The sequence below is a fragment of the Acartia tonsa genome, chromosome 7 (assembly GCF_053477335.1).
Source record: "Acartia tonsa isolate MP-2025a chromosome 7, ASM5347733v1, whole genome shotgun sequence".
In the NCBI taxonomy this organism is placed as follows: Eukaryota; Metazoa; Arthropoda; class Copepoda; order Calanoida; family Acartiidae; genus Acartia; species Acartia tonsa.
The window spans coordinates 16185501-16314238 of record NC_137266.1 but is presented as its reverse complement, the minus strand read 5'-3'; the positions used below and the strand labels follow the sequence as shown (position 1 = coordinate 16314238).

General features: G+C 32.0%; 1 protein-coding gene across 1 annotated transcript; it reads left to right on the top strand.

Annotated features, from left to right (window-relative positions):
• The first annotated feature begins 42904 nt into the window (after nucleotides 1-42904).
• Nucleotides 42905-92179, top strand: LOC145324955 (bone morphogenetic protein receptor type-1A-like). The gene is made up of 11 exons (XM_080167720.1): nucleotides 42905-43151; nucleotides 72975-73564; nucleotides 75604-75687; nucleotides 79031-79084; nucleotides 81094-81147; nucleotides 81497-81574; nucleotides 87208-87335; nucleotides 87662-87766; nucleotides 88476-88623; nucleotides 90522-90649; nucleotides 90962-92179. Exons 2-11 carry the CDS (start codon nucleotides 72977-72979, stop codon nucleotides 91107-91109), a joined length of 1515 nt encoding a protein of 504 aa, XP_080023846.1. The 5' UTR covers nucleotides 42905-43151; nucleotides 72975-72976; the 3' UTR covers nucleotides 91110-92179.
• Nucleotides 92180-128738: the final 36559 nt, after the last annotated feature.

The window sequence follows — 128738 nt, the reverse complement described above, 5'->3', positions numbered from 1 at the left end:
TCATCCTTGTTCAGTATCATATTCGTGAACAAATGACTATAAAACCATATAAAAAGAATAAAAAAATTATTTGATTTTATCAATTTATTTACCTCTGGTTTAGATGGTTTATTTTCCAAACCAGTGTAGGTAAACAAAACAATATGTGAGCAAAAATTACATTTCCAAGAAAAATCAATAAATCGGATGACTATACTGTATACAGTGGGTAAATGTTATGTTAAGTAAGTGTGCTATTTGTTTGTGTTTTTTAAAAAGCGAATCTTTTTTATCATTAGGGTCTGTGTATGACGGTTAACTCTTTTCGTTAATTTAAGCTTCTTGGAATTGTCCAATCGATATAAAACAAGTTTTCTTTTACTTATTTATAAACAAATTTTGATATAATTATCCTATAGATCTGATTTTTGATCCAATGAAAATAGGGTACAATTTAAGCGAAACATCTCTATATTCAAGTCCTAAAAATGTAAGTTTGTCCTTGACAAGTTTCTATGCTTTTAAATTAACTTTCTGCGTATATAGTGTTACTCTTTTTCTACCGTTTCATTTTGCTTTTTATACATATGTTATCTTTTCTGTCACATAAAATATAAAAGTATAAGAAACTTCTGAACCAAAAGATTTCTCATTTCAAGGAAAGCTTTTTTGGAGTCCTAAGGACAAAGTCAATTTTTGTGGGGGAGTTAAGTTCCTTTTTACACGATTTGGGTTTCCCATCCTTTACACCCTAAAGAAACCTACCATGAAAAGATATATTCTAATCCACAACCTCTCTAAGTGGATTTTTTAAAATTGACATCTTGCACATATCTTGAATCTTTTTGTTTCCGAATCATATTTCTAAGAAAATCTTTGTTTGCACTTTTTGTTTTGTGTCAATAAAACATCCAATCATTTCAAATACGTGGCCATTAATTGTTTGATTTTTATTTACTTAACTTATTTACATACATTTTTTTAATGAATATTAAGTCTGAAAGTCAAAGAAAGGTTTTGGTTGAATTTCTAATTTGTGACTTAGGTATGATTGTGGTGAGTGATGATGCCAAAGGGTGTTTTATGATTAGATTGGTTACAGCTGACGAAGCCCAAAATACATAACTTTTACACTTTCAGTGGCGTCAAAAAATGAGGGAGATGAGAGGAGAAGTGGGAAAGAAAATCCCTAAAAAAGAGATGGAGAATATGACTTAAAAGGTGCAAAAGTATTTTGGGCTTCGTCGTTACAGCTGATTCTGTCCCAAAGCTACGGCTGCAGATAAAAGCCGCCAAGCTGATGAAATTGAATAAGAATTTAGCAGCAGCTGGAGAAAATTGCTATGGTTGGCTAAGGATGGTTACAGCTGAAACTGAGGCTTATTGGACCGTTTAGGTAACTTGCGTGGCTGAATACTGCTAAGGATGCTGTACCTCGATAAGAACCAAATAGCTATGTACTGTTTATTTCACTAAATCTATATGTCCATTTACTTTATAGAGTGTGTCTTTTATTATTTTTAAGTTTCTTTTAATTTTGTTTTTATATTCACCTTCAACTATAATAACACACCTACACTCAAATAAACAGAGGGTCTGGGAGGGAGGGGACAATGAATTACAAATTATTCTGCCACCCAATGTTTATCAACTGGTTTATATTCTTGATATTAAGGTATATTGAATCTTTATTATATTAAACAAACTCTTCCATCTTTAATTTTAATCTACATGAGGGGTATATTTGTTTTGGGGGGCTAAACCCATTTTTCTCCCAGTGTCTTATCCTTCAAGAACCCTGGATAACACAGTAAAACACAACAAAGATAAAATTACTCTACAATTAAAAGTTTTGAGTAGAAAGAATGAAGCAAAGCAACATTCCACTTGAAGAAAACACTTTTCAAACTTTTCTCTTCCTAAAGAAAATAAAAGTAAAAGTAGAAAAGAATTTTTATGAAAATACTTAGTTTTGAGTTAGTTTTACTTACAACAATAATGTAACTCTTTAAGTTGTGCAAGCTTTAATCTTTGGACAATAGCGGCTATGCGAAATGAATGACACAGGTGGTAAAACAAGGCAGCTGCCAACATCAAAGAAACTCCTTTGAGTCTGCATTTTTGGCAGCTCAAACTGCGAAGTCATATCATAAACTGCAGCTTCTGACAGTAAATGAACAGATACAGATACAGCTGACCTGAAAAAATTAAAACAATTACAAAGAAATTGTAATCTTTAAGATGTTATTGCTATAACCATTTTTAAGATTGATTTCGGAATATTTTTTGTTACCAGAAAAAAAAATTGCACCAGTAAGACTTTTCAATTTTTTTTTCTTGAAATAATCAAAGAATTTTGGAATACCCCAACCCCCTCTTCCCTATCAAAATATTTATATTTAATCAATTTCTATTTTTTTCTTTTCATTTTTTGATGTTGTCGATATGAACCATTGAAATTTATATAATGTCAACAAAACAATAAATCTAGTAAAAATTGTTTGATCTGTTTTTATTTTTTGTTTGTTATAAAATTTAAAAAAAATTGCCTCTAAAATTTTTATGGATTTTTCATGTTTTTGACCCATGTTATAACAAAATGTCTCAAGTTGATATTTTTCATAGAAATTGTGATGTAACATATTCTAGGGTTTGTCAGCCGTTTTTAGAGCCTTTGCCGCAATTTCGAATCAGTATCTCGGCTTGCAGAAATAACAAGGATGACAACATCCATAAGTAGCAAAGCTTAAAAATTATGAATAGACATCTGGGGAAAAATGATCTATAGAGTATGTTATAAAAAACTTCAATAATAAAAATCACAAAACCTTTTTAAATTCCACCCGTTTATCTTGAACAGGAGTTAAGAAACTCACAAAAACTTTAAAAACTAGGAATCGATCTAGCACCCCAACTAATAAGGGTACCGTAACAAAACTTGATGGAAATATGTAGAGTTTAAACTTATTTAATCCCTAAAATTTTCAGCTGTCTATATTGTATAAGGATCGAAAAAATCAAGAAAACTTAAAAATCTAGAAATCGATCTAGCACCCCAACCAATAAAGGCATTTTAATAAAACTTGATGGAAATATGTAGAATTTAAACTTATTTAATCCCTGAAAATTCCAGCCATTCATCTTGAACAGGAATTGAGAAAATTGCAAAAAAGTAAAAATCTAGGAATCGATCTAGCACCCCAATTATTAGACAGATGGACAAAACAATGTATAGATTAGATGCGCACATGTCATAGAAATCTTCACTAAAAATTTCATCTGTCTATCTCTAATGGGAGCCGAGAAAATCACGTTTCCCCCATAGCGTTACTGACTGACTGACGGACAGACAAAGTAAAATATATAGAAGCTTCGCTACTAAAAATAAGCTTTGGTTTAATTTTTTTATATTCAGCAACCATTGCTTTTGTTGGTGATTTTGATGTTGTTTTTTCCAGTCCCTCTTTCAATCCGTAAGGTTGTTAAGAAAATTTTCTCGGCTGCTATTAAAAATAGACAGCTTAAACTTTCAGGGAATTTTTCCATGACATATGCGTATCTAGTCTCTATATTATTTTGTCCGTTATAGACGGACAGACAAAATTAATCATAAAAAAGCTTCGCTAATTAAAAGATACGAAAGATGCTTTTTAACGGAGATATAATTAAGAATTTGTTTGATTTTCCTATAAATAAGATATGTTATAAGAAGTAGCGTACTATGTATAGTACATAATTTGTGTGAGAAATATATGAGAACAAGGATGACAACATCCATAAGTAGCAAAGCACAAAATTTCGTGGATGGGACTGACGGTCATTGTTGTTTTCTTCAAACGACGGGAAATTTAATTTTGATATCTTTAAAGGACGCCTGCAAGAAATACCACGCTTTAACTGCTGAAAGACTGCCACAAGTAGACCCAATACCCCAAATTTAAAGCCTTCAGCTTCAATAACAAAAAAGTTCTAGGCATTTCAAATTAGCATTTTATGTACAATGAAATTTTTGAAAGATTTCCAATGCTTATAAAAGAAAAAACAATATTAAATTACATCGCCTAGACACAAAATTATAACCTTATCTTTGTCAGAAACTTGGATTGCTGGTAACTGATCTATGAAAAAAAATCTATTTAAATTGCATTTTTAAACGAAAATCATAGCGGAAACAAAGAGGGAAACTAATACAATCTCAGCTGTGATTGGTTGTTAAGCTGATTCAGCCTTCTGATTGGCTACAGTACACTCGGTACAACACAAGTTAAACTTAATTTTTTTTAATGATTTTGACTATAAAAATGGGTATTTTTATTGTAAAAATATAATTAGTTACTGGAAACCTAAATTTATGACAAAAATAAGCTTATAATTTTGTTTCTAGGCCACGTAGTTTAATTTCAAAGTTTTCAACATAAGCATTGTAATTCTTTCAAAATTTTCATTGTACATAAAATGTCATTTTAAAATGCCTGGAACTTTTTTGTTATAGAAGCTGAAGGCTTCAAATTTGGGGTATTTGGTCTACTTATGGCAGTCTTTCAGCAGTTAAAGCGTGGTATTTCTTGCAGGATTCCTTTAACTGAAAAATTTTTGAAAATCGATTAATAAACACCAAAGATATGGGGGAAAATGTAAAAAATATAAAAATAGCCAAAAACCTGCAAAAAGGCAGTCTGACCGTCATTGTTGATTTCTTCAAATGAGCGGAAATTTAATTTTGATATCTTTAACTAAAAAAAATTTTGAAAATCGGTCCATAAACACCAAAGATATGGGGGAAAATGTAAAAAAAATATAAAAATAGCCAAAAACCTGCAAAAAGGCAGTCTGACCATCATTGTTGATTTCTTCAAATGAGCGGAAATTTAATTTTTATATCTTTAACTGAAAAAATTTTGAAAATCGGTCCATAAACACCAAAGATATGGGGGAAAATGTAAAAAAATATAAAAATAGCCAAAAACCTGCAAAAAGGCAGTCTGACCGTCATTGTTGTTTTCTTCAAACGAAGGGAAATTTAATTTTGATATCTTTAACTGAAAAAAGTTTGAAAATCGGACCATAAACACCAAAGATATGGGGGAAAATGTAAAAAATATAAAAATAGCCAAAAACCTGCAAAAAGGCAGTCTGACCGTCATTGTTGTTTTCTTCAAACGACGGAAAATTTAATTTTGATATATCTAACTGAAAAAATTTTTAAAATCGGAACATAAACACCAAAGATATGAGGAAAAATGTGGAAAATAAAAAATAGCCTAAAACCTGCTAAAAAGCCGTCCGACCGCCATAGATGTTTTTATAGTTAATTGTGCTCCTTAATGATGGGATTGTTGTCAAAAAATTTCAGCTTTCTATCTTTTATAGGAGCTGAGTAAATCCCATTTCCCCCATAGCGTTACGGACTGACGGACGGACTGACGGACTGACGGACGGACGGACAAAGTGAATTATAGAGTAGCTTCGCTACTAAAAAGGATAAATACTGTATAATACTGTGCTACGCCAAACCCTACATACGTCACACAGTAGATGCGACAAACGCTAGACAGACAAACAATAGACAGACAAACCCTAGACAGACAAACCCTAGAATACGCTAGAATGCGACAAACACTAGAATATGACAAACGCTAGATTTTTTCTAAAGGCGACAAACAAAAGTTACGACAAACACTAGAAAAAAGTCCTATTATCCTTATCCTTATAATAAATTAACAGGAATAAATTCTACTGTTTGTCGTAGTCTAGGGTTTGACGCATCTATTTTTTGTCTGTCTCTCGTTTGACGCATCTACTGTTTGTCTGTCTAGCGTTTGTCGCATCTACTGTTTGACGTATTTAGTGTATGACGTAGTACCATATTAGCTAGTATGGTTGATTTTAAAACATAAAATAATACTAAAATACTATTTCATAAAGGAATATTTTAACTAGAGAAAAAATATTTTGCTTACAACTTTTTAATACTTAAAAATATTGTTGCTTATACAATATACATATACTCCACATTTCATATTAGTCTAATAAAATTAGGTCCATATGCCTAACCCCTGTGAGGCCTAAACATGCGGTGCCTTTACCCTACAGGGCTTTTCAGTGCACAATATAACAAGACCTAAAGTAATTAAAACAATTGAAAAAATAAGGATTTTTGTGCTCAACAGACACTTTGAGGTTAACTCCGACATTCTTCCATGTTCCTGATGAAACCTGGAAATAAAATATAATAACAATTACTTCCCAGGAACATTTCGTGGGATGACCAATTATACCTTCCTACCAACCTTATATGCCAACTATAGAGTTAGTATGGCACCACAGCATTGGTTCAAGTTTGATTTACAAACCTGACCACATAATATTAAAGTTGCAAAAAGGATAAGTCTCACAAAAATAGTCTGTTCCTTAACTTGAAGTAACTTATTTTCAAAATAAATGTTCTTTGCAAAGAGCATAATCATTTTATTATAATGTATTTTTTATTGTCAGGTTTCTGTATTCGAACAAGTTACAATTCTGTGGTTCTCAAATAGTAGACTTACCTTACATTTATAGACAGCAAATCTTCTATATAAGTAATTTTCATGCACAAAAACCCATAATGTACAGATCTTAAATTCTTAACCAGAGGCGTGCGACAGGTGGGTGTGTCCGCCACCTTGCATAATTAAGGGTGTTTAGTACACCCCACTACATCCCTCTACAATCCCCTAAAACATTCAATGGGGAGTCCTTAAAAAGTCACATAATTTCATATAGCTGACATAAATATTAACATTATTTTCATTGTCATAAGTTTCAATTCTTGTGTACATTATATTTTCATATATTATCCTTTTAACTAACAAAAAAATGAAAAAAAATGTGGAAGTTTTGTCTATACTTAAAAAAAATATTTTGTTTGAATCTTTTTCGTCAATCAAAATATTTTGATACTTCAAAGAGTTTTTGAAAGAAGCCCCCTGTAAAAAAAATTAATAATACTTTTGTTTGCACAAAAAAACTATTAAGAATTACATAATTTAATATTTTTGATGAAATTTTGATAGGAAAAGTTTTATTAGCTGTCATAAACAAAAAGAATTGTGGAATTCAACAGGGATACAGGGATAGTACAATTCTTTTATAAAAGTAAAAAGATGTCTTACTGTCTGTGTGTCTTTCTGTAGAGAAGGATCTTGCTTACCGCTTGTATGATATGGTTCTCTTTTATAGTAAAATTATTTATTGGTCCAAGTAAGGTTTTAACCGTTTTGGTGTAGGTTGCCTTCACCTTCCCAGTAGATATCGCTACCCCTCCCCCCCCCCCCCTCCCCCAACCCTCCAAAAACTAATACATTTTAAATTTTCTTTTTAAAACTAAATTTGTAAATTGAGAGTGGTTTTAACCACACCCATCGCTCATTGGACATAGAGGCCTCTGGGTAAATTAAATAAAACTTTCTACCTACGGGAAACCATTAATCCCCTCACCCTATTTGATGTCCTCGATGATGAGGCAACTGATTTCTGTCACGGCTTATTCATTTTTATTATTGTTTTCTGTTTCCAAGAAAAAGCTAAAGAGCCAACAACTGCATTTAATATGTAGGGTCAAAAGCAAGGTTATCAAAATTATTTAGTTACAAAAATAAGATGGTATAAAAATATGGCATTCATATAAACAGATATAGATAGATCTTGTGCTTATTAAAATTATCTTTTCTATAATTTTACATGTGCATTCATGAGTATAAAATAAATGAGAATGAGTCCAGTATTAAGACCTCTATAAGCTGAATTAGGTAAACCTATTGATTGTATCATTAAGGTATTATTTTCAAGCATTGCATCATTGAAAGAATGTTCGTACATACGATTCAAACATTTATTGAGAACTGTTTATATTACCCTTAACCATGGCCTTTGAAATGGTGATTAGATAGACGATATGGCTATATTTAGAAGCAAAGCAAATGATTATACCAAAATGTTGACATGCTTATAAATGAATTCTGATTTTCAAATAGAAAACGTGACATTACTGTATGTTTGTTAATATTTGTCTCAACTGCTGGATAATTTGTTTAAAAATTCTAGAATTTATCAACCTTTTATTTTTCTACCTTGAAGGAAAAACTCCGAATAACTGACAAAGATGACAACATCCATAAAAGAGAATCTTTAAGATGAGACGGTAGGATAAACGACCATCAACTCTTTTAAACTGTCATAACATAATAAGAATATTGATTTATAAGTCCTAACAACTTTTTATGTAAATGTATTTAAATTTTTCTTAGATAACGGATGCTGTTTCAGGACTTGGCTCATAACATTGAAGCTTGTTGTCGTAGGAATCAATATTCCAAAAATAAGATGAAAACGATAATTATATATATAATTTTTTTTGTCAAAGTAGTTTTAAAAGTTTTTAAAAGGCCATTCGGACTTCCTGGTAACGATTATATAGAGTTGCTATGCCTTAAACCCATACCTAAATGTTAAAGGAAACATCAAGTCAAGTTTAAAATCGATAGGACAATATTCTAACATGTCGATATTAATGTAAATTTATCCGTTACGGACCTACGGATCGGCCTTAATACGGGAAAAGTTTTGCTTTAAAAAATAGAGTGAGCAGGTATTATTGGCAGAGCATTTAATTCTGGCATATACCCAATGACCATGCTGCCCAGTGCATTCCTATAGTTCAGTACAAATTCAATTGTACTCAATGATCACAAAAAATATGAAAACATTTCAAAACCTTCCTTTGTACTTGTAATTATTAAAAATAGATTTCAAAAAAACAATCAGAAAACAGTTTCAAATTAGATTACACTGTTAAAAAATAAAATATAACCTTCGACCAATGATTTTTTGTTTAAGATCTTTGTAAGTAGTGACAAAGTGACTCAAAAATCAGCCATGTGACGTCATAAAAATAAGGGATTATCCATATCTTTTTTAGCGGTTTTCTTTCCCACTTCTCTTCTCATCTCCCTCATTTTTATGACTTCATATGGCTGATTTTTTAGACACTTAGTCTCACTACCTTGATAATCGCTGGACCGATTGGGCTCTACTATTAAGGGAATATAGCTAATGGTTCAGAGGTTGTTTTAAGCTATTTTGAGTTTCGGGGATGGAAAAGTTGTGTAATTATTCAGCCTTTTCTTATAACCTTTAATTAGACATTGAGCTTATAATATGGAATAGTTATTTCAGAAAAAAATTATGCAAAACTTTATGTTTATAAATTTGAAAATCTCATTTTTAACACTATTTTTGAGATTCTCTAAGGTTTATGTAGCCCAAGATCCCCTAAAAAGGTTTGAGTCTTAATATTTGGATCAATCCTCTCTTCCCTTCCATATTTTAAGGTTGAGTTAAATTAAGAATTCATTTATTTTGAACAGAAATCACGAAACCTTTTCGCATAGAACTTGCAAAAGAAACATGTTGAATTAAAGGTTAACACAAATGCTAGTTTTCGTAGGAAAAGGCAGGGTTTTTATTTTAATTCAAAGAGTTTGCTTTCAGTATATATTTGCATTTTTCCATTTTTAAATGTACTTCTTAAAATATGGTATACATGTTCTGTATATTGTAAAATTTCAGCAATGATAATTTTCCTCAATTTTTATGAAACATCCAAGTATAATATTAATTACTTAAGATTCGTATGTAACATCAATGTTGCAATTTATAAGAAGTTTTCTGCTGAGATAATGTTTCTTGTGAAAATTTTAATTTAAAAGGATTAGAGAAAATAGCAAAGAAAGGAAAAATTATAATTTGAAAGTACTATTTAATGACTTATGAAATAGATACTTTTTATTTAGAAGCTTCTTTATAACTTACTGATATAGTATAGCTAGTAAAATTATAAAAAGTAGCCCTAAATTTAACGACCCCAACCCCCAGGAGAACAAAGGTACAATAGGTGGGCTCGACTAATAAAAAGAGCTAATAAAGTACATATTCATTCTTTATTGGCAATAAATGAAAATAATAAAAGAATCAGAGAAGGGAAAATTAAAATGAAACCACCGCATCCTTAAAATTTTGTCCTTGGTAGGAAGTAAAATTTGAAGAAAATAAGGATGACAACATCCATAAAAGCGAAGCTCTGAAACGGTAGGACAAACGGACATTAACACTTGTATAGTGTCAGAACAAAATAATCAGAATATAAATGTATAAGAATTGGAGCAAAATTGTAAGTAAATTTGTTGAAAAACTGCTTGATACAGGATAATGTTTATGGACATATTTACATGTTAGGACTTGATTATAGAGTTGCTTTGCTTATAACATTATACTTTGTTGTTCCACGAATCAAAATACCAAAAACCAGATCAATCGGATGATTAAATCACATAAAAATTTGTTGTGAAAAAATTTTAAAAAATCAACATGTTTAAAATGAACGTACGGACATTCTTGTTATGATTATATAGTTGCTACGCTTTCTAAATCGTACCTAACTACTAAAGGAATCACCATGCAAAGTTTGAAATCGATACGACAATTCTAACATGCCTAAATTAATGAAAAAAAGCTATCCGTTTGTGACGGACAGACCGACCCTAATTCTAGAAAAGCTTCGCTTTTAAAAAATGGTTGAAATCTGCACAGTCCCATGTTATCAGAGCTCGATTTTTAAATCATTTTAATGGTGATTAAGATCGGGGTGCGCCAAATTTCAGCCAATCACAGCGCAGCATTTTAAAAATGCCGCCCACCCCGATTTAAATCACCATTAAAATTATTCAAAGATCGAGCTCAGGGAATTATTGCTGTGCTTATCATGGACAAGATTAGTTTTTCTCGTATTCATTCGAATCCGGTGGATAGGAACCGGTTCTCATTAATACGAAAAAACTATGTCTAGCATCGTATTATATCCAGTTTTCTACGAATATAGAAATGTACAATCACAAGATTAAAACTAGTTTTTTTAGCCGGTGCCTTCAGCACCACGGGGCAAAAAAAACTAGTTTTAATCTTATAATTGTACATTCTATATCCGCGGAAAACCGTTTATAATACGATACGAGAAATAACTATTCTCGTATTCATTCGAATCCGGTGGATAGGAACCGGTTCTCATCCATACGAAAAACTATGTCCAGCATCGTATTATATCCAGCTTTCTACGAATATAAAAATGTATCATCATAAGATTAAAACCAGTTTTTTTCAGCCGGTGCCTTCGTTACCTCGGGGCTAAAAAAAACTGGTTTTAATCTTATAATTGCATATTCTATATCCGCGGAAAGCGGTTTATAATACGATGAAAGAAATAACTATTCTTTTATTATATTTTCAGAATGTACAAACATTAAAGTTTTAAAAAGTTGACGAAAAGGTGATTTCTACTTTTAAAAAAACAATTTCACTTGATAATATAAATTCTTGTTAGTTACAGAAATCTTCATAAAGTTTGAAGTTAATAGGACTGCTCTTTTATACCTACAGGCAGAAGTAATAAATATACAAAAAACCATTAAAAAGGCTTAAATTTTAATTTCCTATAATTTTCAAAGTCATGAGGCGAAACCATTTGGCATGTCGGATGTTTTTGACATTCGTACGTCAATACGTCCCTTAACAATTGGACGGAAATTAGTATATTAGGTGCAATTAATAGGCACAATGTTCCAATCCTTTTCAGGGAAGGAATAGGAATATGGGTGACAGTAAAAAAATTCCACGACCCTTTTTACGCTTTATATGTTCCTTTGATCCAATATACAAATGAAAATTTGGTAGTATATAATATATTATCATTCATTATCTCATCCCTGTAATCCTAAATCCAATTGGTTTATAGCTTGCTTTTACAACCATTATGACACCCTTTATTTCCTCCACCCCGTTTCCATTTGATTCTCAACTGACCCTTAAAAACCTTAGGTGTTTCTACAAATCAGATAAATTTTTAATCACTTTTTGCAGCAAATGTTTTCTATAACTATGGGATGCATATTACTGCTTTATGAAAATGCTGAAAAAAAAATGAATATTGTATTTTATTTTGTAGATTTTTATAAAGAACTTTTTGCAATTTAAATCGAATTTGACTTTGTATAATTAGTCTGTACATACAAAATTTCACCCTAGAACGATAGATCCCGCCATTTACAAGATCTAAGCGGACATACATACAGACAAACCTCATGTTACTTTAGTTTAGATAGGTGCTTATGGACTTTTTTTGTTCCTAACATATTTTCAACTTACTTTGCATGTATAAATCTTCTATTTTCTCCTTTTCTGTATGAACTGAACGAACACCCCCCAATATTATTCACCTTACCTGTATGGTACAGAGGTACATAGAGACCCCCTGAGAAGAATAATTACCAATACACAAAGGGATGCATGGATAGACCTATGGAGGAAAAATCTTATCTAATTTTTTTTAATGCAAAGCTTATCTATTGTTACCTGAAAGTATATTAGTTTATTTAAAACATGATGATTTCTAACTAACGTATCACTATAATCAAGTCCCAAAATCTAATATGTCCCTAAACAGATTTCTGTATTTAAGCAATTTTTAATAAAAATATTCAATTTTTGTATGTTTTAATTAATATTCTGCTTATTGAGTTTTTGACACTCTATACAAAAGTTCAAATTTGTTTGTGCTACTGTTTAGTGTCAAAGTTTCGCTTTTATGGAGGTTGTTATCCTTGATTAAAATTTTGTTCTTTATAGCTGACAGAATCATGCCGATGGAACTATTCAAACACCTATTGTTTCCCCAATATTTACCATCTACCAAAGGCAGGGTTTTTCGTGGAACTTATTTTCCATTGTCCTATCTCTTAGTTCCTGACACTTCAGTACAGCACATATACTAGCAAATGACCATTGCAACTGACAAAGTATTTTAAACTCAGTTTGATATTTTGTATTAAACATTTTAGAGGACTTAAAACTAATATATATCATATTTATCGTTCTGACTGAATTTTTATAATAGTGATTCCTGAAACATTAAGGTAGAATGTTGTAGTCGGTTAAATTTTTTGACTAAAGGCAAAATAATGTTAAAAATTATTTACAGTAGTTACATTTTTCACTGGCCAAAAATGCTCTTTTTGTTTTAAACTACTTAATTTTGAAAGAACTTTGGGCAATTAGTTTAAAAGTTTATGTTAATTGCAAAGGAAATTGCATTTTATGTTCACACCTTTCCTTTAAACAATTATATCCATCCTTTGTCAGGGAAATAGGACTAAGGAAAAGGAAAGTTTGATTATACCTACATTCCCATTCTTTAGTGTGTATTTTTAGTAGCGAAGCTACTCTATAATTTGTAATGTCCGTCTGTCCGTATGTCCGTATGTCTGTATGTCCGTATGTCCGTCTTAGTTAGGGGGAAACGTGATTTTCTCGGCTCCTATAAAAGATAAAAGGCTGAAATTTTTTGACAACATTCCCATTATCAAGGAGCACAATTAACTATATAACATCAATGGCGATAGGACCGCTTTTTAGCAGGTTTTAGGCTATTTTTGTATTTTTCACATTTTTCTCCATATCTTTGGTGTTTATGGTCCGATTTCCAAAATTTTTTCAGTTATAGAATCAGAATTAAATTTCCTGTCGTTTCAAGAAAACAACTATGACGTTCAGACTGCCTTTAAGCAGGTTTTATGCTATTTTTGTATTTTTCACATTCTTCTCCATACCTTTGGTGTTTATGGCCCAATTTCCAAAGTTTTTCAGTTTTATTTTATCAAAATTAAATTTCAAGAACACATCAATGGCGGTCAGACTGCCTTTTTGCAGGTTTTTGGCTATTTTTATATTTTTCACATTTTTCTTCATATCTTTGGTGTTTATGGTCCGGTTTTTTTTTAATTTTTGTAGTTAAAAATATAAAATTTAAATTTCCCGTTGTTCTGAGCATCCAGTATGTAATTTACTTTGACCGTCAGTCTGTTAGTCATAGTACTGAAATATAAATAAATATTAAGAAATTAAAAACAAATGTTGAAAAGGTTTCGTGATTTTTTCCTAATATACATGCTTTTGTCAACTAATATCTAAATTCTTATTTAATTGTTTATGCTTCGCTACTTATGGATGTTGTCATCCTTGTTTTTAGTTTGAATAGTAATTGTTATTTCGTATTATAAACGGCTTTCCGCGGATATAGATTGTACAATTTTAAGATTAAAACTAGTTTTTTAGCCCCGAGGTGCCGAAGGCACCGGCTAAAAAAACTGGTTTTATTCTTATGATTGTACATTTTTATATTCGTAGAAAGATGGATATATTACGATGCTAGACATAGTTTTTTTTCGTATGGATGAGAACCGGTTACGTTCCTATCCACCGGATTCGAATGAATACGAGAAAAAGTATTAGATCTTTAAGGTGCCTAGTGAACACAAAACCCCCATATTCTGAAGAAAAAAAATTTATTTATGGGGAAGGGCAAATTTATTCTCTTTTATTAAACTAGTGGCTACGCCCCTAGAAGCCTCTAGGTGCACTTAAGGTAGAAAAGTCGACCTAATCCCATTTTTTTGAGTTTCAAAAGAGTAAAAAAAAATATTTTTTGGGTGGGAGGGGGGTGAAGACACCCTCCCCAAAAATAGTTTAAAACCTTCCCAGGACCTATAAGAAGCTTCACTGTAAAGGAGAACAATATCGGTTCAGTGGTTAGCAAGATCCTTCGGGACAGACAAAAAACTCTTACTACTTTATATAATAGGATAATCTCTGCTGGGGGCCTAACATTGTGGGGATGCCCTTACCTTGCGGGGATACCCTGTACCCAATATAACTTCTTATAAATGGTGGATTCTTTAAAAAAAATTGCCCCACTAATAGCTTAGTGGGGCAAAATTGTTTTCGTGATAAATCCACCAAAATCACATTAAAAATCTACAAAAACTTAATAAAATCTTATGTTCATAACCCTTCTAGATTTTTAATGTGATTTTGGTGGATTTATCACGAAAACAATTTTGCCCCACTAAGCGATTAGTGGGGCAAACTTTTTTAAAGAATCCACCTCTGATGGAAAAACGTTTACTCATGCCCACCCCTTATTTTCAATTTACTTGCAAGCAAGATGGTTGGTTCCTATGCTCGCTGGAAACTTGGGGAGAAAACCCATTTTTTACATTTGTAAAATAGCAAATTATATATCTACTTTAAGAGACATTTCAGCCAATTCCTTTATCTCATATGCCTTGTCCATAGATGGGCGTTTTAAATTGAATTGCGCTATCGATTTGTTTTAATGAAAATTAACTAATTATCTTAATGAGGGCGGCAACGTCTGGTGAAAAAGGAATTCACACATACATGGGTTAATTTAACATTGTAACATGAAGCTTTAAGGAGCATAGCTACTCTACATTTTACAGTTAGATTTAGTGGAGTAATATGAAGAAAAGGAACGTTAAACCTAGCAAAGTTTTGAAAGCCAAAAATTGATAATAAAAATAGGTAAAGTGTTATACAGTGGAAACATGAGTTTTAAGGAAAATTTATTATATATTTTTAATACTAGTTGTTTATTACGGATTTTATCACTATTCATCCAATTATATAAGTTAAGCCGTATTTTGTGTTTGTCTGTTAACATTTAGCCAACCACCAATTAAATGCTCCATTATAGGAATGATTTACATCAGAAATGTCTTTAAGATACTTTATTTTTAGGCTGTAAATATCCCTTCGAAAACAAAGGCCTAGAATCTTAGTTTTTTTTTTATTTAAGAATGATATCATCTTTTGGAGTATAAAAAAACTAAAAAAGCTAATTTCAATTGATTGTTGTTAGTAACTAAAGTTATAATATTGAAGGAAAAAACAAATGCATTATTTCTTTACATTGCTAAGAGTTAGAGTGTCCTTTGATATTACATAAAATTGTATCAGATCAATGTATTGCAAATCATTAAATAAAACATGAAAGAGAATAAAAATGAGGGTTGCATAAAGTGAATTTAAGAGAGATAGATATCATCGGATAGCCTAGTGGATATATTATACGTGGATACTTGGACAGGGAAATTTTTTTTATTCACTTGGGCTAATATATTGTACTCGGTTATTGGTTAATATGTTCCTCCATGGTCAGGGGAGAGAATGGGGTAAAGTTGTAAGGGAGTTAGTATCATTACATAGCTGGGTGAATCATTTTATCAGGGTATGCGAGAATCCACGTATTATATATTCATTGATAGCTAGAACGAAATATTCCACAAAATCGTACTTTTGTGTATCTCTGAATCAAATCTTGCTTAATGGTGTGCATGATTATATGGCCATTCTCTCTTCAAGCAAGCAAAACTTTGATTGCATGACACTTGTCTGGAAGTTCTGGAACTGTGCAAGGCAATGGGTTGTGCCTGTTTTTGGCCGAGAAATGTACCCCACTAACTATTTAGATCGCCCACCTGACATAACAAATATAATAATTTTAATCAATAATCTAAATTATGCTATAGTACTCAAGTTTTAAAAACATTTTTAATGATGGACCAATTGTTATAAAGTAAAATTTATTTTCTTATTTTTTCGTTTTGCTTTTAAAATATGCTAAAATTTTCTTTTTACATGAATATTTAATTTAACACAGTGTGTCAGTATTTTCATTTTGGCTCTAGCAAACATAGATAACTATAGATGTATGCTCTTGTAGCTTTTTCTGTCTTGGTAAGCCTTAAGGACACAATAATTTATTTCAAAATAGGGCAGGGGTTTCTGTGATCGAAAAGTACTTTTAGGGAAAATCACCCAAATTATAGGGCAATGGTTTTAGTCATATTTGTTAAAATAATTTGTTAAGATTATTGGTTTAAAATATAGTTTCAAATACCGTTTTATGCCTTGGGATTATATGATAAAATTAAATTATTGGATCAACTGCAGTTGACAGTAAAATATTCCTGGTAACGAATAAAATAAAATTTCCATAAATCTATGAGTTTTAAAGGCTGCTAGCTGCCAAACGGCTGAAGGTACAGATCATGCCCGCACACCATTTTAAGCAACATAAGAAACCCTACAAATAATCTGAAATAGCCAAGATCCAATGATGCACAGGGAAAGCTTCAATGAAGAAAAAACGCATAAAATATGTCTTTTTAGCGCATTTCTCTGCACTGCGAAATAATTGTGCATTATTGATTTATGGCTATTCCAGATTAGTTGTAGGGTTTCTTATGCCGCTTAAAACGGTGTGCGGGTTTGATCTGTACGTTTAGCCGTTTGGCAGCTAGCAGCCTTTATAATTAATAGATTTTTGGAAATATTTATTACCAGGAATATTTTACCATCAACTGCGGTTGATCCAATAATTTAATTTTATCATATATTCCCAAGGAATAAAACGGTATTTAAAACTATAGTTTAAACCAATAATCTTAACAAATTATTTTACCAAATATGACTAAAACCATTGCCCTGTAATTTTTGTAATTTCCCTAAAAGTATTTTTCAATATATTTTACCGTCAACTGCAGTTGATCTAAATTATTATGTTTCTCCTTCTAAATCCAATTGTCAAACATCTGATATAGTAGAAGCATAAATAGCTTTTTTCTTAATTCTCTATCTATGAGTATGACATCTAATGCTCTATACCTATAGGAAATTCTTTCATTGTCAATGATAAACAAACATATATTATTCTTTTTGCTTTGTTTGAATTTAATCAATCAAAATTTGTAAATTCTATTTGAAGTAATTCTCTTTCAATTCTGTCTTTATATAAGCAGGCAAAACTACATATTATACAAATATCAGAGAGAAAGAGAATAGGAGAATAACAAAAGAATATAAATATTTCTTCATTTCAAGCTGAAACACGTTCTGGAATTGTCTAGCTTAAAAATCACTAGATCAAAGGTTGGATCAGGATAGAATTATACAAAGTAATAATATATCATTTTAACCTGCCGAGTATATATCTTGTTTTTTATAATATTCTATTGTCCTATCTCTTTATTCCTGACAAATAGGGTTTACAAGAAACATTCAGGAGCTAGATAGATATCCTGAGCTGGATCTTTAAATCATTTTAGCGGTGAGCCAGATCTGGGTGAGCCGAATTTCAGCCAATCACAGCGCGGCATTTCATAAAATACTGTGCTCTCATTGGTGGAAAGTTGGCTCACCCCGATCTGGCTCACCACTAAAATGATTTAAAGATCCAGCTCTGTATGCAAAAATATGGCTGGTTTCCCTCAAAGTGCTTAGTCGAGAACAGAAACCCCCTCCATTTTTTTAAAAAAACTAAATAAAAATATGTGGAGTCCCTAGAGGGTTAGGTTTCAGTGTTTTTTTTCTTCTTCAGGGTAGTTTAGGTTATATTACACGGTAACCCGGCAGGGTTAGGGCACTGCAGTTATAGGCCTTCAGAGTAAGGCCCTTGCAATGGTTAGACGCCAAAAACTACCAACAAGTTTTTTTTATTAAAGATAAGTAGGGGAGGGGGCGGGGTGGTTCTGTGCTCGCAATGCAATTTAAGGTAATCACTGAAATTTGCACTAAAGAAAAAAATTACAATATTCATGTAGGTAAAGTTTATGAGTAAAATGATGACATTAATAAAAAATTGGTAAAAGATATGTCTATTATATAATCTAGTTTGCAAGCTTTATACGAGGTAGATCTTTTGTCAATCCTTTATCTGTGGTTCAATATTTGAAATTCCTTTATTCTGTCCAAGATTATCAGTTATACAAGGATGAATGAATGAAAACAGAGAAACTTTCATTCATCAGGGAATCTACACAAAGAATTAGCCATCCATCTGAAATAGCAACCAAGAAAATCACTTATCCAACAAAAAAAGACATTTCAGACGGACATTTGGAATCATAGAGCAGCTTTACTTTTTTTCTTCTATAACATTTTTATTGTGACAAGAATTAATTGAAATTTAGGCGGACACTGTATTCAAATTGATTTTAGATTTAATCAATTCAGACTTTCTTACAAAAAAAAAAGTCAAAAGAATTTTCCGTCATTTGATATTTTATTTCCCAATTTTTCTTTATGAAATATTTACCAATTTACTGAATTGTTTTGAACTTCATAACTTTGTATATAATTGCACGTTTAAGAGCATAAAGGGGTATAGTCCCTTTCGTGGCAACGACTCTTAAGAGGCGATTCATCGTTTTTTTGCAGTAGCGTTTAAGAGGTTATTTTAGGTTAAGTTAGGTGATTGCCCCGCAGGGGCTAAAATTAGGATAAAAGCAACTGTTAAAATACGACGAAACGCCACTTAAGAGGCGTTGCCTTGAATGGAAATATACCCGCAAGAAGTACTTTTGTTGTTTAAAATTCCTACTGTTAAAGTGAACATCTTTGACCGTAAGTTTGGCTCATCATTTTAAAAAATTTCTGTTACTTGAAAAGTTTACTAGCAAATTTTATTCTAAATTTCAAATTGATATTTGTAACAGCGATTGCTAGGGCTATTAGAAACTATGTTACAAGTGGAACATATTTTGAACTATGAGTATCATATAACTTTATTACTAAACTAAATTACAAGTTTTATTAATATTTTTTTATCAAATTGTTAAGTATCGCTTTTCAAAATGTTGTTATCCTTGTTTATTTACATACAATAAAAAAAAAGAATCATAAACTGATTTATAATCTACAATACATGTTTCATAATTCTTAGCTTCTCTTATTTTGAATGTGAAACTGAATAAAATCAGAATACTTTTTTATTCAGTAGTTTGATTAAAAACATTGCAGGACCTATTTGAAGCTTCTTAATATGGAGAACTTAATCGGTTTAGGGAAGAACAAACAAAAACCATTAAACCTTATTATAATCAAGAAACCAATATGAGCTGTAAAAAATACTTTTGGGACAATTTTAAATGTTTTAGTATTTGATTTATAATTGTGTATTATGTAAAATTAAATACCTACTCTTTGTCTTATTAAATATTTTTTTGTGTATATTCAACTTTTGTGTGGATATTATTTCAAAAATTACAAATTTTATGAACTTATTTTTTCTTGTTTGTATGCAAATGCAAAAAAAAGCCTAGATTTATGAATGGATCATTTTATGTGCAATTATAGAATACTGACGATAGTGTACTATTTTGTTTATTATAAGAATGACAACATCCATAAAGGCGAAGCTCTGAAACGTTAGGACAAAAAAACATTAATACATTTATGGTGTCAGATCTAATAAGCAGAATATAAATGTATAAGTCAAAACAAAATTATCTGTAAATTTGTTGCAAAACTTCTCAAATACAGGTTATCGTTGAAGGGGAAGCTTACAGTTTAGGACTTGATTGCAGAGCAAAGATGATAACATTAATGAAATTTTAAAAGAAATTAGATCGTTCTAGTTTTGTCCGAATTATAGAAAAGCTTTGCTTTTATAATCGCAATTTGAAAGCCTTTTAGCTAATTTTATCTTACTGTAGTGTTGTTATGTAAGTAGCTGTACATATTTCTGCTTCTTGTCTGTTAAGTATTTTTTGTTTGAAAGTTTGAAAACTACCTATCTTTTCCTCTCTAGTAATCTATGAATGCAATATATTTCATGGATCATGGAAAGAAAACAAAGTCATTCCTAATTAGGACAGAAGTCACTGGAAATTGATCTATGGAAGGCTACTTATGTCCTTCATCTAACAAAATCTAACTTAAGGGAGGTGACTTATGTCCTTTGTCTGACAAATTCTTACATTAGGAAGGCTGCTTATGTCCTTCATCTTGCAAAACTTAGCTTTTCTGTCCTTCACATAGCAAAACCTCACAAAACATAGCCTTTCTGTCCTTCACATAGCAAATTCTTGCAAAACATAGCAAATTCTTGCAAAACATAGCAAATTCTAGCAACACATAGCAAATTCTTGCAAAACATAGCAAATTCTTGCAAAACCTAGCAAATTCTTGCAAAACATTGCAAATTATTGGAAAACTTAGCTTTTCTGTCCTTCACATAGCAAATTCTTGCAAAATATAGCAAATTCTTACAAAACATAGCAAATTCTTGCAAAACATAGCAAATTCTTACAAAACATAGCAAATTCTTGCAAAATATAGCAAATTCTTGCAAAACATAGCAAATTCTTGGAAAACTTAGCTTTTCAGTCCTTCACATAGCAAATCCTTGCAAAACATAGCAAATTCTTGCAAAACATAACAAATTCTGGCAAAACATAGCAAATTCTTGCAAAACATAGCAAATTCTTGCAAAACATAGCAAATTCTTGCAAAACATAGCAAATTCTTGGAAAACTTAGCCTTTCTGTCCTTCAAATAGCTAATTCTTGCAAAATATAGCAAATTCTTGCAAAACATAGCAAATTCTTGCAAAACATAGCAAATTCTAGCAACACATAGCAAATTCTTACAAAACTTAGCTTTTCTGTCCTTCACATAGCAAATTCTTGCAAAACATAGCAAATTCTTGCAAAACATAGCAAATTCTAGCAACACATAGCAAATTCTTGCAAAATATAGCAAATTCTTGCAAAACATAGCAAATTCTTGGAAAACTTAGCTTTTCAGTCCTTCACATAGCAAATCCTTGCAAAACATAGCAAATTCTTGCAAAACATAACAAATTCTTGCAAAACATAGCAAATTCTTACAAAACATAGCAAATTCTTGCAAAACATAGCAAATTCTTGCAAAACATAGCAAATTCTTACAAAACTTAGCTTTTCTGTCCTTCACATAGCAAATTCTTGCAAAACATAGCAAATTCTTGCAAAACATAGCAAATTCTAGCAACACATAGCAAATTCTTGCAAAACAGAGCAAATTCTTGCAAAACCTAGCAAATTCTTGCAAAACATTGCAAATTATTGGAAAACTTAGCTTTTCTGTCCTTCACATAGCAAATTCTTGCAAAATATAGCAAATTCTTGCAAAACATAGCAAATTCTTGCAAAACATAGCAAATTCTAGCAACACATAGCAAATTCTTGCAAAACATAGCAAATTCTTGCAAAACCTAGCAAATTCTTGCAAAACATAGCAAATTCTTACAAAACATAGCAAATTCTTGGAAAACTTAGCTTTTCTGTCCTTCACATAGCTAATTCTTGCAAAACATAGCAAATTCTTACAAAACATAGCAAATTCTTGCAAAACATAGCAAATTCTTACAAAACATAGCTAATTCTTGCAAAACATAGCAAATTCTTGCAATAAGGGTCCCAAATTCAAAAACGAATTTTCAGCGCGATCCGACCACCGGTTCTTGAGATACGGTGACCTGGTGTCCTTGGTACTTATGGTAAGATTTGGGAAATGGTTCGAATCCTTAGTAAATTTGGCTAAGTCCAAAAATATTTTGAAGAAAAAATACCCAGGTGACACCAAGCGTACCTACTGAGAGGACACCACAGGTCAAAAATATTCTAAGTGTCAAAAAATTTTTGGACTTTACTAAATTTACTAAGGATTTGAACCATTTCCCATTTTTGAGTTTGGGACCCTTAATGCAAGATTTTGCTATGTTTTGTAAGAATTTGCTATGTTATGTAAGAATTTGCTATGTTTTGTAAGAATTTGCTATGTTTTGCAAGAATTTGCTATGTTTTGCAAGAATTAGCTATGTGAAGGACAGAAAAGCTAAGTTTTCCAAGAATTTGCTATGTTTTGTAAGAATTTGCTATGTTTTGCAAGAATTTGCTATGTTTTGTAAGAATTTGCAATGTTTTGCAAGAATTTGCTATGTTTTGTAAGAATTTGCTATGTTTTGCAAGAATTAGCTATGTTTTGTAAGAATTTGCTATGTTTTGCAAGAATTTGCTATGTTTTGTAAGAATTTGTGATGTTTTGCAAGAATTAGCTATGTGAAGGACAAAAAAGCTAAGTTTTCCAAGAATTTGCTATGTTTTGCAAGAATTTGCTATGTTTTGTAAGAATTTGCTATGTTTTGCAAGAATTTGCTATGTTTTGTAAGAATTTGCTATGTTTTGCAAGAATTTGCTATGTTTTGTAAGAATTTGCTATGTTTTGTAAGAATTTGCTATGTTTTGCAAGAATTTGCTATGTTTTGCAAGAATTTGCTATGTTTTGTAAGAATTTGCTATGTTTTGCAAGAATTTGCTATGTGAAGGACAAAAAAGCTAAGTTTTGCAAGAATTTGCTATGTTTTGCAAGAATTTGCTATGTTTTGCAAGAATTTGCTATGTTTTGCAAGAATTTGCTATGTTTTGTAAGAATTTGCTATGTTTTGCAAGAATTTGCTATGTGAAGGACAGAAAAGCTAAGTTTTCTAAGAATTTGCTATGTTTTGTAAGAATTTGCTATGTTTTGCAAGAATTTGCTATGTTTTGTAAGAATTTGCTATGTTTTGCAAGAATTTGCTATGTTTTGTAAGAATTTGCTATGTTTTGCAAGAATTTGCTATGTTTTGTAAGAATTTGCTGTTTTGCAAGAATTAGCTATGTGAAGGACAGAAAAGCTAAGTTTTCCAATATTTTGCTATGTGATGGACCAAAAACCAATTTTATGCAAGATTTTGCTATGTGAAGGATCAAAAAGCTAGGTTTTGTGAGGTGAAGGGAGGCTACTTATGTCCTCAATCTTGCAAAATCTTTGTTAAGGGAGGCATGTTATGCCCTTCATCTAACAAATTCTCACTTAAGGAAGGCTACTTATGTCCTTCCTAGGAAGGTGACTTCTGTCCTAATTTAGGAATGACTTTGTTTTCTTTCCATGATCCTATTTCATTTAATCTAACATCAATATTAATCAAAGTTTGAAGTATTTTGCAGGAAAAAATGAGAGAGGTCTTTATGGCTTGTAATTTATCTTAATTTACCTAAAATAGAATTTTACATTTTTACCTTCTACTATTTAAAAGCGAAGCTTTTCGATAATTAGGGTCGGTCCGTCTGTACGTCCGTACGTAAAGGATAGCTCTTTTTGTTAATTTAGGCATGTTATAATTGTCCTATCGAATTCAAACTTTGAATGATGATTCCTATAGAAGTTAAGTACGAGTTAGAAAGTGAAGCAACTCTATAATTGGTACTTGAGGGTCAGTACGTCCATTTTAAACATGTTGCTTTTTAACTTTTTAACAACAAATTTTTATTTGATGAAATTATCCGATTGGTCTGATTTTTTTAATACTGATTACTAGGCAACAAATTACAATGCTATTAGCGAAGCTTCTCTATAATCAAGTCTTAAAAATATAAGTATGTCCATAAATATTATCCTGTATTTAAGTAGTTTTTCAACAAATTTACTTAAAAATTTGTTTCGAAATTATAATTTATAATTCTGATTATTCAGTTCGTTTGTCTTACCGTTTCAGAGCTTCGCTTTTATTGATGTTGTTATCCTTGTTAAAAAAAAGTATTTTACTAGTTGATGGTGAAATAAATATTGGTCAAATTGTGTTGATGTCTAATGAGATCTCACAAACAGTTGAACGTAATAATAAACCTTCAGAAAAGCTGATATTGACAGAGAAGGATTATTGCTATTTTATTGAGAAAGTCAACCATACAAATCCTATTTTATTGGTAGATAATTTATTGTATAGCAACAAAGATGACAACATCCATAAAAGCAAAGCTCTGAAACGGTAAACAAACGGACATTAACACTTGTATAGTGTAAGAACTGAATAATCAGAATATAAATGAATTAGAGTCAAAGCAAAATTGTGAGTAAATTTGTTGAAAAACTTTTTAATACAGAATAATGTTTATAGACATACTTACATTTTTAGGACTTGATTTTGAGTTGCTTTGCTTATAATGTTTTACTTTGTTGTCCCAGGAATCAGTATACCAAAAATCAGAACATTCGGAAAATTAGGTCACATAAAAATTTGTTTTTAAAAAAGAAAAGAATCAACATGTTTAAAATGGACGTATGGACATTTTGGTAATGATTATAGAGTTGCTACGCTTTCTAAACCTTACCTAACCAATACAAAAATCACCATGCAAAGTTTGAAATCAATAGGACAATTCTAACATGCCTTAAAAAAGCTATCCATCTTAGACGTACGGACAGACGGACGTACGGACGGACGGACCGACCCTAATTATAGAAAAGCTTCGCTTTTAAAAACACCCACTTTTTCTTATTTTCAACTTTTTATGAAACTTGTTTCTAGTATCTGCGGGGAGCGCTAACCCTGCAGGGCTCCCCTAACCCTTACTCAATCTAATCAATATAGAATAAACACAAAACTTTGAAATGATTACAAAAAAAGAAAAATGGACAGTACGTACCATTTTATAATTCTTGATGTTTTTCTTAGTAAGAAAATGCTGAATAAAATATGAACAATTATAATTTAAAATAAATCTGATTACAAAAAATCTAAACACTCTGTTTTGATACTTTTTGCAAATAGAATTTCTTATTTTTTTTGTTTTTGCAAAAAAATAATTTTGATACCATATATTTATAAAAACTTTCAAAATTCATTAAAAATTTACAAAAATAGAATCTTTCTAACAAGTTGTCATGGACTGTCAGACAGGTTTTTTTCTGGAGCAAAAGATCTCGGAAACTATTAATCCGAATTTGTTGTACTTTTTAGGGAAGCTTTACAATGTCTTGGATGTTTTAGGCTAGGGTAGAAGCAACTCGTTAATAAAAAAGATATAAGATCATAATAAAACATTTTTTGTACTTTTTAGAACCGAAAAACAAAAAATGCAGGGATAGAGAATGGAAGATAAATTGATCTGCCCCTTAAGATTAGGATAAATGTTGTCCGTTGAAGTATGTGTTTGTTTAGAAATATTATACTAATAATAATCTTTTCAGCCATTGTCCTCTCCCTGTCTGTAAAAAAGTACAACTTTATGCCTATATGACAGGCAGACACATGTCCATGTTGAGCTAAGTTGAGCCCGCAGCAATGCAATATACATTAGACACAACAAGGCACATGAATTTTTAATCACGCCTGAGTCCTAAACAAAAGTTTCTTTGCATTAATTAAGTCAAAAAAGAATGGAAAACAAATGCTAAAATAACAGTTGACTTAAGCTGTTAGATAAAGCTAAAAGCAACACATTTGATCAGCATTGAGAATCTACACATGTATAATAATAAAATATTCTAAAAATAAGCCTCTAAAATAGGGACAAACACATTAATAAGTAGCCGCAGCCCTAATTTTACTATTTGCAAACTGTTTTGCTGCAATATAATTTATCTTATGAGCTGTGTGCTTTAATTTCTTATTATAAATATTATCAAAAATATTATGAGTGGATACACTCACTAGGTCGACATCTCTCTACACCATCATGGTAAGCTTTTTACACCCCTCTGATACACCCCCTTTACTTATTAAAATTGTACAATATTTTATCATTTATTCTATGAAATAGTATTACTAAATTACAAAAACTATGAAAAGTTGACAAAAATATGTTTATTTTGTTCAGTTAAAAAACATCAAAAGTTTGTACTATCAAATTCATTTCACAAACAACTAAAATATGAGATTACATTATTTATGTCACTAAATGGAAAACTTTTTTAGCCAACACCATAACAATATTTTTATGGTGCAAAACTACTCTTCAAGTAGAAATTGTGCCCTTATTTTAAAAAAAATCACTGTTTGCATATTAGAAAATATTTTAGCGCTATCCTCTCAGAATTTTTTTTTCTATTTTGAAAGTTTTTTACTCCCCCCTCCCCCCACCGCAGCACTTTTTTGGGGCTAGGCAGACCAGTTAATAGCATTTGTCTTTTAAGTTTAAAAGATCAAAAACAACAGTGATAAAATCAAACTACAAAAAAAAAATATGAATGGTAAAGAAATTAGTAACTGTTCCTATCATTCTGCAATACAAGAATTAATATGAATACAAAGTATTTATAGTATACTAAAAAATTGACAAAAAGACTCAATTAGTTTTAGGAATATCAATGTCTTCCTTAGATAAAACCAAAATAAAATAGAAATAGGGTTTGGATCAACATTTCACCCTCTTAGTCATTTTACGACAATACAGAAAATTGTAGAGTAGCCTTGCAAGGGAGAAAAGTAGATCCGTATTTAACTTCTATATTATTCTTCAAAATATACAAAGAAACATCTAGAAGATAAATAATCCAGATAAATCCAGTTATGTTTAAAATTATCAACAATCATATGCCTATAACTTTTCTACCAGTAACACATGCCCAATATTTTACTTTCCCCTATATATTGAAATTATATCTGATCAAAATGTTACCCCTTTTTTTTCATAAGCAAATATCCAGAAACATCTGGTTAAGTTTGAATTCAATAGGCTGAAGGCCCCAATAAGAAGTTTTCCACGAGTTAACACATGAAAAAATATGCCCTCCCCTATGTCATGAGGAGGTGATCAACAATAATTTTTACCCACTTATATGAACAAATCAACATAATATCCTTCCCTTTTTGTCTTTATGCATTTAGTCTTTGAATTAAAACTTAACTCTTTTTATAGTAATTCCCACAAAACAACAAAAAATAGTCAAAATAATAGTCAAATATTTAAAAAGTTTTCTAGTTTAACAATAACATTATTATAGGATTCCTGGTTTCAAATAGTCTCAGTTTAGGATCTCATATAGTTAAATAGTTCTTAAAAAACATAAGAACAGATATTGGCTAAAATTTCCTAAACAAAGGAATCTTTGAAATCACTAATTCTATATCTTCGTTTTACTATGTAGTAATGATATGTGATCACTTTATAATCTTTAATTTGCTAATTAGTCACATTGTAACAACACTCGATTATTTTATTTCAAATGTCTCAAAGAAAAGGGGAAGGAAGATCTTTTGGTGATATTCTGCCTAGATAGTAGAATCTGCCTGGCTAGCAGGCTCTGCCTGGATAGCAGGCTCTGCCTGGTTAGTAGGAAGTCAGGCCTATAAAAGGCAGCCCACTTGGGCTCAAGAGGGCAGTTGTGATACTACACTATTTATCACCAGTCGAAAGTCTTAAGGGTTAAGTCGGGTTATAATTTTTGACAGAATTTAACTTGAGTAAACTTTTCTCTGAGATCTTTGGCCAAAACATACCTAAAATAAAATAGATTTTGTTAAATAAATTAAATTATTCCGTTCCCTTAAAAATAAAAATCTGAAATATTAAAAAACTTTGTTTATGTATTAGGTATAGGGGGGAAGCAATAGGGTTCAGGCCCTTATGGGCCAGTATTTGTAAATAGTCATTAAAATTAGTTCACAAGGAATAAATTTCGCTCAGACCTTAAGATAACACAGTAGGACCCATTCTAAGGTATCGCATGATGGTTCTGAGGTTTTGACGATTTTATTTCTCTAGTAGTATAATTCCGTAACCAGAAGATAACACAACAGACACCTCCTAAATGTATCGCATGATGGTTAGCGTGTGCCCATTTTAGTGGATTATTCTTCGGAGTAAAAGAAACCGCTTAGTCTGAGGTTACAAGGAATTTATTTCTTTATTATTTTATGCTAGACCTTGAGATAACACAGTAGACACCTCCTAAAAGTGTCGCATGATGGTTAGCGTGTGCCCATTTTAGTGGATTATTCTTTGGAGTAAAAGAAACCGCTTATTCGATAGATCTTAGCATAAAATATTAGGGATTTTCATTTATTTTACGCCAAGACTTTAAGATAACACCAAAGACACCTCCTAAAAGTGTCGCATGATGGTTAGCGTGTGCCCATTTTAGTGGATTATTCTTCAGAATAAAAGAAACCGCTTACTCTATAGATCTTGGCCTAAAATATTTATTTGAGTTTCATGTTCACTATTAACTTAATAGTTTGATTCCCCAATAAACGTATGATCGTTGATGTGCAAGCCTAAAACTATTGATAGCACGTCATTTTCGGAATAGGGTTTTTAGGTAAATTATATATCTACTGCTTAGTAATCTATTGTCTAGTGATTTGGTTTAAATATAGTTAGTCATTTCATTGGATAGTACTTCTAATCAGCCAGATATTAGTGTTTCACTGAATCAGACTTGGACTGTAACAGGAGGTGAGAGCACTGCGCCTTAATCATAGTAGTGTGATTAAAGGGTGCGGCTGTTTCGAGGACCAGGTTGTGAAGCAGGTTCTGGTTTAAACCGGAGATTTTTAATTTCCAAAAAAAGGCTGTTACTTGATTTTCTTTATGAATAAAAAATTTGTCTTTGTATTGCAGAGATGAATCAGTGGTGTGCACAGTAATTCACTGGTTGTGAAACCATTAGATGGTGAAAAAATAAATTGATGATTTTGGTAAAAGGATCACACAATCTATAAGTAGAGAGGCACAAAAAATCACAAAACCTTTGAAAAATTAATTATATATCTTTTGTTGAATGACTGTGACATATAAAGTAAGTTGAATACTGGATGCTTTTGGGTTTTTTATGTGATTTTTGAGGATTTTTCACAAAAACAATTTTAATGAGGAAGCAATGCAGCAACTGATTAAAAAAAAAAGAATCCACGTCTGTCTTTAATCTTTTTAAACCAACAATAATTTTGATCAATATCAATACTTTAAATAAAATCTTTAATTTTGAACAAAATTGTGATTGCTTCACTGAAGCTTAGTTGTTAGTAGCAAAGCAACAATACAGCATTATGGAGCATATTTAAAAATCAATTATGGACAGTACAATTTGACAAATACCAAAAACTAATTTTTAGATAATTTGTATTTTGTATTTATTGCAAATCTAGATCAGGCGTTACATATGATGATCTCATTGCCAATATATATTTTATATACATGATCAGTAGTTTGCTAATGATCAATTGTGTACTTCAATTATTTATATATTTTGAGGGTTTTTCCAAAATAAATAATTTTATCTTTTGTCACAAAATATTAAAAAACAAGGATCATATAAACAATTAAGCGGAGCAACAAACTATTAATGATTTAAGAAGAATGGTACACTATAATACAGCAATAAAATTGAAAATCTTTGCAAATTTCGTATAATAAATGAATTTCAAAACACACACAAGCAGCGAAATTTTTCAGTTGAGGCTGTTCTAGTGTTTAAGTGTGCTTTTTGTGTTTGACGGTCAGACAAACGGACATAAGTAATAACATAAAAAAATACAGCAAAACCGACAAAAAAGTACAATAAAATAAAACACAGTAATGGTCATTTTGCTTGTGTAACACCATGCACTCACACGTTGATGTTTACACTTAGTTACCAAAAATAAGAATTTATAAAATAGTTGGCAAATATCAAATATAAAATTATGAATTTCAAAGTTTCAAAATTATACAAAAACAAGTTATGAATCAAAGCTAACAAAAAAGCAGCCACAGAAGCCTATATTAAGTGAATTAAGCAACAGAAGCCGTCAGTTATCCAGAAATTTACATATTTTTAAGCATTATTCACTAATTTTACCATTCGCAGCTTACTACTTCAAAGATTAGTTTCAACAAGGATGACATCATCTAATATTAGAGATGCACAATAAAAATTATGGATGGACAAAAAGTAAAAAAATGTATAAAACAGACATTTTATATTTAATCTATTTATCATTTTAATTTAAGGTTATATTTATGTTCTCAATCCAAAAGATAAACAAAGATAAAAAATTTTATAAACTTTCTATACTGTTTTGCTTGAACACTTGAGAAGTTTTGCAGCTTAGCTCGCCAAGCAGTCTAGCACAAACTAGATATACACATTATTAACCCTTTCACTGTCCAGCGTTTCCTCATTAATTCAAGTTTTAATCCATTTAAGCAAACAAAATATACAAAGCCAAAAGAATCAAGCTTGAATAGAAAATATTTATGAAAAAGTCATATAAATAATACACTTAATAAAAGAAGAAAAGAAAATTAGATAGATTAATCCGTTTCATAACAAAGATGTTAAAACTAAATGCTGCTGCTATTATGTCAGCCCTAACAAGAATGGTATCAGAAGGGAAAATGCTTGAGCAAATAAGCGGCGCAAATCCTTAAAAAAGTGCACACTTCTAGGCAAAAATCGTGCAATCTAAGGGTTCGTGTTTTTTGTAGTTGAATAAAAAAATCAGTTACAGGTCTATAAATTAATAATGTCTAAACCTTATTTCTCTTGTCATAATTTGAATTTGCTTATCATGAGGTTTTCTTTCAATAAAATTAACAAATAACAAAAATTATTTGGAATATTAAAATTTTTATGTATTAAAGTAAAGAAAAAAGGGGACCCTGACCCGTTTTAGTCTTGGGTCTTTGAAATCAGCTAATACCGTCGAAAATATAAACACAGCCAAGTCCCTACATAAAAACAATAATGCAATTTGCTAGGAGATGAAAGGGGTCTCCAGAGAGTTGTCTGTATTATGCATCTATTCTTTAACAGTTATTGTTTGGGGTTGAAATTAATTGCAGATTGGAAAATTCTCAAACATGATTTTTATCAATTACGCAATAAGAAGTTAATCTCCCTTTTTTAATATCCTACCCCTTTAAGTAATTTATATAATTTACAAGTTACATTATATATAGATGAGAGACAGGCTGTCTGTAGATTAATCTCCTCCCCCCCTTAATATTAATCCGTACCCCACCCTCTTCACTAGCACGCAGAGACAAACAGTCTAGGATTAAAAAGTCACATGTGATCATTATAAAAAGAGAGGTTTACATACAGGTGAAAATTTGTAGAAAGGCAGAAAAAGAGGTGTTTTAAAAAGGGGAGATATGTGTATGTGGATTAAAGAGTTTCTATAGTACCGCAGAAAATAAATCGCAGAATTTAGTTTAAAACAAAAAACGTTTCGGCTGCATTAATTCTATAAAAATTGATTTAGAAAATATTTTGTTGAAATGCTTAAAACTGAGAAAAATTTGTAATTGATTCAAGGTAAATAATGGTGTCTGTCTATATGTCTGTCAGTTTCTCTGCCCGGTTGGAGCAAGAAATCATCAACCACTGGACCTATTGGGTTCTGGGAATCTTGAATCTAATTTTCTCTGGGGACGATGCCATTGAAACATCTCAAGGTTTTTTAAAGTTATGTTTTAGGTTTTTTCATTCTGTATGCGAAACCGATTAATATCCGTTGGATCAGAACCGGTTTTCAGCCATACTGTGTGACATAGTACTACAGACAATTTTCCTTGAATGATAAAATAAAAATCATAAGATCAATACCGGTTTTGTGTTCCTGCGCCTATTTTTTTTATTTTAATATCAGTGGTAAGCTGTCTATAATACGATACAATACATAGTTATTCATTTATTTCCTACTTTTCTTAATTTTGTTGAGAATGTAGAAACATTTTATATTTAGGAAGAGGCACACATAAGAGATTAACAAGAAGTGGGCGGTGACATTAAAAGGGAAACAATATTGGAGGGCTTATAATCCTTACAGGTGCAAACTTATTTCTTCTTTATATAACTTATTTATAACTTGTATATTACATACATTTCTTTCCTTTCTTTATGTGTCAAGTTTTTGATAGTAAAGACACCGATTAAAACTTTAAATAAATCTTTTATTTTTATTCATCTATGCTAAAAACTAGAGATAATTAGTTATCTTTTTTAAAAAGAATCTTTTGTACAGTTAGGTGCGTCCGTCCATAACGGATAGCTCTTATTGTTAATGTAATAATTGCCTTTCAATTTGAGACTTGGTATGATGATTCCTGAAACAGTTAGGTATAATCAATAACAGAAAGTCGACCCGTTTGTCAATTTTAAACATTATCCTTTCGTTTTGATTTTTTATATATAGATTCCTAGGACCATTAGGTATATACTTTTGTATTTTTAAACAAAAGATTGGATTAGATTTTGATCTTTACATTTAGGGTAAAGATTTACAACTTTTTTACAACCAAGTATATTTATTTAGGTTATAGTCATATTTACATTTTATATATCTAGATGATTTTCGCCTAAAAACGCGTTTCATTTGAAAAAAAAATCATTCATAAAATTGCTATATGACCTCATCATTGTATGAAAAAGTGCAAAGTTTCTCTGAATTCATAAATACATCACAATTAGTTATCTAAAACGAATAAGGATGACAACATCCATGAAAAGAAAACGCCAAATTCTGAATTTTTTTTGATACATTTGCTTGGAAGGAAAAAATGATTATATTTACATTTACAACCCTTTCTTTTCTCCAATATTGTTTTGCTTTGGTGAAGCACTTTAGAGTTATTAATATATTTCCCATGTCTCTTAAAATCTACCAAATAAAATAAGCTAAAAATCCATGAATGAAGAGATGTCTCGCCTTTATAAAAATAACAAAAGTAAGTGAACAGAATAAAAAAGGATGACAACATTTAAATAAAGGAAAAGAGCTAAACATTCCGGACGTTCGGTCGGAAAGACTTTATTTATCTAGAACCTTCGCTTTTAAAATTAAAAAGGGATCTGCTAGAATAAAATAATTGGTGTTATTTACCATAGATGTAGGGATAGAACAATGGATTATAAATCTTTAACCAGATTTCTACTTTAGTATGATTGGTAAAAGAAAAAGTTGAATATTTATATAACTGCAAGTGTCCCATCACTCCCTGGGTATTACTGTATGATGCAACCCAAATGAAACAGCAGTTTATTACACTTTTATCTTTTATATCAGATTTAAAAGTGTTTTTTTTTTTGTAATGCACTTTTTTTAAACCTTTAAACTCTTAAACACAAAAGCCATTAAATGTCAATTTTTTTTACAAAATTAGATAACAATTTTTTCATTAGCTAGTACTCCAAAATAAATAGCTTTATAGGTTTTTATGTAGAAATCATTGCTTTTTGATACTTAATTAGTCTTTTTTATCAATCAGCTATGATAGTTAAGACATTTTGTCCTTGTTTTTTTATACCAAGCCCAAAATAAAATGTTAAAAACAATGATGTCACTTCAGAGGATATAGACAAATAATCTGTAAATGTATTAGGCTTAGATTTAAAGAGACAAAAATACATTGTTTATCCAAACTAGTGACTGCGTCCCAAGTATTTTAAGGGGTAGAGTATGGCTGGAATTTAGCCTGAATCCATCCTAAGACTAAAGTCTTAAAATCAAATAGCCTAAAACTATCCCGGGACCTTTGTGAAGCTTCCCTAAGATGGAGAACTAAATCGGTCCATTAATTATCGAAATTATAAATTGAAATTTACTTTTGTGTTCTTCAGTAAAAATATCCCCGTCCTTGATCTGATATTGAAATTCAGCCAATATCAGCCACTAAATGGTGATTACTGATTAGGATAAGCTATCCAGACATGTTTAGCCATTTTTTTTATTTTCTTCAGCACGCAACAGTGCGCTTAAGTTTTAGATTCTCTTACTCATTTTGGGTTTTTGATATATTCATATTCTAGTCGGTCTGTTGGTAAGACGACGCAAACGAGCTTTTTAACTTTATAAAGGAATATTTATGTTTCGCATCGTATTATAAACAGCTTTCCGCGGGTATAATTGTAAACTCGTAGAAAACTGGATATGCCAGACATTATTTTTTCTTATAACTGAGAACCGGTTCTAACCCACCGGATATTAATGGGTTTTGAAGCAATAGTAATTTCTCGCATCGTATTATAAACGGCTTTCCGTGGATATAGAATGTACAATTTTTTATATTCGTAGCTGTATATAATTCGGTGCTTTTTCGTATGGATGAGAACCGGTTCCTTTCCACCGGATTCGAATAAATACGAGAAAATTATTTATTTAATACTATTTAAGATACTAGTGAACGGAAGCGCCCCTACTAGGCGCCTTGTATTCAAAGTGATCAGAAGAAGGCAGGAAAATAACCAAATCCCTTCCCGGGACCTATGTTAACTTTTCTTAAAAAGAAGAACTCAATCAGTTCAGTTTTTATTGAAATCTTAAGCATCAGACAAAAAAAACGTACTACTTTTTTTAATAGGACATAACTGATTTTTTCATATAAAAATTCTACCTACTGTTAAGAATATTCTCTATAAATTACGTTGGTCTGTCTGTATATAATATTGTAGTAGAGACTTTATTTGTGTACTTGGCTTGTAATGGATGTTGTTATCCTTGTAATATTAAGAATATAATTTGCTTTTTATTGCAGCTTCTTTAAGAATTATCGAAATAAAATGGTTTATTAATAATAAATCATAACCTAATAATTCTAAACGGTTGCTACCGATAAATATTAGGCGACAAACACCCAATAAAATGATCGATAAAAAACCTGATAAAAAAATAATTTATAACATGGCACCAAAAAGGTGTTACCGTTTAAGGCCCCCAATAAAACTACAAAAAGATGTCTTTGGGGTAAATCTTAAAATCTTTAAGAAGATTAATTTGGTATCACACAAAAATCTTAAACATTTTCAAAAGAAACTAAAAGAAAAATGGATTAAATTTGATTTTAGATACAATTCAAAATCTGTTTTGCGTTTTTACTTTTAGTAGCGAAGCTACTTTTATTACGACGGAATGTCCGTACGTCAGTTTCAGTGATTTATTGACATTATCTTTATAAAAAAATCTGTTTTTCTAATTAACTTTTACAAAAGGGAAGCATGCATAATTCATTAATTTCATAATCCAATGGAAATTAAACAAAGACAATCATTTTCATGTAGCCTAGCAAGAATAGTTCAAATAATAATTTTAATTCGGTAGACAATCTTTTAATCAATTGACTTTTTAAACAGTTTTGGTTATGTTTTGCTAATAAATCACAGAATATCGCATTTCGTTTTGGTAGTTTCTATAGTTTTACAGTGCATATGAACGTTTAGTAGATTGACGTTGAAACAGAGTGACTGACGAACATTTCCTTGTTATAGAGTAGTTAGCTGCGCTACAAAACAATATCCATTTTGCATAGGTGTCAAAATAGGGTCGATAATAGGGGTGGGTGGGTGGATGGGGGGAGTCTATTGTTTAGGGGATTAACCCTATCTAGATATATGAGACATCAGGGCGGTATACAAGGGTTAAATAGGGGAGGTAGAGGGTTAGGGGGGGGGGGGGGTTAGGAATTGCCCTAATCAACTTAAGAATACCTTATTGTTCCAATTTATGGATGAGATTATTTGCACGGATACGGTGATAAGTCAATGAATTTTTAAAAATCTTTCAATCTCAATTTTTAGATATGACGTTTTACCAATACTGGAAACCATTAGAGGGGGGGGGGGAGAGTAACAGAGTAATATAAGATTGGAATACTAATTTAACCGTCATTATCCTTTCCCTCCCTGGATTCTAAGGCAATTCAAGTGACCTGTGTAGAAATTCAATAAGAAAGGCAATTTACAAAAAGAAATGAAGAACAAGTATTGTCCATGAGTAGCGAAGCAATAACAAGATTAAAAGGGTGCTGTTAAAGGGACAGATGAATATATTGCAATGGTCGACTGATGTCATATCGTTTAAAGATGAAGAATCATAAAAAGATAAATTTGGAAGGTATTGCAAAACATTAATTCTACCTTAGCTATTTCTATTGTGATAAATTCGGAAGTTATTGCAAAACATTAATTCTACCTTAGCTATTTCTATTGTTTGCATTTTTGAGAGCCGGCAATAAATAAGAAATAAACTTTAAATTGTTTTACCAGACAACATATTGTCATACAGATAGATTCTAGATATATAGTAGCTGCGCTGCTAGGTGAAAGAAGGTATTTAGTAGCTTTTAACATTGGGAAAGGGAGGGAGGGGGGGTGGGTTTAATAGTCAAAAGAAAATAAAATGGGATGGGGTCGCAGGAAGGTGTTAGTACTAATTCCTTTAACTGTAAGATTCCAATCTGAACATGAATTCCAGAGATATGTACCTTGGAAATAATAATAAACGGGGACCAGGGATATAAAGGGATAAGACAATGGAAGATAGATAAAAACATCCCAATAGATGATTAGAATGGCAGAGAAGTTGGAAATCCTGTACCACCATTCAATTTCCTCAAAGTTTTTTAAACCAACGAATAAGTAAACGTGTTTACAAACAGTATAAATAACAGTCCAATGTTACCTCCCTGACAGCGATAGAAAACTGTGTCATAACTAAAGAGGTTAAAAAATCTACCTGTTTCTGCGAAATGACTTAATTTTGCAAATTGACCGAAGGGAGGTTTTTTTATGATTAAATATGATGTGAGTATTTTGTTTTGCTCCCCTAAAATTTACTAATTTCCTCTCTTATGTTAACCCTAAACATATGTTAACTGTTAATTAATATTCCCCCCATGTACCCCTTTCTTCCCAAGAATCTGAGCATCTAGCTCATATTACAAATACATATTTGACTAAATATCTCAAAATTTGATTTTAAAATTTGGGGCTAATTGATATTTAGCATATACTCGAAATCAGGGCAGGAGGTACTTCTTGAAGTACTGGGGGATATTGACGTCCCTCCCCTTACCAGTCACCCTTCCTTCCAGGGATATGAAAGGTTTGCGTAGGACTAACTATCCTACCTGTAAAAATCATCACAGTTACAGAAACCACCCACAAAACCTCAAACACTTATGGCTTTAACACAGCCAGAGGTGTGCATGAAACAAGAACTGTTGGAACTGATGCTCAGTTTACTGAGAATATGAAAGATGATGGTGAAACCCGAAAGGAAGCTATCAACTTGATGACAGGACCAATAAGTTCTAAGCAAAGCTGTAAGATAGGAACCTGGAATGTTAGAACAATGTATGAGTCAACTAAAACAGCCCAAGTAGTTAAAGAAATGACAAGTTACAATATCGGAATACTTGGAATTGCAGAATGTAGATGGACAGGACAAGGACAAACCACAACCAAAGATGGCCACCTAATACTTTATTCTGGTCATGAAAGTCAACATATGTATGGGGTTGCTATAATTATCCAAAAACGACATGTCAATTCACTAATAGACTGGAAACCTATATCAGACAGAATAATTAAGGCTAGATTCCAATCAAGGCACTGCAAGTTGACCCTTATCCAATGCTATGCCCCAACAAATGACAAAAGTGAAGAAGTAAAACAAGAGTTTTATGATCAACTGCAATCAATCAGAAACTCAGTACCCAAACATGACATGTGTCTAGTTCTTGGAGATATGAATGCTAAAGTAGGAACTGACAGGACTGGAGTGGAAAATGCAATGGGACACTTTGGCATAGGTACAAGAAATGAAAATGGAGAACTTTTACTTGAATTCTGTTTAAATAATGATATGGTCGTAGGAGGTACATTATTCCAACACAAAAACATTCACAAATATACCTGGACAACACCTGATGGACAAACAAGAAACATGATTGACCATATTATGATCAATAGAAAATGGGTCAAATCAATGCAAGACTGTAGGAGCTATAGAGGAGCTGACATATTCAGTGACCATGAACTAGTTGTCAGTAAGATTAAATTAAAGCTGAAGCGTACTGGCCATGATAAAAAGAGTGAGATTGGCAGACAATATGATTCTTCAAGATTAAAGGACCCAGTGATAAAGAATGAATTTGTCTTAAAACTCAGAAATAGATTTCAAGTCTTAGAGGACCTAAATGACGAGACTGAGATCACATGGACTTCAATTAAAGAAAACTTTCAATCTACTGCTAAGGAAATCCTAGGACACAAGAAACCAGAGAAAAAGGACTGGATCTCTGAAGAAACATGGAACAAAATAGAAGAGAGAAAGAATCTTAAAAACAAAATTCATAATGCTCAACATTTGGCTGACATGGGCAATTTAAGAGCTGAATATACTGCTAAAGACAAAGAAGTCAAAAAGCGCACAAGGAAAGACAAGAGAGATTACATTGACAATCTGGCTGAAAAGGCCCAGAGAGCAGCTGACTTCGGTAACATGAAAACAGTATACAACATAACCAAGCAATTAAGTGGCAAATATAACAAAAAGAGTGGTGAAACTATCAAGGCTAAAGATGGTAAATTACTCACTACAGAAAAAGAAGTTGCTGAAAGGTGGAAATCGCATTTTGAAGAAGTGTTGAACAGACCTGAACCTGAAATTACTGCTGAACCAGAACCAGGACATGAAATAGACATAGACACAAGACCACCAACTATTCAAGAAGTTAAAGCTGCTATACATAGTCTAAAGAACGACAAAGCACCTGGACCTGACTTGATAACTGCTGAAATGCTTAAGGCAGACATAGATCTTTCTGCTAGGACTCTGACTGATCTCTTTGATAAAATTTGGAGACAAGAAAAGATACCAACTGACTGGTCTAAAGGTATAATCATAAAACTACCTAAGAAGGGAGATTTGAACAATTGTGATAATTGGAGAGGAATTATGCTGCTTTCTATCCCAAGCAAGGTCCTATGTAAAGTTATTTTAAACAGAATTGATGAGAAAATTGACAATAAACTAAGAGAAGAACAAGCTGGGTTCCGTGCTGGAAGAGGCTGTGTTGACCAAATTTTCACCCTTAGGACAGTTATTGAACAATGTGTTGAATTTAACAAGCCACTCCATGTAAATTTTGTTGATTTCTCTAAGGCCTTTGACTCCATACACAGACAAACACTCTGGAAAATACTAAGAAGTTATGGTATACCTGAAAAGATGATAATTATGATAACTAAATTTTATGACAACTTCCAAGCCTGTGTTTCAGTTGGAAACAATAAGACATCTGATTTCTTTAAAATAAGCACTGGAGTTAGACAGGGATGCATTTTATCACCTATTCTATTTATATTGGTCATTGACTGGGTGATGAAGAAAACCACAGAGGACAAAAAACGTGGTCTCCAGCTGGGCATACTAGGACACCTAGAAGATCTGGACTTTGCTGATGATCTGGCACTGATTTCAGAAACAATTAAACATCTACAAGCTAAGACAGATAGACTAGTCAAATACGCAGGACAAGTCGGGCTCTTTGTTAATGTCAAGAAGACTGAAATTATGAATATACCTACAAACCCTGATCAAACTATAACAATAAATGGTGAACAATTGAAACAAAGCAACAAATTCACCTATTTGGGAAGTGTTATCAGCAGTGAAAATGGCTCAAAAGCTGATATTAAAACCAGGATTGATAAGGCTAGGGTTGCTTTCAACAGTCTACACAACGTTTGGAATTCAAAGAAACTTGCTCTGAAAACAAAAATCAGACTTTACAACAGTAATGTAAAATCAGTTCTTCTTTATGGAGCTGAATGCTGGAGAACTGTGAAAACTGAAACAAATCAACTTAATGCATTTCACAATAGCTGCCTAAGAAGAATTTGCAAAATATTCTGGCCAAACAAAATATCAAACAATGAGCTGTATGCTAAGACCAAGTGCAATAGTATTGAAGCAGAAGTGAAATTTAAAAGACTAAGATGGCTAGGACATGTGCTCAGAATGGAACAAAATAGGTTTCCAAAAAAGTGCTTAAAATGGAACCCCACCACTGGTAAACGTAAACGGGGACAACCAAAAATGACCTGGAGGCGGAGCACTGAAAAGGACCTCTTTAATTTGAAATTAACATGGGGAGAAGCTGAAGCACTTGCCAAAAAAAGGAATTCATGGAGGAGCAGGGTGGCCGTATTCTCTGGACTCCACAGTCCAAAAGAGAGACGCGACTGAACTGAAATATACTCGAAATATTAATTGCTTATTAGAATATGGATGTTAAAAAAATATTTTTAAAAAATCTTTGAATCTAAAATAGAAAAATATCCTTTATAATGCTACAAAGAAAAGCCTCACCCCCCCCCCCCCCCCTCCCCTATAAATATCCGGCGCTCTTACACAAAGGAGATTAAGTTACGACTTTGTTTCCTAAGTTATGTTTCTTATCAAAGGGGAAATCTTTCTAAAGAAGACCTTTTGCCATTTTCTCATAAGTGAAATATTTATCTAATATGATATGCTATAAACGTTTCTGATTAATCTTATAAAGGCTATCTTTTTTAAAAATTATTGCTTTAGAATAATATCTACAGATTTAGATTTATTGAAATCATAAAAAAAATCTACAGAAGTTATGAAATTGTCCAGAAAACCTAAATAATGTTAAATACTTAAATATTGGTTGTAAAATGAAATAAATTTGGTTTCTTTTGGTGTGAAAAGAGGTACATTCTATGGGGGCGGGGGTTTAAAGTTTTGTAGCCCCCCGCTGTGCAGGTCGCACCTCCTAGAACCCCTCTCAAACAACACTAAACACCCCTTCCCCACCCGCCCAAAGTACTTAAATCCTTGTTTCCCTTTTCCTGGATACCCTCTTTCTTGTTGTTGTAACCTTTTTTTAAATGGGTGTTTTACAAAATTGTAATATTTCAAAATAGCAATTTCTACCTCTTAGTTGAGAATTAAAAACATTTTTCAATAGTTTCAAGAAAGCTTACTTTCAATAGATGTAAAAATAAGTATTTTTTTGACAATACCTACTAAAGAGAATAAAAAGTTTTACAATTTTTGCTTGAGTTAAATTCATTCTTAATTGTCAGAACCGATTGGGTTTGTGTTTTCAGAGAAGTATAATTCATGTTTTCAGGAGGTTTTAGGCTGTTTTTCATGGATTGGGAGGTGATTGAGGTCTAGAATAGGGGAGATTCTATAAATTTTCAATTAATGTGCTAAGGTAATGTATGTTTGACAAATTAGTGACTTTATATATAATATACCCAAAAAATGTATTTGCTATTAGCTAATAAATTTATTGGTGTTTTTACAGGAAAACTTGTTAAAAAAGAAGACTGAGAAAAAGGAGAAAGAGGGAGAGACTATAAGAAATGTAAAAAAGATGCATGAAAATCAAAGTTTCCGCCTTGACATGACATTTTTCATCTTATTGAATGGGACCATTTTTCCTAAATCTTATCCCCCCCTCCCTAGTTCCCCCTATAATCTATCCTCAAATCCAAAGCAATTCATTTTCGAATTATAAAGAGTAAAATTGAACTGCTAAAAATGTATTTGAACAATATAATCCAATGAAACATGCTAAAAGATTAGTTTCTTTTCTTTATACATATATTTGTTGTCAAATCACAAAAAAAAAGTTTCTTTTAGTTAAAAGAGCGCCTTATTCACACCCCCTTCTTCCCTTTCTTTCCCTCTTTCTCTTTGTAGTCACCCCCTTTTTCTATTTTTTCACATCTCTTACAAGTCCACCCCCCCCCCCCATTCGCCTCCTATTTTATTAAGTGGGTAACACGGAGTAAAAGCTCTCTAGTGCCCTATGTTACATGCAGCTACGGATGTCAACATATGCAGTCAAGTTACTGCATTTCTTTATTCGTGGATTTTTTTTGTACAATTTTTATTTTGCGAATTTTTAATGCAATATTTGGAAGATTTTTTGGTTCTTCTCATTTAAAATTATTTTGTTAAAATCATAATGTTTTCGTTTTGAATAATACATCATGTTACATTAAAAAAAGATTATACATTACATTTATATTTTAATACAAAACTTAGTTGCGTTTTGAAATTTTGATTTTTGTTGGAAAATCATCAACAAAGAGTTGACATCACTGAATAGGCTTAGATCGAAGAAGGAGGTTTAGGCTCAGTGGGGGGAGGGGATTTTGGGTAAAACTCCCCTTTTCAATTTTCTTACTCCCCCCACCCTCAATCAATTCCCTATTAGTGAGCTCATTGCAGGGTTGCCATTGTAAAAATAAAATAAATATTGACATTTAAATATTTAAAAAAAACTTTTTTACTTATAAATAAATTCAATTGCTTAACAAACTAAAAAAAGATAATTTTAAAATTTTTTGAAAAGGTACTTTTATCTATTTTTTTGGCAGAAAAACTAATAAAGAAATACCACTAAACAACTAAAGTAAAAATACGAATTGAAAATATGAGTCGTTATTTTCAGTTATCTAGAAATTTTGTCCACTGTCCAGTCCAGCTCAGTTAGCCGGCAACCCTGGTTTTGGACATAGGCAGAACATCCAATTCGCTTACAACTTAAGTTTAAACACTTACAACAATTTACAAACAGCCTTTATAATACACACTTTACAATAAGGTGTTTTGAAAAAAAAAATATTGAATTTTAGTGACATTAGAACTAGTTATAAACTATATATATGTTAGATATAATGTGAAAACTACATGGAATAAATATGAATATAAAGTGACCTTTATCATTGACATATAAAAAATTTATAACTATGGGTGAAAAATAGTTATAAAGAAGTGAAAAAAATTGTCAATGATCTTTTGAGTTTCTGTTTTTATTGATAATTTGGTAAGTAAATAATTTTAGCTTTAAATATGATTGTGTCTCTAAGTAACGCAGCAATGATAATAACATTTTTAAAATCCGCTGATGAATAAGAAATTAGAATTGTTTAGAGTTAAAATATAAGTTTTGCCTTTTAAATGTTTTATTTCTAATTATAAATTATTTTTTTGTTAGAAATATTTGCTTAGGCCAAATATTTCTAATTTTTAATATCTACTAATTGAGAAAGCACTTAAAAAACAGTGCCGACAGACAGAATAACTATTACCCTGTAAAACCTTTGGGATGTTATTATAGTCGTAATGTCATTATGAGTATTGCGTTATTTATTGGATTTAACAATATTAATTAATATGATATAGATCAATAATAAGCCACGACAACAATGGATATATAATTAATTGGATGTTACATCAGATTTTCATGCTCTCTAATAAAGTGAAACTCGCTGCGGGATAAAATAATAACGATACCCCATCATCTCCCCTCCTATTGGATGAATAAAATGACCGATAAGAGATGTTCATGTTAGCAAGCTAGATTGACTACAATTTTTCCCTTATCATAATATCCATGTATATTCTTTATCCATTCCTACAACGTTGAAATTAAATGTCAGCACTATGCTTAAAATTTGACAGGGTACTATAGACTAAAGACACAAACATTAATTCGCTATACCACTAGCAGACATATGCACATCAAAGCCAAGAGCACAATTTTAAAGCCGTCAAAATCAATTGTTCTTGTCAAAAAAAAAAATAATGCGAAGAAAATTTGTTTTTATGTTTACAATTTTAAGTCTGGAAAAAATATGATTTTTTTTACAGTTGTGTGTTAATTTAAGCAAACATTTAAATCTTAATTATTTCTTATATATTTTTATTAATTGATTATGTACAAATGTTTCAATTTACACACCTATAGACAGACATACAAATTTTATAAATATACAAACATATTTACAGACATAACATTCACATAAGATTGACAGCCTTACTCTTTTTAACCTCATTCCCGTTTTTACCTATCTCTAAAATAAGCATTTCAATATTTTCGTTTTGAATTTCCTCCTTTTACACTTTAGCTAAGGCTCGGCAGCTGCAAATTAGCTAAAAACAATTGTAATTTTATGGATTTTTATATTAAGAATTGCTGATTTTTTAAATGTTATAAAACGTCGTTTTAATTACATTTTAATTATGTAGACAAAATTAGTATCCATGATTCCATTATTTAACAATTAAAATATTTAAGTCTTTTAAAATAGTACATTTTTAGATATCTGCGCTTTAAATTGAAATGCCTTTTAGTCGATTACTTCAAAGATATTTGATTTTATCTATGCCCTTCCTAAGGCTAGAAAAACAGGATGACAAAAAATATTTCTTTTCAATAATAAAAAATTACAAAATCTTACGAATATACATGTTTATCTTTTTTGGTATACTAGGAAAGTTTATTTTTAAAGAAACAATCTTGCTTGCATCTTTAGTACCTAATTAATCCAAAAATTATTGTTTAAATTTTTAATGCGACAATTTATTATCAGAGTTTTTGATGATTTTATATTCCGTGATATAAAGTAGTAAAGTTCTTGCCTGTAACTACTTAACTGATTACTAAACACACTTGCTTACATCTTTGATTTGTTCAGAAACTATTGACTGTTTAGACTTTTAATTCGTTGATTTTTTATCAATGTTTTTGAGGATTTTATATAAAAAAAAGTGGTCATCCATGTTCATTAATATAGAAGGAATCAAAAGATTAGCAAAATTACCCCATCTTCAGATTGAATTATAACCAACTAATAACATATCGCCGTTATAAAACCTTTGAGTACCAGTGTAATTTACAGTCCCGATAAATCTACCTGTTTTTAGAACCTTGCCAATAATCAATTAAAAATGTGGATGTAGTGTGCATCAACTTCCACTCATGTATTATTCTATCAAATTAATAGAACAACAGGGATACTCGAAGAGAGATAGGGAACAATGGTTTGTTTATTACACTAGTCCCAACGTTTTTTAATAACGTTTTCTTATTAGTTGGCTTTACAATCTTTGGGACTTTAATTTAACCAATAACTTTACGCTACAGAAGGGGTAATTTTGAGTATCATCACTTGGGATGTACATCAATTTTTCGGCCATTGTCTTATCCCTTTAGATTCCTAGGTTATGTGGTAGTCAATGCACACCCATGAATGCATGTGCAATCAAACAAAAAAATGGCATCTTAGAAAAATGATTATCTAAATTGATCGAAGGAATTGTTTAAAACTGCACTTTAGAGATTAGAAAATTTTTTTAAGATTTGATTTTAGACAAATCTTTTTCAGTAGGTAAGTCAATAAGTTTCAAGGGTGAGAATAGAAAAAAAACAAGGATGACAACTTCATAAGTAGCGATGCTCAAAACCAAAAAAAGAAATTATAAATATCGATAGAGGGGGCTATATAAGCAGCGAAATGTGAAAAAAATGTTTATTTACAAGAAAATGTTTATCGGTTAAAAGTCTCAACTTTCTTACCTATATAGCAACCTAATTTGAAAAAAGCTCATTTTAGGATTTAAATGTTATGACCTTAAATAAGCACATGATTTGAGTATAGACATTACAGACATATATCCTTATTACTTACATTTCCTCAGCCAATGACGTTTTTATTTTTCGTATACCTTCATTTTTAAAAATAAAACATACATGTTTAAAAGCATTCTGTTAACATTAACAAGCTATGAAATCGTAGATTTTTGGGGATGTATATTCCCAAATGAAGAAAACAAAATTACCCCTTTCTGGAGATTAGATTGTTGGTAGAAAGATCTGAAAACAAACAATCAAAATTCATAAAAGTATCCAAAGTTTTAAAAACAACTATTATTGTAGTTATACAGCTTTTGAGTACCAGTGTAAAATTCAATTTGTCCTCTCTTTCTAAAAAAAAGCATGGATGTAGAATATCCCACAAAAAATGCACCAAGTTAAAAGAAAACAAATGAGTGTCCTGATTGAAAGATGGGTCTCACAGTTTTCTCACCATGTTTATCTTTATGTGTGTAATCAATTGTCGACGCAGTTCTGTTTAGGCCCAGACGTCCAACGGGGGGTGTAAAGGGGTGTTTACCCCACCTGAAACTTTGAAACCGCTTATTTTATATCCTAAAAATTTTAAAAGATACATTACACTACTCCCCCCGTGTGTTAAGGCCAACTCCTGCCTATCTTTTAAGCTGTTATTATGTCAACATGAAAGTTCACTCATGTTAGGTTTTACAGTGTAAAAGTCTTGCGAAGGTTCACTAAAATTGCTAGGCTTTTAAAGCATTCCTACTAGCAGCGCAACAACTCTATAACTACGATATTACTTTTACTCAGAAAGTCAGAAGATTAGATTTATCTTCCTTGTTTATTGATGGACTTAAGAAGATTTACAAGGATATTTTAAAATAGCTTATTTTGTTTACATTTTTAAGCCTCGGTTGTTTGCATAGTCTGTTAATTTTACTTGATAGTATTTTACTGTACTTTTCCAATATTACTTTGTATGTGATAATAAAATCTACCATATATTTTTTTATTGCATTTCAAAACAATATTAATAAATTTTAATACAAATATTATAAAATACATGACTAAAGAAGCAAACATTTTTATAACACCTATTATTGGCTATAAAAAATTTAAAAGCAATTGTGAATTTTGATTTTACGTGAGTTCTTATTTGAAAAACTTAAGAGAGCACTTAAAAGATTAAAATGAGAAAAGAAGTCAATTTTAGCTAATCTTTTAACTCAGGTTTTAACTGATTTTTTTTCAAACGATTGCCAATTAAAAGTTTTTTTTTAAAATAAATAGTTTTCTTTACTTATTCACCACTTATCATCATAAAAATGATGGTTTTTAATTGACGGATGAACAGACTTATCCTCGTTATATTGTGGCTATGCTTCTTACAAGGGGGTCAGGGATCTAAAGGTATAAGACAATGGTCGATAAATTGATGTACATCCTCAAATAATGTTACACAAAATTACCCTTTCTTAAAATTTGTTGTAGAATTCACCTATTAAAATTTACTAAAGACCAAAAAGTTGTTAAGCCAACAAATAAGAAAACGTTATTACAAAATTTGGGGACTAGTGTAATAAACAGCCCATTGTCCCCTCTCTCTCTCTCTCTCTGGGGATTGGTGCACAGATGTTATGAATCTAAAGTTGCAAATATGCATAATCCCCGTGCAATTATTACAGTTGAATTACAACTGGCGCAATATTACAGACACTTGTCTTAATAATTTAATGAATGAAAATTTATTTTTTACCTTTTTGCCTTCTTATTCTCTTAAATTAATATAGTCATTTATAAAAACAAGGATGAAAGTATTCATAAATAGTTGCTTCATATAAAACAGTTTTTTAAATCCAAAATAAATTTGTTTTTCTTGTTAGTAAAAATTGTATCATCCCTTCCACTAAATGCATGAATTTTTAAATCACCAAAACTGCTAAGATTACTAAAGTACTATCCATTTTTTCCTCTAATTTATGCACTTATACATTCTTTTGCTAGCATGAAACACTTTGCAGAAGTGATGACACAGCCTAAAAATTGCATGCTCAATTTAAACAATTTGATCAGATTAACAATTTTCTCACTTGTTGTCCACATTTTTAAAAGCGAAGCTTTTCTATAATTAGGATCGGTCCGTCCGTCCGTCACAGAGAGTTAGCTCTTTTCGTTAATTTAAACAGGTTAGCATTGTCCTATCGATTCCAAACTTTGCATGATGATTCCTATAGTATTTAGGTACAATATAGAAAGCGTAGCAACTCTATAAACAATACCAGAATGTCCGTACGTCCATTTTAAACATGTCGATTTTTAACTTTTTTGACAACAAATTTTTGTATGTTAAAATTATCCGATTCTTCTGATTTTTTGAAAACTGATTCCTATTACAACAAGGTACAATGTTATAAGAAAAGCATCTCTATAAACAAGTCCCAAAAATGTAAGTATGTCCTTAAACAGTATCATCTATTTATACAGTTTTGCAACAAATTTTCTTAAAATATTGTTTGTTCTGATGCATTAATATTCTACTAATTCAGTTCTGATAATCTACAAGTGTTAATGTTCGTTTGTCCTTCCATTTCAGAGCTTCGCTTTTATGGATGTTGTCATCCTTGTTTAACAGCAAAGATTCTTTATGACTTACTTTCTTGTAATGTTTTGTATTTGTTTGTTTTATTATGGTTCTATTGGTTTTATTTATTAGAAATCGTTTTTAATCTGATACTTATTTCCTTATGGCTTGGAAACTGAATAATATCCGCTAGATTAGAACCCGTTCTCAGCCATACTGAAAAATCATGTGTAGCTTCATATTACAGACAATTTTCTACAAATAATAAAAACTGGTTTTAAGCTTAATTGTCTTTTTTTTTATATATGTTTACAATACGATGCGATAAATACCTAAATATTAATTATTAGATAGTTTATTTAAAGCATTTTCTTTAGATAATTTTAGAAGACATTTTTTCATGGATTATATGAATTTTTACAAAATCTTAGTTGAGTATCTAAAGCACTTTTAGTATATTAATTGATGTTTCTAAAAACATTACAAGCATATTGAAACAATTAACCCTTCCATCTAAAATTATGCAAAACTAATCAATATTTTAGCACCTTTGATAAGGATAACAGATTAATTTAGTGTCCTGGAAAGAATCTAGGTTTCACAACACAACACTGTTTAATTATATAAATAATTTATTCTTTTAGGGAAATCATAGAGAATAAAAAAAAGTTATTTTATGTTAGGCTAAGGAATTTAAAATATGCTTAACTTCCTAATCAGCAAGTTTTTTTAGAACAAGAACACTTATGTGTATGTAAGTAACGCAGCTATAATAACTAAAAACAATTTTATTTCATTTAATTGTCTACAATACATTTAAAATTAAATTAACCTATTATTGGACTCAAGCAAAGGTCATTGTCAATTGATTCATTTTTTTATAACTTTATGGCTTATGCTTCAATATAATTTTCTTATGAAACTAGCTAAAAACAAGCCAAAAAATTCGATGTTCTTTGAATATTTCAATGTGATTTTTTCCTTTTTAGGCTGACCGGCTTTTGCGGTATTTATGTGATGAATCTATCTAATATTTGTTCAAAGCATTCACACTGTCTCTCTTAAATAAATAACACACACACACACAGAGACACAGACACACACACACACATTCTTGACACCATAGCATTGCCAAGGTCAATATTTTTTCCTAAGAATTTTGCACCAAGGAGCTTCTTATGTGTATTTGGCTGGACGTGTTTTGGGGGGCGGGGATTATTTAAAGAAAAATATTACAGAATATTATTAAAATTAATAATACACTTTTTTGGTTCATTTCCTTTTCATTTAACTTTCTAGATATCGATATTTAAAATTGAAGCAAAGGACCATTTATTGGCTATTATGTCCTTCAAAAAAAATTGTGTTTGTGATTTCACGTATCAAAATTGTGTTTTTATTTATTTTTTAGATTGCTTCTCCCTACCCCATGTAAATATTTAGTATTGTCAATATATGTACATATTTTTGTATGTGTTGTAGTATTTGCACTTGAAATATTTCACATTCAGATAACTTTGCTGCAGCAGTACTCTATACTCTTACTTTTATTATGCTATACTACTTGCGACTGCGTCCCTTGCTTCTAATGAAAGTGGATAGGATGGGACCTATGTAAAACTTCCATAATATGGAGAACTCAAACGGTTTAGTAGTTTAATTTTATGATTTGATACAACTTTACTTTGTCATTGCTTCGCTACTGGAAAACATTACCGTTCTTGTTTCTATTAAAACAAATGATTTTCTACCTTTTAGCTTGAAAACGGTCAACTTGTCTGAGCGGAATATTTCCTTTATTTGTCTACTTGTCGCTTACATTAATTTAGTAGTACATTTTATCTTTAAAATCATCTTTGAAGCTTTGCGTATTTTTTTTACACTATAATAACTATTAAAAACAGCAATTATTAAACAAATGTGAATTATTTTTGCAGAAATTTTGTGTATGCTAATTTAAAATGCATGCAAAACAAAACATATCTTGTTGTGTCGGTGTGTGGTCATCTTAGCAACCTAAGTTTATTTGAAATTAATTTTTGAATAATTTGCTTTAAAGATAAAATTTTTTAAATTAATATTGAAAAATAAAATTTGGTTACAATCTAACTTTTCTAAAGTTTTGTCTATCAATATAAAATTAGAAAATAGTTTTTGCTTAAAAATTCTCTAGACTTTTGCTATATGGTCACTCAATACTCCACGTGGGATTATTGTATGTTTCTATAAACAACCACAAGAAATGTTCTTTTTATTTAGCAAATAAAGTTTATATCCATGCCAAAGAACCCAAAAATATTTGTTAAGCATTGTTTTTCTTCAAATTTTGAAAGACTAAAATTTGACTTTAACAAAATATATTTTTTGGATTGCAAAAACGTTGCTTTAGGGAGTTCAATTTTGGGACGGGCCACTAAAATAACTGTTTTCTGTTGTTTTCCTTCAAAAAATTGTATTTGAAAGAAGGCATTATATTAGTTGGGCAAAAAACAATATATTTTTACTTTTATTAGAAAGATGTCTTTAGATTCTTACTTGAAAGAATTTAATAAACTAAAAGGCAAACTATAAAGAAAACAAGGATTACAGTATTGTGAAGTAGCGTAGCACAGTAATGAAAACATTTAAATAAGAAAATAAGCTGACCAGATAGACAGACAAAATAATTAATTCATTAGATTATCAAAATAAATTGAGTAATTTAGAGTCTTAAATTGTTCAGTATCTTAAAATTACATTTCCCTTATTAAATTGATTTAAAGGGTTTCAGCGCTTTGTTTAACGCAAAATAAAGCATCCTTTTCTTTCCTGACTGACGAACAGACGTGCAGACATTGTTAAAGAATAGCTGCGCCACTTAAAAGGACTCTCCACAGAAAAATCAACTTTAGATTTTTGAAAATCTAACCTGAAATTATTATTCTCTGTTCAATTTTAGGCATTTTTTGTTTTTGTGGCATCGCGATCGAAGCCCTTTGAAATTTTTTACCTCCTTTAAGTGAATCCTCCCGCCATTTAATTTGTGCTGCTTTAGTGATTTTTAGCTTCTATTTTTGCCGCCGTTGCCGCATTCATCGCCCTTCTCCGCCGCTACTCCGCTGTACGTCGCTTTTTAATACATGCTCCCCTCTCCCTTGTTCAGAAATTAAATGGAGGCTGGGGGTGTTGTGTATAGCTACGTACGCAATGTATAGCGGAGTAGTGGCGGAGAAGGGCGATGAATGCGGCAACTGCGGCAAAAGATAGTTATATTTGGCGGAGGCGAACACAAAATGGAGGCGGCAGGATTGTCCAGTCAAGGAAGAGGATAAATCGTAGAGCGGCCGGTTGCAATGGAGCAAATGTTCTTTAGCGGCGAACACATATTGAGTGGAGGAAAGTGTAGTATATATTGTTATAGCGGCAGTACAAATAGGCGGCGGACAAAATTTTCAAAGGGCTTCGATCGCGATGCCACAAAAACAAAAAATGCCTAAAATTGAACAGAGAATAATAGTTTCAGGTTAGATTTTCAAAAATCCAAAGTTGATTTTTCTGTGGAGAGTCCTTTTAAGAGTATATGTATGTACTGTGCTATATGCACCCACACACACACACACACAAGATCCTATATTGAGAGTAGATATTAGATAGAAATGAATCAATTTGAAAAGAGAGCTTGCTTGCACATTAGGTAATATTCTGCACAATTTATGGATTCACAATGGCTCAACACTGGATAAGATATTTTTGAGTTCTTATTTTGATCAAAATTTCTATCTGTCTATCTTTAAGGATTATTGGGGAGAATGGGCTTCAATACGACTTCTAATCAATGAAAAATTTATAAATGATAATTTGCTGAAATTACAGTCAAATGTTACATGTTATAAGAATGGCAGCTACAGCCGAAACATTGACCGCTTTCGGATTGACTACGGCTTCGGCTGCAGACTAATTTTAAACTACAATTGCCAAGTTTTTTTCATTTTATTAATTTTTCATCTTAAATCAAATCAAGATTTTTTGAGTAAAATGAAACCTGGATTTTTTGTCCCAACAGGATCCATGGACATTTCTGGAGGCTTTGCATACTTTCTGCATTTATGCAGTCCCAGTTAACTAAACTTTTTCATATAACATCGTGGGGCCAGGCGCTATGGATGAGGCAACAATTAGATAGTTTTATTTTTAAGACAAAAATACAATACTTTCGGGGGTGTAATAGGATAATATCGTGTTTAATTATCATGTATCCTTACCTGGGCCTTTAAAAAGGTTAACTGTAAAGGATAACCATATTGGTCTAGTGGTTAGCGTACAAAAACACAGGCAGACAAACATCCCCAAATATATGTAATGGATCTATCTAATGGCTAAAATATCTTACTTATAGAATAGCTACGCTATTAAAACAATCGGATGTATAAAAAACACTAAAAACAAAAAGTATAATATTAATTAACCTGTAAGTTAATGGTGAAAAATGAATATGATTATTAGTTGATCATTTTCCCTCTCTGAATATTATTTACAATTCAGAGACACAGGGATAAGACAATGCAGTGGATGGTAAAACAATATTTCCCTATTAATTTTTAGTTTTCAAATTTTACCTTGGTAACTTATTCATTGGAAAGTATACCAATTTATTTGTTTTTTTTCTCAACTTTCTCCCAATATTTTAAAGCATATTTTTGTCACTATACTTTTTTGTGTGAAGATTAATTTACCTTTCATTTAGTCTGTGCATATTATGTACCTTTACATATCATCATTATTATATTGACTATATATTCCATTAGTGGCTCTATTATTGTTTAGAGCAAAGCTACTCATCTATGTAGAGTTATCTAATTATACAACTGCTATCAATATTTTGATCAGAAAGCTAAGCTTTTGGTTAAGAAATAAGTGCAATTCATTACCTTTGACTTACATACAAGTTTTTTTTCTGTAGTACTTTTTTTTCGCTCATGTATTCAGATTTAAATCAAAATAGATATTCAGGTTTTAGTCAAAACAATTACAGCTTTCTTTGAAAACAGCTGTTCTTGTTTCATGCTTTGTAGAAGTACAAAAATGAATATGTTAATAATAAAAAGGGTTACTTTGTTTTGTCATATTTTTTACCATATTCATTATTCAGTCTGCATAAATATTTTTTTTTATGCTATGTATAGAAATAACTATAACTTGCTGTTTATTAGCTAATTAAAAAATTTTACAAATAAAGATCCTAGTTTAATTTTTTTTGGTTATTTGTAAATGATTTAAGACGTACTTTACTTGTGCAAAAATATATTAGCCTTTCCTTGCATGTTACTTAGTAGTCCAAACTCTTTATCAGTATCTATATATTGATAAGGCCTAATATGTTAAGTATAGCATGGGAACCCTTTCAATAAAAAGTATACAGACGGATATTTTTAGATGAGACGTTAGAAATTGCACGCAATTTTGCCCCCTACCCCCCTTTCTTTTACATCTTCTTAAAATTGACGTGCTACTATTTTGCAATGACAATTCTTAATCCTTTAAAGCTGAAAATTTGTTTAACCATTTATTCACAGTCAGATTGCAAAAGAAATTATACCTAAGTTGTAAATAACAAGGATGATTTTGTTCATATTCAATAAAAGGTACAATAAACTATAATAAAGTAAAAAAATACAAGGAATTACAAGAAATCTTCTTAAATACATAAACTTAACGCCGAGAGAAGCTGTGTAGATGCTGAAAACTTGACAATCTGGCAGACGTACATACGGACATGTTCTAATTATAAAGTAGCTGTGCTATTAAAAATCTTAATGACATTTCAGTAAATTTGTGGATCTAATTTAAATTTTAGTGAAATTGAAAAAAAGAGGAATTTGTTTTCATTTTGAATCTCTACTCGTGTTATCATTTGATGGTTGGATATCGCAGTTAGTGGAGTAAAAAGTGTATGCTTATGTCTGAGCTTTTAATTACATAAATCTGGTTGGCTAGAGGCAAAAATGGTGTGGGAGTTTGGTAGCAATTTTCATAAGATTTTTATTGTATTTATATATCTTTACCGCCTAAAAACAGATAAAAAAGATATTAAAAAACAAATTATTACAAAGATAAAGAGTTTAAATTTAAACTAAATAACTTAGCATTCCTTTTTTAAATCAAATGGGGTATGCTATGTCTTAAATGGGCTACTATTTGCCATAATTGTTCTTTTAACAATTTGCTTAACTGAACCCACGTCAAGCTCTTACTGTGTCTGGCCTGATTCAACCTATTTCATCATCTCTCAGTTTAATATTTTCATTTAATTTTCCTCGACAATAATAAACATTTCTGAATAATTCTAATAGAATATACAATTTATGAATGTAAAAAATGGACTTACTTACCTACTGATTTTTATTACCTAGTTGTTATAAGAATCTTATTAGAAAGTTTGAAATCAATTGAAAGATTTCACAACCGAGCAATTTCGTACTGATTAATAGAATAGTTTTGCTTTATAAAGTTTAAAGATTCTCTTAGCATTAAAAAGCTGTTTTTTTAACTATTGCTTTATTTTGAGCAATGAAATTAAATGAAGAAAAGCAACCATTTATAAGTACTGGTTTCCTGATGGAAAATTTTACCAAAAAATTAAACTTTCAATCGGGAACAGGGATAAATATTATTCAATGTAAATTATGTGTTATGTTGTGTGCGTTTCTTTTCTGTTGTACCCTGTAATAACAATATACAATTGAGAAATGTGGAAAATTATTCAATAAATTCTCATTTGTTGGCCCTGAGAAATAGAGGTCCAAACCAAATGATGAATCCCATATGGCAGCTTTTTTGCGACTTTTTGGCTGCTACCCATGCTCCTTTTAAAACTTAACTCCTATACAAACATGATAAAATCAAAATTAATGCAAATCTGTGTTTTTCTCTGCCCCGCAACTCGGGGATGGGACAATATATTAATCTTTTCCCAATGATTTTATGTGAAATTAATCTAGCTTATAAATATTGAAAGAACAAGGGTTTGTAGATTAATTTAAGCAACATTGTCCCCTCCCTCCCTGTGTAGAATTCAAATGTTGTATGAGATTTTGTATCTGCCAAGATGGGATTAATTATACACTAATTTTAATTTCCCATCAAATATCATAAATTAAATGAGCGTTGCCCTTTTCCCCAGCCTTTAAAACTCATATACATATGTTCTTCCACATCTTAAGAAATATGCAAAATGTATTTGGAAAATATAATATGTAATAACAGGTCCTTTTGTCTCAATAATGACTATTTGACTGGTTAAAAAGTAATGACTTTTTTTGTTGGTATTTGTTTGTTTATCAATATCCCTAAAATGGCATATCTTGTGCATTTTGGTAGCTTTAGTTGTTTAAAAAACATCATTTCAAAGGTTTTCCTTTGCTAATTAGTCATTTTGAGTAAATGTTAAAATACCTCGAATTTTATTCACATACCCTTATATCACCTTTCCCTATCTTCCTCTTTTCTTGGGTGTTCCTTCACTTCTGCAAAATGTATATCCTTCATAAAATAGACAGAACTACAATAATTATTAACAAAGCACAATTTGTCTCTTCTCCATTGCTTAAGCATTATCATTGAGTACCCCAATGAGAATCCTCTTAATTTTATGAAAATAATTTATTTGCTATTTATTTTGCGAATTTAAACCATTTAATATGTGGAAATGATGAAACACCATTCCCTCACTTTTAGACCTTAATTGGCACAAATTCTAGTTTGATATTTGATGAATGTTGGAACATTTATACATTTTAGATTTCAAGCTTGTTTCAATTTATTAAAAAAATATTTCTATATTAATTTTGTAGCTATAGGAAAAAAGTAAAATATTAATCAGAAAAAAGAAACTTATCTTATAAACAACGGGTTGACGTAAGTACAATGCCTTATTATAGAGTAGGTTCTCTTCTTAAAATGCCTTTTTGTATCTTTTAATCTAGAAGTTTGATACCTAATAAAATGTTGTATGTATATTGTATAATATGCCTATCCAAATTTTAAAAACATATCAAAAGCATATAATTAAAATGTCTAACTCTGTAACCCCTTTTTCTTGTTTTAAAATCTAAGAATTTACCCTGCCCTCAGGATAATTACAGGGGGTGGGGGGGGGCTTTTGAAAGCTTGATAGACAGACACCCGAAGCTTCAAACGGTAAGGGAGAGATTTACTAAATAGTTTTAGGCTATTAAAACCAAAATATAATTACCTTTTTGCACTACGGGTTTTTTCCTTTACAATTAACAAAAATAATTTGTACTCTTTTAGAAAATTTAAGTATTTCAATTTCCCCATCTTGACTTATTATTCTAGGAATCTTCAAGTGTTCATTCCATTACGGTCTAAATGTAAAAAGGCTTCACTTTCAAGAAATAGCTTTAATTATTTTACAAATTTACAGCCATCTTTTTCAAACATAATCCAAAACGAATTTTAACAGTTTTTGTTTTAATGGATAAAAAACAAAATTAAACTTTCATCTTGTAGAAATTTTCTAAAAATGTCTAGATGTAGATTGTGATGTTTTTGTTGTAAAATTTCAATTGCTTAACTTTTTGCTCATTAAATATTCTCGTATCTACTCAAAATTTGGGTATTAAATAAGTCAAAATATGAGAAAAGGAATTTGTATAATACAGTTTTTAAGAAAGCGCATCTTATCTACAACTAGAATGTTTTGTCTGTATGTCCGAAAGAGACATAAAGTAAAACATTTAATTTTATCATTAAAGGATTATCTAAGTCAAATTTGCATAAATTAAGTAAAATATTAACAGAAAACCCTCTATTTTACCCCCTCAAAGTAAAACAATATACATGAAATAACCCTCCCCCCCCCCCTAAAACCTTTGATACCTTATCTCCCTCCCTCAATAAAAAGCTTGGACATCATTGGCTGTTGATGATCAATATTTTGCCAAGATGAACAAAAAAAATTATGCAAAAGAATTTTTTTGAATGGCGGGATAGAATTATTGTTTAAGTGGCTGTCTGACTCAATTGCATTAGGTGTACATTATATTTTTCTCAGAAATAAAGTGAATAAAGTTTATAATTTAAGAATAATTTTTTTCAGGAATCATCTAAAGATAAGAAACACATATCCACATCCCCACCCCAATTATGAAACACAAAATTACCCCTTCTATAGTTAAAAACTAAAGTTAAAAAGTTTGAACACTCAACTTAATAAAGCAACCAATCAAAATTCAGTAGAATTTCCCAAAGTTGTTAAGCCAACGAATAATAAAACTTTATTGTAAAACTTTGTGGACCTATTTAAAAGAACTACTAATATACCCAATATGCTACAGAATAATATAATAAAAAAAAATCGACAAATGAGTCCTTTTAAAGTTTTAGGAAAAGCTTTTTGCTTACTCCTTTTATCTGTGGAAGTAACCCATTCTTTTTTTATCCAATTATATTGTTCCCAATACTGGTATTAGTGTCTAGTACCCTAGAATTTTCACAAGTTTATACCATATTATTATCCACCCCCTTCCTCCCCTCCCATTCATCTCCAAGCCTATGGCCCTATACAGTATACATATTTCAAAGGGCTGAGCTGATAGGTAAATGATCCATTTTAGAAAATTACCAAAGATATTTTCCAATGCTAAATGTAAATAAAAGAAAATTATTAGTGAATTTAGGTAAACTTATGTAAAAGAAGTTATTAAAGATAATATTTTTTTGATTGAAAGTCATAATGCAATAAATCTTTTTTGTTAAATTTTAAATGGCTAATTAAATATTCGAAAAAAAAACAACAAACAAGGAACAGAAAGATAAAAATATTATGAAACAACCAATTTACCAACCGATCCTAGTCAAATAATTGTTAGTGAAATTTTAAAAATCTAAAATTTGACCAATAAACTTTTTCCTATATCAACTCTTTTTATTTTAGACCTAAAAGTTATAATTTAGCGGGCCCGATATCAGATATGGTGGCGCTTATAATAAAATATATCTAATCTTCCTTTTTTGGCATCTTGGCGTGTCAAAATCTAGCTAGCTAGCCCCCTGGTTGTACCAATTGATAAATTGTGCAAAATTTGATTAAAATTTTAGGTTAAGAAGATTAGCAATTTTAAGAATAAGGTTGTGGTTTCATAAAATTAGAATAGGACAGAAATATGCTTTTTTTTAAGAAATATTGCTTTTTAAAATAGACTGAGTAATATAGCATTAAATACAAAAAAAATCGTTACACCCGTTAAAATAATTGTTACCTATACCTTTAAGAAGTAATCTTAAAGGTATACCTTAAATTTATTCTTTACTGTTTTTAAATTTTAAATGTAGAATAATTTCCCCAATCTATTATATACTTTTATAAAATAGGTGATCTAATATTTTCATCAAATTTTCTTAAAATATACACTTTGAAAATTTTGATATGTATAAAATTTTATAGCATAATTTATAGAAAATTTATGAGGCAACTTTTTTCTATAGATTTTTGCATAATTATCATTTAATATTATAACTACAAGGGGGCCAGTGATAACAATTTAAAAATAAACTGTGTCTACAAGGAGGGAGGGGATATTGGACTGTAAATTACACTGGTACCCAAAGTTTTATAAAGTCATATTTGCTTACTTATAAACTTTGGGTTTGATTGGTCAGAATCCAAATTTTTCAACCAATAATTTTATTCTACAGAAGGGGTTACTTTGTTAAGCCTCATTGGGGATAAACAATTTATAGTCCATTGTCTTATCCCTAAAGATCCCTGGAGTCTGCTAACATGGAGGAAGATAAAAGAAATCAGTTTTTGATATTTGTAGTAAAAGTAAACAGAAAAAAAGTTATTTTAAATCCATGTTAAATAAAGAATTAAAAATAAATGATAACCCAAAAAAAACTTTTAATGATAGCATTTATTATTTTGCAGCATAACAATGATGACAATATCCGAAATATAATAATAAACTCTATTTCTATTGTATTGTTTATTTGACTTAATAAAAGTGTTTAAAATGTGCTTTATGGAGATGTTTTGCTCTTTAAAAAAAAGTTAATTATGCTATAAATAATGTTACACAGATTAAGCTGTGTGTATGGGTGTGTGTGTGTGTATGTGTGTGTACAGCCGAAATAAAAGCAAGTAGACATTAAAGAAAATGTCTTTTATACCATAAATATATTGAGATATAGACAGACTTACATAAGTTAATGATAGAGTAGACTTAATGTTCAATTCAAAATGCAAACAGATTTTTAAGTATTTATTATATTGGATTAAATGCAGTTTTTGAGTAAATAAGATTATATATTGATACTATATTTAGAAATGATTAAATATGTTAATAAGTCAAAACTACTGATTATTCAAAGCTGGATAGTTCTGAAGTAGCAGGATGTCTGTCTGTATATCAGGACACCAAACAACAGGATGACTGTCTGTTTAATTAATACAATGTATTAATTAACTATGCACTTTGAAAGGGTAGAATATCTGCCTATGCAAACTATATAAAGTAATAGGATGTCTGTAAATAGCTGTATTGGTCTTAATAAAGACTCGAACCCAAACCAGATAATGTTCTGTGTTAGGACTCTCAATATCAACTAACTTAAATGTATTTTCTCTTTATTCTTTCTGAGAGCAATTAAAGAGTAATTAAGAGTAACTACTAACATATGTCTGCAAACTTAAATATATGACATCACAACATAAATATATGACATTTACCCCCTTCTGAAACCATCCAGCTAAGCATGGTTTCACCATCCATCAGGCTGATCTAATAAACTGGGATCAATGTCTTCACTGGGTGAACCTACATCGAAATTAACCCCGGCCTCAAGTCCTTCCTCTCCTTCACCCACTGGAGGAGGAGTGTTCAGCGCCCCTCCACCAACCTCAGCCGAGACATCCACTGTTGCCGCCATGACAGCATTACCCGCTGCAGCAGTTACGGGCCCTCCTACAGCAACCATCACAGCATCATTTACCGCTGAGGCGGTATCATTCGCAACAGCCACCTCTGCAGCAACCGCTGGTCCATCTGCCGGCATTGCCACCTCCATATCAACACCACCAGTGACCTGAACACCTCCCGAAACCAACATCACCCCGTTGTTAGCCTCAGCACCACCAGAAGTTCCAGCCTGTTGCAACTGCCAATATGCCGCCGCCGGTAAGTCATTGTTTATCCTGCGCCGGATCTCGCTAAGCTCACTAAAAATATTAGACAGGTGCCGTTGCACTTCAGCCTCTTTTTTGGCCATCTCAGAAATAGCCTCTTGAACCTTAGTTCCCTGTCCTGCCAAAACACTTTCCACCTGTTGGCCCACCTGCTGTCCCAACTTGGTTGAACTACTTTCCCAATTATCAGTCATTGCTGTCTGTACACTCTGTACCATATAAGAAGCCTTTTGCTGTGCAGTAGTAGCCACCATTTTCTGCATCTCCGTATCGACCTTCCTTATACAGTCCATTAGATCCCTCTTATGCGAGGCCAGCATATCTTTAACCCAATTATGACTGTCCGTCTGCCAAAGTTTCTGTGCAGTGTTCAAACTTTTGACTGATTCTCTTACAGCTTCACGAATTTTTTCCTCAATCATAGGCTTTAGAGTCACAGCAACAGAATTACTGATTCTACCTATATCTTCATCACTGAGCGGCGCTAAGCCCTGTCTGTCATTCTTGCGTTCAGCCTTATTTCTCTCAACCTCAGCACGTAAATCTGGTAACTCCCTCTTTTGTTTAGGCCCAAGAGAATCTGCCCCAGCAGGCCGCTTGACCACGCCCCTTCTGGAAGTACCTTCCCCAGCATCATTATAAGCCTTGCTGGCTCCCCTTCTGGAAGTACCTTCCCCAGCATCATCATAAGCCTTGCTGGCTCCCTTAGTCCTGACCGACCCAGCAGACTGATTTGGCACAGACTTACCAAACCTGCGCCGTCCCTCACCAGAACCAGTATCTGCCACCTTTCCAGGCTTGTCCGTTGGAGGCTCAATCCAACTGTCTACCTCTGAACCACTCTGTTCACTAGGCAGACGATCCCTGGAATCAAGCTCAACTTCAAGACTCACGTTGCCAACATCGTCCTCATCATCATATCCAGGCTCATACCTGGGCGATTCTACATCATACTGCCTCCTATCATCTCTTCTATACACAACATGCCGCCGATTAGATCTACCAGCATCCAACATCTCAACAGACGGTTCACGCTCCTCCCGCCGACCAGACGCCCGCTGATACCGCCTTTCGTTTCCGTCTCCATTTCCTGATAATAATCAATAATTAAATATTAACATTTTAATATTTTAATATTTTAACATTTTTCATATATAAGACGACATTCAAAACGAAATACTTTTATATAAATTATATTTATCAGGGATGCCAAATTTTAATTACTGTTTTCCCGATAACGCGAAAATTTAACGCAGTTACACAGTCTGCCTAAACAACCAACACACAGCAATCCAATAACCACCCCAGCAGCACCCATCACAGCCATAACAAAATGCTGCCAACTATCAGTCAACCAATTAATTGAGGAATTATACAAATGTACAAACCAATCTTCTGTCACCTCTACAACAAACGCATTTGAATTAGCAGCCAATTCCGAAAGTTTAGCCTCTTCCACAGACTCCAACACCTGTCCTTTCTCTCCCTTATCCAGCAGATGCTCAAAATTCAATGGTACCTTCAACCAACTATCCTCCAGCCGTTTAGTCTGAACCAGCTGCATTCCTGCCCCCTTGTTACCTAGATATAATCCAGGTTTAACTCTCACAAATACTGGATTTTTCCTACACTCGACAACCATCAACAAGGAAACATTTTTAACTAATCTTGTGAATGGTTCTACAGCAACAATTCTATTATCCATAAACAAAGAAAAATGACCAAGATAACACGGCAAATTTGCTCCTATAGTCACATTTAACCATCTTTTTTTTACATACAGACACAAGCTCCATCTCCCCTAGATGTTGTACCAACAAATTTCCGACTTGTTTGATGTTGGAATGAAACAAATTATTCTCCCAACACCCCTGTTCTGCCTGCAAAATCCTTTCCACCTGATGATATGAAGAGGTTAACTGTAATAATAAAGCACCATCCTCCTCCTTTTTCCGCATCCAAGGAAAAAAATTCTTTTTAGCAGTTGTAATCCACAAAAATACATCAGGAACATTGGTATGAAAGTAATGCAAGTCAGTCAGAAAGTCAGAAAACTCCACTTTTTTCCCCAGTTTCAATCCCAACGAAAACTGTGGAGAAATCGCCAACCAACTTTGGCCACCCTGATTATTAGCATCATCCGCCATATTAGAAAATGTAAACAAAGTTAAATTTACAATTTCAACAGTCCGAAAATAACTAAAATAACGTCTATCTTCCTGTGATTTATTGTGAACTATCACTCGATCAAACCCAAGCCGCAGATCAGACTCCAGACAATGTGCACCAATGAATTGATCCTCAAGAAAACAACTGTTATCAGGTAACATTGAAATTTGTATATTTTTCAAATAACTTGTAATCTGAACTTCTTGAAAAGTATTAGGCACAAAGGTATTATTTAAATAAATACCATCCCCTCTGCACTGAGGGTCAATCCCATACGTCATCATATCATCATACAGGATGGTACCATTTATGAAATAAGTCAGTGACCGGTCATAAAACGCTACAGGCAACCGTCGTCCATCTATGTCTAACACCCTCTGTTCCTCCATCCTTTTACAATCTTCACTAGAAATTAACTCATCACTACTAACAACAGCTGGTGCCCCTAAATGTAGGTGGCTATATTTGCCGCAATACCAGGTGTGAACCGTTCTGTCGACGTGACATTGTGCTGCGGGCAAAAATCTCACTCCCACTTTTTTTAACAGATGACCGCTGATTGTTCCATTAAACTCATGCTGACCAAATACTGTACATTCTGAAGCCCTCAACTCAGGACCGTCGCCAACACACTCCTTTACTAGCACAGGTATCATATCAGCCCCACAGGGTATCAAACACAATCCCCAAATTAAAAAATATTTACCTGATTTGAATTTATTATTATGACCAGACATTATTAGCTGATAACTGTTCACCAATGCACCCGCAAATATCAACTGATTTAGCCTTTCATTGCAGGACAACTTTCTACCTACTAGCTTTGTCAGCACATATTTGTTATTAAAATAATCAAATAACAATTCATGAACTCTTATTATAATATATTTTTTAAATATTTATATGTATTTATATAATTTATAATTTTTCTAAAATAATTATTATCAGCTCTCCTTTCCCTACTTTCTCCGTCCTCGAGTTCCTATCTGAACATGTACCACAGGACCCCCTACCTGAGATCTTAACCTCCTCCCAGTGTCCCATAAATATTTCGCCACCCGTGATCCACTTTTCTTAATTGTAACTAATCTTTCAGGTGAAGATTGCGGCGGCGCCGTAGTCAAAAACGACTGTTCCGATGGAAGCTCAACCTCGTCAAAATTACCCTCAACTACAGGAGCAGGCACCACAGATTCATCTGTCACTCCCACCTCTACTCCTTCACCTACAGGTATAATTTCTCTATTTCCATCTCCTGAAACTCTGTCATTATCAACCTCAACCTCACTCTCCTTCTCCTGAATCCCGTCACTCTGTCTTTCCTCTGCCAACTCAAAACCATCATTTTCAGATGACAAATACACAACATCTTCACTCTCTCTCTCCTCTACAGTTTCTCTCTCTGCAGGCATATTGTCAACTTCCAAAAATATCTCATCGGACGGACAAATTTCAGGTAAAGGAAAAACGTTAAAATTAACCTCCTCCCCTAAAACTTCCGTTCGAGCATGAATTTTTCGAATTTTATCCCTAGCCACAACCTGATTTTTCTTGATGGGATTATTCCCAAAAGGTGCCAACTCATACAATGCATCCGAAAATTTCTTAACTACAATAAAAGGCCCTCCATAGAAAGACTGTAATTTCTTGGACACGTCAGTTTTTACAATATTAAAGAAAGCATAACAAACATCTGTCACTCTTAATGCTTCCCTCTGTATTCTGTGTTTATTTTGAACCTCTAAATATAACTTGGATTTTGTAGAAATCCTCTTAATTACATCCTCCATATTTTTCAGAAATTCCAAATACGACCGCGAGGATGAAGATTCAACAGACGGGACTGGTGATAGAAAATCGAGGGGAATACGTGGCTGCCGACCAAAAACTAGAAAAAATGGAGAATATCCAGTTCTAGTACTCTTGGAGCAGTTAATCACCAACGTAGCCAAAGGTAATTTTTTAGCCCAGTCCTTTGTTCCATGATTTTCATCTACTTTCAAAGCAGCATACAAACTTTGATTTTGCCTCTCTACAGGATTCGAATTTGGATTCCTGGGGGGAATTAGGACAGTATCCACCCCCAATCCTTTCATCACGCCTTTAAACACACTGCTTGTAAAATTTGTACCCCTATCCGATCTCAAAGCTCTAAATAAACCATAGGTAGGTACAAAATTTTCCAATATAGCCTTTACAGTTGTTTCAGTTTTAGCATCAACCAACGGACATGTAAAAACATATCTAGAAAATAGACAAACCATGATTAAGACAAATTTAACCGTCTGTCCCTGATGATAACATGGAGTCCAAGGTCCAACTAGATCTACTGACATATTAGCAAAAACTTCACTACTTTGAACAGAATGAGTTATAGGTGAAACATGTTTAGGATTACTTCCAGCCTTTTTCAAACATGTAATACAACTTCGTATTCTCGATTCCACAAACTTGTTCACGCCAGGCATAAAAAATCTCTCATTTATCTTACGTATTGTCTCCTGCACACCTCTATGTCCAGAACCATATCCACCATGAGCTGAATCAAATATATCATTGTATAAAGAAAGAGGCACTACAGGCCTCTCGACAAAACCCCCTTCGGCCAAAGGCTGTCTGAAAATTACAACCCCCTCTAGCACATACATATGGCCAATAAGATTGTACAATAGTTCTTTTCTGCCCGATAGCTCCGCCCTCTCATAAGACGACAACTGTCTCCTTTCCAATATCCATAACCTTATTTCATTTAGGATCTCGTCCTGCTGAAAACTACTTTGCCAGACAAACTCAACATCCGCCTCATCCTCTGCAGAATGTACCTGCATAATAGAATAGATTTGATCCAGAAATGGTGAATCATTCAGGTAAGGATCCAAAGTTTTATTATCTGTCTCTCTACACTCCTGACAATCCTTCAGTCGATGGTCCTTACAATCTAACTCAGTTCTCGACAAATAATCTACATTCACATGCTTAGTCCCCTGTCGATGGATAACTGTAAAGTCAAAACTTTGCAAGAAAGTTATCCATCGATAGGTGACACCGTTTATTGATCCTTTAGCCCAACGTTTGTAATGCACTAGTGAAATACTGTCTGTCCGAACCAAAAATTCACGAAACCTACAAAAGTGTAAAAAATTCTTTAATGCATATACTAATGCACCTAATTCTCCTTTATAGGAAGGATAATTTTGTTCTGCAGCATTACACTTTTTACTACAGACACCAAACACTCTCTCTACACCATCCTGTTCTTGCGAAATAATCCCTGCAAAATACTGAGAACTATAATCTACATCCACGATAAAAAGATTAGGATTATCCCATTGAGGATAGCCTTTACACATTTCAGTCTTGAACATTTCCATAAATTCAGTCCATACTCTGTTCAATTCTTCTGTCCACTTTATTATAGTGTCATTCCTGTGACTATCCAACATGCACGACCTCTTGGCATAATCAGCAAAATATCCTCTGTAATAATTAGTAAATCCCAAAAATTTCTGCAACTCCTTCCCTGTTCTAGGCTTGCCCCAATCCTTAATCCGTTCCAAATATGCAGGATTCATTTTCAATCCATCGGCACTAATAATATGCCCCAAATAATGGCATTCTCTAGTCAATAAATCACACTTATCTAAATTCAATTTCAGGTTGACCTGCCTAAGAACTTGAAACAGTGCCTGCAGATGCTCTACATGTTCCTCTGGACTTGATGAAAACACGATCAGATCGTCCAAGTAGCTGATACAAAACCCATACATACCTGGCAGGATAGACAGTACCTTATCCATCAGAGCACAGAACAGGCTGGGTGCATTACACAACCCAAATGGCAACCTGTTAAACAAATACATCCTGTTTGCTGCACTAAAAGCTGTCAACGGTTTAGAGTCTTCATCCATAGTCATCGAATGGTAGGCAGCTGTCAAATCAAGAGTACTGAACACCTTGCCAGAACCCAGCTTCGTCAGATTATCCGAGATCAGTGGCAGCGGCCACGCCACCCGCTTAGTCACGTTGTTCAGGTTGCGGAAATCGATGACAATTCTCAACTTAGCCTCTGCTCCAGGTGCAGCCTTCTTTTTCACAGCAAAAATAGGACTAGACCAATCCGAGAAACCCTCCTCAATAATGCCAGCATCCAGCCATTTGGTTAACTGTTCCTTCAATTTAGCATCGTACTCTGGATTCAAAGGAATATTTCTGGCCTTCACAGGTTTAGCTCCAGGTAACAATTCTATATTATATGTCATTAATCTACAATCACCAATATCTGAATCATTCATTGAAAAAATATCAAAATTTTCCAAACAAATTTTAATAATTCTGGGTTTCAATTCTGGATTTTCCTTAATCATCTGGTTTTCATCTAACTTCAATTTTTGAATAATAAACTGTACCCGTTCATGCATTTTTTGCCCCGACAACTTTTCTGGCTTATCCAATTCATTAATTGTTTTATTACAGGTAACATCCTGATTATCCATGATGAAACAATGCCCCATCTTCACATTTCTCAGCAAGGTAATAGGTTTTATTGACGCATTAACCACATTAACCACACAGGACCCATCTTTCCGTGGCTGATACACCCCCTCAATAATCATAATCCCATTGCCACTTGTCATCTTAGAAGAATTAGGGGACACGTACCAAAGCCCATCATTCTTTAATCCAGTCACATGCACCACAGCGGTAGATCCTCCAGGATAAAGAATAGTTTTATCCAGCAACTTCACATTATACTTTGTTGAATATAACTCTCCAAACCCACCCCCCTCCTTTATCCCTGGCAAGGTAGGTTTAGATGGAATTTCAGAATTCATTCGTCCGGACAAAATAGGAATTTTCTGTATCTCCGCCACCACCTGTTTCTGTAAACAGGAATTAATGGGAACAGATTCCCCACAAAATTCAAACTTATCTTCATCCAAACAAGTATTAATTTTATTCTTTTTCAGGAAATCAGATCCAAGATTTACCAACCTACTCGTCACCTCAGGTACATAAAATATCTCCGTAAACACAGCTTGAGTTCCAGCAAATCTAAATTTCAACTCAACATATCCAATAATATTAACTTTCTTTAAATCTACTGAATATGCTGATAATTTAGCAGGACAAAATTCAATTCCATGTTTATCAAGAATTTCTCTAGATATCAAAGAATTAAAATTATTTCCTGTATCAATAATTCCTAACTCCTTCACCGGAATATCAGCCCCAGGCACAAGAAATTCTAAATCCGCACAAATAGGCATTTTCGTTATCTTCAAAAACGTCACAATCTCTTGAAAACACTAGTCATTATAATTAATTAATATATCCATATATTTTAGATATACATCATGTCCACTACACAGCAGTCAGCCCCCCATCTGTCACCAGCCGCCAACATACTGTTCAATTTATGAAATCCTGTACATCTCCCAGACTACCAGCATCACACAGCTACACTCCAAGCCTTTTCTTATACAAGTAAGTACCTCTCGAAGTATTCAACCTTGCATAGGTACCTATCAAAATATAATATATAGTAGATATATATATATATATAAATATATATATATAATGTTTTCATTAACACGATCACACCTTGACTGAAGAATAAACAAGACAGTAATACTTTATAAAGTTGAGAGCAATAATGTGAATACACAACAGCAAAATTAACTATTTACAGTACTATAGCCTATATAATGAATATGAATAAAAGAACGATCTATAAATTTCATCCTAAAATGAGATCTATACATCGAATCAATCATATCCATTACATAGGATACTGCTGAAAATTGTTTCTGGCTATGTCAGCAATCATAGCCTCATACTGTTTCTCATCTCTGCTCTTTTCAGAATCCACAACAGGCCCCACCTGATTGCCCCACCTATCCACAACAGGCCCCACCTGATTGACTGTCTTCTTCAGAAACTGCTCAGGTATTACCCTATTATTAGGCACCCCAGGACCCTCTTTCTTTTCACTACCGGCTGAGAAAAACTTGGCTTTGGTCTTTCCTATGCGAGAATCAGGAGCTGGCGGCTTGCCGTCTCTCTTCTGCCAGCAACTAGCCACTACATGACCTTTTTTCCCACAATACCAACAAATCATAGTTTTAGCCTTCGAATTCAGAGCCCCAATCACGTTCTCAACCTGATCCCAAGGAATATCATCATCCCCTTCAATCCACGCATTATTATCGTCAATCTCTGTCCTGCCCTCCATATCAGATACATGCACTTCACTGATTACAGGCCTAGCTTTTACCTCCCTAGAATCCTCTAGCCTCAACCCTTCCATAGCCTGAGAATAACAAGACGTTACATTTTCAGGTGACACGTGTCCAGAACGAGCCCAGCTTATATAATGCTGACCTCTGCGAATCAAATAAGTCAAGAAAGCACTGTAATCTTCCAGGTAATGCATAGATTCAATGAAATTAGCCATATCTCTAGCTAAATCAGAAAACAGCAAATTCTTAGCCACATTATTGTAAAAATCACGCCAAGATTGTCTAGAAATTTGACCAGGGTGCATAAGCCTAAACAGCCGCAACTTAGCATTGAAAAACACATCCACATTCTGACCACTCTTTTGTTTCAGAGCGTAAAAGAATTCGGTAGCCGACTCTGTATCAGCAAAGGGTATCACCAACCTTCTTATCAACAAGTAATAACCTAAAGCACTTAAGGAAGCATTAGCCTCCGGCGTAATAAGCCTCCCCATCTTCTTCCCTTTGCACTCAAAAATCCTATTGTACAGGACGTCCTTGAAAAGCATAGGATCCTCCAACTTTGCGAACCTAGCAACCCTCCATAAGGATAAGAAATAATCCTCAAAATCAATGTTTCCATCCCAAAATGGAGCATCCCGCACAAAGTCACTATCCCACTTGACTCCTCTTACAAGACAAAACTCCTTAAACTGCTCCTCTACAGTCTGTTGGCTTACACTACCGCCGGCCACCTTTTTATAGGCCTTAAGCACTTCAGCCCTTTCCTCAATTAAAGGAAATATATCCAACAATTGATTCTCATATTCGGTCAGACAACTCTCACGAACATTCATCCAATTTCCATTCCCAACAGGACCTAAAAACTCAATCTGCGAAAACTTCAAATGTCCAGGAGCACTTTTCCCTCTTTTAGCCTCAAAATTTGTAGAATCCAATTTAGCCTCCACACTCAAACGATTAATGAAAGATGTATTAAACGAATCATCTCCCGTCGCTTTGACTGCAGATACACTAGCCCCCATACTTGTCTCATACAAAAAACCGCTAATATCCCCATCCACTGGCAATTGCGCCACCTTTTTCTTAATAGTAGCCAAATCAACATCATAACCTAACTTCTTATGCTCATCAGAGTTCTTAAACTCTTTCACCTTATTCTCCAGCTGTTTATTCGCCGCCGTTAACTTATCCACCTGACCTTTGACAGTCGTATGCTCCTGCAACATTGCCCTAACATATTTTTTTATGCTTTCAGGCACAACGTCATTCTCCACCTCGCCCAACGCCAACTCCACATTCGCATTGGCACCTGCACCAGCATCCTCAGCCGCAGCATCCTCCTCCTCCCAATTTTCGGGAGTTCCATCATCATCCTGACTGTCATTCTCCCGAGGACGTTTAGGCGGCCGTCCACGCTTGCCTTCAGTTTTACCCCGCTCTCCTTTTTCTCCATCAGCCATATCCGAGCACTGGAACTAGATCCGCCGTGAAATTTAGATCAAAAGAGTTAAAGAATGAAATTCCACAGAAACCTGAAATATAAATCAAGTTAGAAATATAAAAATTAAAACAAAACTGTGAAAAATCCGAGATAAAAAAATATCTCAAAAAGTGATTGACTTCAAATTAAACACCACTTCCCCCACCCTTAACTCAGCAGCAGGTCTAAATAACACGTAGCACAATAAGACTGCGCCAAATGAGATATAGACAGACTTACATAAGTTAATGATAGAGTAGACTTAATGTTCAATTCAAAATGCAAACAGATTTTTAAGTATTTATTATATTGGATTAAATGCAGTTTTTGAGTAAATAAGATTATATATTGATACTATATTTAGAAATGATTAAATATGTTAATAAGTCAAAACTACTGATTATTCAAAGCTGGATAGTTCTGAAGTAGCAGGATGTCTGTCTGTATATCAGGACACCAAACAACAGGATGACTGTCTGTTTAATTAATACAATGTATTAATTAACTATGCACTTTGAAAGGGTAGAATATCTGCCTATGCAAACTATATAAAGTAATAGGATGTCTGTAAATAGCTGTATTGGTCTTAATAAAGACTCGAACCCAAACCAGATAATGTTCTGTGTTAGGACTCTCAATATCAACTAACTTAAATGTATTTTCTCTTTATTCTTTCTGAGAGCAATTAAAGAGTAATTAAGAGTAACTACTAACATATGTCTGCAAACTTAAATATATGACATCACAACATAAATATATGCTTATCAAGGTAGACAATCAAAACATGAATTTTTTCTTCCCGCCAAATTAAATTTGTTTAAAAAGCTAGCTTTACTACAATTGTTTATTGTATTTCAAAAAGCCTTATCTTTAGAGCAAAGGTTATTCTAGTGTTGTTTTGTTTTTAATGTGTTTAAACAATGTTTTATAATTCATAAAAAGTAAACTCTTTTCAAGCAAAATAGTAAAAACAAATATACTAGATTGAATTTAATTAAATTCTATCCTTATAAAAATTAACAGGATGTGTGTTTGTTTGTCTGTCTGTCTGTTTGTTTGTACTGAATGATCTCGCTAACCACTGAACCGATCGGGTTCTCCTTAACAGGGTAGCTTCTCATAGGTCCCGGGAAGGTTTATAAGTATTTTGGGGGAGGGTACCATCACCCATTTTTTGGTACTTTTTCTTTTAAAATCTAAAATAATAAGTTGGGTTATCAAATTCGACTCTCCCCTCCTCAAGTGCCCCTAGAGGCCTTTAGAGGGCGTAGCCGCTAGCAATATTTAAAGTAAGATCTACTAAATTTCTTTTATTATTTAAAACATTTAGGAAGAAGCACTAAAAAAGTTTTTGTTGATAAAGAATCTTTTTAAAAACTTTCTTTTAATCAACCTAAAGTTAAAACTTATTAACAGATTGATACAAGTATTTATTAAGACATCAAGAAACCTAAAAATTACTTGATATATATGCCATTGGCTAATGTAATATTAAAGCTAGCTTTTAAAAAATCTAAAAAAAGGTGCTGTGTATAATATTTTTGAGATATGCAAGATGCCGACTTTGGATTGTGGATTGTCCTGCACATAAATTATTGCTGCAAGCAGGTGCACAGACACATTTTAGGAGATACTATTATAGAGTAGCAGGAATCCTAAGGGATAGACAATACAATAATACATTCTAAATAATGAATAACAAAATTAACCCTTCTGTAGATTGGAATTATTGATTGAAAAGTTTGGAACCAACCAATCATAATTCAACAAAAGTACTCAAGCCAAAGAAAATGATACCTTTATTATAAAACTTTGGGTACTATTGCAATGTAATTAGCTAGGCCAATAATGATAACTAACGTTATACAAGCTACTAGATCCTGAGCTGGATCTTTAAATGTGTAGCCGTTGCCGTTACCGCTGCCAGAGGTACAGCCACTCTGAATATGTATGTTGCTTATTTCTAAATTTCTCTAAACATTGACCTATCCATGGCTGTAAGCCAGTTTAAACCAGTGACTTGAATGATTATTCTGTAAATTTATTTAAACATCCATACATTTAAAAAAAATCTTACATTCGATTCCATAACATTATAAAAACCATGGAGAAAGATCTTGAAATCGGCAAATGATAATTAAAAAGAAAACTTATGTATCTCCTTGAGTTAAGTAAGGGGCCCATGTGGAAAACATATTCTTTTATGCTAATATGGAATACCCAGGAAGGGAGGGGACATTGAACTGTAAATTAAACTTTTACCCAAAGTTTGATAAACAAGCTGACTTAATTGTGGGCTCAAAATGTAGGGTACTGTAAATAATGACTTTTTTTGTACAAACTTACATTTTCCTAACTTTAAACCAATAATATTAATCTACAGAATGGGTAATTTTGTCTGTCATCATTTGGTACATCAATTTATTGTTTATTGACTTATCCCTAAAGATCCCTGAATTTACCAGGCGTGCACAAGGAGACAAATTAAATTTGTTACATTTCTAATTACTTAAAATTGATGGTTTTTTTGGTTTAGTTTAAACGTTCATTAGTTTTTTTTTGTGCCAGATATTAATAAGATTGTTCTTTTTAGGTATGTATTGTTACTGTCAGGGCATGTGCCCAAACGGGGAGGCGAACGGAACATGTTTAGCGCCGCCTGGCGCCGGCTGTTTCGCCTCTGCCGAAGAGGTCTATGATCCCGAGACTGAGTCGCTTGTGGCGGAACGAACCTATGGATGTTTGCCGCCCGAAGAGCGGGGACTCATGATGTGCCGCGGTGCACTATCGCCGCACGCCAATCCAGTTACAATTGAGTGCTGTAAAAGCGGCGATTTTTGCAACCGCCTTCTATTTCCTATGTATGAGAAAACGGAGAGTGAGGAGGGAGGACTTTTAAATAACGGCGGGCACAGTGGCGTGCCGGCGGGCATCAACCCGGCAGTGTTTCATCTAGTCTTACTATGTACTGTCACTGTTTGTATTGTATCTCTTGTGTTCTTTGTCACGTGTATGTACCTAAAGTATAAACGGCGGGAGGTTGACCGGCAGCGGTACATCTACCGCCAGGCACAACAGTCAGACCAGGCGGCCCCCAACGGATCACTGAAAGAGCTTTTGGAACAGTCGAGTGGGTCGGGGGTGGGATTGCCCCTTCTTGTTCAAAGAACCATCGCAAAACAGGTAAAGTGTTGGCAATTTTTTTTTTCATTGAGAATGATATACATATGATTTCCCGTCGAAGGGTTGAGTTTTAAATGCCATTTAGGATTTTACAAGAAACCTTTCATTTTTTATGTAACTTACAAAAACAGATTTTAAAAGAATATACTTTTGGGGATTTAAGTTGCACAAGTCTTATTATACAACTTTACTTCACATAAATGTAGGTAATTTAATCTTTATAAAACATTTTACATTTTTACTTTTACAACAAAATCTTGCAAATTTTTAAACTTTATATAATCTTCTAAAATGTTACTTAAATGTTATATGATGTTTGTTAATTCAATGGAAGAACATGAATTATAAATTACCAATTGGCGTTTTAATTAGATTTACATTGTACACATTACGTTTTGGAACATAACTTCCACAAAAAAAAGTCATTTTTTTTCTATAAGGTCATAAGTCATCATACTTATACATAAACCTTTAGTTTTCATGATAAACACACCGTCTTATTATTAATTTGAACCTTTGTACTTTCCCTCAAAGTGTTCGTTAAGCACTTAAACCCCTCACTTTATTATTTTTTTATTTGAAAATAAGGAGGTTTTTTCCCTATGTCATAACCTTGCGGGGGGCCGAAACCTTTGGTGCCCTAACTCTGTGGGGGCTACACGGTAATCAATATAACCTGACCTAAAGTTATAAACAAGCGATACCCGCGCCATTCATTAATTTTCAATTTATTTAAAAATAAGGAAGGAGATTTCTGTGCTTAAAAAGGCACCTTTAGGTAAAACGTTGAATTTTTGCTATTGTTAAGTTTTGGTAGGCTAACGGGGAAGTCATATCACACCATGTTACATATGTAATGTATTCAATTGAATTGTATCAGCCAAATTACAGGCTTCTAATCATTTAGGCCAAATTGTCTGTTTGACTTTCATTTAGACCTTGGTATTATTCAGGAAGGGAGGGGACATTGGAATGGAAATCAAACGGGTACCCAAGGTTTTATACCAACATATTTTATTCTCTTGGGCCCTCATTAAATTTTGATTGGCTGATTCGAAACTAGAATTGACAAAAATTTTCAACCAACAATTTTATTTAGCTTAATCTAAGTAGCAAATTTAATTAGATTTAGAGATTAGTTTTTGTTTTTTTTAACTTTAAATATTTTTTGAAAATAAATTTTTTATATAACACAAAGAAAGAAGTATAAAATTAACAATACAAAGCTAAAAATAAGTTTGGGCACGTCTTGATGAAGAATAGAACATGTAGGAGGGGAAGGGGGGGGGGGTAACCCGCCACAGAAATTCTTTGTTTTGGAGTCCAATTATTTTCTTTTGTCAACACACAATTCCCTATTCATATCAACTAAAAACTTTTAAATGAAAATATTTTTCTATGAACGCCAACAAACTTTGAAAAAAGTTTTTAATGTGTCTGATTTTTCATTGTTCCATAACACAGAGGCCATGTATAGCGCATATTCTTTACATTTTTCAATTTTAAACCATCAAAACACATTTTCAGATGTCAATCTAAAGAAGTAAAAGTTTTAATAATATGCTTAAAGTTGTTTTATAATTTTCCCCTAAAAAATATTACCAAAAAGTATTATCTTGTACAAAGTTTACGTGTTTAAAAATGAGTTAAAACTCCTTTAAGTATATTTTCTCAAAATTATTTTTTCTTTCTTTTCAAAACCAAGTCGTGTTTAAAGAATGTAGCCTACACTTAAAAATAAGTCCATATATCATTATTTACCATCAAAAAGTTACTTTGAAAAGTACTTTTTTGTCGTGTTTGTCTGTTAGAATAATGAATATTAATTAAGTTGTATAATAGATATTTTATTTTTTATTTCTATTTTCAATAATGTAAATAATGTGTATGTTATTAAAGACCTCTAAAACACTGGTTCCAATTTCGCCTATTTTTAGGAAATTATTATTAAAATAGTGTCATATGTTTTAATAGAGACTAATCTTATTTACCAATTATTTTTATAAAATCTTTTATCTTTTTAATTTTTATTTGTTCAGGTTCAAATGGTAGAACGTGTGGGACAAGGACGAATGGGTGAGGTGTGGCTGGCAAGGTGGAGGGGAGAAAATGTTGCTGTTAAGGTAAACTATCAAACTTAAGTTAGAATAAAACAAGGATAACAACATCCATTAGTAAGAAACCACAAATTAAGGAGAGAGAATATTCGATATTCAATCACGAAACCTTTATAAGAATATTCATGTCTGTTGAATCATAACCGACAGACCTACGGACCAAGTAAATTATAAACAGGAAATCTGCATAAAAATTTCAGCTGTCTATTCTAAAAAGCAGCTGATTTTAACAAAAAAGTAGATTCGCTACTGAAATCATCAAAATGTTTGTAAAAATCACGCAACCTTTTACAAATATAAAAACTTTTCCTATATTTAGTACTAAATTAAAATTTGACCATTAAAATTTCAGTGTAGTAACAGTTATAAATAAGATTTAATGGCATAGTCTGAAAAATGTATGAGAATAAATTAAGATATATTTGTCTTTTTCCTGAAAGCTTTATACTAATGTTGTAATTATTATTCTTTAGCCACAAATCCTCATATAATCCATAGAATATAAAAACAGTATTCAATTGGTATACAGATTACAGATATTTTTACTATTTTACATTTATAATTTGACGTGGTATTCTGAAAATAATATGGCGAATGGTTAACATTTTATTGACATGTCACTTTAAAAAATAATTTATCTGATATTAAACATCAACAATATAAGCAACATAAAGCATATCGTTGTAATCCTTTTACTAACATAATCTGCAACAGACGTACATCCTGTTAATTTTATATCCTTACATAAAAGTGACAAAATGTGTGTGTGTATGTCTGTACCGCAAGACAGTGAAGCTTCTTATAGTTTTTAAGAAAGTTGATAACTATTTTAGCCCCTTAATTCTAGAGGCGTAGCTGCTAGTAAGACCATATATGATAATAAAGAAACTATGTCTACCATAAGCAAACAATATTTTAGACCATAAAAGAACACGGTAATATAGTATTATTATATAAATTTAATGGGAAAACATCGTATATATTGTTCAGTCCTAGACGCTAGAGTGACATACGGACGTACAGACTTCCCTTATTTTGAGCAGAAAGAATATAATTTTACAATGTCTAAAACTCCCTTCCCCAAGACTAACACCATACTATTATAATATACCCTATCAAAATATCAAGTTATTTAATCAACATCAGTACCTAGTCGATATTTTGGACACCATGGAAACTGTCCCAATTTTGTATAACTTTTGCGGAACATGTTCCAGTTACGTCATATTTTTCCTTCCCGAAAAAGGGAAGAGGGAAAGAAAAAAAGGGAAGGGGGGAAGAAAAAAGAGATGGGAGAAAAGGGGGTTTTCCCCATCTCTTTTGAAGAGATTTTCTTCCCCCCTTCTCTTTTTCGGGAAAGAAAAATATGACGTAACTGGAACATGTTCCGTAAAAGTTATACAAAATTAAGACAGTTTCCATGGTGTCGATATTTTGTCATCAATGACCATTGTCCACTTTTAATAATGGCTGGATAGTCGACTTAAATTAGTCAACTAATGATTTGAAACATTGCAAGTCGGTGTTATGTCAATAAGTACGAGTTTTTAATGTTGCTAGCAGCTAGGTCTATGGGTTCTGTATTCGAAGAAGCTTGGATTAATAGCTTAAAACCATTCCTAGACTTGAATCTAAAAATGTTAAGCTTACCTAAAAAGGAGAACCCAATCAGTTTATTACAAACTTAGGCTCCAACCAAAAAACCTTACTACTTTATATAACAGAATAAATATAGTCCACATAAACCATTAGAATTAGTAGGGGAACAAAGTGTCTAAAAAATCAGCCATGTGACGTCATAATATCCATCTCTTTTTCAGGGGTTTTCTTTCCCACTTCTCCTCTCATATGACATCACACGGATGATTTTAAAGTTCTGACAGGGTAGATGTATTAATATAGTGAAAATACACCATAAACTTTCTAAGATAAACTTTACGACAATTACTATGTCATAACTCTCACATATGACGCACTGCCATAAGGGATATGACAAGTAAAGAATTTTTAATTCAATTATTATTTCTCCCTTTTAAAATATGTCCTTGTTAAAATATAGTCATAAATGCCAGCTGTAATCCTTTTATGATATTTTTTCTTTGTATGTTGTGTGTGTAGCAAAGGATCTCGCTAACTGTCGAACCCATATCAGTGAATCTTCTCATTAGTCAAAGGAAGGTTTTTTGCCTATTTCCACCCTCCTAAGAGATTTTTCTTTTACTTAAAGTGTAAAGTGGAGTGTCGATTTCCCCAAGTGCCACTAGAGACCTCATGGGTTTTAACTGCTGGTTGTATATATCAGAAAAACAGCTGACTGAAATATCCATTATACCCCTGTATGTGATAATATTAAAGTAAGCTGTTTAGCACTATTTATTTAGAACTGAGGGCACTTTTTACTCACATTGAGCCTTTATAGCAATGCTTCTATAGAAGTCTGAAATATCGGTTTGTTTACAAATTAACAGAAAATAATCGCTGTAAAAATGAAAAGTGTAAAAAAATGTATTTTTTAAAGCTGAATAACTATGAATAAATTATCATAGTTTATGTTATATAGAAAGCATATTTATTATAGACTTTGTCTACAAATAAAGGCCCCGCTTTTAGCAATCGATAAGCATTTTTATTGTGAAATGCAGCCGCCAAAATGGCTGGTTTGTAATTCTACTGCTGCTATGAATGTAATAGATTAGCAGCTTCCTAGCCGTTTTTAACGAATAACAGTTGCTAAAAAAAGTATGGAGGGGCTCAAAATTTTATTAACTTTTTAATTTTTTACAGTACTAAAGATTTTGGCGAAACTTTACCAAAATTAGGGATAAATTCGTAAACTTTTGTAGAATTTTCTACACCTAATTAGAAATGTATGCATTTTCAGTAGTTTTTTTTATATATTAAAATATGCAGATTAGGGATGCAATATGATTAAGGGTATGTGGGGGTATTTTTAAAGTTTACTAGCTTCTACATTCAAGGGAGTGGACATTACACTGGCTTCCAAATTTGTATTACAGCTTTATCTTATTCGTTGGATAAGGCCCAGACAACTACCTGGCTAAGTGGTTTGGACCTTTTTCGTCTGCTAGCAAATTGCTTCCCGCTCTTTTATAGCGACTTGTCTTTTATTTTCGACGCTATTGGCTGATATTCAAACACCCAATTGAAAATTAGGTCACCAACCTGTGGTACAGTTTATATAGCTCGTGTCCCCTATATTCTTTTATTTACTGTACCAACCATGGCCATCTGTCTGTTTTAAAATTGTATGAAAAAAGTGTAACAATGAAGACTTTTTATAAGTAATATAAAAATTCATAAGTTTACAATTAATATTCTTTTATTTCAGGTGTTTTATACAACAGAAGAAGCTTCATGGTTCAGAGAAACTGAAATTTATCAGGTAAGAAATATTTGTAGTAGCACAATGGATATACAATATAAGTGGATATTATATTAGGGGAAAACTGTAGTCAGTTTAGGTTGCTAACATGGAACTCGTTGATGGGTCATTTTGTTCATCTAGTAGGAGGGGAGGAGATGGGGTAAAGGGGATGGATTATTTTAGCCCGCTGCGAGAAAATCTTGTGTAACATCCAAGTAAAACTAAATTCATTAGTAGCGCAGCTACTCTATACTCAAGATTTGTACATCTTAAATTTATATTTTGTATTGGCCGCCAATTTAATCGCAAAAATTCTACGCAGAATGTTTAGGAGCAAAGACTATTTACTTAATTGTCTTCTTTGAAATATTGAATAAGCTGAGCAACTTCCAGAAAATTTCTCCTTGTTTTTTTTAAACATTTCAATAAAAAGACATATTTTATAGTTATATGCCTTTGATTTAATATGAATCATAAACAAAATAATTTTCATAAAAGATTGACTTAACAAACTAAACTTGGTCATACTGCCTAAAAAAACTTGTATGTCCATTTATGCCACCTTTTCATGGAGTCCTGATTTTTAGTGGCTAATATTTTGCCAAAATGTGCATTGTATTTTCTTCAATTTGCAGAAGCAGAAGGTAGAGGGGTTGGGGGGGGGGGGCATGTGCAATGGGTAGAATTAGCAAGGGGTGCATTTTTGTTATAATGGAGGGGGGTGGGGGCAAGGCGGCTATATCAATAAATTTATCGAGGATTGGCCATAACTAGAACTATAATCTTGCAATTTAATACAAATATCTGTTTCATGAAACTTGCAAATTCTTACGAGGTTCATTTTAACCTTGTACAGTTGAAATTTTGATCTCAATTTCAAATTTGGAATATTTACATTCTGAGATTATTGAATATTTATTGAATATTCTTAGAATGTAAAATAGAAAAAAATTTAAAACACCTTTTTTTCAAATGCCTTTCCTATGCAAAATTGTTTGTCATTAAACATTTTTGTGATAATAGTTACATTAAGAAGTCTACGGAAGATATTTTTGGTAATATAATTTTGTAGTGACAATATATTTCAAATAAGGGTGGTTTTAAAGGGGGTTGAAGTTGCCCGAAAAGTATTTTTATTTCATCCTCACCTTTTATTGTTTTGGTGTAACTTGTAAATTTGCAAGGACATGCTGCTCATTCCCTCCCTTTCACTCTTTCATAGGGGTAAAGTAAAAGGTAAATAAGATGAGCAGTTATCTGTTTTTTTGTCTGGCTATAGTTTTCAGAGATATAGGATGGGACAATTAATTTAGATTGATTCTTTTAGTTATTTATGAATTTTCTAAAGAAACTTGGCTGATTTTAAAGATCATAATAGTTGTTCATAAAGCACATGAAGCTTTGAATATTTATCTTTGGAAAATCAGCAGTTGAACGAACGGCTGGGGCTTGGATAATCATTGCTTACAATAGAATTTAAACTAAACTAAAATCTTTAAAAATATATTTTATCTGTCTCTTTATCTTTAATTTTATATCCTTCTGCATTCCTATTTTAAGGATATAACAAATATTTTTTTTTATTCAATACGAAATAGATTGGTGGATTTTCAAATTTTAGGTTAGAAGATTTTTTAACATTTTCATTTAATTTTTTAACCTCCAAAGTATAAATTCTTTCTGTACAAAAAAAACAAGGACAATAATGATTCAGAAGCAAATTAAAATTATGATGAGGAAAATTATATACATATATTACAATTTTTGTTAAGAAAGTTTTGACTTTTTGTTATTTTGTACCTACATCCTAATCAATAATCTATACAAGTTTTTGGGCTCATGAACTAGTTTATAAACTTTTGGGGTTTTTTCTTTTTCCTCTCCCTCCCTGAGTTGATTGGAAGTAAACATTAGTAATTTATCTGGATAGAACCTATTTAAATAGCAGCTACGCTCTTGAAAATCCAATAAGATTATGAAACCCGTATATACAGGATCTTTTAATAATTGAATATTTCCTTTTTTAGACGGTTCTGATGCGACATGATAATATTCTCGGATTCATTGCTGCCGATATTAAGGTAAGAAAATTGATTCTTTTTTTGTAGCGCACCAACTCTATATCAATGTTTTGGGGGTTGTCTGTTTGTATTTAATTTAATTTACAGATACCAATATTTTTCGTGCCTAAATTTATATTTAAAAAAAGACCCAAATAATCTTTGTTGCTTTCTATAGCGGGTAAAAACTCCCCCTCCCTCTCAATTTTTAAATAAAAAATATGGTGGGGATTGGGGTAGCCCTAGTCCTGCGGTGCCTATACTTGAACCAGCAAAATATTTAACTAAGAAGATCAATTCAATAGACGATTCATGCCTAATTTTATCTATGAAACTGTAAAACAATCCATATTATAAAATATTTTTTTAGGGTTCTGGTGGTTGGACTCAGATGTTGCTGGTGACTGATTATCATCCGCTGGGCAGCCTCTACCATTATCTTACAAGGAAACTAAACAACATTTTCAAAAATCTAACCGTTCGTTGTAAAATATTTACGTACATATATTAAGTACATATAGAGCAATGTATCATTTAGGTAAAATTTTAGATAAGAACATTAAAGTATTTTAATTATTTAAGTGTTGAAGGTATTACGGATGTACGAAATCAAGGACACACTCTACAATCTACATTTATAAAGTATATTCGTTAATTTAAAAAAAAGTTGAATACGCATAAATTTTACTATTAATACTAGAACTAAGATTACCTAATCAATTAATCTTAATTTATATGGAGATTTTCAACTCATTGAATATTTAATTTGAAATAATCATAAATCTAAAAAAAGATTCTTCAAGGCAGACAAAATTAGCTTATTTAAAAAATTAACCAGGATAATTATGCCCAAATAAGCACATAAAATACATAGAAAGCTAAGGAAATCTAGATTTGATAACATACAAAGTCAGTTTATATTACTGTCAAAGAATATACGAACAAGCCCCAACATATATAGTAGCTGCACTACTAATATATACTCTAGAATAGGTAATGATAATAGGTAAGACAATGGACAATAAAAATGCATACCCAATGACAATAAACAAAATTACTTACACAAAATTATTGTTGAAACGTTTTGTAACTGCTTGTTAATAAATGAACCATTAAAAATTCATTAAAAGGTCAAAAGTTTTTCAGCCAACGGAAAAGAAAACGTTATTACTAAACTTTGGGTAGTAGTGTGAATATTATTCCAATGTCCCTTCCCTCCCCGAGGTGTCTATCTTCCCACATATATATATGGCATCACCATGCATGATGTCATTTCTATGGGGAATTATCAATTCCACACAATGTTTCATATCTTCAAAAGCCATCAGTTCCTCGCAGAGACGTCCAAGCTTTTTATTTTATGGATGGTAAAATAAGGGGTTTCAAAAGTTTGATGGGGAAGATCTAATGTATTTTTAAAAATTCTGAAGGAGGTATATTAAATAATTTTAAAGTTTGAGGGCGTTAAACACCCCTTTCCCCCCACCCCGTTGGACGTCTATGAGTTCAACCATTATACACATTGCTTCTTCCTATTGATTTCTATCATACCAGTAGGTATATTCCCTGAAGAGTAGACTCCAATCGGTTCAGCGGTTAATGAGATCTTAAGCTTTAGACGGACGGATGTACAGACATCATTTTACTTTGTATTATAGATAATCAATAGAACCTCTATTATTGTTACTGTATCTGATAGCATAAAAAAAAACTTTTTTAACTTTTGGGGAAGCAATTGCACATCATCCACAAAGGTATATGCAGCTCATAGGCCCCCCAACCCACAAAAAGGCTCATGTGGATCCTTTACAGATAAATGGATTGGAATAACACACTATAATAATCGTAGCTGCAAAGTAAATAGGGTTTGTCCATAAGTTCCCAAATGTCTTTCTTTAAAAGTTCGTTCAAATAATGCCTAGACATTGAAAATTGAAGGCTTAAGAACTCTTATCACATAATATTTTCTATATATTAAAATGTAATTTTCTTGTTTTTTTTATAATGCCTGTCAAAAAAAAACAGATTTTTATGGACAATTTAAAAAAAAAATTTCCTGCTCTTTTAACCATCTATTTTTCCCTTGCATAGATACACAAAAAATACAACAAACAACACACCACGGAAACAGTGATAGGAAAATGGACGAAAAACTATTTTTAGAATTAATTCTAAATTTGTAATATGGTTTTGGCGCCTTTAGTTTTTTTGGGAGGGTGGTGGGTTGAGATTTGGGTGAAGAATAATTTACCAGCCATTGTTTTCTCTTTTTCCCTGATAGCTAACAGAGAGAATGAATGAAAATAATTTGAATTGGAAATTTTTAGGCCTTACCTTTGCTCTCAAAGATTGGGGTATTTATTTCTAAAAAATATTTTGTACACCAAGTTGTATAAATATTTAGAGAGAGAGAGAGGAGACCATGGGCTAATTATTAAAACACTATTCCCCAAAATTTTATTATACCGTTTTCTTATTCGTTTGCTTATCAACTTTGGAGAATTTTATGAATTTTGATTGGTTGGTTCTTTAACTTGTGTGGTCAAACGTTTCAACCACTAATTTAATCTACGGAAAGGGTAATTTTATGCATCATCATAGGGGATGAATATAAATTTATCCGCTATTGGCATATTCCTTTAGATCCTGATAACTAAATTTATTTTTTGGCCTTTTCTCCATTAATTTTTCATAACCCTCGTCACTCGCCTTGACTTGCAGCGGTGTGAAGCCGGACCTAAAGAAAGTAACTTTATGTAGGCTGCATTTATAATTGAATAATAACAGACAAACGTATTCAAAGTGGAGAAGCTAATTTTTTGCAGTTTTTCGATCGTTTTTGACTTTATCTGTTTTCATTTTTTTATAAATCCACTGGTGCCAAAAGTCTCATAAACATGTTATCTTATGCGTTTAAAACTTTGGGTACCTTTAAAAAATCTAGCTGGTTTGGTTGGAACTAGCAGTGTCCAAACTTTTCAACCAACCATATCAATCTAAAGAAATGATGATTTTGTTTATAACCATTGGGTTTATCTTATCCCTTAAGATCCCTAATAAATACTTTTAATTTAGAAAACAATATTTAAATGTTTTTTTTTGTGTTTAAAGTGCGCATATAAGTTTGCAGAGCTATCATGGTTATTAATGGTTTGTTAGGAGAATTATTTGAATTATGTCCTGTTGTCTAGGCAAGTCACAACAACTAAAACCAGAGATAGGGGACAAATATTCAGACATTTTAATTTGAATTATGTCCTGTTGTCTAGGCAAGTCACAACAACTAAGCCAGGGATATGGGACAAATATTCAGACATTTTAATTGCTTTTTGTTGTTTTAACTTTTTATTTCATAGATAATGTAAATATGTCAATATTTTTGACCTTCCGAATCTAAGAATAGTCACTTATTGCGTGGCATAATAGAAAGCTTTCCACGGATTTTAAAAGAAAATAAAAAATAAACCAATTTGGTTAGCAACGAGGGGCGGAAGTCTCGGTTTAACAAAACTTTTTTTTCAATTTATTATTTTTATTTTGATATTCGTAGAAAATTGTCTGTAAAACGAGGGTATACATGATTTCAGTATTGATGAGATCCGATTCTAATTCTGGTATTTTAATCGGTTTCAAAGCCATACTGAAAAAACTACTATACTTTCCTTTTTTATTGACAGATCTTAAAAAAACACTTTAAAATTACTAATTTAGATTTTACAAAAATGTATAGAACTCTAAAAGTTAAAAATAGCAATAAACCTGTCCCAATCGCTGCAAACAACACAAGTATATATTAGCATTGTCGCAATAGATCACTCCCTAAAAAAAGCTTAAAAATTCTTTGAGATTTTATTTATTGCTTTTTCATTGACTCAATATTTGTTGAACAATAAAATTAGCATAAAAAAGGAAAACATTAGATATTTTTTAGAAGCGCAACCACTTTACAATTTTTAAGATATTAGTGTTTATTGATTTAAAATCTGATTTTCAAGTTTGGAGAGACAGAATAGTTATTTCTCGAATCGCATTATAAACAGCTTTCCACGGATATAAAATGTAAAAAAAACTACTTTTTTAGCCCCGAGATGCGGAAGACAGGGTCTAAAAAAAACTTATTTTAATCTTGTGATTGTACATTTTCATATTCGTAGAAAATTGGATATAATACGATGCCAGACATAATTTTTTCGTATGGATGAGATCCGGTTCTAATTCACCGAATATTAATCAGTTTTGAATGAATATGAGAAAGTCAATTCAAATTAATGCAATCATTGAGAGACCATTGGTATATGCATTCATAGTTTATATACACAGGGCTAGATGGATATAACAATGGCAAATGAATTGGCACTCCTTCCCAAATTAATAAGTAAAAGTTATGCCTTTTCAAACTCTTATTATTGGAGGAAAGAAGAAATTGTAGAGTATTATTGCATTCACTTTTCTCTAACTCCTTGATAAAAACTGGTTTCCTTTGTGATTTAAGGTTTTCATTTATACAAAAATATGAAGATAGTTTGTCACAGCTACGCTAACACAGACGATAAATTGATGTATATTAATTGATTATAAACAAAATTATCTCTAATGTATATACAAATTATCGGTAGACAAGTTAGAACACTGCTAATCAGTACTAAAATATCAAAATATAATCAATAATATACTGTTTTATAATCTTTACTAGCTTACTTTTGCTTTAATGTCTTTTTTTAACATAATATTTGTTTCCCTTAAAATATTTAAAGAAAAATTGCCAATATCTTACTTTTAAAAGAGTATCTTATGAACAAAAATTATAAAAATGTATATTTTCTATACATTAATCTAATAATGCATTTCTATCTTTTATATATGATTACAATTATATACTGAGACATCAAAGTAAGAAAAAAACTAGCAGATTTCTTTTCCTTAATATTTTGCTTTTCTCTCTTTTTTTCTGCAGAGAAGCTACTCTGTAATTACTATTGTTTGTTTGTTCGTTTTTTAGTTACATACAAGCTATAGATTTCTTCTCCATGACTTACTTTGTCTGTCCATCCATATAAAGACCTATTTTAAAGTTTATGAGAATGTTCTCTCGGTCAAATAGAACATTCTCTTTGCACTTTGTTCGGTGGGTTATTTCAATTTATTAATCTTTTTTTTCTTTTGTTACATATTGACGTTGTTAACCTTGTTTTCTTGAGAAAATGTAAAAGTAAAATACACAGACATGTAACATAAGATTTTCTGTAAGAAAAAGCTAAGAAAATATACCTTTTATTTTTTACTAATTTTAGCTGTTTGCAAAAATTATATTTTCCATGATATTTGTTTTTTTTTTAGTAGCTAAGCTGCTCTAAACATTTTATGTTATGCATTTTGGTCTGTTTGCTTGTAACGTACTTTTTAATAAGGTTGCGTTAATGTGCACCCAAAATACAAAAACTAAATAACGCATACTTTTCCTATTTTAATTTACCTATATAATTCAACCATTTTTTTTTAATGTCGACTTCTTTTTTTCTGGTTGCAGTTGTCCTTGTTTTTGTGTTTGTCTCGCCAGCAAACTGCATTGTAAGCAATAAAAATAAATTCCATTGCTTATTTATTTTATCCCATTATTTTTAACCACAAAATTTTTATATTAGTATTAGATCCTTAGTCAATACATTCGACCAATGAGAACATAGTGTAAGGACGTTATTGGTTCGCATTTCGTACGAATAGGCTGATATTTTTGTTCATTTTATCAATTCATGATAAGTCAGCTATGAATGGTTAAATTTCTTATGATAAAGCTAGATAATGGGATATTATATCGTACAAAAATTCGTCGCACGTAGTATTGAAATGCCTCATCTAGTTTGACGGATTTTTGTATCTGACAGCCCATTTAGTGTATTAAATCTATTACCACAAACATATTAGCTAAGTATTTGTTTCATAAAGAAGCTATAATTTCATTATTAAACTAGCGTTATATTATTAATCCTTTCTTGTATACCAAACAATATTATTTCATTAAATAACAACTTTTAAATACCAAACAAAATATTACAATGTTGTTTATATCCTGCTAACCTTAGGCATACTGTTGACATTGAGCAGTGTATAGTTCTTGCCCACTCCATAGCCTGCGGCCTCTCACATCTACACACAGAAATATTTGGGAGCAGGGGCAAACCTGCCATCGCCCATCGGGATCTTAAATCCAGGTATTTTTGTTTGTTTGTTTAATGTGTGATACTGTTAGTCATTTTTAGGGATTAGACAATGGACAATAAAATTATATATATCCCCAATGATTATAGATAAGGTTATCCCTTCTGTTGTTTAATTTATTGTTAATAAGTTTGGGCACTACTAGCATAATAACTTGTTTAACTTTGGGTACTGGTGTAATTTTCAGGTAAATGTCGCTTCCCTCCCTGGAGATGAAAGCAAAGTGGCGGCGATATTTGAGGTGGAAGAAAGAGAAGTTAAACAGTAAAAGCACCATAGCTGTGAAATAAAATAAATAACATTTGTTTTAATTTTTAAGGAATATTCTTGTGAAGAATGATGGAACAGCTGCCATAGCTGACTTTGGTTTGGCCGTCAGATACTCGGAAACAACTCAAGAAGTCGACATACAGCCAAATAATAGGTGAGCATGCTGCGCTTCTTTGAATATTAATATTCTTGTTAAAACTTGGTTTATAGGTTTAAAGTTAACTTAGATTTGATTTTAATTTATCATTTTACGTCATAGCTTATACGTTTACCTTAAATTCAACTTCTCACTAATATAAATCATCATTTTGAAACAACAGTGATGTAAGGAAAATCAAAGAAAATATTTTAAGGATATGATATTATTATAGAGGAATTCCAAGTATTTGATTTGAAAGTAATAAAAATCTACTAAACATTTATGAAAATCTATGAAAAATCATGGATATGATACAGTTTTAATATCACAAGAAAAGTTGACAGAAAAGTGCACTCGATATGGGTCAAATCTTTTCCTAAAAGTCTTTATTCTATTTTATGTTTTTGTTATATATTTTGAAAATACTACAAATATCAAATTGAATAATAGTTATCAATCGCATCGTATTTTATAGGCAGCTTTCCGCGGTCATTAAAATGAAAAATTTAAGATGACAACTGGTATTAATTTTATTATCTTTATTTTAATATTCGTGGAAAATTTTCTGTAATAAGATGCTATACATGATTTTTCAGTATGACTGAGATCCGGTTCTATTCTAGCGGATATTAATCGAAACCATACATTGTGTATGCAGAAATCTAGTTTTTCTTGACCGTCTGACCGTTTATTGACCACCAATGGACCCATTTCATTATTGTAGGTTGACCACTTTCCGGTATATGGCCCCAGAAATGTTGGAGAACAGCACAGAGACCTTCTCCTTCGAGGCGTACAAATCTGCGGATGTCTACAGCTTTTCCCTGGTCATCTGGGAGCTCATCACTAGGACCAGAGACTTTGATTCAAAGGTAGTTATAATTTTGTCAAAAAGTAGTGCAGATACTTTTTAATTCACTTTGACTGTACGTCTATTCCTCAGTCGGTCCGTAACAATAAGCGAAATGTTATTTTCTCAGCTGCTAAATATGTTAGACTACTGATTTTATGTTAAGATATCATAAATCAACGAGCACTCAGTATTTGTTTTACTTGGTCCGTTGGTCTGTCAGCCAGGCTAAAAACATGAATATTTAACCATGTATAAGACATATAATGTTAAAGATTTCGTGATTTTTATTTAAATATATTCTTGATTTATGATCATATCACCAAACATCTGCTTTTTAAACTACTTTGTCCGTCCATCTATGTTCATTATTGACACATAAAGTATTGTTTCCTTTAAATATACGTGAAGTTGACTAAGATTAATATGATTATAGGAAAAGTTTTTCTTACATGTAAAAATAGATACTATTTTTATTTCTTTTCTATTTTTATCTATTTCAAACATAAAAAGAAAGCATTGCAACTTTTAAACTTCTGCCAACTATTCTTTTTATTTCCATTGGAATACTTTAAATGTTTCCTACTTTTTCTTTCATTTCTAAAGGCGAAGCTTTTCTTTATTTAATAATAAGTGATAATGTTTTAGTAAAAGAATTTTAATTTAGTCAATTACTGATTATTAGTTTTGAAAATCCGTAATTTTTTTTTAATCTGTGAAAATGTTGCTGTATGCTAAAGGATGTTATAATAGTTATTTATCGCATCGTATTATAGACAGCTTTCTGCAACAGCTTTCTGCGAACATTAAAATTAAAATCATAAGATCAAAACCAGTTTATTTTTTTACATTAATAATTAGAAAAAATGTCTGTAATACGATGCTAAAAATGATTTTTCTGTATAGCTGAGAACCGGTTCCAATACAGCAGATATCAATCGGTTTTAAAGCCATAATGAAAGTTTTATGCCTATTACCACCCCTCTGACAAAAACTTTGCAAAACTTGTTGAAAAAAAACACACACAAATATTTCCTATTGTCATAAATGGTATAAAGATATGTACAACATATTTCGTTGTGTTTGTTTTGGTAGCGTAGCTTCTTTATATCTAGGGTCTGTCCGTACGTCGATACGTCTAGCGGCTCCTAGACTGTAGTTTACTGTTCTTCTAAATGGTTTTTTTATATTGTTATTGCTGCGCTACTTCTGAACATTAAAATAATACATACTGTATAGAATTGAAAAATATGCTTTTTAAATCTAATTTTTCTTCTGTTTTGACAAAACATGCTTCACAGTTAATGAAAATATATTTAAAAAATAAACTAATCTAATAATGTAAAATATATTATGAAGTTAATGTATTTAAGTTTTGAGTGGTTTATGTGATTAATCTACTTAAAAAATAAACACTTTCAACAATTGGATTGTATCATTTGAATGATTAAATTTTAACATTTAGCAAAAACTATGTAGTCTGTCTGTGTCATGTAATATTTCTGGCAGGTTTAAGGTTCACTGTGGGCTATAATTGAATCAAGACAAAAGTAAGTGCCGAGCCCTGAGACCTATGTATGGTGAAAATAGACATAAAACCATAATAATTCCAGGTAAAACCAAAATATTTCAGCGGGGGCTTTTTGAGAAAATTAGATTTGAAAATTTCAAGTTCAATTTTCACCCCCTAGGAGTCGCCGCATAATCAAAAAGCCCCCGCTGAAATATTTTGGTTTTACCTGGAATCATCATGGTTTTATATATATTTTCACCATACATAGGTCTCAGGGCTCGGCACTTACTTTTGTCTTGATTCAATTCTAGCCCACAGTGGGTTATCAATCAGAGGTTATATCCATCCCCCCACCAAACCAGATTATGAAAAATACCTTTAATTATAATTACTTATATCTATTTTAGTTTGATGTAGACCCATATGAGCTGCCCTACGCTAACCTGGTTGGCCAGGACCCGAAACTGCAGGACATGTACACAGCTGTCTGTATCAAGAAAATCAGACCTGAAGTCCCTTCAAGATGGAATAGAAAGTAAGTATTACATAGAGATTTAAAGAGATAAGACAATGGACGATAAATCAACATATCAATGATTTACCCCTTTAGTAGATATATATATATATTGGCTTATTATTTTTTTAAAAATACTTATAGTTTTTACGCCAAGGAAAGGAAAATCATTTTTAAAATTTTGGGTACAAGTAGTTATTACAGGCTTGTCCCCTTTTTACACGCTTATTTAATATTTAAGTAGATATATAACTTGAGGTGACATAAACTATTATTATTTTCATTTCAGTTTAATGTTTTAATTTCAACTAACAAAGTTTTTATTTATTTCAGTGATCAAATGCAGTATATGGTACGGCAGATGGGCGAGGGGTGGTCGGACTGTGCAGCCGCCAGACCCACGGCGCTCAGACTCAAGAAAAATCTGTCAAAACTGTTGCCAGCCCTACCCGTACCCGGCAATCCTGTCAGGATGGTATAGAACATTTTTTATCTGGCAACATTGGATTTGAAGTTGTATTTCGCGCCATTTTTTTATGAAAAGGCGGCTAAAGTATTGCTTACAAACCATTAAACTGCTTGTTTTAACAAGAACAAATGTGAACCATTCCAGTCAGGCAGCGGCGTAGCAGCCCATCACACTCATTTGTGCATGTTATCACACTGTACTAACTCATTATGTGATATTATATTAATATATTATTAATATTCAGTTTATTTTACTTTTTTTCCCCAGGTGTTTAATATGTTTACAATTTTGGTTCTAACTCATGTATTGTATTTGGTCATCAGTACTCAAGCCCTGAGTGAGGACTAAACCTTGCAGGGTACCTAACCTTTTTATTGTAACCAGAATGTTAAGATCAATTCTTCAAATTCAATACATGGGATTCTAACCATTTTTCTAAAGTTAGAAATAAAGCAATGTTGAAAAATGTTTTTTTAAAAGTGTATTCCCTCACCTTAAAGTACCTTACTAGTCAGTCACAACACAATATTTTAACATTTTTAATAGTTATTTATGGCATCGTATTATAGACAGCTTTCCGCGGATAATGAAAAATTTTAAGATTAAAACTTTTATCTAGTTTAGTTAGCCAATAGGGGCTAACTAAACTGGCAGTAATTTTATGTTTTGTGGAAAATTTTCTGTAATACGATGTTATATTCAATATTTTAGTATGGCTGAGAATCGGTTCTTATCCAGCGAATATTAATCGGATTTGAAGTCATATTAGAAAGTTTTTGTTGAGATTAGTACATACATACACTTTTTGCATACTTAAAAGCTGAATCTCTTTTAAAAAATTCTCTACTGTTAATGATTAAGGGTGTTTTTAAGTGCCATAAAAGAACCCAAAAGCTTAAAATCAGTCAATAAAAATGCATTTTTAGCAATTTTTCTCTTCCCTCGTTTTTTATATTGTATTTTTTTGTGTTATGTTTATGTTGAACTAAATGAAAATGCTTGCTAATGGTTTAATGTATTAATTATATTTTTATTTTGTGTGGTTTTATATTATTATTCTATTGAATAAATATTAATGTCAACTTTTGTGTTATCATCCTATTATATAAAGTAGTAAGCGTTTTTTGTCTGTCCCGAAGGATCTCGCTAACCGCTGAACCGATCGGGTAGCTTCTCATAGGTCCCGGGAAGGTTTGTAACTATTTTGGAGGAGAGTACCATCACCATCATCAGAAAAAAAATCCCCCCCCCAAAAAAAATTTTTTTTTTACTTTTTCTTAAAAATCTAAAATAATAAATTGGGTTATCAAAATCGACTCTTCCCTCCTCAAGTGCCACTAGAGGCCTCTAGGGGCTTAGCCGCTAATTTTATATATTAGAGTAAAACACTAGAGGGAGAAAGGGTTAAATAACTGTATCTCCCCATCGCAACCACCTTGTGCAACCTTTCTATTGGGTCATTGAAAATCAACCAATGGTGTCGCTTATTAAAAATAATTTAGAAACAGAAGAAAGAGGTCTTTGGAAAAGGAAGGGAGGTAGTTGTCTGTATATACATGTATTGTATACTATAGATCTGTTTATTATATAATTACTGTTGATTTTTATTTTAAATTTTACACTTTTCGGACATCAATTTGTGATGATTTTTTTTATTTACATCCAAATTACACATTGTATAGATTAAAATTGTTGGGTAAAAAGTTTGAACACTTCAATTTCAACCAACAAGTCAAGATTTAATAAAAGTACCTAATTTTTGAATTAATGAATAGCAGAGCATTGGATATCATTATAAATTTCATTCTATTAAACCCCCCCCCCCGCCCCCCTCTAGAAATTACTGAATTTAAAGTTCCTTGACTCTGCTGAAAGAGAGTAGTAGAATTAAAATAATTCAATATTTATCAGATATTTGAAGTTAGAAAAAGGCCTTGGTAGCCGCTAAAAAAAGTTGCCTCCACTCAAACCTATTTCTTGACCACGACGTCCCCTCCTTCATCTTTAATTATTGATAAAACTTTGAGAGGTCCTATCCATCCAGGGCTCTTATTTAGCATAATCTATCCTAAAATAAGTATGAAAAATTGTTTGTGGCCGAGATATAGTATGAGGGAAACCGCCGCTTGTTTTCGACTCCAGCTTATTCAATCCGTCGGGTCGTTACTTCTTTTGCAGTTAAAGCGTTGACAGCCTTACATGATAAATAATTAAGTAGGTAGCATAAGAATCATGGATAGACAAACGGACAAAGTGACTTATAGAGTAGATGATCAGTGGTCATGAAAAAAGAGTCAATATGTGATAAGTCAAAATGGAAAATTCATAAAATAATGCTACATAGCCGACAAAGAAACGGACCAGATTAGTTGATTACTGGATGCTCTTTGAAAAAGGTCATTTTTATTAAAAATAATCAGCATTTAAATATCTTAAATAGCAGACGAGAAACTTGCATTTCCATATAGCAAAATAGATATAGGGACATACAGACTAAGTGAATTATAGAGTAGCTTTGCTATTAATATCGTAATAAATGCTATTAAGATACATATTGTCGACAATTGAATAGGTGGCTGGCTGCATCTAGTTGCGGCTGTGGAATCCTTGTGATTGTAATTTTATTGTATTTTGAATTGAACAAAGTATTTGACAGGTAACTTTAGAATATGTGTTGTTCAATCAATTAAAACTATTTCAAGTATTGAGGGAGAGGACAATCAGAAATGAAACGATATTATATTGTAGTATTTTAGTATAAAAAATTATGTAAAGAATTTTAAGATTTAAACAAAAATAAGACAAACATGAGAATATTTTAATATTATTTTGTTTATTTACATTTGAGTTGGTTATGAGTTGGACCGAAGTGAAGATTCTCATAAATCAAGGGCAGGTTTGTAACTATTTTGAAAGGGGGTACCTCACCTTTCTCAAGATAAATCGCCCTTGAAAAATATCTTTTAAAAATATTTTAAACAAAAATTTATGGTGAGTTGACGTACCAAGTACTCTTAAAGGCCTCTAGGGGCGTAACCGCTTGTAGATACACATTTGATTTATAGTTAAACGTTTGTACTGTAGACTCAAAATCCTCCTATTAAAGATGTTTAAAGGTACAGATATGCAAAGATTTACTTTATACAAATGTCATTTTATAAAGTCGAAAATCGTATAAAAGATAATCTAAAATATAATAATAAAAGATAAGCTAAAAATGGTTATTGGTTGAAACAGTTTCAAAATTAGAATGTTTTTAACTTACAATATTTGTGAAATTTGGAATCAATTTTTTATTCAGTATTTCGACTAAAAGCCTCTTTTCAAGTGTTCTTAGCTGAAATATAATAATCATACCTACTTATAAACTACTTTACCTGTTATTTACATCGACAATATCATGATAAACATTATAAATGGGAACAACATTTACACTAATAGAATAACATTTTCCTAAAACAAGGATGACAACATCCATAAAAGCGAAGCTCTGAAACGATATAACAGACGAACATTAACTTTTGTTGAGTGTCAGAACTAAATATACAAAATATGAAAATAAAAGGTAAATAAAAGGTTTGACAAAATTATACGTAAATTTGTTGCAAAACTTCTTAAAAACAGAATTCTGTTTAAGGACATACAGACATTTTTAATACTTGATTATAGAGATGCTTTGCTCATAATATTGTACTTTATTGTAATAGGAATCAGTAATAAAAAAATCAGATCGATCGGATGATTTTATCACATAAAAAATTGTTATTAAAAAAGTACAAAAATCAACATGTTTAAAATGGACGTACGGACATTCTGGTAACGATTATAAAGTTGCTACGCTTTCTAAGTCGTACCTGACTACTACATAAATCACCATGCAAAGTATGAAATCGATAGGACAATTTTAACATGCCTAAATTAACGAATAAAATCTAACTATCTCGGACGGACGGGCGGACCGACCCTAATTATAGAAAAGCTTCGCTTTTAAAAATTGCAAAGAAAAAGAATTGTCAATCTAATGTGTAATACCTTTCTTATCCTAGCCTGAGGAGGTAAGAAACTTACATACGGATATATGGTTCACTCTTTTAGGAGGTTTCCGAGGATTATAAATAAGAAAAATCACACAAGGGTTTTTCTAGTTTGTATGTTGGAGTTGGTCTATAATCTATTAATAATCTTATTATCTTGAGTAAATTTTGAAGAGCGCAGCTTTTCATAATTTGAGTCAGTACCGGATAGCTTTCATTGGTAATAAAGGTATTACTAAGATTATTAAGGAAGAGATGTTCTATCGATTTGAAACTTTGCATGATTATTCCTGTAACAATGAGGTAATATTATGACTAATTTTAGTTTTAAAAAAAATAAGTAAAAATATTTTCTTAGGTGGGTAGATGGAGGTACTCTCCCCAAAATAGTTATGAACATTCCCTGAACCTATGAGATGCTTCACTGAAAAGGAGAACCAGGAGTCCAGTGATTAGCGAGATCCTAATCTACAGATAGATAAACAGACATCCTGTTACTTTTATACAGGATACAGGGATGTAATGACTGTAATGTTACAGACCTGTGACCATACGACTATGGGACGCGGATTTTATGACGAAGATAAGTATTCCATGAATATTTAAAGAAGGAATTTAGAATCATGATAACCCACCCAAAACGTAGAGAAATTGTCAGAAATAAAACGGTTTTGGAAAACCTTTTTTCAGGTTAACATTTAGTCTTTGTAGCAAAGCTACTCTATAAGATTTTTGTGTCTGATTGTTCGGGTATAGTCCCTTTCGTAACATCGCTCCTTATGGGGCGATTCTTTGTATTTTTCACAGTAGCTTTTCTCCTATTTTTAGCCCCTGTGGGGGGCTCTAACCCTGCGGGGCCAATTACCTAACCCTGTGGGGCAATCACCTAACCCAATATAACCTAACTTAATCTAAAATAATAATCTAAAAAAGCCATTTTAAAAATACGACGAATCGCCCTAATGGGGCGATGTTACGAAATGGACTATTCCCGATTGTTCTTCTGTCCGTCTTTTGTATTGGCTGTGCTCATAAATAACTTCACAGGAAGAGAGGAGACATTGGACCCTTAAATAAAAAGTACCCAAAGTTTTATATCATCTTCATCTTATTCGTTGGCTCTAAAACTTTAGGTACTTTTACTAAATTTTAATTAGTAGCTTAAAAACTTGTGGTGTCCAAACGTTTCAACCAAAAATTTCAAACTTTTAAATGGGTAATCTTGTTTATTATCATTAGGGATGTTTATCAATAAATCGTGTAGTGTCTTACTCTTAAAGTAAGCTATCTTATGATTTGTCATAATCAATGATTTATTTACAATATTGGTCCATAATTTGAATTTTGAAAATACCTATTATTCCTGAGAAGAAAGAGTAAAAATTGTGAAAGTATTATTTTTTATCATCTTAGTAATCTTTTCATATAATACGAAAGGTACAATAAAGAATTTTAGAAGTGAGGCCACTCAAAAAATTTTAATAGAACTTGTTTTCCAGTGGTTCTCTGCCATACAAAAAAAAATCATGTATAGCGTCGTTGTACGATGTATTCTTCGCCCGTCGGTGCTAACAAAACTGGTTTTAATCTTATAATATTTCAATTTAATATCCGCGGAAAGCTGTCTATTACAGACAAGCCATAGATAATCAGATTTCAATTAATCGTTTTCTTTATAAGTTTCTCTTTATTGGACTTAACTGTTCATGTTTATATTATAGAATTATCTTTTCTGATTTTACGTGTCAAATTATAGTGTAAAATTTTACAATTTTGATGAAATTTGAAACAATTGGATAATTTGTCTGGGTTTGCACGTACTGTGAATTTAAGTAGCAGGGTATTATCCTTTACTTGAACTTATGTTTATGCGTTTGTGAATCTATGTGTTGATTTACATCTCTAAAATGACTGAACATTTTGTGCCAAGATAACCTCTAGTGGCAAAGTTGCTGTCTATGACATTGTAACATCAGGTGGAAGAAAAAACACCCTGGGTATTATGTAAAGTAACTTTCAACAGACAACCAATTCTTTGATTGCACGACCTTTGTCTGGAATTATGACTGTGCATTGTATCTGTTTAAATTTAACCATTTTTAAAAGCGAAGCTTTTCTATAATTTGGGTCGGTCCGTCCGTACGTCCGTCCGTTCGTCCGTACGTCTGTACTTTTGAGATGGATAGCTTTTTTCATTAATTTAGACATGTTATAATTGTCCTATCGATTTTAAATTTTGCATGGTGATTCCTGTAGTAGTTAGGTACGATTTGGAAAGCGTAGCAACTCTATAATCATTACCAGAAAGTCCATACGTCCATTTTAAACATGTTTTTTACATTTTTTTTACACCAAATTTTTATGTGATCTAATTATCCAATTGTTCTGATTTTTAAAAGCGAAGCTTTTCTATAATTAGGGTCGGTCCGTCCGTCCGTCCGTACGTCCGTCCGTATGTCCGTACGTCCGTCCGTCCGAGATAGATAGCTTTTATTCGTTAATTTAGGCATGTTAGAATTGTCCTATCGATTTCAAACTTTGCATGATGATTCCTGTAGTAGTTGGGTACGATTTAGAAAGCGTAGCAACTCTATAATCATTACCAGAATGTCCGTACGTCCATTTTAAACATGTTGATTTTTCTACTTTATTAACAACAAATTTTCAAGTGTTTTAATTATCCGTTTGATCTGATTTTTGGTATATTGATTCCTGGGACAACAAAGAACAATATTATAAGCGAAGCAACTCTATAATCAAGTCCAAAAATGTAAGTATGTCCATAAACATTATCCTCTTTTTAAGCAGTTTTTCAACAAATTTACCTACAATTTTGATTCGACATTTATACATTTATGTTCCGATTTTTCAGTTCAGATACTATACAAGTGTTTATGTCCGTTTGTCCTATCGTTTCAGTGCTTCGCTTTTATGGATGTTGTCATCCTTGTTAGTATACTTATTACTAGGACAACAAAGTACAATATTTTAAGCAAAGCAACTCTATAATCAAGTCCTAAAAATGTAATTATGTCCGTAAACGTTATCCTGTATCAAGAAGTTTTTCAACAAATTTACTCACAATTTTGCTTTGACTCTTATTCATTTATATTCAGATTTGACACTATACAAGTGTTAATGTCCGTTTGTCCTACCGTTTCAGGGCTTCGCTTTTATGGATGTTGTCATCCTTGTTTTAGTTGCTTCTTACAAACTCTGATTTAAAATAGAGAAAGATAATTTTGAAATTACAGTACACACAAATAATAAATAAAAATTTGAGTCAAATCGTCAGAAATTATCAAATCAACACTGACATTCAGGCATAACTGATACCACTTTTCTAAATTATATTTCTTCTTAAATCATATATACCCAGATACTTTATCATTTAACACCACTTTAATCTTCCTTATATTCTTTTAGTTTTATTTATTTCTTTTCACCTTATTCTAATCTTATTGATCTTTCCCGTCTTTTATTGAACCCATTTTTGTCTTTTTCTATTCGGTGAACAATTTCAAGGTATTTGTTCTTCAACCTTTTGCCCTATTTTTACGTTTTATACATCTTGAATTTAATCCAAATCTACATTGTAGGGTTGTTGAAGTGAGAAAAAAAGCGAAAAAAAGTTATTATCAATGCCAAGGACGCTCAAGCCTTTTTCTTTAAGGGTAAGAATATCAAATGTGATAGAAACTTGCACTTTCCTTCGTATTTCCTCTTAAATACTTACTCTATGATAGATTATTGCTAGTATATTATAGTGTATTTTATAGCAGAACTTATTTTCAAGTATAGCTTCGAAACCAATCAATATCCGCTGGGTTAGAACCGGTTCTCAGAAATGTTCAACATCGTATTACAGAAATTTTTCCACGATTATTAAAATTAGAATCATAAATTTATTTTTAATTATCTTAGCCTGGTTGGTCCTTTGGATCTAGGGCTAACAAAACTTATTTTAATCTTTTCATTTTAACATCCGCAGAAAGCTGTCTACAATACGATGCGATATACATATAACAATTCTTCATATTTCCCCTTACATATTAATTCTATGGTAAATGAATAGTGCTCTAGCGAACTTCTGAATTTCATATTATTTGAGAATAGTTATTTCTCGCATCGTATTATAAACGGCTTTCCGCGGTTATAGAATGTACAATTATAAGATTAAAACTAGTTTTTTTAGACCCGAGGTGCCGAAGGCAACGGCTAAAAAAACTGGTTTTAGTCTTATGATTGTACATTTTTATATTCGTAGAAAGCTGGATATAATTCGGTGCTAGACATAGTTTTTTCGTATGGATGAGAACCGGTTCCTATCCACCGGATTCGAATGAATACGAGAAAGTTTGTTAAAACTTGAGAACACTAAAGAGATTAAGTTTGCTCTACACAAGAAGTCAGGGACCATAAGGGATAAGACAATGGACGATAAATTTTAGCAATTTTTCTGACGCTTTAACTAAAACAATGTTTTATCAACAACACTATATTTTTCTCTTATCAGACATTTTATGCAAATAGATGATTAACATATAAAATATTACAAAAGACTGTCATGTTCAAAGGTAGATGGTTCTTGCTGCTTGGTCTGGTTGTCCGCGCTCGCTCACATCATCTTTTCTGCGCGCTCAGTTGTGGTATCTAAAAGTTTTGTAGGGGTGTTACAAAAAGTGTAACAAAATTCATTTATATCTCCAATGATGGTTAATAAAATCACCCTATCAATAAAACAACTATTTGTGGAAAGTTTGGAACCAACCAATTACAAAATTAGTAGTAAAAGTACCAAAGTTTTTTGAACCATCAAGTAAAATAACGTCGTTATACAACTTTGGTTACAAGTTTAATTTATGGTCCAATGTTCCCTACCTCTCTCACACTAAGGTGATGCTTGTAGCTGTAGGATATTTGAAATTAAAGAAAAGACATATCACAAATTACAAATTGTTTGTACAATCAAGATTTTATTATAAAAGTTTATAAATTTTATAAGCCATCAAAGGAGAAAAAGGTACTTAAATGTAATTTACAGCCCAGTGTTCGCATCACCCATTTATGCCTTACAATGTTCTTTTAGACAAATTTTAACGCCCCCCCATCCGGTTTTTTCTTTCTCATTTTCTGTGTGTGAAAGATAAAGAGCCCAAACTGCATGACTTTTTAAGTATGGGTATGGCACATAACTGAGAGTTGGAATTTTTGAATATCTCCATCCTGGCGGGCACAGGATGCCAGCAAACCTGGAAGGGTGATCCAGGTAAAGAGCAAAAATATTTTTTTTGACTTAAACAAAGCATTTTATCTTACTAAAATACTAAAATATTCTCAAGTAGTACATTCTCATATGAAATACAGGTGTTAAAGTCAATTTCAGGTTTCAGGTATGATCCTGCAGGTCCTGATCCTCCAGGTCTCCAGAAATCTTTAAAAGGCTCCTGTGACCGCAATTTTGACTTTCCTTACATGTCTACATAACGTATCAAAATTTCATAAAGAACCGCCGCCGTTTTCCCGCCGACCGCCGACTGCGGCGGCTGGCAGCGGCCAAGTACAGCTGCGGCCGCTGAAATTTATATTTTGATATTTCTAATATAAAATTTACATAAAGATAAACATTTTCTGTAAAAACATCGTTCTTCTAGCTTAAAAAATAAAGAAAATTACAGCCGTTTGAAATTTTTCAGTAAAAAAGGACCTAAAAACAAAGGTTGTTAAATAAAGGGGTGAAGGAAGCGAAAATTGACTTTGACTCACTTAAGGTCGGAAATTCATTTTCAAACAGGGGACTTGCACAAAATTTTTTAGCCCTTTAGCTCTAATAGGAACTGAGATAATAGGGGGGGGGCGCCCCCCCCCCCCCCCCCCCCCGACTGATTAAGGTGCGGAAAGGGGCTCGACTGTAAAGGGTTAAATGATTAAAAAGTACTACAAAATGGCTGAAAACCTGCCAAGAAATAATAATTTCTATTAGCAGTCAATTAATTTCACACTTTTTCTCCCGATAATCGGCGATTTCCCTCATTTTGCTTTTGAACTATGAACGAAGTTTTTAAAAAATATTTTTGATGCTAGATTAAGTAAAAAGTAATTACCACAGGGAAAGTCACCTTTAGAGAGGATTTGATCCCGCCGGAGGATTTGAGTCCCTATCAGAGGCTAGGCAAAAGCTTATACCTCTGAAAAAAATAAGAAATAATGATAGAGAGAGTGAGGGGCGTCCAAGCTTTTTTTTTGGGGGGGATAAAAATTTGTAAGGGGGGGGGGGGTAAAATGGCACTGCAAATTTTTTTTCCCCCAAAAAAAATTTGTACCCCGGAGGTAAAATTTGCTTGGGGGGGGGGGGGGGAAATTAACCTCCCTGAAATCTGTTGGCAGAGGTAAATTTAGTTTACCCCCCAAAAAAAATTTACCTCCGGGGTAAAATTTTTAGGGGGGGGGGTAATTTAAAATTTATTAAATATTTAGCTTAAGAATGCGCTCGAAGCGCGGAAAATTTTTTTTTGTTAGAGATTTTTATATTGGGGGTTTTATTTACCCCCCCAAAATTGTTTGGGGGGGGGGGGAAATACCCCCTCCTAAATGGTTGGGGTAAATTTAAATTGGGGGGGGGGGGGGTAAAATGAAAAAAAATTCGTTTGGGGGGGGGGGGTAATCCCCACTTTATCCTCCCCCCCCCCTTGGACGTCTATGGAGAGAGTGGTTTCGCGGTAGTCAATGTTAGCAGTTTCATCCAATTATTTGTTTCGGTTTATGGCGCTAACCTTTCTTAACCCTCAATGATTTTAATCTATTAAGAGCATAACAGCTATTTATTTTAACACTGTCCTACCCCTAAAATCCCTGAAAAGTGTATGAGGTGGGGATCATATTATTATTTATGTAAATTTTAGCATGCTCCTATTTGCATCCATATTATGCATTTTAAAATTAATGCAAAATAACAAGAACAACTTTTATTGCCTGGCACCAGGGATAAAGGGATAAGCATTTAATTTTCTATCTTATTTCCTGTATGTGACAGACTGAACAATATATTTAATGCTTAATTCGTTGCATCATACATATAAGTATTTTTTTTAAATTTCATATCAGGGATCTAAAGGGATAAGACAATGGCAGATAAATTAATGTACTTCTCCATTGATATTATACAAAATTTCCCCAACGAATAAAAAAAAGATTATTATTAAACTTTGTGGACTAGTGTAATTAACAGCCCATTGTTCCCTCTCTCTCTGATATAATATAGTGGCACAAACCTTCAATTCTCTTTGAGGTACTTAATTAAAGTTTGTATGACTTTAACAAAGCATTTAAAAGGCTAAAAACTTATAAAAACTTCTCATTAACAAAAAAATAAAATATAGGAGTAAGAGCCGATTTTTTTAAGATTTTCTGTAACCAAAATCTACAGGAAACGTTGAACAACTAAAGAAAAAATTACCAAAATTTGGTACGTTACCAATAAAAAAATATGATAGGTAGAAAATACAGTAAACAAACAACCATTCAGAGGGCGTATTTATTTAACTTTGGGTACGAGAACAATTTGCAGTTCGATATTTTCTTCCTCCCCTTTGTTTACTTGTATATGTTGTTTACATTAAGCTGAAATAAAATGCCATCTATTACATTAAAACAAGCAAAATGAAAGTCACGATGTTGTATTACAATAAGTTTTTGAGGAGCAAATATACTCTTTAATTCACATATCTTGTTTGATAGTCAGTTTTTTGTATAAGTAGATTTACAAAGTTTATAAAAAATCAGTCATATGACGTCATAAAAATGAGGGAAGAGAGGAGAAATGGGAAAGAAACTCGCAACACACTGATAGATAGATAGACAGACGGATAAACTTCTTGATTCTTTTATTTAAAGATAAGTATAATCTTTTTCTTGTCCGTAAAATACTTTTGTTCATAAATATTCTTGTTTTCAGTTTTAATTGTCCTTTTAGTATCTGAGTTGCTTAATAGTTTACCTTAACTGTACTTACATTACAAACTTTAAAACCTAGACTTAAGAGTCAGAAGAAAATAGATCTAGGATATACATGTATATATTGACAGTTTAAGCTTTGTCGTCAGTTTAGTTTGCTGTCAAGGACCTCATTCATTGGGTAGGTCATTTATTCAGTAGGAGGGGAGGGGGTTGGGTATCACTTTATTAGAGTACATGAAATCTGGTACAACATCTAAATTGTTTTAAATTGATTCTAAAGAAGGACAATGGATGATCTTTTCTTAAATTATTGGTGTAGCGCTTTGGGCATGTTAGAATTCTTCTGTCGATTTCAAACTTTGCATGATGATTCCTATAACAGTTAGGTACGAGTTAGAAAGCAAAGCAACTCTATTTTAACTTTTTTAACAACCAATTTTTATGTGATAAAATTATCTGATTGGTCTGATTTTTGGAATACTGATTCCTAGGACAACAAAGTTCATTGTTATCAGCGAAGCATCTCTAAAAGTCCTAAAAATGTAAGTATGACCTTAAACAATATCCTGTATTTAAGCATTTTTTCAACAGATATACTTACATTTGTTTTTCATTCGACTTTTATATAAAATTTAATATTCTGTTTATTCAGTTCGACATCCTTATTTTTATTTATAGTATACTAGCGGCTTCGCCCCTAGCCTCTAGGGGCTTTGCCACAAGAGGTATAATTACATCTTCTATTACTTACCCAGCAGAACGGATCGCAAATTTTCGCACCTACCCAGCAGGAAAAAAATTTCGCGATTAAATAACAAATTCGCAAAATTCGTAAAAAAAAAATGGGGGGGGATTGGTTCAGTGGTTACCGAGATCTTAAGCTTCAGACGGACAGACAGACATCAAGCTACTTTGTATTATAGATAAGAAAGGGCATTAGTGTTATTTTAACGTTAATATTAAAAATTTCCTCTGTTTAATTGAGTTTTTTCCCTCAAAGTGCCTTGTCGAATCCATAACCTTAGTCGCCTTATTTTTAAGCAAATTGAAAATTTCAGTGGGTAGTTTTTCTTGTGTTTGATTTTTTTACTTTTGGGAAGTTTAAGTTAAATTATATACGATAGCCCCCAAAGGATAAAGAACCACAGGTATAGGTTAGGCAGGAGTTAAATAAAAAGAAAAGTAAAATATTACCCCTCTATTTTCATTATATTTCAAATACAAGCACCAAATAAGATCTATTTTAGTTTTATACTTTTTGAAATAAACCTACTTAAAGATGTAATCTGGGGTAATGAAAATAATTGACCAAGCCAAGTTAAGATTTTATTTACTGAGAAGAATCAGTAATGTAGGGGATTGGTAAACTAAATATTTTAGAAATAGTCTTGACCATTCCTCATCATACTAGAGACGTCAAGTACTATTACTTTCTGCTGCTATATTAGGCAGGTGATACTAATAGAAACACTAGGGGAAATACTTTAGGCCACAAACAGGCGCAACTTATTAGCAATCCATAGTTAAAACATTTATACAAAGGACGAGCAACCAAAGGAATGATTGTCTGTTGGATGTTACTTAACCCTAAGTAGGAGAATCGCGGCCAATAACAAGCGGATGATACCCTTGGGTTCTCTAGATGATTTCTTGAAATTCAACAAAGTAATCCACTAAGTTTAGCAACAAAATGAACCTAAATCTTTTCATAAAAACTTTGATTTGAGATTCGAGCTGCTGCCTTAACCCTACTATCCCTGTTGGAAGACCATGTTCTAAAATGCACTTACTGCAAACATTTATCTCTTAGAGGGAAAATCAAAATCCCTTTTAGATTGTTTTGACCATTTTTAACACCAACCCATATTTGAAAGCTTATTTTAAAAGATGACTATTTTTTTAAAGCTTTGTGAAATGTTTCAATTGAAAATGAAACTTTTTAGCATTCTTTACCAAAGTAAAGAAAAAAAACAGTTATGTTAGATTTAATTTATTTTTACAATTTTATATGATTTTAATTTTCTATTTAGAGAGCTTTTAAATATTAAAATAAATTTTTATGGTCTTATTAAACAGTCAAATAAACTAAATTGGAAACTTGTTAAAAATCTGGGAAGGAAATGTGGGTTGTAGTTGATGAAAGAAGATGTAAAGAAGAATCCTGCTAGCCAAGTGGGTGGAGCCAAACATTACATTTTAGACAGGGACCTATTCTGTTGACTACTGAATACTAAAGATGATGTAAATAAGAATCCTGCTATCCAAGTGGGTGGAGCCAAACATTACATGTTAGACAGGGACCTATTCTGTTGACTACTGAATACTAAAGATGATGTAAAGAAGGACCCTGCTAGCCAAGTGGGTGGAGCCAAACATTACATGTTAGACAGGGACTTATTCTGTTGACTACTGAATACTAAAGAAGATGTAAAGAAGAATCCTGCTAGCCAAGTGGGTGGAGCCAAACATTACATGTTAGACAGGGACCTATTTTGTTGACTACTGAATACTAAAGAAGATGTAAAGAAGGACCCTGCTAGCCAAGTGGGTGGAGCCAAACATTACATGTTAGACAGGGACCTATTCTGTTGACTACTGAATACTAAAGAAGATGTAAATAAGAATCCTGCTAGCCAAGTGGGTGGAGCCAAACATTACATGTTAGACAGGGACCTATTCTGTTGACTACTGAATACTAAAGAAGATGTAAAGAAGAATCCTGCTAGCCAAGTGGGTGGAGCCAAACATTACATGTTAGACAGGGACCTATTCTGTTGACTACTGAATACTAAAGAAGATGTAAAGAAGAATCCTGCTAGCCAAGTGGGCGGAGCCAAACATTACATGTTAGACAGGGACCTATTCTGTTGACTACTGAATACTAAAGAAGATGTAAATAAGAATCCTGCTAGCCAAGTGGGTGGAGCCAAACATTACATGTTAGACAGGGACCTATTCTGTTGACTACTAAATACTAAAGAAGATGTAAAGAAGAATCCTGCTAGCCAAGTGGGTGGAGCCAAACATTACATGTTAGACAGGGACCTATTCTGTTGACTACTGAATACTAAAGATGATGTAAAGAAGGACCCTGCTAGCCAAGTGGGTGGAGCCAAACATTACATGTTAGACAGGGACCTATTCTGTTGACTACTGAATACTAAAGAAGATTTAAATAAGAATCCTGCTAGCCAAGTGGGCGGAGCCAAACATTACCTGTTAGGCTGTTATACCGGAAGATATTTTGTCGACATACATCAACTACTGTTAACGATTATATATATATTCACAAGTATATATATATAAGTTGCCTCGCCTCTAGAACCAAGGTAAAAGCAGGCAAAGGTCAAAGAAATATAATAAAAGCATCCCAAGACATTTATAAAGCTTCCCTGAAAAGTACTAATATTGACCTGCATTTGTTACTTTGTATATTAGGATGGCATAAAAAATTCATCCATTGATTTCAAATTTTGAACAAGATTTGAGGATTTTTTTAGTCGCTAAGCTGCTCTACAATTCTCGTTGTCTGTCCGTCTGTCCGTCTGTCTGTTAGTCCTTAACCCTTTACAGTCGGGCCCCTTGCCGCACCTTAATCGGTCGGGGGGGGGGGGGGGGGGGGGCGTTCAACGCCCCCCCTAATTATCTCAGTTCCTATTAAAGCTAGAGGGCTAAATTTTTTTGTGCAAGTCCCCTGTTTGATAATGAATTTCCGACCTTTTTATAAGTCTAAGTCAATTTTCGCTTCCTTCACCCTTTTATTTAACAACCTTTGTTTTTAGGTCTTTTTTTATCTAAAAATTTCAAACGGCTGTAATTTTCTCATTTTTGAAGCTAGAAGAAAAATTTTTTCCCAAAAAATGTTTATTTTTATGTAAATTTTACATTAAAAATATCAAAATATAAATTTCAGCGGCCGCAGCTGTACTTGGCAGCTGCCAGCCGCCGCAGTCGGCGGTCGGCGGGAAAACGGCGGCGGATCTTCATGAAATTTTAATACGTTATGTAGACATGTAAGAAAATCTTAAGTTTAAAATTTGAAGTCTCTAAGTCAAAAATTGCGGCCACAGGAGCCTTTTAAAGATTTCTGGAGACCTGGAGGATCAGGACCTGCAGGATCATACCTGGAACCTGAAAGTGACTTGAACATCTGTATTTCATATAAGGATGTACTACTAGAGGATTTTTTAGTATTTTGGTATGATAAAATGCTTTGTTTTAGTCAAAAAAATATTTTTGCTCTTTACCTGGATGACCCTGCCAGGTTTGCTGGCATCCTGTGCCCGCCAGGATGGAGATATTCAAAAAATTCCAACTCTCAGTTATGTGTCATACCCATACTTAAAAAGTCAAGCAGTTTGTGCTCTTTATCTTTCACACACAGAAAATGAGATAGAAAAAACCGGATGGTGGGGCGTTCAACGCCCCCCCCCCCCCCCCCGACCGTTAAGGGTTAATGTTACGGGGAAAATACGATTTTCTTGGCTATTTTCGAAGTAGTTGACTGATTTTTGTGTGAAGATTTCCCATAACAATCAGTATCTAGTATATAATTTACTTTGTCCGTTGGTCTGTCAGTGATGCTACAAAATTATAAATATTAAACCATATTAAGAATATATATGAAAGTTTTTGTGAGTTTCTTATTTTATTCTCGATAAGTCCACTTTGACTGCTTATCAAATTTCTTTGTCTCTATTTCCATTTCCAAGAATCGCAATTCTTTCCTACTCGTATCGATGGAAAGTTCATCGATACGAGTCAATGCTCACTAAAAACTGTATTGATTTTATTGACTTAAAAAGCAGACTTTTTCCTCAAAAAAAAGTTTGCACAAATTTTGTATCCCCAGCCCTAGGGATGTAAGTATATTTGCATTTTGTATACATGTTATTTGAGGTAGAGAGAAGATTTGTATTAAAATAAATTTCCTCCTGTATTCTCATAAATTCTAGACTCCATTGAAGTCTTGATTTCTAGCAAATATATTTAAAGAACTTAAGACCAATAACGGTAATAACGCGTAAAGATAAAATAACGATATTTCCAATTCACTATTTTTCATAGCAAAATTTGTTTATTATTTAGTAAGGGGTGTTTAACCGTTAAGGGTTAATATCTAGATTGTAAAAAAATACTTATCTAATAGTCATAAAAAAATCATATCATAAAATAGTATATTAACATAGGAGATTACATACTTTTATTGGCCATTATTATCCCTTTAGATCCCTTAAAAAGGAGGCTGGTAAAAAAAGGGGTTAAATGACAGATATTTAAATACACGGTCAATAAGACTATCAAATAAGCAGAAGACGGAACAATCGAACGGCAAATCAACTTCTTAAAGTTAAGATTTACAAAAAATAACATTGATAATTACATAAGATTGAGGGAATATAAGGTATATTGAACAACGAGACTCTGGTTAAAAATGTAATTTGAAATTTAATCTTTATTAATCTTCTTAATTTGTAAAAATGTCTCGTACTATTTCTATTTTTTAATAGAATTAATTGTTTAGTAAGAAAGTGTGTTACAAAGCAACATAGTTTTAAACTTTGTTCTTCCTTAAATACTAGCTTCTGCTTTGCAGTGTTTAAATCATATATCGTATTTTTGTCCGCTGATAGAAAAATGAAAATTCTTATTTGTGTTTCAACTAGAAAAAAGTTGATCCTATGATATATTATTATTTTTTCAAGGATAATTTTTAAAAATAATATATTCTAATTTTTTTGTTGACAAAAAAATATTTACGATCCGGAGCCATGATGTAAAAAATTTCCAAGAATTTTATTGTTGTCTTAACCTCTTTTCGAGGAAGCTTTGTGTTTATCAAGATCAAAATTAATTTCCTTATTCTACAATTACAATTCAGAAAAAATGTCGTCTTTGTTTGACTTTCCTTTCCTAAAGAGTCGCGGCATTTGAATGTTGTTTATGTTTGGGTGAATAACCCTAGTATGCCAGGTGCTTTAACCCAGGGATAAGGGATGGGAAACGTAAGAAAATATTATTCCAGGCCTATTTTCCAACTAGGCCTAAAAAACTAGTTTCGGGATGACGCAGTAGTTAGATTTGAAAACTATGAACAATGATGAAATAGCTATTATATGAATGCAAAGAAAAAAAGTATAGAATAGAATTCAGGTAGTTGATTTCATCTATCATAAAATATAATAAAAACTTTTCAAAGAACCAATATGTTAGTGGCTTTAAGTAGAATCCCGTTATTACTTCGCCAACCCCCCCCCCCCCACTTAAAAAAAAGTTTTTTTTGAGATGGTTAAATCTGATTTATTTTCAAACATTTTAAGGGGGGCTCTACTTCACCCCAAAATTCGTATATAGAAATAAACACCGCTTTAGCTCCCCAGCTTAAATAAATAAATTAAGTAGAATTGAATAAGTACATGGGTAACATTCTATCAACTAATTGTTCCATAGCAAACATATAAATTAAGAATTTAAAAAAAAATTTATTTTACGTTAAATATTAACAGAAAAGTTCAATTAAGTGTGCAATAATTTTTACCAAAATTAATGAAATTTTTTTTTAACAAAACACAGTACACTTTTATTTACATATTGAACTAGTTTTGTATTTGTGATCATTTAGATGGGTTATCAATTCCACATGAAATGTAACTTTTAAATTGTCTAAAGACATGAGTTTTTCACATTGTTCTAAAGTATAAAATGTTAAATCCTACTCAGTCTTCAAAAAACGATCTCTCAATTTATGTTTTGCTATATGGACATTTATTAATGTGTAAATTTAATAATAAGTTGATGTGATTGAACGTCATATATATTGTTGTCATTCTAATAGCAGAAAGTTTCCATTGTTGTCTTTCTAATAGCAGAAATTTATGTTTGGTTGAATTAATTTAGCCAATAATGAACTGGGGGACGCGTTTGTTATTAATTAATTGGTTAATGCTAAAAGCAAGTTTCAGGCTATTGGATATTGGCCTACAGCCAATGAGGAACTGGGGGAAATGAGTTGATTTTATAGGCAAAAAAGAAAAGTTGCCCCATCACTTTTAAAAGGAGGCTGAGACCTAATTTTCGGTCAGGTTTCCCATCCCTTATCCCTGGCTTTAACCATAAGAACTTCAGGTAGTCTTTTCTTCATTTATAAATAGTTGTATGGCATATAGGACGGATTTATTAAGTTTAAAGGCTTTAGCCAGCTACACGTGAAACTTTATTATGATTCAAATATTATGTTTTAGTAATTTTATGTGCTTATATTTATGCATTTAACAATGATCTATTAAACCAAATAATTTTCCTTTAAAGCCAAAGTACCCAAAGATTCTTTAACCGTAGAAAAAAAGATTTTTAAAAAGCAAATAATATTGTGTGGATATAAAAACTGGAATTTTGTATTAATTGATTTTGTAATTTCAGGACTTTGAAATAGTTTGTGTCAATAAATCTATACTCAAACCTGCTGTTGAAACTTGATGGCTCCGTGTGTTGGGGGTTTTGTCCGTAAGACTAAGATCTCTAGAACTTCCCGCAAATTCGGAAGTCACACTTAACCAAAAAGTCATGGTTAAGACAATTGTTTTAGTAAAAAAGTACTCATTTAAAAAAAATGTTCTCTTAGAGTATTGATGAAAAAAAACTAATTATGTAATTGACCTCTCTCTCTTATCATTATAATGTTATGTTAATTAATCAAAATTCATAAAGAACAAAACTCAAGTTGAAATTAATTTAATCAAATATTATAAATCCAATTTGTAATGATACTGCTTTTGGTTATAAATCTATTACACAGTTCTATTTGAACACCATGTAATAGATTACATTTCACAAATGTTCACATCAATCTTTCTCAACATTTTTTAAACTTCAACCAAAATTTCAATCAGCATATTTTTTATATTAAATTTTTTGAAAATTAAGGTTTTTAACAAACCGTTTTTGGTTGACACTAGATAAACAAACAGGCCTTGAATACTTTTCAAATGAATTTAATCAATTTTATGAGGGATCAAATTAGATGAAAAATAAAATAATAGCAAAATGTGCTAAATTGTTTTATTTTTGTCCACATAAAAACCTAACCTAATTATCATAATGTGAAATGCAAGAAATTTTTATTGCTGAATAATAACATTAAACTTGAATTTTATTTTGTCAAAAGATAATTTAGTGGTTGAATCTTTGCATTGCAGTACTTCATGTACATTATATCTAATTTTAGAGTTTTTTTAAATTATTGAAGCTACTCTAAAAGTATAAGATATACCCATACGTTCGTCTGTCCCACATAGAGAAACACAATCTAAGAATATCTGTTCAGAGATACTGTTACATACTCCAAGAGAAAACTGGCTCCAGAAAACCTGATTTGTAAAAACTAAGGACTTTAAACCATTGAGGAAAGGAAAAAAAAAATATTTTGGTTTAAATATTCCCATTATTACTTTGCGCGCCCTTTTAGAGTCTGCTGTATTATTGCAATACATTATTTTGGTGCTTTCACTTAAAGTTCTTGTCATGCACTGAATACCCGCTTCCTATTTTTTCCTACGCCTAAACTCTGGGTGTATACAAGCGACGCCCTTACCCTGCTGGGATACCTTGAACCCAATATAACCTAATATAGCCTGACATAGAGTAATAAACAAACAAATAAAAAACTACCCCTTCCTTATTTTAATTTGTTTTAAAAAAGAGGGAGTTAGGGGTTCTGTGCATAACGAAGCACTTTAAAGGAAAACATCCCCTTTTCTTTTAAAAACTTACCAACTTTTTGTCTTTGTTGTACGTAAAAATCCTGAATGCTTATCATGTAAAAGAAAATAAAAGCACATACATCTTAACCAAACCTATTTTTAATCCATTTTAAAAATAATTTTTATTACATTCTTTCTGTATTTGAAAAAAACGTACTATAATCATTGTTTCTTATGGTTAGATTTACAATCCAAATCGTTGTTAATTTATAATTGCATAAACTTTACCCACTTTTTACCCAAATTTAAGCCCTAGTGATTTCTCTCTCTTAAATCTAGTGGATTCGTATTCGTAGTGGGTTGAAGGAGTCAGAAATTAGCATTATCCAAATGATTTAGAATAAAACTAGTAGTAAAATTTCTACTTTACAGAAAAATCTAACGGATGTGCCCCTTGTATCTAGGATAATTTTCGAAGGATAGTGACAGCAGAACAATAGCCTAAAACCATCCAAAGACTTAGACATAAAGATTAAATAACCTGAAACCATTACGGGACTTAAACTAGAATTTGTCGATAGATTGGAACAATCCTATTATATAAAATAACTTTAGATTTCGATATCTACTGAACCGATTGATTTCTCCATTTTATGGAAGCTTCTTATAGGTCCCAGTATGGTTTTAGGATATTTCTCTTCTTTCATTACTCCTTCGAAGAAAGCTCTTTGATGCGTAGTTTTTGATATTTTAGGTCCCAGGTAAAAATGATTATAGTTATTAGTCCCCATCCTCGGACGAAGTGATGTATAAGGAAGCCGGAAGCACTCATAGTAAAGTAAATGGTCATATTCTATTTGGGAAAAGAGCATCTACTTTGGTGTTTATTGTACATACACTGAGACTTGCTTCTAAGACACGCAAAAGGTGTTTTATAAGACTTAGTATACATTACTTTGATACAAGGTTTACAATATACATACTTAATGGGAGTAAAATCTTTACAACATCAAAATTTAAAATATAAACCATTCTTTTTAGGACATTTATTTTTTTACCTAATACTGAATCACAAAAACCATTCAACTTTTAGAAGCCGTTGTTTACACATGAATTTTTACTTTTTATTAGACAACAAATAAAGATAAAAATAAATTATTTTGGTAGTATCCTCAAAGTACCGCTCCCACCATAAATTTCTAAATAAATGTAGTTTTTTGAAACTGAGTAGCCCAACTGGGTTTGGGCCTCCCGCAGGGAAAACTAAAGGTGAAAATAAACAATTCCTTATATTTTCCTTTTATATAAAGATTAATATAAAGGGGGTCAGAGCTCAACGGGTACTTGGAGGGAAATCACCATTATTTTATTGGTAAATTTGTTAGAAAAAAGTATGTTTAAAACAAATCTATGAATTTCCAATTCTAGAAAGGGTATTCAATATGTGAAAGTAATATTTTAGCCCCAGGGCCAAAGATATTTTCTTTTAGAAAGTGAAAACCGTAGTTTTCTTTGCTTGTAGATAAAATACGAGATCTTGAACCGGTTCCCAAGTCTTATTTTTAAAATCTACTACATGACGATATCTTTTAGATTACCAATAATATTTACTGTAAAAATAAAGTCCGAAAAAATCTGGGAATCAGCTTTTAACCTGTGCCAGCGTTTTTGCAGATTTTCCTTTTAAAATTGGATTTGTTTATGAAGGAATTTTTCAGAGTATAGCATACAAACAATATTTTTTGATAAAACCCCAAAATTGTGCATCTTTAAAAGCAAAGTTTTTCTATTATAAAGTTCGGCCCATACATTCGTAGATATACAGGGTGTTTCAATAGAAATGTCTTTTTTAAAACCTTAATTAGGCATAGAAAAAAAAAACAATTATGTAAAATGCTTTATATATTTTGAAAACATATTGTGGGACATTTATGTTTCAAATATTTAAAAATGGTTATTTCAACAAATTATGCCCTAAAAACCGGTTTATAAATATTTAGATTCTAATTTTCTCTATGTGATTATTTAAGTGGTGCCAATCAAAAGATGTTAGTATTTGTCAATCTTCGCTTTAAGGATGTTGTCATACTTGTTTCAACATGCATTCAACTTTAGGTTATTGCCAAAGCAAACAAGGACATTTTTATGCATAAGTAGCACTGAAAGAGTTAGATAAAAATAATAGGTGGCTGTCAGGGACGTCCAAGCTTTTTATTTTGAAAGGGGTAAATAAGGGATTTCAAGGGTTTAATGGGGCGTGTTTTAATATATTTTTAAAAATTTTGATGGAGGTAAAATGAGGGGATTCAAAGGTTTGAGGGGGTAAACACTTCTTTACCCCCCACCCTTGGACGTGTGTGGTAGCTTTAATACATTAATACCATAATAATGTGAGTATTATTCGTGTTGGCAATCGTGCAAGCAATAACTTTTATTCCTTTAAAATGTGCACTAAGCTATGTGACTTTTTGAATAAGGATTTTTGAATTAAAAATATTTATCCATCTTTGGAAATACAGAAGAAATGTTGAAATGCATCTAAAAAAAGAAAATTCACAATAAACAGCACCATAAAAAAGATCAAGTTTCCTGTTTTTTAAAAGCAAAACTTTTCTACATTTAGACAGCATCTGTAAGTCCATAATTTATTTTTGCTTTTGTTTCCAATTTAGATTATGATTGCAATTTGATGGTAACTGTTTTTCATTTTAGAAAGTGATTTCTAAGTCAAAAGGTGCTAAAATCTTTTTTTTTACTTTTTACGATAACGAGTATGACAACATTCATATAATCGTATCAGACAGACGGGTAGTAGTATTCAACAAAACCTTAATCTGTTGTGAAATTGCTTAAAATGTAGGATACCTTATGTATTTTCTCTAATATTCAAACGTTGATAATATTGTACCTAATCTACCTAGAAATCAATCCATACTTTAGTTTGAAAGTTATGGAGGTTGTCATCTTTGTTTGTTTTACTTTCCAATACAAATAAGGAAAAGAGAAAATTAAATCCGGGAAAGATCATAAAGTTTAAATTTGCATCAAATGACATTTTGTATTTATTTTCATGGAAAAATAATATCCTTTACATTTATATAAATCTGTTGATACTCTATAAGTTGAATTCGTCGGTTTATTGGGTAAAAAATTAGGGTTTTTGGAAGTTGTATCCTAATATAGATAGAGGATGTCTGTTTGTCTGTACCAAAGGATCTCGCTGATCCGATATGGTTCTCCTTACAATGTACCTTCTCATTTGTCATAGGAAGGTTTAACACTATTTTGGGTTAGGGTTTTACGACCCTCCTAAGAGAAAGTATCTAGGGATTCAGGGAGAGTATAATTTTACCCATAATAATTAACTGAGATGGATTCTTAAAAAAAACTTTTTGGCTCACTGGCTCACTGAAATCAGTGAGACTGGCTAAATTTTTTGTCAAAAATCCTCCAAAATCGCATAAAAAAATCTATAAAAATTAAATAAAATCATAAAAGGGGTATTAATAACAGATTTTGTTCAAGTTTTGTAGATTTTTAAAGCGATTTTGGGGGATTTTTGGCAAAATTTTTTAGTGAACCAAGGGGCTTTTAAAAAATCCACCTCTTCTTACGGTAATCGCAAAAAATGGAATCGAAATTGGATCTAGAATGAAGACTATTTTCAGCCCTGTTGTCCCCTCCCTCCCTCTAATTATTCCATTTCCAATCATGTACATGAAGCTGGGAAATAATCCTTTAGTCTTATTGTAGATTTAGGTGGGTATTCACATCCGCATGTTTTCTCACTCAATTTCAATGTGAAGCTTTTCTGTATTTTAAATCCGTCCGTTAGTCCATCCATCTGTTTGAACGGGATAGTTCTTATAATTGATTTAAGCATGTTATAATTTCCCTATTGATTTCATGCTTGGATTCCTGGAACAGTTCAGTACATTTTTTAATCATCACCAAAAATTTAATCTATTATAAACATGAAGAATTTACATTATATTTTATATTTAGTAATAATAATCCTCGAAAATTAGATGTACAACTTATTTTTTTTAATCATTCCGAATTTACGCAATTATGGGATTTATACATTGAAAAATAAATTCGTTTTACTATCTATTTTTTATAAATGTTGGCATCTTTGGGGTATTTTATAAAAAGGGACGAATCGATGGGTAAAAGAGCATTTTTTCTTTTGTAATAATATGCGATATTTGATTTGTTATTGTGCTACATTTGCGTGAGTGAAGGCACAGCCGAGATTTAGCTGTGGACTGATTGGATTGGGTAATACAATTATTAGTCATTTATTTTCTATATGCATAGTCACTACAGGATAGAGACTTATTTTAGCAAAACTGTATCAGTTTACCCATTTCTGAGATCTTTTTGTCATATCAAACCGTATTAAGATTTTGTAACAATTGGGTAAAAAGCTTATACACTCCATAATACATTTGCAAGAATGATTACAAAAACAAGTTGATTTTATAATTTTTTTGGTTATTTTGTCAATTAATTTAATATGGAAGAATCATCCTATTATATTCAATTTTTAAGAAGGTAATGAGACATGTTATGAAACATATTAATGTTATATCTTGCATTTAAATCAAACTAATTATCATAGATTTTTCCAAAGAATATTTGTTTCCTATAAAATGGGTGTTTATTCTGGGAATTTGTTGACTTGGTTTCAATTCTGAGGAGAAAAAAATATTAAAAAGTGAAATCTTTTTAAATCTTTCATCTGATAGAATCATCATTTATAGTTTTAAATCAATAAGACAATTTTCACTTCAATTACATTATAATAAATTTATTATTGAAAATAAAAAACAATCCAAATAAGTACAAAAAATCAAAAAAAGATCTAAAATAAGAATAAACCTATTTTTTCTCGCATGATACATTGTAAATAAGACTTTATTCAAAGGGAAAAAAGAAAATAAATTGAAAACCAAACATACATATACATATATATATATTCTACATCCAAATGGTAAATAAGATTCTCTGAATTGAATTGAATTTTCTGTCTTACCCTCTTTCCTTTTCTTTCTCTCTCCCTTTATAATTCCCGGTTTCTTTCCCCTCTCTGACTGGGGGTATTTTCAATAAATCAGGCTTATAATAAATTGTGTTAGAAACGAGAGCATTGAAATGACATTTTTGTGGGAATTTTCTTCACGTTTTATTTGGTTCTATCCTTGTATTGTTCTATATAATGTTCTTATTGAACTGTACATTTATTGTATTTAAGTATAATGTTTATTTTAGCTTAAAACATCCAAAAATGACGGTCTTTTCAAGTTAAAGGACTTCAAAACATTAGTTGCTGAATAAAATCGGTTAAAGAAGTAAAATATAACAAAAACTTCTAGCCCTCTAGCTATATCAAAAGATAAAATATGGGGTGGCGATTAATTCCCCCCTCCCCTCCCCGATTGCCAAAGGTGAGGAATAGGGCTCGACTGGAGGGAGTTAAGATAAATAATGTTAATTTTAATCAGTTTGACATTAGAAAAGCGTTCGATAAAATATCCCAACATATGCAATTTTTGGGTTTGATTGTTATAATTTCGCTAACCATGATCCGAATGAGTTAGGCTATTTCGGTTAGGTCTATTAATTTTAGATTTGTTGTTTTGATGGTTCAAGGCTATTTTACTGATTTCCCTCCTTTCCTTGGGGCGATTCCTCTAATCAATTTATAACAGATTTAATTTATAAAGTTTAAATATATTATAATTTTGATCCTTAAATAATGCATGATTTTTTGTTTTATATTTATTGTTTGAAAATGATTTCGTAGAATCTTAAAATATGATTTCTCCCAATTTATGTGTACTGTATATGGAAAAACAAGGATAACACTTGTTAAGAAAGTGGTAATTTTGAAAGTTTATTTTTGTTGTACTGCTTCTCTGTAACTTGGTCTAATCGTGCGACCGTTCGTCCTAAACCTTAATTAGATTAGGTTTTTCATTCTACACGCTTTCTCTCTCTCTCTCTCTCTCTCTCTCTCTCTCTCTCTCTCTCTCTCTCTCTCTCTCTCTCTCTCTCTCTCTCTCTCTCTCTCTCTCTCTTCTCTCTCTCTCTCTCTCTCTCTCTTTCTCTCTCTATCTATCTCTATTTCTCTCTCAATTTAATTTTATCTTCAAAGTAGATATTGGCCTTCTATTTCTGAGCTATTTTTAAACTTAATTGTTCTAGTTGATTAAAATTAGGGAACTTACCGCTTATAGAACATACTTTGGTGGTATAAAATCCTAGGAAATGAAACCCTAATGATTCCTTGAACACGTCCAATTTAGGATGACTATGTCAAATTTTGCTGTTCTAAATAATGATTACAGTTTGGGTTTATCTACTTACTTGATTTAGGTTATCTACCAAGAATTTTATACTTTAAATTCGTACCAAGATTTGCTCCTAGTCCATTGGTCACGAAAATAGCATAAAACTACTCCATTCCATTTTGATTTAGTTTTTTAAAAAAAATTTTGGTATTTTTTTTCAGGAGCAAGTCATTTATAAAATCACCACAGGATCAGTAGGTATATTCCCTGAAGAGTAGAATCCAATCGGTTCAGTGGTTACCGAGATCTTATGGACGGACGAACAGACGGACAGACAGACGGACGGACAGATATCATTCTACTTTGTATTATAGATAGGATTTTTTAATGAGATGGTTTTAGTGGTTTGTATATTGAGTTCTTTAATAGTTTTCTAAACATTAATAAACTGTAAATATCTGTTGTTCTTATATTGCCTATTATATTTATGAAAACATATACAGAATATATTCTTATAAGATACTTATAAGTGTGCTTTCACAGGATTTTTCTAAGAGATAAAATTTTCATCCTATTATATAAAGTAGTAAGCGTTTTTTGTCTGTCGCGAAGGATCTCGCTATCTGCTGAACCGATATTGTTCTTCTTTACAGTAAAGATTCTTATAGGTTCTTGGAAGGTTTTAAACTATTTTTGGGGAGGTTGTCTTTACCCCCCTCTCCCCGAAAAAAAATATTTGTTTACCCTTTGAAACTAAAATTTAAAATGGGATGAGATCAACTTTTCCCCCTCCTACCTTAAGTGCCCTTAGAGGCTTCTAGGGGCGTAGCCGCTAGTAATTTATAATTTAGCAAGAACAATTACATTCTTACATAGCGCAGTAATATCGAGCTAACAATATCTAATATGAAAAAAAACATTACCACAATACATGAAAAGAAAAAAATTAGCATAAATGATGTTTTAAAATTAACATGCATTTGTGCCCTAGCATCTTGGGGCTCTGTATTTCGAATTGTAAAGAGGGGCAGAAAAATAGCCTTAAACAATCCCAAGACTTGAATCTCAAAAATTATATTTTTTAGAACCATCCATTAAAAGCTTTTAAAATATGGGGAACGCGATTGGTTCAGTAGTTCTCGAAACCTTATGCTACACACATAAACAAATATTACTACTCTATAGCTTAGGATAAATACAATTTGCGTTTTAAATACATAAAAAATACGAAAAACTATAACAAACTGTAAGTAGATGCTTCCCTAATAACAAATGATTTGAGCAGATAATTCTAAGCTTTTTTTTGAGGTAGATAAAATGGGTGGTTTTAAAGGTTTGACGGGGATAAACTAATGAATTTTGTAAAAGTTTTAGAGGGGTAAAATTAGAGGTTCAAAAATTTGAGGGGGTTAACAACCGTTTACCCCCTCCACCCAGGACGTAAATTAATTTGGGAGCTCTAAGTCTGATTCTGACTGACTAATGTATGCCCAAGATAAATATAGAGATAAAGAGAGTATGAAACAGATATATTTGACCAAGGACATAAGAAAATTTATCTCAATACTAAATAAAAAAAAGATTTACTTGTTTACAAAAAAACTTTTTTTATCTATTTGAAGAAATAGGTTTTCACTTCTCATTAATACCATTAAAGTTGTTTGATAAAAAAATTAAGCAAGGTCTTCGTGGTATGTCCTTAGGCCAAAATATTAAAACTTTTGAAGCTAACCAACACTTTGATTGCACTTCAATTGTCCAAAAGTTCCAATAGAGCATAGTATTGAGTTAAGGCTGTCTTGGATCAGCGCATGTACCCTGTTGTAACTATTTTTGTCAAACATCTAACCCAGCAGTATTAAGTGCAATTTTTACATCTTTAGACGAGATTCGAACCCATCATCTTCCTGACGCCTAACGAAACAGATAAAAAATTAATTATCTATCTGAATATACAGGGTGTTTCAATAGAAACGTCTTTTTTAAATTCTTAATTATGCATAGAAAATAAAACAATTATATAAAATGCTTTATATATTTGGAAAACCTATTCTGGGACATTTATGTTTCAAATATTTGAAAATTATTTTTTCAATAACTTATGCCTCAAAAACCGGTTTTTCCAAAAGCCTTATTTTTGAAGATTTACGGATTTAAGGTTGTGTAAAAAATGTGCCCATTTTTAAAATTCAAATTGCGCGGCTTGTATTATTAGTAGAAAAACGTCATGCATATCGTTAGAATCGTCATAAACTCTAGTTTCTAAAAATAAATGTACTATTATAAAGTGCTGTTTGTAGTTAGGAGCTACGTTGAAAAATGTGAGAAATGTTGAAAAGTTTTAAGAAAATTTAAACATTTTACCACGTAGCTCCTTTACTATACATAGCACATGAATAGTTCTTATATATCCAAAAACTAGAGTTCATGACGATTCTAACGGTATGCATAACGTTTTTCTACTATTAATACAAGCCGCGCAATTTGAATTTTTAAAATGTGCACTTTTTCCACAATCTTTAAATTCATAAATCTTCAAAAATAAGGTCTTTGGAAAAACCGGTTTTTGAGGCATAGGTTATTGAAAAAAAAAATTTCAATTATTTGAAACATAAATGTCCCAGAATAGGTTTTACAAATATATAAAGCATTTTATATAATTGTTTTATTTTCTATGCATAATTAAGAATTTAAGAAAAACGTTTCTATTAAAACACCCTGTATGACCCTGTCTCTATCAGTACGGATACACACCACTAAGCAAGGGCATTCATTCCAGGGATCTAGAGGGATACGACAATGGAAGATAAATTGATGTACATTCCCAATGATGACACACTGAATCACCTAATCTGTAGATTAGAATGATTGGTTAAAACGTTTGAACACTCAACTGAATAAACCAACCAATCAAAATTCAGTAAAAGTCCCCAAAGTTGTTAAGTCAAAGAATAAGAAAACGTTATTATAAAACTTTAGGCAGTACTGTACAAAACAGCCCATTGTCCCCCCTCTCTCTCTCTCTGCATTCATTCTGATTTTTTTTTATAAAAAAAGAATAAGATTCATTATCCGAAACAAACAGAGCAGAGAAAAAAAGTATTTGAATGTTGTATTTGTGTTAATATTTCTTATTTTATTCATTTTAATGATTTTTGTTATCCAAAAATTTAAAAACACACTTTCGTTCTTTCTACCAGTTTAAAACATATTTAGAAATTTCAATTAAAAATGAAATGCTGAAATTATGTAGATGAAAACACTAGAGGGAGAAAGGGTTAAATAACTGTACTTTCCTAACGCAATAACCTTGTTCCGACTCTTAATTGTCTCTTTAAAAATCAACCAATGCAATGGTAAGGGAAACATTAACACAGCCAAGTAGCAGAAAACGATTTGCTAGCAGACGAAAAGGGTCATTGAATAAGATGGGGGAGGTATTTATCTGTATACACATCTATACTATAGATCTATTATTAAAATACTAAAAACTAATAAATTGAGTGTTTTATGTTGTTGTTAATTTAGGTAATTAAATCTGTATACACATCTATACTATAGATCTGTTATTAAAACTCCAAAAACTAATACATTGATTATTTTATTGTTGTTGTTAATTTAGGTAATTAAATGCAGTATTTGTACGCAACGAAGCTACATTATAATTTACTCTTTGTCCTTCCTAAGCAAAAATGGTTATTTTCTTGACTGATATTGAAGATAAAAGGTAAAATCTTGTTCTAGGTTTCCTATGAGATTTACTATTTACTTCTGTCTATCTGTTAGTCAGGCTTAATTTGTGTGACCTCTTGTATATACAGGGTGTCCCACGTAAACTGTTTTTTTTTAAACGCTTATTACTCCCTTAATATTTGAGCTATCTTAGAAAAATAAAAAGTATTTGGCCGCCTACTACTGACCATTTTATGGGGTATTGATGAAAAATCCACAAAATAAACAGGAAAAAATCTACGAGGTATTACATAAGAGGTTCATTTTATTGAATTTAGACTAACCCACAAGAAAATATTTGCTTTGTGAACTTTAAGATTAGTTTGGGTCCAAACTGCTGGTTGCTCAGACTTTCTAAGCACAAAAATAGAAAAATTTTGACCTGGCATACTAGAAATTCTCAATATTTAAGAATCTGAAGTGTAATATAAGTGAACAATATGTAAAAATAGGCATAATATTGATCTTCTTTGTTAATTTTTCATGTGAGCTCGTTTTAAATGCACACAAGAACCTGAAATATACCAGATTTTCAAATTAGACTACAATGCCAGTTCTTATAATGTCAGAGTAAGTCTTTGTGATCCACCGTTTGACCACCAGCTGCTTTAAAAGTTAACTAAGGCATATTTTTCTTGTGGATTAGTCTTATATTCACTAAAATCAGCCTGTTATGTATTACCTTGTAGATTTTTTTCTGTTAACTTTGCGGATTTTTCGTCACTATATCATTAAATGGTCAGTAGTTTGCTGCTAAATACTTTTTATTTTACGAAGATAGCCCAAATATTAAGGGAGTAATAAGCGTTTAAAAAAAAAACAGTTTACGTGGGACACCCTGTAGTTTCACAGTGGCTTGTAAATTACGCTGGTACCCAAAGTAATATAACCTCGATATCTTATATCCAAAACTTTAGTTTAAACTAATAGTGTTTAAATTAGGACAATTAGTATTTTGGATATACATAAATTTATCTCCACTTAAGATTTTTGGCTACTTATGAATGTTTCCATCCTTTTTTATTTTGAAACATTTTCAATCAACTGATTAAAAATATAAATTTTAAATTGTTAAACAAGATAAATCATGGACATAATTAGCGCAGCTACGACTAAGCCCAATCTGTACCACTTTTGATTCCTATGACGTCATAAAAATAAGGGACATGAGAGGAAAAGTGGGAAAGAAAACCCCTAAAAAAGAGATAGAGAATCCCTCATTTTTATGAGGAATCAAAAGTGGTGCAGATTTGGCTTCGTCGTCGCAGCTACAGCAAAATTACAATATTTCATATAAAAAAGAATGGGAAACTGTTATACAGTAATAATATAAATCAGATAATGTGACTTAAATTTGAGTAGTCTCTTAATGTTATGACATTCTTTGGGTGACAGACGGTCAAACTTATGTACAAACGTACGACCCTTGGTATAGTACAAGGCACCGACGAACATACGGACGGAGGGTTTCACAGCAGGGACTAATAGCTTGTGTTTAAACATTTAAAGAAGTGGGAAGTTGAACGGGAAGGCGGGTTTGGATAGGGATCAACGACTATTTAATAGATTTAATGTCTATTAATAGGAATAAGTTAGAGCACCATACATTTCTTTTTCTTGAGGGAAATTCAAAATTAATTTGAATGGATTTGAAGATTAATTAGTTCTGATGTTTCCTTTCGACGCAATATATACGAAAAGGTTATGAAACAGTAATAATTAATAATCACGTTGTATCAATGGATATATTATTACTTGGATCTTACACCAGATTTTCAAGTTCTCTAATGAAGTGAAACACGCAGGGACTATACCCCAATTTTAAATAGCGATTCTTCCTACTATCCCATTTAGCCCATCCCTTCCCCTACTTTTGTAATAAATGACAAGGAAAATAGCAACCCACATTGACGATACTTTTTCCTGTCATAATAATCCACGTATATTCTACTATTCTACATACATTGTGGTATACCTTCCTTATTTTCAATTACTTAGTTTTAATCATAATGTTTTAAATAATTTTTAGTATCAAAGCTTCTCTATAATTCACTGTGTCTTTCTATCAGTGCGTAATGCTATTTTTAAAATGTTATTTTCTTTTAGGATTATCTTATTGGCAAATTAGACAAAAAAATACAAGGATGGAAGCATCCACAAGTGGCAAAGCTTAACAATCATGGATAGTCAATCAGACATAGTGATTTATACAGATAATAAAAAGAGAGGGACAAAAATACATACAAAGATTTCTTTTTTGTAGCATTTCCAACAGACCGAGAAATCTTCTCATAAAAAAATTGGGGTATGGCCCTTTTCATGGCAACGCTCCTTAAGGGGCGATTCGTTGTTTTTATAAAATGGCTTTTATTAGGTTATTTTAGGTTAGGTTAGGTTATATTGGGTTAGAGCCCCCTTGACATAGGAGAAAAGCTACTGTGAAAATACGAAGAATCGCCCCTTAAGGGGCGTTGCCACGAAAGGGACTTATGCCCAAATTTTGAAAAGCAGCTGAAAATTCACTGTTCCCCCATACCAGACAGAAGAAAATTTCTATTTTTGGGTACCTTTGCAAATAGAAATTAACAATTATGCTATGCATGTTCTTTAATGTGTATAGAACATATGTATAGGTTAATTGTACAAGTTTATATTAGTCAATGTAATTACACTCAAAACTTGCCCAACAAAACTTGAAGTAAAGTAATACCAACTATTTTACTTCCAATGCTTTATACCAGGGGCGTGCCGAGAGGGGGAGATTGGACAATACAAATTTATATAAAATTGTTAGAAGCGAAGCTTTTCTATAATAAGGTCCGTCCATGACAGTTATCTCTCTTGTTTAATCTAAAAAAGGTTAGTTTTGTCCCATCGATTTCAAACTTTGCATGATGATTCCTATAACAATTAGGTACGATTCAGGAAGCGCAGCAACTCTATAATTGTTACCAAAAAATTCATATGTCCTTACACAGTATCCTCTATTTAAGAAGTTTTACAACAAATTTACTGACAATTTTGTTAAGACTTTGCATCAACTGCAACACTGTACAAGTGTTAATGTTGGTTTGTCCTACCGTTTCATCCTTGTCTTACAAGCTTTCAAAGGAATGCATGTTTCGTGTAATTTCTGATTATAGTACAGTACTATTCATTATTTTACACACCACTAAAAACATTCCATCTAATCAAAATATTTCCATTCTTGTCAACAAATTTTAACGGGATGATGCCAAAATTATGTGTTCTCTTCGCGCACCCCCCAACAAAAGTAAGGTACACGCAAGTGTCTTATACTTGCTCTGATTAAAGTTTTAAATCAAATAACTTTAATCTTACATTTTTACACTTTAACCTATTTCTAAAGATTATGTGGGTTTGTTTAAATGAATTTATCCAGTAATTTGTGTTTTTTTTTAAAGACATTTTAAATCGTCTTGTAAAATTTCTAAAGGCAATAAGCATATCCGGGATTGTGGCAAAACAGAGAGCGTACCCGCTCATTGTCGGGTATGTGCTAACATCATCCTAACACCGTTAAACTAAAGAAATTAAAAATGGTTCCTATTGCTGCTGTGTTAGGTGCGAAACAATACTACTTAACCCTTGGGGCGTAGAACGTCAAAAGCCATATTTCAATCCAAATTAGTATTAACTAATAAAATTTTGTAAAGCAAAAGATACTATGACAGTTAGTAAAGCTTTAAAGTTTCAATATAATGTGAGAAGGAGGGTGTAGGTGGAGAAAATTTACTTTATTTATTGCTGTAAATAAAAATGATTAATAACATTTAATTGATCAATCAAAAGCTTTGTATAAGTCTAAATAACACTAAATATACTATCATTTTGTTTAATTGATAGGTTTTATAACTATTAGAGTTGAATTACCCAAGTTTAAACGTGTACTATAGGATAAGTGTTTAAATTACATGGAAGTATTAAATCATAGGGTTAAAACCTTCCAGAAAAAAATATAAAATCGAACTTATAAATCTTGAAGTAATTTGATTCTTGCCCACAAATTCCAGTCGAACACTGAACCCCCTCCCTTTATAAAATAAGTAGAAATTAAGATGGATTAAATTTCGTCCCTTATGTCTAAGCCTATTGTGGAGGAAGGGGGGGGGGGCTAACCATGCGGTGCCCTAATTCTGGCTCCCATGTACTTAACGTAATGTAACCTAACCTATCCTTGGGTAAACTATAAACACACAAAGAACTACTTATCACCCTCCTTATTTTCATTGTATATCTTGCTCTTGCTATGCTACTTATGAATTTACACAGAGTTTAGCATTCTAATGTTATTAAAATCTGTTCTATACGTATGAAAGTTTAATTGTGGCAAAGGCCTTCTGGAACCAAACTAGAACTTCAACTAAAATATGTAAATAAGGCGGTTTCTAATAATATTTTTACTTACAAAATTACATCAATATTAATGGAAGTTTTCTAGCCCAAATGGACTGTAATTCAACTTTTGAAGGAACTATATTTAAAGTTCCATGAAGATTGATATCAACATGATACGAGATGCTACTAGTGGCCTCTAACTTTAGTGTTCTACAAAAATCTAACAAAAAGTGAAATTTATAAAGAGAAAATATCTTCTGATACAAAATAGTACTTTGTTTGATACTAGCGAATTCGCCCCTAGCCTCTAGGGGCTTCGCCCTATATAGTTATGGGAAGTCAACCCTTCTTAATAGAAATATTAAAAAAAAAATATTCTTTGTTTAATTACTCTGTAGTAAAATTAAACCCAGGTTGTACGCTTTATGCACAAAAATTTTGATTTGTACAAATTTAACCCAATTTGTTTGCCGTATACACAAAAATTTCAATTCGTAAAAATTAAACCTAGGTTGTTCGCATACACAAAAATTTAAATTAAAAAAAAATATTTTTATTTTTTTTTCGGGGGGGGGATTCATGGGGGCTTCGCCCCATGTTGCAGTGGGGTTCCCCCACCTCAATTACTGGTTTTTGTTTACAAAATTTTAAAAAATTAAAAATTTTGGAAGTGGGGATTTTTTTATTTTTGGGGGGGTTGGGGTGTCCCACCCCCCAAGAAAATAGCTTAAAACCACCAGAGGACCAGTAGGTATATTCCCAGAAGGGTAGAGCCCAATTTTATCAGCAGTTACTGAGATTTTACAAAAAAAATGTAAAAAAAAAATTTTTGGGGGGTTGTTTTTTTTATTTTTGGGGGCGTTGGGGGTGTCCCACCCCCCAAGAAAATAGCCTAAAACCAAAACAGGACCAGTAGGTATATTCCCTGAAGAGTAGAATCCGATCGGTTCAGTGGTTACCGAGATCTTAAGGGACAGACAGACAGACGGACAGACGGACAGACGGACAGACAGACGGACAGACAGACGGACAGACGGACAGACATCAAGCTACTTTGTATTATAGATATGTCCAGTAAGATCTTAAAAACAGCTGGGTTGGTAAAACAGATAAAACCCAAATTATATTCTTTTCGAAATATCTTCTAAAATTGAAAATTGCAAATATTTTTGCTAAAAAAAGTTCGCAAAAATGTATTCGCATTGTCGAGAAAGGAATGTGAACCTTGCAAGGCAATATTAATGTAGAGGGAAGGGAAATCCAATGAGTATGTATTAGGGGTCCCATGAATTTTGACATATTGAAGTATAATTACCAGAACATGCAACATGAATAGAAAATTGATTTGTGTTTTAACTTTTTATACATTTCTTAAAATTATGTTATGTTATAGAGTTATGTATAATCTAAATAAAATAGCAACTTTACGATAATTTAAAGTATGTCGATTTAGAACTTTTTTTATATCAATAAATATTTATCCTGTATATAAGTAATTTTGGTTTTAACAGAACTTTTGTTCTAAGTATTATAAAATTTTATGCAATGTTGGACTTTTTATCTATTTTCTTTAAATGTTGAAGTTGTCTGTTTTCTAAAATTAAACACGGTGAAACTAAATGGGCCCCAAGTATGTATCTATGGTATATAAAGAAGGTATGTTATAAGAGGAATAGGATGTATTACATAGCGTTTCCTTAAAACAAACCAATTACAAATATATTAACTATGCATTACATTATTTTTCCAATAAAAATCACCTCACCAACGTGTTAATCAATTACCACTGTTGTTTTCCAAAACCCTAAGTAAAGGATTGTAGTAATTTTCATAGCACTTAATGTAGTCTATTAACCCACTCGCAAAAATAAGGGGTTGAATAAACTTCCCAATGCGTCCACCCCTCTAGTCAAGATTCTACTACCTTTAACAGCCAGGGGGAGTGCCTAGTCCAAAATTGTACATTTTTATATTCGTAGAAAGCTGGATATAATACGATGCTAGACATAGTTTTTTTCGTATGGATGAGAACCGATTTCTGTCCACCGGATTCGAATAAATACGAGAAAAAAATTTACTAGTTAAAACACGCTTTTGGGTTTCATATTTGTCAAAATCCTGTACATGACACTGTAATTAATCAAAATTGTTTCTAAATCTCTTTTAGATTCTATTACCCATAGAAGGAACGTCGTATTAAAATTGAATTCTATGTATATATGTTTGTATGGAGAAATATTGGAGGGGGTGTAAAATATATGTACGCTTCGCGCGTCTATTTACCAATTAAAGGATGCTATTGAATTTAAACTTGTCAAAACCCTGTGCATACCACTGGTTCTAGCATTTTTTTTATTCCATCACACATTGAAGGAACGTCGTATTAGAATTGAATTCTAAGTATATATGTATGTATGGAGAAATATTGGTATAGGAAATGGATAGATTGCCCCCAGGAAACCACAAGACCAGGGCTAGACAGCCGCATTCTCAACTGCAGACTTGGTCCGCTGCACTTATTTTTATAATTTTTGTCGTAGCTGAAAGTAGTCTCTCCTACTAATG

Bases quoted from the DNA above. Each gene is read 5' to 3' on its own strand.
- LOC145324955 (XM_080167720.1), top strand. From the start codon at position 72,977: ATGTATTGTTACTGTCAGGGCATGTGCCCAAACGGGGAGGCGAACGGA. The intron at 75,688-79,030 runs GTAAACTATCAA...CTTTTATTTCAG, and splicing joins GAGAAAATGTTGCTGTTAAG to GTGTTTTATACAACAGAAGA. The intron at 88,624-90,521 runs GTAGTTATAATT...TATCTATTTTAG, and splicing joins CCAGAGACTTTGATTCAAAG to TTTGATGTAGACCCATATGA.